The sequence below is a fragment of the Nerophis lumbriciformis genome, linkage group LG29 (assembly GCF_033978685.3).
Source record: "Nerophis lumbriciformis linkage group LG29, RoL_Nlum_v2.1, whole genome shotgun sequence".
NCBI classification, from domain to species: domain Eukaryota; kingdom Metazoa; phylum Chordata; class Actinopteri; order Syngnathiformes; family Syngnathidae; genus Nerophis; species Nerophis lumbriciformis.
The window spans coordinates 15029305-15172224 of record NC_084576.2 but is presented as its reverse complement, the minus strand read 5'-3'; the positions used below and the strand labels follow the sequence as shown (position 1 = coordinate 15172224).

The window sequence follows — 142920 nt, the reverse complement described above, 5'->3', positions numbered from 1 at the left end:
TTATGAGGGCACCAAAGGATCTTCTGTGTGTGCGCAAGTTTTGGCAGAGCAGCACATACAGCACAGTTCATGATTTTTGTTGTTGTTTTGTCTGTTAATAAAGTTTAAGTTGATCAATCACCTCCTTGTTATGTTTTTTGTTAAATACAGTACTGTATATCACTTTGTATTGTGTTATAAATGTACAAACCTATACTAAAATATGGACTTTTGTCGACGCTGGACCCCATCATTCATATTTACATTGTTTCTTATGGAGAAAATGTTTGATTTAGGAACACTGTTCAAGAACCAATTAGGTTCGTAAATCGATGTTCACAGTATAGCAGTTAGCTAAGTTAGCACACTTCTCACCGATCAGACTCCTGTAGTCTCGAAGCCGCGAATTCCTTCTCTCCTGTTCCTCGCTGACAGACTTCCACTGTAGCTTCATACGGAAATATTCATCTCTGTGAGGAGAGGCACCAACTTTTAGGAAAAATGCTCAAATATTTCACTTATTATTAATATTTGCTGTGATTGTTCTTGGTATTTATTACGGGTGCTTTACGTTTTGCTTCTCTGTAGACTTTTCCTCTGCTCAAGCGTGCTGTTCCATGGAAAGTATCCCAAGAGGAACTTCCAAGCTTCTTTCCTGACAACGTGACACAGGCCCTGCAGGAAGGGAGCACACTAAAGACGAGGAACCACAACCAAAGGCCTTACACACTACTAGAGCACAAGAGTCCAACTTGCCCCCCTAAATATGGACTCTTTCAGCCTGCTGATGTGGATCATGCGACCCTCCTGGTCCTGATGTTGACTCCAAGAGTCAGGAGACAGCGGCTCACTCCTCGTTACCTGCGGCCTCGTCCCCAAGTCCACCTGCAAGTCATTGACCCAGTTCAGAGTACGGATCGACAGAATATCGGCGCCGATATTTGCCATTTCGACGCATACAGAACTACATCAGCAAATACAATATATACACATACAAAAGCAGTATTTTGTATGTTTTTAAAAATAGTAAAGTGGATACTAATAACCACTGCTCAAGCACCAGTGCATAAAGAAGAAAGTTACCTTTGTGCTACAGCCCAATTATTTATTCTATCCATCCATCCATTTTCTATTTTTTTAAATTAAAATCTAAGAATAAAAATACTCTCATTGTCAATAATTCGCCCAAATTATGTTTTGATATCTGACAGAGCATTTGTTTGAGTTCTTGTGAGAATTCTTCCACGGTCTGCTCAGCTGCGTTCACAGCTGCACTCATGCGGCCACGCCCTCTTTTTTTCTTTCTAATGCAGTGCTGATCGTCTACAGAATGTCTCTTCTGTTTACTTTAACTTGTCAAAACTTCAATTTTTGGCCTGGAAATTAAAGTTTTTGTTTCTCTTTCCTGACATCTTCCTCCCATGTGTTTTCACTATTGCAGCGACAAGCCTCCGGCCGTAACATTTACTGACAGCGTGGGCTTAATAAAGGAGTGCGGCGAGTTTCTTGTTCAGTCATTCAATCAAATAAAGAGACAGAATGGTACATGATGGGTGGATGGATGGATAGAGATGAATGGATTTAAGGACAACAACAAAAAAAACATCAATCCATCCATTAACTTTGCCAAAAATCCAAAGTTTGTGTAACTTTGTGCAAATAGATGATTATAAAAGTAAAGAAGAGCAGACGGCAGCTCACAAATTCTCATACTTTCTGTAACATCCAGGAAGAAATTATATCAGCCAGCTTGAAAAATGTCTAAACTATAATCTACGTGAAGGAGCCTAGAATTGTTTATATTTAAATGTTCACAATACTTCAAAGTTCCTCACAACAAAACCTTACAATGTCCATAAACTACTATAAAATAGAGTACTGTATTTTTCGGAGTATAAGTCGCACTGGAGTATAAGTCGCACCTGCCGAAAATGCATAATAAAAAAGGAAAAAAACATATATAAGTCGCACTGGAGCCCAACCAAACTATGAAAAAAACTGCGACTTATAGTCCGAAAAATACGGTAGATGGCGAGTTACTGTGATGTAGAAAAATCCTATATTTGTATAGATCAGGGGTCTCAAACACACGGCCCGCGGGCCAATTGCGGCCCGCGAGACGTTAATTTGCGGCCCCCACCTTAATATAAAAGTTTAATGTTAGTGCGGCCCGTGAGTTTTAAATGAATGGCGCTTGACAGCGTTGTGTGCGGAGCTGAAGGAATCTACCAATCACGGTGTGGTATGTGGCTCTCGACAATATTGAGAGCATGCCACTGCCTTTAACGTCCTCTAGAACCTGTCATCGCACAGTCTTTTTCTCCATGCAAACAGCGTGCCGGCAAAGTCACATGTTGTATGCGGCATCTGCAGGCACACACAAGTGACTGCAAGACATACTTGAGCAACAGCCATACAGGTCTGACTGAGGGTGTTCGTATAAACAAGTTTAAGACTCTTACAAATATGCGCCACGCTGTGAACCCACACCAAACAAGAATGACAAACACATTTCGGGAGAACATCAGCACCGTAACACAACATAAACACAACAGAACAGACGAGTTGCTGTGCGAATCGGACGTGTAGCACGTTAGTCGTGATGTTACGTTGATTGTGCTACCGTAACTGTAGACTCCACGGCGAGTCCCCCCCCCCTCTCCCGTTGGCTCCAGACGCAGACGATTTTTGTTATTTGGGTCCAAAATACCCCTGCGTTAGTGGAAAAGCGGCAAATGAGTGAAAGCGACAGAAACGTTGCCATGGAGACAAGGGTTGTCTTACGTGCCTGCGCGCAGTCACACCGCGACACCTGTCCGTCAGTAATAAAGTCCCTGATAACCTGGACCAATTCAAACCGTTATTTTTTTTTTTTTTATTGTTTAATTTGCATTGCCTCACACGATGAACACTACATATATTTTTATATGACGCCGGATAACACCCCAAGAGCCGTCACTTTTTTGCGCTCGCGATACCGGTACTTTCCGCCGACCGCCGTGTTGCTGTAAGGAGGAAAAGCGGAACGACACACATTGCGGAAATAACATTATTCTCCGTGCGTCGGCTAAATACAAATATATTCCACAACCCCAAACATGTCTTTTTCAAAGCCTGAAGTGAAGAGAAAGGTTAGTGATGAGCAAAGACAATTCCAGGAAAAGAGGGAGATTAAATATTTCTTTGTTGAGGACAGGGGCACCCCGACATGTCTTATTTGCACAGAGAAAGTTGCAGTGCACAAGGGATACAATTTGAAACATCATTATACAACTGGACATGCTGAGGAGTATGCAAAATACCAGGGAGATGAGAGAGTGAACCGGGTTGCACATTTTAAAACCAGTCTACTGAGGCAACAAGATTTCTTCAAGAAAGCAACCGAAAAGAGCGATGCAGCAGTCAAAGCTAGCTACATGGTGAGTAAAAGGGTTGCTAGGGCGGGAAAGCCATACAAAGAAGGTGAATTCATTAAAAAGTGCATGTTAGATTTTTTTTAAGAAATCTTTTCTTGCGGCCCAGCCTCACCCAGTTTCTGCATCCAGTGGCCCACAGGTAAATTGAGTTTGAGACCCCTGGTCTAGATGTTTACTGACGCATACTATTCATGTTTAGCTAACTTTTACTGCAAATGAATATTGGCTTTAAATATCGGTATCAGCCCTGAAAAAAACATATCGGTCGATCTGTAGTTCAGAGAGACTGTAGCGGTTCCGCCGTGCGCTCACCCTGGTGATGACCTCGAAGCCTGGCTCCTCCTGCTGGTTGATCTCCAGTCCCGGAATAACCTCCCCAAGGAGGTGGGCCACTTCCTCTGGGGGCCGCTGGTGCTGCTCCTCAGTCCCTCGAAAAGCGTCAAAAATGTAGTTGGTGACCTTTGAGAAGCGGTCCAGCGTGGTCACGTAAGGGTCCTTGCGGAACTTCTGTCATATAAAGAGCAGCCAGGTCATTTTATTGCATGTTATTTCCACTTCCCACATGCCTTCTATCACTAGACGTTGCAAACCCTTACGTGGACCAGGCCGTAATTGTTGTCATCCAGGAGGTTTTCGAAGGACTGGGACAGAACCTTGTTTGGAGTGCTGATTAGCAGACGTGACTCCTCCTCTGGAGACCTGGACAAGCACCAACGCAATGTCACGCATTCTCAGCTTTGTGTTTTTCGCTCAAAAATGAGACGTTCACTCAGCAATGAGATGTTGACTGAGGGGGAATCAGCCGTGTGGAAGAGCAGCAGGATTGGTGTTAACAGTTGTGGCTGTAGATAACCTCCTGGTATAGTTTTGATCAACTCCTCAATTGGGCAGGAGTTGCATTTGCTGTGATTTCATTGGTGTTCAGCATTTAGCAGCTTTATCTATCTCTGCGTGCACTTTAAGAATGTTAACAGTCCTGCTCAAATAGTGGGGCGTGGTGCGATGCCAGGGAGGACATGCTTCAAACCATGCTTCGAAAAGCTGTGCACTGCAAAATGTACTCATTTTAGTCATTAATCTTGACTTTCTAGGGGAAAAAAAGGACTAACAGGTTGTATTTGCTTGACGTCACGTCCGGCTCATTAAATATGTGAAACTCAAAGTGGTTGGCTCGCGAGCGTCTGTTGTCCCTGCGTTCTGAAGGCATTTTCAAAATGCCCTATTCTTGCGTTGTTTTAGGCTGTTGGAGCCATTCCAAACGCAAAAAGGAAAAACTTTTTTTCAGAGTTCCTTGAAAGGTAATCAAGAAAGGTGGAAGAGTGCAAAATTATACAAAAAACGACTAGAAAAGATGCACAAACTCCAGTTTAAGGGAGCAGATCGAGTCGAAGAACACACAAGTTTGCAGTGATCACTTCGTTAAAGGTTTGTTAATATACTATTAACGTTAATTATTTTGGATTTAAGTATTATCTTGATTATATCTGTATTTTATCTTGTATCGGAGTTCTTAAGACGCATTTTTGCTACAAGTGTTTCGTAAAGCACCAACTCGGCGAATCTACATAAAAGAAAGCAAATGTGACCACAACCTAAAAGAGTTAAGCTTTTATAAAAAGGCAGCAATCATAAAGGAAGATTTCAGCACATACACAATGTTGACATTTATAGTTATATTTTGATAAAGATGAGAAAAAACATGCATACTCCTAGATGGCACTTGCAACAAAAAAGGCAACAAACATGGCAGTAGACGCAAAGTTAAATCATGAAATGCACCCGAGAGAGTTATGATACCAATTTCCTTGACCTAGCCACAGACAAAGAAGTTGTAGACCTCCATGCTTTTCCAAGTTTTCATCCGTTTTGTTGTGTAGAATGACGTCTGGAGCACCAGATAGTTCAACATGTCTGGGAACGCGACTAACACGTAATCCTTGATATCACTCGACAAATCTTATTTTTGATAGTGTATAGGGATACATTGTAATGCATAGTTTGATTTTTTGCTTACATCTGCTTTTTGGAGGAAGATCTAGGCCCCTTGAATACTCATATAGCACTCTGTTGGCTGCACATGAGTAGCCATATTGGTTTGGTGGGCCACCACTTCGTTTACTTACGTTCCAAAGTCACGTGACGGAATACAACCTATTGTTTTATTCATTTTTGTTTTGTAAGTTAAAATGTTTTATATATTGTGCTCGTGGGTTAATGCTACTGATCATTTTGACATAGTTATTATTTATTGAGTTAATTTAATTTTAACTTTTCAGTAGCAAATGGCTCAACTTGGTCAAAAAATGTTTATAGTTTAAATAAGGATTTTTTTTTTCAGGCAAATTGATGCACTTTAAATATTTTCTGTTACAGGCTAAAAAACAATGTTAATAAAGTTATTTTTGTTGCTGTTTGTTAATAAGGAAAACATTTAATACAGGGGTGTACTTAAAACAGTCCTCAAATAGTTGGGCGAGCCCCACTGGAGGGGGTTCATGTGACTTCGGGGAACATGCTTTTTTTTCCGCACCAGAAAATAACGAAGCATATGTAGCACCTAGCTTCACTGTAACGACGGAGGAAAGGCTGGTGTGTTGTTTCCTTTAATGTTAATAAGCTTACAATGTTTTGCAGAGGTAAAGTTATAACAATTTCATAGACAAATTATATTATTTATAGTATAATGGGTGGGGGTTAATACGTGTGTATCACAATACAAAGGTCCTGGGTTCGATCCTGGGCTCGGGATTTTTCTGTGTGGAGTTTGCTTGTTCTCCCCGTGACTGCGTGGGTTCCCTCCGGGTACTCCGGCTTCCTCCCACCTCCAAAGACATACACCTGGGGATAGGTTGATTGGCAACACTAAATTGGCCCTAGTGTGTAAATGTGAGTGTGAATGTTGTCTGTCTATCTGTGTTGGCCCTGCGATGAGGTGTCGACTTGCCCAGGGTGTACACTGCCGAATGCAGCGGAGATTGGCTCCAGCACCCCCGCATCCCCGAACGGGACAAGCGGTAGAAAATGGATGGATGGATGGATGGGCGGGGGTGCGAAATATGTTCTTCTTACTAGGGGGGGCATAACAGAAAATAATTGAGAAGCACTGACTAATAACAATTTTATTGGACACATGATACGATTTATAGTCGCGGCGGAGAATGGTGGCGCGCAAATTGTTTTCTTCTTACTAAGGGGGTGTAACAAAAAACAATCGAGAAGCACTGCGCTAACAAAAATAAAGAAACCTATGTTTTCCTTGTTTGTTTTTTTTAAATCATCAAATTCCAGGCGTTACACTTTTTCATGCACTCCTAATCATTATTAGTTTAAAAAAAAACAATTTGTTGTATAAATAAGGAGAACAGCCTCTCTCCACACCGATAATTTGACCATTTACATTACAACATCCGCCAGGCTAACTGAAATGATTAATCTAGTGGAAGATTTTATTTCACATTTGTGCTCGCTATATTTGTCACAACATCAACTTTTTTCTGAAATGCTGAAGGCCATCGGATGGCGGGAAGGGTTAATCAATCTCAGTTTTGAGCTCAGACGTTAGGCCGGTGACAATTTCCTGTTGCGGTGGTAGATAAGAAGTTTAATAAGACCTGGCTAAGCTGATATTTGCTTCAAAAGGAACACAATTAGCATATAAATGATGCATTTCAGTATGGCTGAGGAGGATTTGTCGCATCACCCGGGTCACACAGGGTGGATGTTGCCTGGTTACTATGGTAACCTGACAAGTCTAGGCAAAGCCAGTCTGAGCCAATCTTTTTCTTCAAATCACAGTGGTGCTTCTAGTTCTGTACTCACTTGCTGAGTGTGGCAACTCTCCTAAAGCTGTCCAGGAACTCTCTGCTGCCGCCCTGGTAGAAGTGCAGAGGCGGCAGTGAGGAAGACTCCTTCAGTGTGAAGAGCAGAGTCGGCCCAGCGGGATCCTCCTCGATCTTGACAGCACGCAGCTGACTGAGGCTGACCGAAAAGAACCACCTGCTTCGCTCATGTCTGCCCGACACAGAGCCTGGAGGGGACACAAGTCAGTTGCGGTCCGTTGAAAAAAGCAACATGATGGATCTTCAACACACCCTCTCCATTGGTGCACGACTTCTTCTTGAAGGATGCAGAGTTGACCAGGTCCCACTCGGTCTCATAGCTCTGCTGGCTCTCCAAAAGTTGCTGTCCTCGTTCTACTGGTTGCTGACTCCCACACTGGACCCACTCCATGACTGAACTGGAGTCCTGTTGGGACAAAGATTCCCTGATTGGCTTTTAACCTCCAGACTCCGCTTTCACACCCTCTGGTATTTTTCGCTCTGGCACTGTCTTTACAGTTAGAGTATATGGCCAGTCTTAGGCAGAGTCTGTACAACAAGTCCTTATGTTACTTAGAGTCGGATGAACAAGTATTCATTGCGAATCAGTCCAACAGTTACACAGAGTCAGCGGAACAAGTCTATTTGTGAGTCAGTGAGAGCCTATACAAAGTCAGCTGAACGGGTCTTTATATCAAATCAGCTGAACAAGTCTTTGTAACAACACGGTAAAACTTCTGACGCATAGAAGTATTGTTTTAAATCAAATTTATTGAAAAAAACATGATTAATAGCTGCACTTTGATTAACTCACGGACCGACTAGCACTAGCTTGGTAATGCTAACATGAATATAAGACACAATAACATCTCTCCCCATTAAAAGAACGACATTCCACAAGCTAAACTTGTATACATACATTATCGGCCGTGCATCTACGATATTCAATTGTGCACATTGAACCTACAAGCTGTGCTCTCTTAGAAAATAGTGATTGATATATACTCAGAAAAATATGATACAAAAGGTGTTGTAGTTCCAGGCGCAATAATAATAACATGTAATATTTACACATTTTGCTCATTTTAAGCATACAAAGGTGCATTAATTTAAAAAACGCATTACTAAGTTTGCTTTTTCCTTCGACAACATCACAGATTATTACTTACTGCAGACTTCAATAGAGCCGATAAACATAACACAAGAATATTTACAGTACAAGGTCTGCTGTCACTGGGATATCGACTGATAGGATGTTGTTGTATTCCCGTTTAGATGAAGAATGACTCGTAGTTCTCGCGAGGGGTTTAAAAAAAGGGGTGGGTGCAAACTAGCGTCTTTTGCGTGCATTTCTCACCATCTCAAGGTCTAAATTGGCTGTCCAAGTTTACCAACTTCTTAGTTTATGTTTATTATTTCACTATCAATCTGAAAGGCATCATTTATGATCTACAATTAACTTTCACCACTTCAGAGTTGAGAAAGCAGCTCATCAGCTGAGGATGTCAACACAGCATAATAAATGTAGGTCCTTAACGTTAGGGCTTATAAAACCAATATCACTAATACTTGGTTAATATTCTAGTCACAACATGTAAATGGAGTTGTGTTGGCGCTTTTTGGATGGTTATTTTTTAGGTTTTATGGCCAGAATAAAAGTAATAGATGCAATGGCTCCCTTGCAAGCAGACTTTTATTTACTAGTTAAAATGCATAAAAAATTTATTCTACAACTTTTTTCTTTTTTTAATCAAACTCGGTTAACAAATTTCAGTGTGTGTGTATAGATATGTTTTGAACACATTCAACAATACTGCGATAATAATGATAATTGTGATAATTTTGGTCACAATAACTGTGATATGAAACTTTAAAAACATCACATCTCTAGTAGCTCTTCAGGGTCACCAAAATTAAGTATGACACATTAAGATATTGTTTGATAGTCTGTACTGTGTACTAGACAAGAAAAAACAAAGATTCAGTGAACTAAATCTATCTTTTTCAAATTCATCACTATATGTTGCATGTCAAAGTTTAACATTTCCTCCTATTTAGGCTAATCTCTCAGCTTTTAACCATAAAATAAATGCTGCGTATGTCATACAATGACAACAAAGTTTATATTTAAATATGTTAGTTTCCAAAAACATTGCGATATTTTGTTGTTAGACGCACACGCACACACCTTAGCAGCACACAAGATATGGGAAGGGTCCACGGAATCTTCCAGAGGTGTGAACTCCATCATGATATCACCATCCTCACAAGGGCGACACAAGGACAGTCAGTAACTTTAAGAATTTCAACGAAAAAGCACTTGATAGTTGTAATGCCGTCAAGACAAATGCAAAACCAACAATTTGACCTAATCTTTTTACCTTCTCGACAAGTTGAAGTGTGCCACAAACAAGAAGATCTTGCTCCACGCTGACGTCGTCACCACTTGGATGGATAAAAACTCCTTCGTGCTCAAAGAAAACCTGCCAAAACATTGTCTGTTTTTCGTTATTTCGCTCTCACCAGGTACTCCAACCACATCCCAGAAGATGTCCTTGTACATCCCTTTATCCTCTCTTTTTCATCTAGACGCCCCTTCATAAACCACGTACTGTTTGAAGGCATAAATAATAAAGTGAAGACAATTGCAGACTCACTTATTGCATAGCAAATCTTTTTTGGCACAATAATAAGTCATACTTAAGCTGCAGAAAGGTAAAAAAGCAGCAATAAATCACAGTGTTCGATTCATGAACTCCTTCATTCCGCACTCCATCCAGCTGTATAATCACTTGCCATAAAGCAATAGATGATGTCTATTACCGGACACCTTCTAGGTTTGCTACTTCTCTTTGTTTATAATGTCTATTTTCTGCTGGATTTACTCTCTATTTTATGCTGCAGCTGTTACATATACTGTAATATTGTACATGGTAATTGTTATATATTGTATATATGATATAAACATATATCAGTATATATCCTTACTGTACATATATTATGTAAATATTACGTATATATGTTATATTTTATGTTACTTTTAGTCTATTTTATACCTTACCATGAACTGATTAACGTGGACCCCGACTTAAACAAGTTGAAAAACTTATTCGAGTGTTACCATTTAGTGGTCAATTGTACGGAATATGTACTGTACTGTGCAATCTACTAATAAAAGTCTCAATCAATCAATCAATCAATCAAAACCTGCATTGTCCTTTCCATCTTTTCCATCATTTGTAACTGAGCTACTGTGTGGAACAATTTCCCTTGCGGATCATTAAAGTTTGTCTAAGTCTAAGTCTAAAAACAAATGCAATCTAAGCAAATTGAACGTAAATCGAATCTAAATCATATAAACCCCATATTCCCTCACTTCTACAAAATATCATAATTTAAAGCAATTCCTTGCACTCTGCTTCACAAACACAAAGCAACCCTGTGTTTGTTGTTTCGTTTAACCCTGCAACTTTATTTATATAAACAAACTTGTGCGTGGTGTCACCAAGAACCGCGATTTTGGCAGCGGCACCATGGACTGTAGGATAAGTTACCAGCCCTGGGAAGACTACCTGGGATTATCTGATGTAGTTCGAGAGATAATAGCTCACAACAACACTGCAGGACCGGAAGCCGCGTCTCCTTCACGGACAGATGCTTGGAGTGCGTTTTTTAGAAACATGTGGGCTCAAAGTCCGAGTTGCGTTGCATCTCCTCCGGCGTCGTGCACCTGGAGACCAGAACTTAGTCTGCACGATGACGTTCCAGACGCAGGGGGCTTGAACGCACCACCACGCATGATGTGCACCTTCTGCAAGCGCAACGGGGAGTCCGAGGCGGTCTACAGGTCTCACTAGCTGAAGACGCTCTCCGGACATGTGGCCTGTCCTTACCGTTTTTTAGAAACATGTGCGCTCAAAGTCCGAGTTGCTTTGCATCTCCTCCGACGTCGTGCACCTGGAGACCAGAACTTAGTCTGCATGATGACCTTCCAGACGCAGGGCGCTTCAGTGGTTGCAGGAGGCACCTGAACGCACCACGACGCATGATGTGCGCCTTCTGCAAGCGCAAGGGGGAGTCCGAGGCGGTCTACAGGTCTCACTGCCTGAAGACGCGCTCCGGAGACGTGGCCTGTCCTTGCCTGCGCACGTATGTGTGTCCTCTCTGTGGAGCTTCCGGCGACAAAGCGCACACTAAAAGCTTCTGTCCAGAAGTGGGCCCCAACTACAAGTCTGTATACGTCCAGAACGAACTCTGAGCTTCTTGTTTGCTTTTTTGATTGATTGATTGAGACTTTTATTAGTAGGTTGCACAGTGAAGTACATATTCCGTACAATTGACCACTAAATGGTAACACCCGAATAAGTTTTTCAACTTGTTTAAGTCGGGGTCCACTTAAATCGATTCATGATACAGATATATACTATCATATATACTATCATCATAATACAGTCATCACACAAGATAACCATCAGGGTGTATATATTGAATTATTTACATTATTTACAATTCGGGGTGTGTGTGGGGGGGGGGGGGGGGGGGTTAGGTTTGGTTGTTATCAGTTATCAACAATTGAGAACAGAAAAATGGATATTGAAACAGTGTAGGTCTGACTTGGTAGGATATGTACAGCAAGTAGTGGACTTAGAGAGAGAGAGAGAGAGAGAGAGATCAGAAAGCATAAGAAAAATATCTGCATTTGATTGTTTACATTTGATTATTAACAACAATCCGGGGAGGGTGTTAGTTTAGGGTTGAAGTTGCCTGGAGGTGTACTTTTATTGCGGTTTTGAAGGAGGATAGAGATGCCCTTTCTTTTATACCTGTTGGGAGCGCATTCCACATTGATGTGGCATAGAAAGAGAATGAGTTAAGACCTTTGTTAGATCGGAATCTGGGTTTAACGTGGTTAGTAGTATTAGTATTATCGAAAACCCCTTTCTTTGTTGGAATACTTCTCTTTTATTGCTTTTATATCATGAGAGAATAAGTATTTTTATTTGTTGAAACTAATCACTACTGTGAACTTGTTATTTGACTTTCATTCTTGTGTGCAAGTAATGTTATTTGTAGTATTGTAGTAGTTTGCAGTGTTTTACATGGTATTGTATTTATTTGTAGTATTGTTGTAGTTGTATACATATCGTTTGCAATACCATGAATTGATTACGTGGACCCCAAGTTGAAAAACTTATTCGGGTGTTACCATTTAGTGGTCAATTGTACTGAACTGTGCAATCTACTAATAAAAGTTTCAATCAATCAACCCTAATAGGCGCCTGTTATATGCATTTGAAGCCTCAAAATATGAATAATATGAGACACATTTGATTGGAAAGTTGCAATGCTTTAAGAAGCTTCATCTGGCTATTGCTTGGAGTTGAGCTTTTTTCTAAACACAACATGAAGCTTCAAAATAGCGGCTAGCAAAACCGCTAACACTAACAGCACGCTGCTGTCCCCGAGGAGTAGAGGCTGTGAGGCGAAACGCAGAACTACAAAGAGGGCCGCTATCCAGCGAATAAACGCCCTATGAAAAGCGCTGCCTCGTCAAATGTTACTACAGCGTGAGTGGGTCTGGGTTTGTTTTTACCTTTGGAGCAAAATTCGCCGCCATGTTGCCAGCTCTCCAGCGATGACGACAGGGTCACGTGGCTGTCAAACGCCAAAACAACGCTATACGTGTCAGCTTCCGGGCTTTAAGGCTGGCAACGCATGCGCAGTCTTTTGAGATACAGTTTGGACGTTGCAGTCCTTCTTACCTTATGGTTTTTATCTCCTCAATGCGGTTTCTATTCTTTAGAACCGACGCATATACAATACTGTATATATGTTCTAACTTACGTACTATCGCTAAGAATTGATAACACATTAGACATGCTGTCAAATCCAAAATAGAAAACTAGATACTTCGTTTAAAAACAACTAACAACGTATAAACACACACAACTACTTTATTACAGGAACTCCAGCACTTTTTTTTAACTTATTTTTTTAATATATGGAACACACAAACAATATATAATATACACAATGTACAAACAAATTAAGGCACTCAAAATACATTTGAATAATATCAAAAATCCACCAGGTTGAGCAATCAATATCCTATACAAACACAAACGGTTACAGAAAGTATAGCAAGAGACATTTCCAATAGATAAAAATAAAAATACTAAAATACTAAAATGGGCTTTTTAAAAACAACTTAAATTCATCCAAAAGTTGAGTATTTTAAAGTGAAACCCAAATTCTCCAATTGGTTTAATGATTTGAAATTATTAATACGATCTCGGAAAATCGTAAAACAATAGAAAATCCCTTAAAATATATTTTAAGGGATTTTCTATTGTTTTACGATTTGGAGTAAAACAATAGAAAATATTTTTCTATTGTTTTACGATTTTCCGAGATCGTATTAATAATTTCAAATCATTAAACCAATTGGAGAATTTGGGTTTCACTTTAAAATACTCAACTTCTATGTATGACAAATTTAGCTTGCAATATAGTAATATTAGAAATAATTTACATGTTGTTATCTTTCATACATATGCCAAATTGAATCTCTTCTATAGTAAATTGGGACATCTCCTTTGTGTTTTAGCTAACCTCGTATCTCCCCCCAAATACATGTACAGTATCATATTCCAAAAAATAAACTATTGACATTACAAATGTAACACTTGTCAACCATAATTATATATTTTTCAAAAATCATTAGTATGGTATATTCGATTAATAATTTTAATTTGTATTTATTTAACTTTAGGGAGAATTTAATATGTACCATAATAATATCTATCGTCTTTATTTTCCCTATTTCAACTTTTGTAAACACTTTAAGATAAACTGTTACTGTGACTTGGCCGCTCTGGGGATTACACATATGAGGTTGAGCAAGAGCTATGTCGCGAGATTCAACGAGACTTGTTCAAGCGAGACTTGCCGATAGTGTGAATGCTGTGGACTGTGAAACACGATGAGCTTTACGAGTTGAATTCGACGTTCTTACCCTTGCCACTTTTACCGTGGACGTCAACATGAGTCAAGACTCGGGGGCTCAGGTTAAGAGCGCCGAGGTCGAGCTCGAAGACGGAGAAATCTGCGACGACGACGGCGAGGACACCACCACCGCCGCCCGACGGGGGGAAGGGAGCAGCAGGCCCTGCAGTGGGCCTCCACGGGTCCCAATGTTACCTTACATGGAAAACCCAGTGCCAGACTACCGGCGCATGATGCCTTACGACGTCCACGGACCGCCGAAACAGAGACAGCAATGTGGGCCGAGCGGGCCGGACCGGCCGCACGGTCCCACACAGCCGCCGCCGGGCCTTGCTCCTATGTGTGGGCCCGGTCCACGGCCCAGTTTCTGGGAGCGGAGCCATGGCGCCCTGGGGAGGTTCAGACACCGTGCCATGCCCAACGGAGGACGCGGGGCCTGGCACCGAGGCGGCTGGGCGGGTGGTGGCCCCAGAGCCCAGCTGGATCGGTACGGACCTGGAGAGAATAACAACAGGAAACGTATCCTTATTTGTTCTGGACAAACTCTAACCCCTTTCCTTTCGTAAATGTCTACAGTAACAGCACATTATTAACATTAAAAACAACTTGCGCTGTCATTATTCTAATAAATCTAATATAATATTTATTATAATGTATTCTAACACTAACATTTTAGTTCATCTAGGTTAGCTGTTGTGGTTGTTAGACTTCACAAATTATAATTATATGGCTGATGAATCATCAAGACAGTAAACTTTATTGAGAAGGAACATGTGACATGCCATTTCCTGTAATAGGAACTCAGCATTCCTTTCGGCTACAAATACACTGACATGTGACTGTTGTACACATATATTTTTCAAGAGACCACAATGTGCTAGCTGAATAGTGTTTCTCCTTAACACATGGACTCAGAAAAGCAATTCTGGAGAAACATGGTCCGAAGAGCGCCACTCGGTACGGCCAAAGGCGATGGCGGCCTCGAAGAGTCCTTTGAGGACCTGTTGTCCAAGTACAAGCAGATTCAGCTGGAGCTGGAGTGCATCCGTAAGGAGGAGAGCATGGCGCTGAAAGCCACAGTTCAGGATGGGAAGGCCAAAGGTCAGGATGCGGAGGCCAAAGGTCAGGATGCGCAGACCAAAAGTCCAGGCGTCATGGCCAAAAGTGAGAGCACGGACTGCTGCCTACCTGTGAAATCTGTGAATGTTACTGATGCGCACAGCGAGGGTTCTTCGAAAAATAAAAAAAGCTTCCAGTCATTCAACATCAAACCACTACGAGCCAAACTGCCCGTGCCGGTCAGTCTGGGCCATAGCATCCAGGAGGAGGAGACAGGTGAGCAATGAAGACATGTGACGTGACTGCACATGCCACACACCTTTGAAAGTAGATGTGGGGAAAATAATCGAATTTTAGATCCATCGCAATTCAGACATGGACGATTATAGAATCGATTTTAAATAAAGTAATGCAGACAGTTCTAAGCCACCTCACCGAGAGATCTGAGCGGCTCCTTTACTATCGGGCATTTATGATCCAGTTTTGCACACATTTTCATTAATTTAATAAATGTAAGAATTAATTAAACTGTTTGTTATTCCAAATGAAATGTTTTTTTAAAGTAGAAAGTGATAAACGCTTATTTTACTTATGATGAATTGTAAGCACATTGTTCAGGGCAAATCGAGTTGTGTGTCCAGATGAATGTGAAAAATTATGGTTCAGAGGAAACTGGATATTAGTTAAAGTAACTATTTAGAAAATGGGGGGATTCAAAAAGTTTATACTTCTTCCCATTACCCTTTTGAGGTATGTTTAACTTAATATTTTTCCCTTAATACAATTTTATTTTCTTTATTGTGAAATAATATTGCCATTGAGCACAAGACTGTTCACTGTAGATATGTATGTATATTATGTACTACATGTATGATGTGGAGCTGACTATGACATAATAAACAACAACGGATTTAGTAAAACGAAACGAAATGTAAAACTGCGTCAATATACATAAATTAAAGATGCAGCAATAATCAAATCACAGCTGCTGAATCGTAATCGAATCATGAGGTGCACAAAGATTCCCACCTCTATTTTTAAAGTGTGAACTGAAACTGCATAAATCGTTGACTTCCTGTCGTTTTGAGCAGGGACACAAGCAGACATGGAGCATAAGCCGGAAAAAGAGCCGGAGGTGGCGGCGTCATGCGTTTGCTGCGATGAAGAATTAAAGCATGATGAGAAAACCTCAGGCAGAGCATCACCTGCCTCTAGTGAAGACGTCTACATCTGCCTGGATGAGGTAAAGCTCAAGTTTGTCATAACTGACTGTAACTGGAAAAGCCTCAAACTATTGACGTTTTGGTTGACAATGTCATGGCGTGCTGCAGCTGGGGGACCAGATGGAGGAGGAGGACATGTCGGAGCTCCAACTACGTCTCCTCGCCCTGCAGTCGGCTAGCAAAAAGTGGCAGCAGAAGGAGCAGCAGGTGATGAAGAAGACTCGAGAGCCTGTGTCCAAAGCTATGTCCAAAGCGACCACGCCTGGCAGGCTGAGGATCACGACTAGATCAGTGGCAGCCGCTGACAGGAACAGACCCCGGTCCAAGCCTCAGGATAGAGAACGGGACAAAGCCAAGGCAGGCACAAGGCCCCCAGAGAGGGACCGGCCAAAGCAGAGTCCCAAATCTGGAGGAAAAACTCCTCCAGATAGAGGCAGAGCTGCTGCCAAAACACCTGTGTCCAAGAAGATGACAGGCCCAGGTGAAAGGGTTCTGCTCCTTCATACGATGCCGATACCATTTCTTGTGTTTTTAATGGGGTTTTATCACTGCGCAGGCTCTGGGATCAAGCCGTCTTTCAGGAAGCAGCAGCAGCTGCGCTCGCGGGAGATACAGGTAGACGACGAGTGTTACAAACGAGAGGATGAAATCCGCAGAATCCGGGACTTGTCCAACCAGGACGAGCAGTACAAGCGCTTTATGAAGCTGGTGGGTGGGAAGATGCACAGCAGTGTCAAGGTAAAACACTTTCCCTCCTCGCCTCACTCTGGCATCATTCAATGGCCATTCAACAACCATCTCTTTGTCCTTCAGACCAGGGATGGAGAACTCAGGAAGTCTGCTGGAAAACTGAGCCTGGACGCCACAGGAAATCTTTACCAGTACGACAACTATGACGAGGTTGCTATGGACACGGACAGTGAGGCTGGTTCCCCAGGTGTGTTGCGAACCCATCTTAGCCATAGTGCCACTGCCAGTCTAAACTAGTACCACTGCCCATTTTGGCATTGTTATTACCACCCATTTTGGCAAATGAACCATAACCCATCTAAACGAGTACAACCATCCACACATCATAACTTGGCAGTGGTACCTCTGTACATACCAGTACCGCCACACATATAACTAGTAAACCATCCATCTTTGTACTGGTACCACCAACCATCTAAACTTGTACCACAACTCATCTAAACTGATACTGCCACCCATCTTTGCACGCTCTGATTGGCTCTTTGGTCTCCAGTTAGATCACTTTTTACATTGCAGGCAAATAGAGAAAAAACGCTCCATAATGTTTATATAATGTTACCCAAAGAGGTTCAGATAACCAGGTGAATAATTACCTGTTACCTTCTCAAAAAAGCATATATGTTCGTGCAAAATAAATTTTTCTGTGCTTAAAATATGCCTTTTCAACATCAAAATTAAATTGAATAAAAGTTGAGTCAATTGAAGTCTTTTAAAAATGTTAATCATTTCACTTATGTGTTTCTTCATCAGCACGTCCTCTGTTTCCTGTAGAAGAGCCCGCCTTTGTGACGGTATGCTTCCTCCTCTGTCAAATCACCAGAAGTCTGTTGCTTATCATTGTTGATGTTTGTTGATGTTTGAAGGTCCACTGTGACATCAGCGTTTTTCTTTGCCTTTTGCAGCCCTTCACCTCTACCTCAATGCCTGCCGGGATTCCTCCGCCGCCACCCTTACCCCCTCCTGCTAGTGAGCAGGTGCCCCCTCCCAAGCCTCCGTTCGCTGATCAGGAAGAGGAGGAGGAGATGCTGCTTAGGGAGACCTGTCTGATGTCCATGGCCACCAAACGGGTGCCTGCGACAGAGGTGAGAACTCGACCTCACGTTTCTTAAGAGATATCGATGGAGGAGTAGAAAAGACATGAACGTCACATGTCCACAGGAGAAGGTCTGGAGTGGTCCTCCTTCCCCGAGTGCGGCGCCCCCAGCAGTCTCTGAGCCGCCCAGCAGAGGAAACCTGAGCGCTGTCAGCCTCAACACGATGGCGGCGTCCCACGGAAAAAAGTTCACTCGAGGAGTTCCCAGAACACCGCTAGTGGTATGAAGCAGGTCACATGATAATGACGATGGCGAAGGTCTGACATGACATGTTTGTGTGTGCACAGCTACCCCGACACAAGTCTGTGGTGGTGTCACTCCACGAGTCAGATGACAGCGACTCGGACTTGGACGCCTGCAGTTCCACGCAGAGCGTGATTGGCGGTCTGGAGTTCATGATCAAAGAAGCGCGCAGGACCGCGGAGGTCAGTGTGACCAGACAGGATACAGAACACCCCCAGGCCCCGCCATGATCATTACCATGTGACATTTGTTCTTTCCAGGCAACCAAACCTAAAGGTGCATCGGGATCGGAGAAGGAGAACAACCCACTACGAACGCCAGAAGCCTTACCCGAAGCAAAGAAGGCAGAGTACCGCCTCCTCAGGGAGGAACTTGCCAGGTATGAGCAATACATTAGCGATCGCAGGCTGCCGCCGTCGAGTCCCGTGTCATTTTGTCATATGTCTTGCAGCAGGGAGAGGCAGAGGGTGTCAAATCAAGCAGCTCGCGCATTGCCGGCCGCCACCGCTGCCACTGTTGACTTGCTCGAGCAGAAGCTGCAAAAGCAAAGGTGAGACAGGAAGTGGCTTTCCTGACCATGAGATGATTTCACCTATGATCACAACACGCCCCTTCCCACAGAGAGTTGCTCTTCCGAGACGAGACGCTGCTGAAGAACCTCCAGCAGCAGGAGCTCAAGAAGACAGAGTCCCTAAAGACGGCCGAATCCAAGGTGTTGCGGCTGAGGGAGCAGATCCAGGCATCCGAGAAAATCGTGCTGGCCAATAAGACGCTGCTCAAGAAGCTTCAGGAGCAGGTGACAGCACTGCTTGGTCTCTCGTTCTGACCCGTTCTGTGTGCTGCACCGCATCTTTATCCGTGTGGGTTTGCAGGTGCGACGTGTGGAGCACCGTGTGTCCATCAAGAAGACTGTGGCGGCCCGCTTGGAGCAGGACCTACTTCGGGCTCAGCAGGTCGCAGGAAGAGAACCAAAACGCAAAGCCAGCGCTATCCACAAGCCGGTGAGCACGACTTCATTCTGTATTTTTCTAATATCTAAGTATTGCACAATAACAAAGTCTCTTTAGGATCAGTTAAGGTTGGCCGATATAATGGTATATCAATATATATTGATATACCATGGTATATCAATATATATTGCGATAATGTAATCAATATCAATAAAACAAATGTTTAATAAAACGGTAAAAAAAAAAATTATTTTTTGTCGGAAGAAACCGGAAGTTGCAAAGCAAAGTTAATTGCATGATCAAAGGCATTCACGCACTCGTAACCAAGCAATGCAGGAAGTGATCACTGATCGCTGGGAATGACACGCTACTAGCCGATCAGGTACCTGTCTCAACTATCACGTTAAGTTGCGCCATTTACTTGTCTCTTGGTTAATTCTTTGCATGGAGTGAGAAGAGAAACTAAAAATGAGTGCTACAGTATGGCAATTTTTTGGATCTTTTAAAGCGGACTGTAGTCAGACCAATGTGGTCTGTAAATTATGCAAGGCGCTTGTCCCCACCAAAACCGGTAATACCACACCACCGTAGCTGTGCTCACTTTTTGGAGCAGAGCAAAAATAGTTCTCAAGTTTCTCTATGTTTACATTTTCACACTTTGCACTATTTTGTTACACTTTATTAAGCATTTATTACATATTCCATCAATAATTATCGATCTCGACCGATATTAAACACTTACCGTGATACAGTTTTCAGCCATATTGCTCAGCCCAAGGATCAGTTTAATTTAAAACACAGTTTTATACAAGTTATGTATATAGGGTGTCTCCGCTCCATCTCTCCATCAGTTTAGGAGTCATTAGTCTGGAAAACGATGAAGACCCCTGAGCTAGACTTTTGATGTCTGACCAGCAGGCCACAAACTCTAATATTCCTTATCTCTCAGCCAAGGAAACTGCAGCGGGTCGATGGCACCAATATTGGCCGGGAACGTCACTTTGCAGATCTGATTGCTCAGAAGAAGCTGCTGCAACAACTGGAGTCTAAATATGCCCTTAAGATCCAAGAGCTGAAGGAGGCCCAGGCCCTACGCAACAAAGTAGCACCATCGGAACCTCCAGCCGAGCTGAGGCCCAAACCCTCTCCTCTTCCCGAGCCAAAGGCATGTCTGCCAGCTGTCTCCAGCCCACCCCCACCGCCCCAGCCTTCCCTGCACGATCTCACCCAGGACAAACTAGTTCTAGACAGCGAGGACAGCCCAGAGGCGGACGACCAAGAGACGGCGCCCGTGCCTTCTGCGGTGGCCGCTCACCCCAGACGCCACTCCTTGCGTCAGTCTATCTCCTCCACCAAACCTAACCTGGAGCAGCCGACCTCTATGCCCACCAAAGACTGCGGCACCTCCAAGCCCGCTAAGAGCAGCACAACACCCGCCGATACATGCGCCGGTCTGGACTTGGATGCACTGAGGCGCCGGTACCAACAGCAAGGGAGACTGGGTGAGCTCCTCCTAGAGGAGCTGCTCAAAGTAGAAGATGTAGAACAGCCCAAAGGTGCAAAGGTACGCTGGATGACATCCATACACACACAGGGTGTGATATGTCCCCAAATGAACTTTTAATGGTGTGTGTGCAGGTGCTCACATTGGACGTGGATGTAAACAAACCTCCCAGTGGACAACCAAGACCTGTCCCTTTTGGACCTTACCGCAGCCCTCTGCTTGTCTTCAAGTCTTATAGGTGGAGTTTAAAATCCAGTGTGATGTCCTCCTTTTTGTGTCTACGATGGCCAGTCGTGGGAACGTTTTTGACAAAGTCTGTTGTCGCTCTCAGGTTCAGTCCGTACTACAGGACCAAGGAGAAGTTGTCCCTGAGCTCAGCCACATACAGCAACGCCATCCAGCCCAAAAAATGTTTCTGTCGCTTTGACTTGACCGGAACCTGCAATGATGACGACTGTCAATGGTGAGGACAGGTGTCTCTGTGGTGATGATTGTGGTGATGAAGGTGGTGGTGACTCGCTCCTGTGCTCCTCAAGGCAGCACGTGAGGAGCTGTACTCTCACAGGAGGTCTGCTCTTCCAGGATGTGCTCTCCTACAACTTGTCTCTGATCGGCTGCACTGAAAGCTCCTCTGGCAGTCAAGTCAGCGCCGCCACAGGTGGGCGGGGCCTTCAGTCACAATCAGACCTGTCTTGATCCATCTTTCGTTGTCACGTGCGCTGACTCTGATATATTATTGTGTTGCGTCTTCTAGAAAAGTACCTGACCAAACTGTTTGGTCCTAAGAAAGACGGAATGGGTGTGGACCAGAAGGCCGTCTTTCTGGTCAGCAAAGTTAACGAGAGCCGCCGTCATGGTGGGTGGAGCCCCCGCCTGAGACAGGAAAACAAAGCATAGCGCTGACGTTTATTTTGTCTTTTAGTCCCGCCCTACACTACCTGGAAGGACAAGAGGAAATGGAGGCCGTCTGCTCAGAGCGAGCGCCCTGTGGAACCTGACGGGGAGGATGATGGCGTGGCAGGACACCAGATGTCTGAAACATCAGGTTGGTCATGTGACCCAATGACAAAAATCTGCATAATGTTGTCCCCTTTATGCAGGGATGTCCAAACTTTTTCCACCGATGGTCGAATACTGAAAAGTCAATGTATGTGGGGGCAATTTTGATATTTTTTTATTTTATAAATAAAATGAAAGAAATTAAACAAATATATACATTTAAAGACAAAACATTGTCAGCTTTAGGTGACTAATTATATTATTATAATTATTTTTTAGAACATTCCAGCTTTTTCTCATTACATTTACACGTACCGGTAATTGCTCTATTTCTTACATTTTTGCTGTTTTTTTTCCCCCCTATAAGAATAGAATAAACATAATAATATTACGATTGTCTAACTGATTAACCTAGTGTCAAAAATGTTGGATGTACTAAAATAGTCATTTTCATTTACACATTTAACAGTGTTTATTATTGTTGTAATTTTCAAATTAATTCATAAATTGGTATTATTTAGATTTTTTAATTGACTAACAAAAATGTGTTTGTATTTTATTTTATTTTATTTCGAGAGCTTCTGATATTTTAGATCAGGTGTGTTAACGCTGTATTATGGGTGATTAAGTATATTATTGTTAATTATTAGTTAAACATTGCAGCTTTTTCTCATTACAATCCGATTTTTTCGCTCTTTTTTTCTTACATTTTTACGAAAACAATGTTCAGTGACACATTTGTTGTTGTTGTAATTTTTCCAAATAATTCATTAATAAGTTAGTATTTATTTTTTGATATACCGTACTAATTAAACTTTGTTTCTATATTTTTGACATTTTATTTCGAGAGCTTCTAATATTTTACATCAGGTGTGTCTAAACGTTTTCCACCAAGGGCTGCATTCTAAAAGTCAAACTATCCAGGGGCCATTTTGATATATATATATATATATATATATATATATATATATATATATATATATATATATATATATATATATATATATATATATATATATATACAGGGTTCGTACGGGTGCTTAAAAACCTTGAAAATGCTTGGATTTTAATGTTGTGTTTTCAAGGTTTGAAAAATGCTTGAATTTTGGGTGAAGTGCTTGGAAATGCTTGGAAATGTTCATCGTATTTCTCGGCAGTCTGACTCAATAGGCTAATTATAAAATGAAAAAAAACAAAAAACGTTTCCTTAAAAATGAAAGCTACACGCTTGATCTGTTGGCTTTGCACGAGCCCTTACATTAGGTTGTTGTCATGCAGCTCTCAGTCGCCCCCAAGAGGACAGTGGTGCATCGGTCCATCATGCCGGGAGGTTGTCGTTTTAATGAATTTTTTGCTCCATTATTTTGGTTGTCTACTTAACTTGTCTGACTACCTCAGTTAAAGCAAACAAGTTACATTTTGCCGTTTTGATTAATTGCATTAAAATGGTTACATTATTGGACTTGTTTTTTCTGTGAAGGTCATGTAATGTATAATTTGTAACTTTTTTCACAACTTAGAGCTGAGTTAATATGAATGATTTGGTAATTTTTACACAATATGGTTGTAAGCATTTCTTGCTTTAATATTTTCGTTGTCTACTTAACTTGTCTGGCTACCTCAGTGAAAGCAAAAAAGTTAACTTTTGTCTTTTTGTTAATTTGTTATCACAGCCACAGTTATAAGGCTAGATATGCTTAATGGAAGGTGACTGAGGTGTTGTGAAACAAGCAAAATATTTTCCTTTAATTTATTATCCGTATATTAATGTGGAACAGTTTTTTTTAATAAATGAGTGAAATTGACATTTTGAGGGTGCGTGTATTTATATCAAATTATGCAGTTTACAAGCACCAATACGGTGTGAATCAATCCATGCTGTTTAATGTCATTGAGTGCTGTAAGTAAGAAAATGAACAAGAAATGTGAAAAACAACACAAATGGAGACACGTTTGCAAACACCAATGACATTGAATAGTCTACAGAAACACTGCTTCATTTTCTATGCCCCATTCAGTTAATGATAACTGCTGCTTCAATGTTAGGCTTAGGTTTTAGCAGATTTTCTGTATTTTTCCTACAGTCAGCATTTAGTGACCTCAAACAACAAGGCTGTGGATTGATTCACACTGGTTTTCGCCTTTTGAAGGATACTGGGAAAAACGGGAAAATTGATCTTGAAAGTCCTTAAAAAGTGCTTGAATTTGGCAATGGAAAAGTTGTACGAACCCTGTGTGTGTGTGTGTGTGTGTGTGTGTGTGTGTGTGTGTGTGTGTGTGTGTGTGTGTGTGTGTGTGTGTGTGTGTGTGTGTGTGTGTGTGTGTGTGTGTGTGTGTGTGTTTATATATATATATATATTATTTAAAGACAAAACCTTGTGTAACCTTTGTATTATAGGTGATTAAGTATATTATGTATATTATTATTACTTAGAACATTTCTGCTTTTTCTCATGACCTTTTTTACATTTTCACTGTTTGTTTTTTCCCGACATTATGCTGCGGGCCAACAAAACTCGGTCCGTGGACCGCAAATGACCCCCGGGCCGCACTTTGGACACCCCTGTTCTAGTGTAATCACCGCATGACTCCAATTATTTGTAGTTTCAGACATCGGCAGCCTGCCTGGTAGCATGAGCACATTGGACACGTGCGTGACGTCTGAGGACAGGCGTTACTTTGTCAGCGACACCGACGACATCTCCAAGCTGGAGAGCAGCGTGTTGGACAACTCTGGAGACACGCAGCTGTGGATCAAACTCACATTCCGATACCTCCACCAAGACAACGCGTACGTGCGCGTCCGCCTCACTTGTGTTCCCGCCACGCCCATCATAACAGCGTCTGTCCCCGTAGACCGCCGGCTGAGTGTTTGGAGGCTGCCCTGAATACGCTGTCTCGCGCTCTGGAAAACAACTGCGAGGACCCCGAAGTGTGGGCACACTACCTGATGCTCTTCTCCCGCCGCGGCAGCCGCGAGGAAGTGCAGGAAATGTGCGAAATGGCTGTGGAACACGCCCCCGATCGCCGTGTGTGGTGGAACGTGAGTTGCGCTGTGACGTGACATAGCCGGCCGGGCTTCATGCTGATGTGACATAGGCATGTTTTTTTTGGTTGCAGTATCTGACTTTAGAGAGCTCGTTTGAGGGGAAGGACTACGTGTGCGAGCGTCTGCTGAACTTCCTGCTCGCAGAAGCGCCGGGAGGCGTGTCGAAGGAGCGTTCCTTCCAGTTGTTGGAGGCTCTGCTCTATCGAGTCCACTTGAACTCATTCACGGGGCGGCTGGACGCTGCTCTCACCATCTTCCAGGTATTTCCCACGCTATACAGTGTGCGTAGGTTTAGGTAGGGCTGGACGATTATGCAAAAATGATAATCACAATTTTTTTAGTGGATATTGAAATCACGATTAATAACAGGATTATTTACTAATTTGAAAATATTGGTATTTATTGTACCACCAAAACTTAATACAATCTAAAAGAACAACTGGATATAAATCGAACAAATAAGTAAAATAATATATAATAGCAACAACACATTTAAATAACAATAGTAATATATATATATATATATATATATATATATATATGTCTTAATAAGGTTATCCAAAAAATAGTGCTCGATACCGTAGTAGAGCGCAATATATGTATGTGTGGGAAAAAAATCACAAGACTATTTCATCTCTACAGGCCTGTTTTTTTCCCACACATACATATATATATATATATATATATATTACGGTTTACATTTTTTAATTCCCTTTTTTGAACCATTTATACTTATTTTACCAATATAGTGAGTGTGCTGCATTGTCATAAATCAAATAAAATACAAAAATCTCACATTTATTGGTGTTATACATGTATATGTGAAAATATCAATACGTGTTTTAAGTACCTTTAAGTTTGTGTAAGGTACTTTTTGAAACCTTTTATTTTGTTAGTGCCGTCAGACCAGATGTTGTGCAAAGCGCTGTCATTGTCAAACAGAGAAGTGTGCTTCTTTTCTGAGCTTAATGAGTTTTGGGACAACTTGAAGTTGTTGGGGAAAAAAAACTGCTGTCCTGTTTGTACATTGATCTTAAATTGATGATGTCGTTCACAACAACACAAGCAGATAAGATGTGTTGTGGGTGTATGCCGTATTTTTCGGAGTATAAGTCGCTCCGGAGTATAAGTCGCACCGACCGAAAATGCATAATAAAGAAGGAAAAAACATATATAAGTCGCACTGTAATTTTATAAGTCGCATTTTTTGGGGAAATTTATTTGATAAAAGCCAACACCAAGAATAGACATTTGAAAGGCAATTTAAAATAAATAAAGAATAGTGAACAACAGGCTGAATAAGTGTACTTTATATGAGGCATAAATAACCAACTGAGAACGTGCCTGGTATGTTACGTAACATATTATGGTAAGAGTCATTCAAATAACTATAACATAGAACATGCTATACGTTTACCAAACAATCTGTCACTCCTAATCGCTAAATCCCATGAAATCTTATACGTCTAGTCTCTTACGTGAATGAGCTAAATAATATTACTTGATATGTTACGGTAATGTGTTAATAATTTCACACATAAGTCGATCCTGAGTATAAGTCGCACCCCCGGCCAAACTATGAAACGTATGAAACTGCGACTTATAGTCCGAAAAATACGGTAGATTGTTCCTGCCAGCTTTAGCTTCCTACTTTAGGCGCTGTTTCAAATGGCCATCCCCAAATTTATTTTAGGATGTGTTTCGGGAAATAATGAGCGGTACCGGACACGTTATTTTCCCAAACTAATATTCCTTCTCCTCATATTGGCAGCATTTTGCTTACATTTATGTCAATTTCCCTCCTGATATTCTTCGTTCAGCAGCAGTTTACCTTTTATTGGCCAATTCTGACATTCTCTCCATGGTTAAGTTAACGTGGAAATCATATGGCCTTACATTTTTTGTTAAGTTCAGTGATTATTGATTAGACATACTAGCGTTGTGTCATATAAAAAGTAACTATCATGGTGAGATCCCAAACTTCTCGTAAATGTGGTCTTTTATTTTACTCATTTGTTTCACTGTTACAAGCTACAATGCACGTTGCGCAGCCCATTAATCTTTTTTTTTTTTCCGATTAGAAAATTTTTATCATCGTGAGAAGCCAAAATCTAAATTGTGATTAAAATGTGATTAATTGTCCAGTCCTAGTTGATGGTCCTATTCTGCATCATCATGTGATGCCTGCTTTCAGACCGCCTTGAAGTCAGGTCACGACCAAAGCGTCGCCGATCACCTGATGGCGAGCGACCGTGCGCTGGCATGGTTGTGTTACTTTCACCTGAAGGAGTTCCGGCGTCTTCCATCCAGTCTGTATGACCCGTTAGAGTCTGGCCCGTCCAGGCTGGTCAGCACCGAGCACTTTCTTTTGCCCTGGCGAACGGCCCAGGACATCATCACACCACATGAGGACCTCATGACGCTCTTCCGAGGTAAACATCCTGGCGGCGTGTGTGTGTCAGCGGACCGCCGTGATGAGCCCACTAATGTGTGTGTTTGTCCCTGGAAGATGCCATCAGTCAGTGCAATAACGAGTCGTTGACGCCAAGCGAGAGGACGTTGGCGTGCCTGCCGCTCCATACCAACTTGCTGCTGCTGCACAGGCTGTTGGACAGGTGAGCGGGTCAGGGGTCAAATTGTCGGTGGTGAGCGTGACCTCACAAGTGTGACGTGTGTTTGTGAAGGCTGGAGGAGGGCGTGATCCTGTGCGAGGCGCTGCTGGAGATGTGTCCCGAGTCATGCACACTGCGAGACGCCCTGGCCGACCTCCACGTGCGCTCGGGGAATAGCGACCGCGCCGTTAGCTTGTGGCTACATGCGCTGGTCGAGTGCCCCAACAACGCGGAGGTCTTCTACCACTGCTGTAGCTTCCTCATGGCTCAGGTGGGCAGGGCCTCCACTGCTACTTCCTGTGTTACGTACCTGACTGTGGCTCGCATCTCACGGGAAGTGAAATGTGCTTTGACAGGACAAGCCGAGCGCGGTTACTCCGCTTTTCCGAGGGTTCGTCCTGTCTTTATGCGAGGACGAGAGCAGTAACATGACGCCTGTGGACATTTTGCGGTTCGTCACCTTGATTCGTTTGTTAGTTAGAGCTTGAATCCATGTCTTGAAAGCTAATGTTGCTCCGCCGTCTTCCATCAGGAACATCCTCGGCCTTCCAACAGACCACATGTATCTTGCTTTCGTCATCAAAAAGGATCTGGAAGAGCAGATAAACCAGCAAATGTCCTATCTGCACCTGCTTCACTGGTACCGCCCTCATCCATGTCATGTGACCTAGCCGTAGCACGTGGCGTCGTGTTGACATGACGCGCTGTCTGCTTCCAGTCGCTGGCTGTGGCTGCACGGCTCTGTGGATGACACGCTGGACGCCTTCGAGCGAGCGCTGGGCTCGGCCGCACGGACCGAGGAGCTTCACTGCCTGTGGATGGAGTGAGTGCGACCTGCCGGCGTCGCAATCACGACAGAGTGTAGACGAACGGCGTGTCCCTGTCTTTGCAGCTACATGATGTTCTGCAGCGGCCCCCACTTCCAGTCTCAGGCAGCCGGGCGATTGTCGGAGCTGGTCCTGCGCTGCCTGAGCACGGTCCCGTCTCGCCTGGAGGTGCCCTTTGATCCTGCTCACTTCTGGACTTGTTATCGCTTCCACAACAAGGCAAGACGTTGTTCTTAGTAAACACAGTAGTATATGAACTTACTAGCTCTAATTACTGGAGGAGGCAATCTTTGGGCAACTTACGATTCAATTTAGAATCAATTCTCAATTCAACACGATTCTGGCTTTATATTTGGTGTATAAATTGTAAGTGTTGACCTAAAAATGTCTTTTTAAAAAGGATTTTTGAATTTGTATTTACAAAAATCACAGAATATTAATCTAATAAAAGTAAATAGAGCGACGCCAACCATATGCCAGCTTTACAGTACTTAGGATAGAAATATGTAAAGCAATTGAGAAGACCTACAAATGCAACACTTTCTAAATACAATACAGTGGAATCTCGATTTATGAACTTTTTGAACATGGTTCGTTAATCAAGGAGTTTGTTTTGAGAAGCAAAATTCTTTATAAGAACTAATGTAAATATGAATAATGGGTTCCAGCCTTGACAAAGTCCATTTGGTGAAGGTTTGTACACTTTGAAAACAATATTAAGTAACAAACATAACAAGGAGGTGATTAATTAACTTTCTCTTTAATAAAAGCCAAAACGACGACGACAAGCTGGATTTTCCTGTATGTGCTGCTATGCCTACACGCACATAATTCCCTTTGGTGCCCTCACAAACGATCAGAATTCACCAAAACATTTAACTTTTAACAACCATATTGCTACAATAATAAACATTTTAAAAAGTAACTACTTACACGCATTAACATCGGTAAAGGATCGCCTCACGAGAGGAGAGATAGGACCAGACAGGCGGTAAGAAGCGGGTAAATGGGGGGGGGGGGGGCTGTGTGTTCTCACTAAACGAGACGTAATGTCTTCTCCCTCTGCTGTATAGAGGCATATTTGACGCAATCCAAAAGTTTGTAAACCGAAAAGTTTGCAAATAGAGGGGTTTGCAAATGAAGGTTACACTGTACTAACAAAAAAACAACTAATATTGATAAAAGCAACACGATCAATAATAATAATAATACATTTAAAAACATTTTTTAAATTGATTCTTTAAAGCTTATGAATCGGTTTAGAATCTAAATAAACAATAATTAGACTTTGGATGTGAATGGGAGTTTTTTGACAAGTACATTTTTAAACTTTCACAATGATTTGGAATGCGTGACAAAGTGGGAAGGAAAACATAGATAATTTTTACTAACTTGATCAATTGTCAACACGTGTATTGCACAACACGGCAGCCACAGAACCAATGTCGTAATGGTGGTGAAGGAACTGCTCAGCCAGCATTAATAGCGCTGATGAGTTCATTGGAAACAAACAGTAGGACTTTCACACCAACAGCTAAGGAAAGCAACCAAACGTTTTAAGGGGAAACGGATAAATAAAACTGCTGGACCACCTGGGTTACTTCAGTTCAAATGCAACAAATTACATCAGGAGGTTGCCTACAGCCACCACTGTTAATGCCATTGTTTAACCCGGTGCCAATTAGTCTCTTTGTTTTTATGAAGGCAGCTGGCGACTATCAAAGACTTTTTTTGTTGGAAACAAGTCATTAACTGTAGCATTTACATGACTCAGGTATTTGTGTGTGTTTGTCTTCAGGTGGTGTCCTTCTACCTTAGCTGTGTGGACACGTCCCAGCATGCACTGGTTCTGGAGAGACTCCATTACATGATGCCCACCAACATCGCGCTGGCGCTCAGGTACATCCTGGCCCACCTCTTAGATGGGATATGAATGTTGTGTCCGTGATGTGGTGGTGTTGTTCTTAACAGGTGGCTGCATCAGGAGTGGACTGAAGGAAACCTGGAACACGTGCGCTTCCAGGCCAAGATGTTGACCAGCAGCGCTCAAAAGTCTTTTGCCTCTTGGAAAATGTGAGGATTTGTTTTCTGACACACAAACATCACACAGACAATGCTGATGATGATGTTTTTCTGCAGAGCCATTGCTGTGGAGGCGGAGCTAAAGCACCCGTCAGAGGTGAGGCGCCATGCGAACGAATGGTTCAATCAAGCTAACAACATTAATGCTTCTCTCTAATGTCTCTCAACGTCCTAGAATATGGAGACGGAAAATAGCAACCAGAGCATCTTCATCTTCATACCAAATATGGCGACCTTTATTCGTATATATGTGCATTAGGCATTGATTAGCATAGTTATCTAACATAAGCGCCCCCTGTTGTGGACTCTTTGTATTCTTGCTACTAAATCTCATTTGTCCCCAGCAGGAGTGCATCACAAGTCAGGAGTTGTATTCTTGTTTTGAGTATGCCCCCTTTTTGTCGCCATCTTCTTTTCCTCCTCGTCTTCCTCTCTTGTTTTTGTCTTTGCAGGTGAGACGTCTTCATCAGCAAGCGCTCCAGAACCTTCCGCTGTGTGCTGAACTTTGGAAAGATGTAAATGGCTCACCCTCTGCCAAAATAACTTGTCACACCGACAACATTACGCCAGCAGCATGCCAAAAAAAAACCCGATATCAGCGCTAGGGTACATGCTAACAGGAAGTAGACACATGTTTACCTCTTGCTTCCTTTGTGTGTCCCATCTCACCCTTCCCAGCTGTTGCAGTCAGAGGCGGCGGGAGCGTGCAGCGGCGATGCCGTTTCCGAGCGGCTACGCCGGCTGCTGTCAAGGGCTCAAGAGGTCGGCGTGTGTTTAGCTGACGTCAAAGCCGCTGAGTGAAGCGATGTCTGACGGTGGCGACACTTTGAGTCAAGAAAAAGCTGGCAATGACAGCAAATGGGGCGGGGGCCCGCCTCCCCCCGGGACCACAAAGACTCCGCCTCCTCCTCGTGTACGTAAGTATCGAGCTGCTGAGTGACGTTTGTCTTTGTGTCTGTCACTTTTCATCCCCTTTTTAGTTTTATTTTCCCTTTGGGGGGGAGGGCGGAGGGGGCCTGAAGAACGCCATCTTTTTGTTGTTGTGAAGAAGAAAGCAAGCAAGACTTTTATTTTGTTAAACTCCTCGGAAACAAAGACACACTGCCAAACGGCAGCCATCATAGCGGGAACTGAAAGACGCTAGGACAAGAAGACCTCGTTTGCTATTTGCTTTGGGGTTTTTTTTTTGTCATTAAAAGTATTAATGGATCAGGGCATGTATTTTTTTACATGCAAATACTATTAAAAATATTTTCTCAACATAAAGACGACTCCTGTGTTATATTTAACTGACAACAAGAAGTAGCTCCAAATGCTTCTCATTTTGGCAGTGTTGTACTGAAATGATACATTTATTGAAATTATTAGCCTTTATCATATATTTTTTCTAATTCCTGAAAATAAAGACTTACTTAAACTTGAGACTTTTTAATTGAAATGTATAGCTTGTATGCATCACGTGGACTCGGATTTGTAGGCGCTGATTTTTATCCGTCGATTCACACTCTGCTGCATCCAGTGAGAGGTAAAGATCACGGCCTGATGAAGCCAGAGACACAATCCTGCAGCCTCCAAAGCAGATCTCAATGCTCTGACTGACCAGAAATTCTGTCCTGAAAAGTTAAGAATAGAATCTGTGACGAAGGGCAGCCAGCTGACAAATTCCAACCCTCACTGGAGACATGTACGACTTACCGCCGGCAATGTAGATCAGGCTCTGACACCAGTCATACATGGAGTGGACTGCCAAAGTCAAGCAGTCCCATACAGGATGTCCTGTGAGACATGGTCGAATACCTTTATCCAAGTTCGAAAAAACATGTAGAATGGTTGGGCAAACATGCAACCTCAAGGACCTTGCCGAAGCTAGGGAGCTGGTCTGCAGTTCACACACTGTTTCTCCTGAATCCAAAATTGGACTATCCAGCAGAACCTGAACTTCAGTACCCCTGCATAGAACTTACCAAGAAGGTTGAGAAGTGTAATCCCACCGAAGTTGGAACCACCACCCGGGTCTCCCAATCCAGAGGCACCATCCCTGTCTTGTCAACCAAGACGGCCCCACAGCATCCAGAGCCTGAAGGAATTCAGGATGGAGCTTACCCACCGCGGGGGGCCTATTTACAGACAAGCTTTCTGACTACCTCGGCAACCTCAGCCCCAAAGATAGGAAAGCGCACAAGTCCCAACTGCTTCCTCAATTAAAAATGTGTAGATGAAAGGAGGTCTTAAAAGTACTCCTTCTACTGGTCCACAAGACTATTTTGGGTTCTGACGTTGATTTGACCATCAAATGTTGGTCATCCCCCAACCAATATTTTACAATACAAAAAAAACATTGAAACATGCTTTTTGTCAATGTTTATTCAATGTCCAGTTATGATGTTGATTTGACCATTAAAATTAGGTAATTTCCCAACCAACAACGTGGCTCCAACATTAGACATCAACGTTGTCTCTATTTACAAATACAACTATTTTGCAACATTGTTTCGAAGTCCAATTTACAGGACGTGCGTATAATCAACATTGTATTAACGTCTTGTGCATGCTGGATAACATCCCAAGTCGAGGTTAGCAGCACACCGTCCACACCAAACACTTTGTTGACAGTGCACTGTTTGCCCTTTCTGAGATGGCGGATGGTGGTCCAGAATCTCTTCGAAGCCGTCTGGAAGTCATTCTCCATGGCTTCTGCAAACTCTTCCCATGTCCAAGTTGTTGCTTCGGCGACTGCCAAAGCCGCACATGCATGGCCTGTCGGCCAAAAAGGGCCCCATAGGACTCCTTCTTCAGCTTGATTGCAGCCCTCATTGCTGCTGTCCACCAGCTGTTTCTGGGATTACTGCCACGACAGGCACTAACCACTCTGAGATCACTTCCACATCCATACAGGCATGGGACATGGCCCACTTTGAGTCACTGTCGGCTGCCTGCTTTGGAACATGGTGGAAGCTCTCCTGAATGTGGGAGTCAAAACTCCCTTTTGACAGTAGACTGCCAGACGTTCCCAGCAGACTCTCACAATGTGTTGGGGCCTGCCTGTTTTGGCCGGCATCTTCCAACGCCATCGGAGCCATTTCACCATTTTAATGGTCTGTGGACAGCTGCATCCCTTTCTCCACCCGAGTGTTCAAAAGGTAGCGCCGTAAGTCCGACGACACAATCGTAAAGTGGATCATAGAACTGCAGCCAAGGGTGTCCTGGTGCCTGGTGCGCATATGGACATCCTTATGCTTGAACATAGTGACGAGCACAATCTGTAACGAAAACAAACGTCCAATACCAAAACACCACTCGGCTTCTGATCAGGGGGACTGATCCTCCCAATCACCCCTCTGCAACGTGACCGTTGAAATCCCCCAGCAAAACAAGGGAATCACCTGAGAGAGCACTCTGGCTACTCTGAACTGTTGTTTGGCGCATAATCCCATAACTTTCATAAGTACGGCAAGTTAGTTCAAGCATCATCACCTTTCCCAAAGCAGATTCACGATTCATCACTAAATAGGACTTTCATCCAGTCATCTATAGTCCACGATTGGTTTTCCTTAGCTGTTCATTTTTGCTGTTTATCAATCAATCAATGTTTACTTATATAGCCCTAAATCACGAGTGTCTCAAAGGGCTGCACAAGCCACAACGACATCCATAGTGGATCTAACATAATAGTGAGAGTCCAGTCCATAGTGGGGCCAGCAGGAGACCATCCCGAGCGGAGACAGGTCAGCAGCGCAGAGACGTCCCCAACCGATGCACAGACGAGTGGTCCACCCCGGTTACCGACCCTGGACAGCCAACGTGGCCACCGAACCTGTGTCCCCCCCTCCACGAAGGAGAGGGGGGCAGAGCAGAAAAGAAATGGCAGATCAACTGGTCTAAAAGGGGGGTCTATTTAAAGGCTAGAGTATACAAATGAGTTTTAAGATAGGACTTAAATGCTTCTACTGAGGTAGCATCTCTAACTGTTACCGGGAGGGCATTCCAGAGTACTGGAGCCCGAATAGAAAACGCTCTATAGCCCGCAGACTTTTTTTGGGCTCTGGGAATCACTAATAAGCCGGAGTTCTTTGAACGCAGATTCCTTGCTGGGACATATGGTACAATACAATCAGCAAGATAGGATGGAGCTAGACCGTGTAGTATTTTATACGTAAGTAGTAAAACCTTAAAGTCACATCTTAAGTGCACAGGGAGCCAGTGCAGGTGAGGCAGTATAAGCGTAATATGATCAAACTTTTTTGTTCTTGTCAAAAGTCTAGCAGCCGCATTTTGTACCAACTGTAATCTTTTAATGCTGGACATAGGGAGACCCGAAAATAATATGTTACAGTAATCGAGACGAGACGTAACGAACGCATGAATAATGATCTCAGCGTCGCTGGTGGACAAAATGGAACAAATTTTAGCGATATTACGGAGATGAAAGAAGGCCGTTTTAGTAACACTCTTAATGTGTGACTCAAACGAGAGAGTTGGGTCGAAGATAATACCCAGATTCTTTACCGAGTCGCCTTGTGTAATTGTTTGGTTGTCAAATGTTAAGGTGGTATTATTAAATAGGTGTCGGTGTCTAGCAAGACCGATAATCAGCATTTCCGTTTTCTTAGCGTTGAGTTGCAAAAAGTTAGCAGACATCCATTGTTTAATTTCATTTAGACACGCCTCCAGCTGACTACAGTCCGGCGTGTTGGTCAGCTTTAGGGGCATGTAGAGTTGGGTGTCATCAGCATAACAGTGAAAGCTAACACCGTATTTGCGTATGATGTCACCTAGCTGCAGCATGAAAATACTAAAGAGTGCAGGGCCAAGAACCGAACCCTGGGGAACTCCACACGTTACCTTAACATACTCCGAGGTCACATTGTTATGGGAGACGCACTGCATCCTGTCAGTAAGATAGGAGTTAAACCAAGACAAAGCTAAGTCTGACATACCAATACGTGTTTTGATACGCTCTAATAAAATATTATGATCGACGGTATCGAAAGCAGCGCTAAGATCAAGAAGCAGCAACATGGATGACGCATCAGAATCCATCGTTAGCAATAGATCATTAGTCCTTTTTGCGAGGGCTGTCTCCGTAGAGTGATTTGCCCTGAAACTGGATTGAAAGGGTTCACAGAGATTGTTAGACGCTAAGTGTTCATTTAGCAGCTGTGCAACAATTTTTTCAAGGATTTTGCAAATAAAGGGAAGGTGGGACACCGGCCGGTAGTTTACCATGAGGTCAGGATCGAGGTTAGGTCTTTTGAGCAGAGGAAGAATAACCGCTTTTTTGAATGCTAGGGGAACAGTGCCAGAGGAAAGTGATAAGTTTATAATATTTAGCACTGATGGTCCTAATATTACAAACAGTTCCTTGATAAGTTTCCCAGGAAGTGGGTCAAGTAAACATGTTGTTTGTTTTATCCCATTTACACGCCGTAGTAGTTCCTTTAATGTTATTTCATCAAAAAGAGAGAGACTATTTTGGAGGGCAATATCCATCGTATATACATTCGTATCTGTGTTAATAAAACCCAGTTTTAGCTGGGACGCGTTTTCTTTAATCTGCTTTCTAATGAGTCCAATTTTCTTATTAAAGAAATTCATGAAGTCATCTGCCGAGTGGGTGGCGCTACTGTTGGGTTAGCGATGCTACTGTACTGAACAAATATTTAGAATAGTTTTTTGATGAGGCGGATGATATTTGAGTAGTATTTAGCTTTAGCTAAGGTAGGCATGCGTTTATAAATTATTAAACTATCACTCCATGCTTGATGGAAAACCTCAAGTTTAGTCGCGCGCCATTTGCGTTCCAGCTTTCCTCATATTAGGTGGTAATGACGGCTTTCGTTGAGCTTTTGTGTTTAAATCTCATTTCCTTTAGGAGGTTTCTTACAGTTTGGTCACAGACGGTGAATCCAGTTTGTTTTTCATTTGTTTTGCTCTGCATTTTCTGTTTTTAAGATATATTGCTTTCAGTTTTCTGTCTTGACGATTTGATATGTGCTTGCCTTTTACAACCTTTTGTTGTTTGTACTTGGTCCAGATTTTAGACAAGGCTAACTGTGAACAATCCGCTTTTTTTTTTTTTGCAACATTGCATGATGGTTTACCTTCTTGAAGAGGTTTGATAAACCTCTCCTTTGTTTCAATTGACATCTATTGTGTTGGAGCCATGATTCATGTCAATCCACCTGGTGCAACAGCTCTACAAGGTGTAAACACTCCATTTTAACTGCAGACTAATTAATAAACTTAGATTTCATTTGATGCAGGTGTTAGCTTTGGAAATTAAAATGTACAGGGTAGAGATGCGCGGTTTGCGGGTACAACCGCGGAGTCCGCGGATTATCTGCGGATCGGGCGGATGAAATTTAAAAAAATTAGATTTTATCCGCGGGTCGGGTCGGGTCGGGTCAGGCGGTTGAAATAAAAAAAAATTAGATTTTAAATAGATTCAGGCGGGTGGCAGTTAAACCAATTCGGAAATATATATACATAGTTAAATGTTGTTACCCACATACGAAAAACGAGCAGGCACCTGCAGCATATGCCACAACAGAAGAAAAAAAAAAAAAGAGATGGACACTTTTACGGAGCGAAGAAGGCCCCCGACCGAGGCCCCTTCCCCCGAGAGGGCCCCACCGGGAGCGTAGCTGAGGCGATCCGCGAGAAGGGCCCGACGCACATCCAGGGTCACCACCGCGCCCACCGCACCGACACCCCGCCTCGTCCGCCTTCGCCGCGGCCGGCGTCACGCGCAGCAGGTAAGCAGCTTACCTGCCCGCCACCCCCGTGGCTGGGGGCTCGTAACAGGGGTCACTCCGCGCGCTCCGCCCGCGCAGCTTACCTGCCCGCCACCCCTGTTGCCGGGGGCGCGTAACAGGGGTCACTCCGCGCGCAGTGCGCTCACGAAAGGGGTGGGGCTCACCCTGGTTGATATAGACAGCAGGACGGTGGCCATGGACGTCGGAACCCGCTAAGGAGTGTGTAACAACCCACCTGCCGAATCAACTAGCCCTGAAAATGGATGGCGCTGGAGCGTTGGGCCCATACCCGGCCGTCGCCGGCAGCGAGACGCGCTTGGAGGTGCGCTCAGCGCGGCTCCCATATGATTGCGCACTGGTGTGCGTCTGGGTCGTGACAGCGTGGCACGCGAATGTCTGTGCTGCATTGGATCAGTCTCCTTTCTTTAACAGGCAAAAGCTTTATAACCTCACTAATGCCTTGCATCGTCTATATTAGATATATAACAACGGGCGGGTGCGGGCGGATGGCGGGCGGGTGCGGTTCTGATCAAATGTTACATCGGGTGGATGGCGGATGGTTGACGACTTTCTGATGCGGTTGCGGATGAAATAATTGCCTATCCGCGCATCTCTAGTACAGGGTGATTTCATAGTTTCTCTCAGAATTGAGTGATTCCATAATTGTATCACTCTTGCTTCATCTAAAAATGAAACTGTTACTGTTTCTTAAAGTCAGAAAAGTCCCATTTGAAATGACTATAGTTTTGTGTCGTGTCTGCTATCTGTATTATTTTTTTTCTCCAAAATTAAACAACTGAATGAACATTCTCCATGTCTGGTGTATCCATAGTTATGTAATCACCAAAATTTGGTTTGTATATCTAGTCCAAACCAGCTCATGCTCCTTCCCCCAGAAGTAACATTCCTTGTCCTAAGAGTTAACATCTGCAACCTAGTATTGGACCACCTCCAGTGGTAAACTCATTGGAGGGTATCAATTTTATAATTGTTTTATATTTCTTAATATGACTTATTTGTCGAAACTCCTAATAGTTTATCAAAATTAAATTAAAGACCTAAATATTGAAAGTAGAGTCTGCCACAGTCTAGTCTGTAACACATTTTTACATCTGTAAGTCACCCAGGTACACAGAAAATGACTATTTATGTATTTTTTAAATCCATCCATCCCATCCATTTTCTAATATAGGATATTATTGGAAAGAACCTAATTTGTTTTTCCAGACAGACTTGTGTGAAGGTCAGGATATTCCTCCTCTTCCTCCAGCCCAAGAGGACAGGATGTCAGCAGGGATAGGCTCTAGCTTACCCATCATGACCCTAAACAGAGTAAGCTTTATAGTAGATGTATGGATGAACATGTTCTCCATGCTGCACTCTAACTACACACCGATCTTTTCTCCCTAAAAACATTAAAGTCAGCTCCATTAGAGGCTCTAAATTGCCCTGCGGTGTCCGTCCTTGTGTTTGTGTGTGATGACCAGTGGTATTTCCTGCCGTGTAAAACGGTGTGCGTAGAAGAATTGAATGGAAGGAAACGTGGCGGTCGACTTTTTCCTGTCACAAAGTTACCGCCTGTTCACTGGTGTGAGAAATGTAGTCAGTGTTCAGTTGTGACTGACCAGTCGACATGGATACTCCTCTTTTGGTTTTATTTCTTCTGCTCAATGTCACTACTGCTTGTGAGTACACTATTTTTATATAAATTATGACTAGAAGCAGTTGAAGAATGCTCTATAGCACAAGTGACACTGTTTTAAGGAATTGGCTTAATGTCAAATATCTGAAAAACAAAATGCTTTAGTCCATCTTGTTTGATTATTATTACTAATAATAATAATGTACGACAGTCTTATAGTAGATTGTTTGGTCGTTAGGTTCAAATACAGTACAGTGTTTTCAAAAGTGGCACCCTCTAGTGGAACAATCAGTTTCTCATTACGTTTCAGACAAAAGACCCACGTCCACTCTCTCCTCTTCAAAGATGCCACAAGGGTTATATGTCATAGCCGGTGGACATTTGCCGACGTCGACGCAACCTTCAAGTTCAATTCCAGACAACAGCAGGTCTACCGATGCACCATCGCAACGCCAACATGAGACCTCCTCATCTTCATTGCTGGAGCAGAGTCAAGGGTCGACTGATACAGTTGGGACCTTTTCCACGGTAGGCGCATCCACCGCCAGAATGCTGCCTCCTTTGGCACCTCCCTCGCCACACTTTTCAGAGACTCCACAGCCAACAAAGTCTAGAAAGCCACCTGACGTGTCACATGGGTCACATGACTTCAGATCCGAAGCGACAGACAGCGCCTCAACAGTCATACCACCAATGTCAGCGGGTCGACAAACGCGGTCCGCAAGCGTCAAAGCCAGGCTAGCCCCTCCCACAACAACAACAACTGAACTCAGTGGATTGCCTTTAACCACGCCCCTAAAAACATCTGTGATTACACGTTTAACCTCAGCTATACCTAAAAACAACCCTTCAACAACACCTGAAACTACGAACTCACCCGTGAACATGGCTTCAACCTCACCTGTACCTAAAAACAACCCTTCAACAACACCAGTAACTACGAACTCACCCGTGAACATGGCTTCAACCTCAGCTGTACCTAAAAACAACCCTTCAACAACACCTGTAACTACGAACTCACCTGGGAACATGGCTTCAACCTCACCTGTACCTAAAAACACCCCATCAACAACACCTGTGAACAAGCCTTCAACCTCACCTGTACCTATAACCATACCTTCAACAACAACTGTACCCACACCGTTAACCTCACCTGTGAACATCCCATTAACTTCATCTGTAACTAAAAACACCCCTTCAACAACAACTACAGCCTCAACCTCACCTGTGAATATGCCTTCAACTTCAACTTTACCTGTAACCCTGCCTTCAACTTCAACTTCACCTGTACCTGTAACCCTGCCTTCAATAACAACTGTACCCACGCCCTCAACTTCACCAGTGAACATGTCTTTAAGTTCATCTGTACCTGTAAACATAACTTCAACAAGAACTGTACCCACACCCTTAACCTCACCTGTGAACATCCCATCAACTTCACCTGTTGCTAAAAACACCCCTTTTACAACACTTGTAACTACAGCCTTAACTTCACCTGTGAACATCTCATCAACTTCACCTGAAACTAAAAACACCCCTTTTACAACACTTGTAACTACAGCCTTAACCTCACCTGTGAACATGCCTTCAACTTCACCTGTACTTGTAACTGTACCATCACACTCAACCTCACCTGTTGGCATGCCTTCAACCGCAACTATAATCATGGCTTCAACCTCAACCGTAGCTGTGACCACGCCTTCAACTTCAACTGTACCAATGTCTTCAACTGTAACTGTAATCAGGACTTCAAACTCGCCTATAAACATGCCTTCAATAACACCTGTAACAATGTCCTCAACCTCAACTGTGATCATACCTTCAACAACACCTGTAAGCCTGCCTGCAACCTCACTTGTAGCCGAGCTTTTAACCTCAACTGTAGCCATACCTTCAACTGCAACTATAAACGTGGCTTCAAACTCACCTTTGACCACACCATCACCAACACTTGTAACCATTCCTTCAACCTCACCTGTCAACTCAACCTTAAACTCACCTGCAACTATGCTTTCAACCTCAACTATAATCTTGGCTTCAAGCTCGCCTGAAACCACAACTTCGGCAACACTTGTAACGACACCTTCAACCTCACCTATACCTGTAACCAAAACTTTAACACCTGAGACAACACAGTCCACTTCACCTGTAACCATGCCTTCAACCGCACCTGTACCTGTAACCCCGCCTTCAACATCTGAAAGCATGCCTTCAACCTCACCTATAACCACGCCCTCAACCTCACCCATCCCTGTGTCCAAGCCTTCAACAACACATGTGACCGCAGGGTCAAGCTGCACCGCTAACTTCACGCTGGTGAAGGCCACAGTGGACTCAATCGTGTTGACGTTCAGCACAACACCTTTGTGCTCCAGCTTCACAGCGGTGACACACAACAGCGTTACTGAATGTGAGCCGACTTGGAGGCTCAGTTACACCTTCACTTGTGAGATTGCATCGCTGGAGGCGGGGACTTTGTACCACCTGACTGTCACCTCGGCTGTGGATGGAGAGGGAGGCAATGTGTCTGTGCGCACAGGTAAGAAGAACCAATCTTGTCATGTCTCACCATTAGGTGGAAATGTTGTTTTGTCATAGGTTTGCATAGCCACCAGAATGTGCTCTTCACTCTGCTTTTTGTTGACTCTCTCAATTTTCGTCTCGTTACGCCTTCAGGCTAAAACCATGGAAAATAAATGATATTTCCATTGGAAACTTTGCCTTTCCAGAAAGACTGTATCATAAAAAGTGTCCTTCCTTCAAGTCTGTACTTCCTGTAGTCGTGATATAAGTGCGTTTGTAGAGGCCGCAGACTTCCTGTCTTCCATTGTTCTATTGTTGTTGACGTGAGGTGAAGCAGCACTCACTTTTCCTCTGAAGTGATTAGTCCTAAATGCAGCCTAGCTTATTTTTCCATCATATAGACAGTATGTGTTTGACTCACTGACTTGACCAGGACTAGGAAACTAACAAGGACTAGATCATCAGACCCGATTAATGGGTGCTTTCAGTGACCCGCAAAAATTATTTTATTGAAAGTAAAAGAGTCAAAGAGTAGCAGCCGTGAATTATTGTGTCCTCTGGCAGACCCGCTTGGTCCGACTCAGCTGGAAGTCCACAAAGATCCCAATGACTCGTTGGGCGTGCTGGTGTCCTGGTTTCCATCCAAGGGTCACGTGGACTGGTACGACGTCACTCTAATGGAATCCAGTTCCGGATTCATCCACAGGATGAATGTATCAGGAAGTGCGACCCCCCAGTCGACCTTCGGGTTTCTAGTCCCTGGGACCCAGTACAAGGTGGGCGTGGTCGCAAAAGCCGGCGGTAAGAGTGCACCACCCGTGCACCTGCTGGCAAATACAGGTGAGGTAAAACATAAACATTTTTTACATAGCCTGCAAATGTAATTGTCTCTCTGGTCCACCTCAGCTCCTGCCCCTGTGTCCCACTTGAAGCTGGAAAACAACGGGATTGCAAAACAGCTACGTGCCTCCTGGCTCCCGCCTGCAGGTGGTGTTAACGTCTACCATGCGACTCTATCAGCCCATGGCGCTGCCCCCCTGCAGCTGCACCTGAGTCCAAATGTGACCCAGGCCGTTTTCCAGGACCTGACTCCTGGGCGCCACTACGAGCTGTCACTGCAAACCCAAACGAAAGGAGGCACCGCTGAGGCCAGGACTAGCGCAGCGACAGGTACCATGCAAGTCATCCACAAGTGTCAATCAACAGAACAATGATTAGATTTTCAGTTCTTAAGCGTTGCTTGTTTTGTTTCAGTTACTAGTGCGGTGTCGGAGCTTTCAGCTTGGCCGCTGTCTGACGGCAGTGGTTTGAGTCTCACCTGGTTGCCACCCAGCGGTGACTGGGACAACTACAACGTGTTACTGTGGAATGGATCCGTAGTTCTGGTTAACGAAACTATCAGCAAGCTGAGTAAGCACTACTTGTTCTCCGTCACCAGCCTGGGCCTGGTACTGGGCCGAGCATATGGCGTGGAGGTCACAGTGCACAGTGGAACTTTGAGTAACACAGCGCGCTGCCAAGGACGACTGGGTTTGTTTACTTTGGCTTCTTTTAGTTGTTTAATTTCACTTCCTTTTATGAAAGGACTGAAGACATAATTTTGTTGACTGTCGCCTTCTACCCCTTAGCCCCTCAGCCTGTTCAGCAGCTACTTGTCCATCGTGCAGATGAGTCCACCATCACCATACAGTGGCATGGTCCGCTCGGCGAGTGGGATGGTATCACGGCAATCCTCCAACAAGGCGAGATGCACTCAATCCTAATTCAGAAGCTCCTCCCCAAAGAAGCCAAAGGTTGCACCTTTAGCGAGCTGACATCAGGGCGTCTGTACACCGTTACCGTGACAACCAGAAGTGGCAACCTTAATAGCTCTGCTTCTATCAACACATGGACCAGTAAGATTTTTGTACTATTTCATTGGTTATGCTGGACAACTAAAAATGTATACCTAATTTTGATTGTGTCTCTTAGCTCCGTCTCAGGTCAACAGGCTGCAGGTTTCTAATTTGGGAAGCACAGAGAGCCTCCTGGCCCAGTGGGACCAGGCCAATGGGGACCTGGACTTGTATCTTGTACTGCTGGTCCACGAAGGCAGCGTCATCAAGAACGAAAGTGTGGCTGTGGTCGCTAGCAGCCTCAGTTTCCGGGGTCTGAGGCCCGGCGCTCTCTACAGGGTGGTGGTGACCACCGTCCGAGCAGGACGTACGTCCAGACAATCTGTGGCAGAGGGACGCACAGGTAAGACCAGTCAGTCACTCCAAACAATAACAACAGAAGCAGACTTTTTAACTTCCAGTTGGTTTTCTGGTCTTCTCAGTCCCTGCTGCGGTTGGTGAGGTAACCGTCAGTAACAATGGCCGCATGGACTTCCTAAGTGTGTCGTGGCGTCCTGCTCAAGGTGACGTGGACAGTTACTTGGTGACCCTGAGGGACCAAGACAAAATGCTTCACACATTCATCGTCTCTAAATCGAGCCACGAGTGCGTTTTTAACTCTCTGGTGTCCGGTCGCCTCTACAACATCTCCATTGGCACTCGCAGTGGAACCTTCCAGAACCATACGTCTGTCCTGGAGAGGACACGTGAGTCGCACACGGCAAATGTGCACTTCTCATTGTGGTCCTTCAGTAGTTTGGTGCTACTGCCAAAATAAATACTTAAAATGTTAAGGTGAACCGTTTTTCTTTAAATGTTTGTCGTTATTCAGAACCCTCGAAGGTCCAGAACCCCACAGCGACACATGGGGCTCGTGATGACTTTCTGAAGGTGTACTGGCGTCCTGCCTCAGGAGACTTTGACTTGTACCAGGTGTCCATCAAGCACAACAATGTTGTGTTGCAGAACCAGACAGTGCCAAAGACGCAGAATGAATGCGTCTTTCACGGTCTGATACCAGGTCGACTCTACACAGTAGTGGTGAGCACCTGGAGCGGGACCTACGAGACCACCACTTCTACCTATGGTCGCACATGTGAGTGCTCAATTTCTTTCTTTGGTGATGTCATCTGCTAACATTCACGCACAACTTTGTTAAGACTAAATAATAGCAATTCACCTCTTGTGCATCTTCCAGTCCCGGCGGCCGTGCGGTCCTTATGTGTCACTAAACGGACCTCAGAGGATCTTCAAGTGGCGTGGTCGCCGGCCCCAGGTGACGTGGATCACTACGAAGTGCAGCTGCTTTTTAATGACATGAAAGTGTTCCCCCCACTCACCCTTGGCAGCGGCGTGGGGGAGTGTGTGGTGTCTTCACTCACACCTGGACGCCTCTACAAGGTCCTTGTGTCCACCTTTAGTGGCCCCAACCAGAGGACTCAATTCATCGAGGGCCGGACAGGTTGGTAATACAAACTGGACACACAGGACTGCACAAACATTCCAACATACATTTCACACCAACGTACACCATTTTGTTTTCTACTGTTTAGTTCCCAGTCAAGCAAAGAACATCCACGTGAGTAATGGCGGCGACAGCGGCAGTCTAAAGGTGAGCTGGACGCCGGGTCAAGGCGACGTGGACAGATACATCGTGGTTCTGTACAGACAGAACCGCCAGCTGGACTTGCGGTCCGTCCTCAAACATCAAAACCAGGTGGTCTTCGGCTCCTTGCAGCCCGGTCAGCTGTACGAAGTGACGGTGCAGGCGTTCAGCGGCGAACTCTCTAACAACGACACGGCCAAGGGACGCACAGGTGAGGCCCAGGCCAACCGAGTTGTGCTACTTGTGTTCTGGTCACATTACAACCGTGTCCTGTGCGTAGTCCCGTCGCCAGTGACGGCACTACAGGTGGAGAACCTGGCCGGTACCAGCAGCCTTCAGGTGAGCTGGCAGGTAGCTGCGGGCGTGTCTGACGGCTACTTCCTGCAGCTGCTTGAAGAGCAGGGCATCGTGTTAGTGAACGCCACGCTGCCCCCCACGTGCACCCAGCACATGTTTGACAGTCTCACCCCGGGTAAGAAGTACCGCCTCCTAGTCCAGACCATCAGTGGTGGACTCCAAAGCATTGTGGTCAGCGCTGAGGCTTGCACACGTATGTACAGACTTCCTATTAGTGCAGCTAAGCCACTTTTTCATCACATTATATATCTTTAGGGTTTGACTAGCTTCCTCTACCTGTCAGGACCTGCGGCTGCCACCCACCTGTTGGTCAAGAGCAACACCACCACCAGTCTGTCCTTTCAGTGGAGTCGGCCAGTGGGTCACTTTGATTCGTACGACATCTTACTCTGTGGCTACGACAATGCCTTGCACGTGAGACGCCGGGTTCCTCCTTCCAGCCAACAGTGCTCTTTCCAGGCCCTCCGACCCGGTTCTGCATACAAGATGGTGGTTGTGACTCGAAGTGGCGAGCAAAGCAATGACTCCAGCATTTGGGCCAGAACAGGTGAGGAGTGGATGACAAGACTTAAAACAACCTAGGTGTCACAACTCTGAACATTAGTTTGGATCAAATTGTGTGACCATCACCATCATCCCATCTATTTCTGCCCCCCAGTCCCGGCAGCAGTCACGTCTCTACAAGCTCATAGTGGGAATCAGTCGAACCGTCTGCGAGTGGCTTGGAAACAAAGCGAGGGCGACGTGAGCGGGTACCTCCTGTCACTCTACGGCCCCGATGGCTCACTGCAAACACAGGAGCAGCTTCTGCCAAATGTCACAGAGTTCGTTTTCGGTGACCTCAAGCCTGGACATCTGTACCGCGCCGAGGTGCTGAGTCGCAGTGGCGAGCTAGCCAACGGCGCTAGTATTCAGGCCAGGACAGGTGCGATGCAAAGACTTGTTAGTGTAAGGTCACCTGAGCAGTAACCGTGTATATCCTGTTAAGCTCCCAGACCGCCAAGATCGTTCCTGTTCGGAGGGGTGACCAACACCTCCATGGAGGTCACCTGGATTGCCCCCCCTGACTCTGACTACGACGATTTTGACCTGCAGTGGACACCGCTTGACCGGGTGACCATCATCAACCCGTACGAGAGTCGTACGTCCGGCAGTCGAATCCTGAGAGGGATGTTCCCAGGACGCCTTTATAACATCAGTTTGCGTGCTGTTAGCGGGGCCATGCAGTTTGGGGCCACGCCCTCCTACAGTCTGCCCATCCAACGCAGCATTCGAACCAGTACGTGCCCTCTTGACCTCCAAGTGAATGAGAGGTCACATTTCTACTTGCTAATCTTGTTTTGGTACCACAGAGCCTTCACCCGTTCAAGGCCTGCACTGCCACCCTCAGAGCTCCACCTCTATTTCCTGCTCCTGGGTGCCGCCGGAGGCTGACTTTGACTCCTACACCATTGAATGTGTGCACAAAGGCTCACAGACTCTGGTTTACTCACGCCGCACAGGCCGCCTCTCCACCGCCTATGTAATCAGCCAGCTGGAGCCTCACAAGCGCTACACAGTTTGGGTCAAGGTCATCTCTGACACCAGCACCAGCGAGGTGGCGCAGGGCACCGCGGCCACCATGATAGACCGTAAGTTACGGGACTAGTCCAAAGTGGTGGAGTTGCTACCTGAAGGTTAACTTCGTCATGAAACTGTCTGCAGGTCCTCCTGTACCCCCTCTCACCACTCGAGTGGACGTCACGTCAGCGTTGGTCACCAAGTCGTCCATCTTCTTCACGTTCAACTGCAGCTGGTTCAGCGACGTCAACGGTGCCGTTAAGTTCTTCACCGTGCTAGTGACAGAGTCCAAAGGCAAGGGAACAATTTGCTTTTATTTCCTTACTAGATAGCAACATGTGGCCTTCTAGCATCCCAAAATAGTCACAAGAAAAGTGCCCTCAGTTGTTAAAGGGGAACATTATCACAATTTCAGAATGGTTAAAACCATTAAAAATCAGTTCCCAGTGGCTTATTATATTTTTCGAAGTTTTTTTCCAAATTTTACCCATCACGCAATATCCCTAAAAAAAGCTTCAAAGTGCCTGATTTTAACCATCATTATAAACACCCGTCCATTTTCCTGTGACGTCACATAGTGAAGCCAACACAAACAAACATGGCGGAAAGAACAGCAAGCTATAGCAAAATTAGCTCGGATTCAGACTCGGATTTCAGCGGCTTAAGCGATTCAACAGATTACGAATGTATTGAAACGGATGGTTGTAGTGTGGAGGCAGGTAGCGAAAACGAAATTGAAGAAGAAACTGAAGCTATTGAGCCATATCGGTTTGAACCGTATGCAAGCGAAACCGACGAAAACGACACGACAGCCAGCGACACGGGAGAAAGCGAGGACGAATTCGGCGATCGCTTTCTAACCAACGAATGGTATGTGTTTGTTTGGCATTAACTAACTATGAACTAGGTTTACAGCATATGAAATACATTTGGCAACAACATGCACTTTGAGAGTGTAGAAAGCCCAATTTTCATCAATTAATATATTCTGTAGACATACTCTCATGTCAGCAGGCCAGGGAAGCTAGGGTTGATATTCTTCTCTTGATCATCTTCGGTGTGAGCCAAGACATCCAGGGGGTTTAGCTCGCTCGTCTGCGGGAACAAACTGCCGCCATTGCTTGCCGTGCTACCGAGGCCCTTTGTCCCTGAATTGCTCACACACTCCGGCAGATTCAATGGGGGTCTGGCGGCAGATTTCTTTGACTTTATCGTTGGAAATGCATCTGCTTTGAGTTTTGCAGGATAGTGAAGTGAAGTGAAGTGAATTATATTTATATAGCGCTTTTCTCTAGTGACTCAAAGCGCTTTACATAGTGAAACCCAATATCTAAGTTACATTTAAACCAGTGTGGGTGGCACTGGGAGCAGGTTGGTAAAGTGTCTTGCCCAAGGACACAACGGCAGTGACTAGGATGGCGGAAGCGGGGATCGAACCTGCAACCTTCAAGTTGCTGGCACGGCCACTCTACCAACCGAGCTATACCGTCCCATATATCCACACATTCTTGCCATCTATGTCGTAGCATAGCTTTCGTCGGTAAAGTGTGCGGAACAAACGTCCAATTTCTTGCCACTTTCGCATCTTTGGGCCACTGGTGCAACTTGAATCCGTCCCTGTTCGTGTTGTTACACCCTCCGACAACACACCGACGAGGCATGATGTCTCCAAGGTACGGAAAACAGATAATAACAGAGCTGATTTGACTCGGTGTTTGAGAAAATGGCGGATTGCTTCCCAATGCGACGTCACGTTGTGACGTCATTGCTCCGAGAGCAAATATTAGAAAGGCGTTTAATTAGCCAAAATTCACCCATTTAGAGTTCGGAAATCGGTTAAAAAAATATATGGTCTTTTTTCTGCAACATCAAGGTATATATTGACGCTTAAATAGGTCTGGTGATAATGTTCCCCTTTAAGTTCCTTTTTTATACAAATTGTGGTCCAATGAAGGTGTGGAGAGCAAGCAGCCAGAACAGCACCACCCACTGCCCTCCTATGTGGACTACAGCTCTAACAGTTCCATCAGGGCCTACCAAACAGCCGTCTTTGCCAGTAGCTCCAACGACGCCTGCAGTTTTGACATCACTTTGGGGACAGGAATGGACTCGCTGGGAGGGTCCTGTGACCGCCCAGACCTGCACTCTGACCTACGGGCTGGCATGCGGCACTTTTGCGACGGACCACTCCGACCCAAAACTGCGTACAGGTGCTGATACACACACACACACAATAGCGTTACACTCCATTAACACAAACATCAATGGTGTCATCTAGGCTCAGTGTTCGAGCGTTCACACACCTCTTTGACGACTCTTCTCCGCCGTTGTACGCCGACACCTTCCTATCGCAACCTGTCGTCACGGCAACAGGTGAGGTCAGCGGCAAATATGTGTGTGCACAAATGACCCTTAATTTCAAGGGTGCTCTCTGGCAGACCCTCAAAGCGGCGTCATAGAAGGCATCAGCGCCGCCGTCATCCTGATGGCCGCCATTGCGATAGTCTCAGCGCTGGTCGTCTACAAGCGCAACGCACGCAAAGTGTGAGTTCCTCTCACTCTGGGCCTTTTCTCACGTGGAAGGTGAGTCTAATGCATTCTGTGGCCCAAAGTATGCAGGAGAGAGCAACAGTCGACATGTGCGTGATGAGAGAGCGACCGTCGCCGCGGGGTCACCTGGGGGTTAAAGGGTGAGATCATGTGACTTGTCTTTGAAGTAGTACCTGACGAAAGTGAGTTCTCTGTCAGCAAGGCACTCACCTGTGTTGCCGGCTCGTTAGACTCATTTAATTGCAGAGTAAATCTATACTGCTATGCAAGCTGCACACTGACTATTCTAAATGTGTATAGTGTTGTCCATTGACAAGATATACTGGAATAAAACTGCTTGAAATGTGTACTAACTAGTAAGAGGTACTGTTCACTGCATCCACCGCATGTTGTGAAAAAAGACTAAAAGTTATTTCTTTCTTCTTATAGGAAGCGTCGACACATGTTCAGGTATAAAGAGAAAAAAAATGCTTCTTTGAGTTATACCTTTTTGGTAGTTGCTTACTTCCGCTCTGCTCCATCAGCCCCATCAGAGTGGCCGACTTTGAGCATCACTACAACAAACTCCAGGCCGACGCCCGCTTCCTGCTTTCTGGCGAGTATGAGGTGACACCCTTGTCTCTATCGCTACATGCGTCATATTGTGACACCTGTTGATGTATTATATATTTATTTACACTGTTATGTCAGAGCCTAAAGGACGTCGGTCGGAACCAACCGCTGGACTCAGCTTTGCTACCGGAGAACCGCGGCAAAAACCGATACAACAACATCCTGCCCTGTGAGTCTGTCACACAAACACACACTTTGGGGTATCGTGGTCATTGAGCGTTTGCTTGCAGACGACTCAACAAGAGTGAAGCTGTCGTATGTGGATGATGACCCCTGCTCTGACTACATCAACGCCAGTTACATCCCTGTGAGACACACCCACCCACATAATGAAGCTGACAGTTCCTCACAAACTGACTTTTTCTTGTTGTGTTTTAGGGAAACAACTTCCGTCGGGAGTACATCGCCACCCAGGGCCCACTGCCAGGAACTAAAGATGACTTCTGGAAGATGGTGTGGGAGCAAAACGTGCACAACGTGGTGATGGTCACACAGTGTGTGGAGAAAGGCCGGGTAATTAAGTCATCATAGTTATAGTGCAAATCTGGGGTGTCCAAATTCATGCACTCCAAATCAACTTTAGGGTTAAAAAAATAATATATAAATATATTATAATATTATTATTACAATAGTTATAATATAAAATAGCTAATAATTTAATAGTCATAACTAGCTCACTAATATAAGCATATATTAAAATATTAAATTTACTTTATACATACATAATAAGCTATAGTACAGACCTTGGGTAATATTTAAACATACAACTCATTAATGAGGTGCCAACCTTGAGACCTCCGATTTCGGGAGGTGGGGGTAGGGGGTGGGCGTGGTCGGGGTGGGGTGGGGGGCGTGGTTGGGGCGGGGACGTGGTTAGGGGCGTGGTCAATCTTTGCTTCCTGAGGAAGATCTTCAGTGCCAAGCACTTGGTAGTCCACTACTTCTTCCCAGAGGCTATCCAGGTCCAATCGCAACTGCGGCTTGGAACTTACAAGCTGTTATGAGAGTCGCGTATGTGTGTGTGGCCCTTTAATAGGTGAGCATGTGAGGTGAGTGACGTCAGTGAGTGTGTGGGCGAGAGAAGAGAGAGAGCAGTAGCGTGAGTGCGGGCGGGGACTAGTTTGTTTTGTGTTGGATTGGCTGTGTGCAAGCAATCAATAAAGCAAGATTTGCAACTAATCGCCGGACTCAGGCAGGAAAGGTGCAACAAAGCGTATTTCTTCATCTTACTCGCCGTCACCATGGCTGTATCTTCCTCGTTCTTCTGCTTCGTCTCCTTGTTGTGTGCGCAGTTGTGCATTGCACTCTCTAAAAGCCGTATATGTTATTGATGTTATAGATGGCAGTATTGTCCTGTTTAAGACAGACGAACTGCTTTACGGTAGACAAAAACGTGGCTGCTGTTGTTGTGTGTTGTTACCGCGCTGGGAGGACGTTAATGAAACTGCCTAACAATAAACCCACATAAGAAACCAAGAACTCGCTCTCCATCATTCTACAGTTATAACGTGATTGGGCAGGTATGCTGTTTATATTGTGGGTTAGCGGACTCAGGTCCTCATGGACCTGAGTCCGCCTGAATTTCGGGAGATTTTCGGGAGAAAATTTGTCCCGGGAGGTTTTCGGGAGAGGCGCTGAATTTTGGGAGTCTCCCGGAAAATCCGGGAGGGTTGGCAAGTATGACAAGACATAGCCCTCAGTGTTTTTGGCAACTAAACGCGTTAGAACAGTGTGTCTTAACCATTGTTAGGCCGCGAGCGCCCTCTAGGGGACCGCCAAAATATATCAGTTTCTCAGCTGTGGTCCGTATGGACAGCAGCGGTACTTAGTTGTAATGCACTTTTCCACCACGTGTGGCAGTAGTGATTATATCAAAAAATCTGGAGCTCATTCCTTAAGCGCAAAAAATATGACTGAAGTGGCGGAGCTGTATTTTCATACTTAAATTGTATTAACAGTTTATTCCACAATCATATATTATTATATTCATTATTAATTTATTTAGATTTTGTTATATATTAGCACTGCGTACCTGTATGTAAAAGAGTCTGTTCTTTTGCAGAATATTTCATTAGTATTTATTTTTTTAATCAGCATGACCTAATAAGCCTTGATAATAATCCTTGATTGACACATGCTTTTATATAATTTTACAAGGTTTATCCTGTTAAACTGTAAACAGCAGGCACAAGACATTAAAACAACATTAAGAACTTGTTGAATTAGGTCCTGAAGTTGATCAACTCTTGACACTTGTGATTTAGGGCTATATAAATAAAGATTGATTGATTGATTGATTGAACTCAAACCTCGCGTTGGAACAACATGCTTTTTGACCATGTTTAATCAATGTTGGGTTCTGACGTTGATTTGACCATTGAATTTTGGTCATTTTCCAACCAATATTTTACAACACAAATACAATGTTGAAACTACATGCTTTTTGATGACGTTTATTCAATGTCAGGTTGTGACGTTGATTTGATATTTGATAATTTCCTAACCAACAACGTGGCTCCAACGTTAGACACCAACGTTGTCTCCATTTACAAATAGAACTATTTTTCAATGTTGTTTCAAAGTCAGTTTTCAAGGAAATAGATAGATAGTACTTTATTGATTCCTTCAAGAGAGTTTCCTCATGTATGTGTAATCAATGTTGTATCAATGTTTTGTACCTGCTGGGCTCCTTACAAAGCGGAAAAGTTAGGCCCCGAGGTCAAAAAGGTTAAGAACCCAATTAGACTATGTAGGCTTTTAACCAAGTATGTGTGTGTGTGTGTGTGTGCAGGTCAAGTGCGATCACTACTGGCCTCGGGACCATGACCCCCTTTACTATGGAGACCTGATTGTCCGGATGCTCTCTGAGTCCGTTCTCCCTGAGTGGACAATCCGAGAGTTCAACATTTGCAGCGTAAAGATCTATCATTGTTTACATGACTCGGCACTGGAAGGTGTGTGGCATTGTGGGTAAAGTACTGCTGTACATATATATGCATGTGTGTAACAGGAGGATGATCTGAGGTCCATTCGGCTCATTCGGCACTTCCACTTCACCGTGTGGCCCGATCACGGAGTCCCGGACACCACCCAGTCGTTGGTGCAGTTTGTCAGAACTGTCCGAGACTACGTCTACAGGAGTCCTGGTTCTGGACCCACCGTGGTCCACTGCAGGTAGGCAGCTCGAGATATGGATTTTCCGTAAATGTGTGAATGATAGTTAATGCTGGTGTAATACTGTGCGTCAGCGCGGGTGTGGGTCGCACGGGAACCTTCATCGTCCTGGATCGGGTTCTGCAGCAGTCAGACAGCTCGGACACGTTGGACATTTACGGATGCGTCTTTGAACTACGCCTCCACCGCTCACACATGGTGCAGACTGAGGTGTGTGGACAAATTTGCGTCATTCAGGAAAGGACATTCGTCATGTGCCCTGTTGACCACCTTGCAGCGCCAGTACGCGTTCGTCCACCAGTGCGTCCGGGATGTGTTGCGAGCCAGGAAGTTGAGTAGGGAGCAGGATGACCTGGTCGTGTACGAAAACCTCAACCTGAGCGAGGTGAGTTTCGCTTTTGTCTTTTGTTTTCTCTCCCAATACATGTATGTCGTGATGACGACTGCAAATGTTACGTTTGTGTGTCCTCAGAGGCTGCGTCCGTGACATTCAGACAATTTCATCCTCTGATACTGTGTGTTCCATGGGCCTCACAGGGGGCAATGTGGTTAGCATGTCTGCCTCACATTCAGGATTAGGGTTTAAAATCTACATCTGAACACCTCGGTTTGCATGTTCTTCCACCCACATCCCAAAATGTTAGGCTAATTATATATTCTAAATTGTCCATCAATGTGAATATGAATGGTTGTTTGTATGTATGTGTCCTGCGATTGACTGGTGACCAATCCTAAAGCCAGCTGAGATAGGATCCAGCCTACCCATAACCCTATGGCAGTGCTTCTCAATTATTTTTTGTCATGCCCCCCTTGGTGGCATCATTTTTCTTACGTCCCCAGACAACTTATCATGCCCTGGTCTATGGATTATACAACTTTAAAGCAGGGGTTCTTAACCTTTTGGACCTCTGGGCCCAAATTTTCCACTGCATAGGGGCCCACAGCCCAGCCAAATAGTAACTCTTGATTTTAATCATATTCAATAATTATAGCGGGCCTACTTACAGTTTAACAGTGCTAAAATAAATCAATTATAACTAAATTAATAACAATAATAATAATATATATGTTTCTTAAATAAGGGTCAATAAATTTTAAGTTCAAATGAAAATACAGCTTTACCACTTTAGTCATAATTTGTGCGCTTAAGAAACTTCTCTATGACTTTTAGCTGTTCTTCTGTTTGTTTGATTGTTTCATTAGTGCAACTAGTGGTGGAAAAATATAATACATATACGATTGGTATTAAAGGTTCATAGCTGTCAAATTACAGCCGGCTCTGCTCCGTGTAGAGACTATGTACTCTCTCTCGGCTGTGTTGTTTTTTTCCGACTACTCCGAGCGGGGCGCAAACCCAGGTTGCCGGTGTGAGAGGCGAGCGTGTTGACGACTGAGCTAAAAGTCACGAAGCAGATGTATTCATCCATGAAATTATTTTTTTAAATGGATATTTTTGCGGGCAGCACGGTGGAACAGGGGTTAGTGCATGTGCCTCACAATACGAAGGTCCTGAGTAGTCCTGAGTTCAATCCCAGGCTCGGGATCTTTCTGTGTGGAGTTTGCATGTTCTCCCCGTGACTGCGTGGGTGCCCTCCGGGTACTCCGGCTTCCTCCCACCTCCAAAGACATGCACCTGGGGATAGGTTGATTGGCAACACCAAAAAAAATTGGCCCAAGTGTGTGAATGTGAGTGTGAATGTTGTCTGTCTATCTGTGTTGGCCCTGTGATGAGGTGGCGACTTGTCCAGGGTGTACACCGCCTTCCCCCCGAATGCAGCTGAGATAGGCTCCAGCACCCCCCGCGACCCCAAAAGGGACGAGCGGTAGAAAATGGATGGATGGATGGATATTTTTGCATTGTTGCCGTTCTGTTAAGTAAAATCATGATTTCCTTTTCAAAATGTGTTTTTGATGGGAAGGGGGGTGCTAAGGCTTGGGAGGCGCCCCCAAAATCACATCAGCCCCAGGGCTCCATTTAGGTTAAGGCAGCCCTGTCTGCGGTCCTCAATGGGACCAGGAGAAACAGGCAGACCTTTAGGTGGCGCTTGCGGCCCAACAGCGGGCCCGGCCCTATGGTTAAGAAACACTGCTTTAAAAGATGTCTGTATTTCATGTCTGCAACCATGTTTTAGCACAACCAATAGACCTGGGCAATGATCATATTTCCCGGTTGAGCCTGTTGATTAATTCGAGCGGTGCTGCCACCTAGCAGGAGGCTTGTGTATTGTTCAAGAATAAAAAAAGACACTAATACTGAAAGTCCCGCCCTGCCCCACTATTTGAGAAGCACTGCTCTCTAGGAAAAAGTGGTGTAGAAAATGTATGTATAATCATGCTTTATGTGTACATATTGTTGATTGGGATGATTGTTTTTGCACATTGCTGTTTTAAGTATTACAGAGTCTTGTATACATGTATATCGTCTTATTATATTTATCAGGCAGAGTATAATCAATATATAATATAATCATAGTATATAATATATATTATTCCTTGTGTGGTGTTCGGGTCTGTGGTACCCGTTTTCATTTTTTATTAAAAGAAAAATGATACAATTACTTATTTTTTCAAACTGAGACTCACTGACTTTGGCTCATTTTCTGTGAGGAACATATATCAGAATACATATTTAATGACCACATACCATACAACCCCCCCCCCCCCCACACACACATTTATATTACATATAAGATGTTTGGGTCCATTGGACCCGGGGCTAATAGAAGTGTGGAAATTGATGTTTTGTGTACCACACACACACACACACACACACACACACACACAGCAGGCCTAGACAGGGGGAGGACAGAGTGTAGGTACACAGAACATCAGAGGGTCAAATGTGCGAGAAAATGAGAGCAGACAGTGTTGACAAACATACTTGCCAACCCTCCTGATTTTCCCGGGACACTCCCGAAATTCAGTGCCCCTCCCGAAAATCTCCCGGGTCAACCATTCTCCCGAATTTCTCCCGATTTCCACCCGGACAACAATATTGGGGGCGTGCCTTAAAGACACTGCCTGTGGCAGTCCTCTACAACCTGTCGTCATGTCCGATTTTCCTCCATACAAACAGCGTGCCAGCCGAGTCACATAATATATGCGGCATTTACACACACGACTGAATTCAAAACATACTTGGTCAACAGCCATACAGGTCACACTGAGGGTGGCCGTATAAACAACTTTAACACTGTTACAAATATGCGCCACACTGTGAACCCACACCAAACAAGAATGACAAACACATTTCGAGAGAACATCCGCACCGTAACACAACATAAACAAAACAGAACAAATACCCAGAACCCCTTGCGGCACTAACTCTTCCGGGACGCTACAATATACACCCCCGCTACCACCAAACCCGCCCCCCATTTCCCGAATTAGGAGGTCTCAAGGTTGGCAAGTATGTTAACAAACAATGTTGCAACCTTGTGTGGGAACCGCAGGTGCAGAAACACAAAAGAAGAATCCCTAGTGGGATGCAGAAACTGGCAGAGAAATTTTCCGTGCAACGTTCATATTGTTATTATTCAGCCAGCGTTTGTGGGTCTGATGGACCCGTTGCATTTTGTGGCTTTTAATGCCTCACAATCAAACACTTTTATGTTAAGTATCTGTTCAGTATTTTAACATAAAAGTTTTTGATTGATTGATTGATTTTTTTGATTGAAACTTTTATTAGTAGATTGCACAGTGCAGTACATATTCCGTACAATTGACCACTAAATGGTAACACCCGAATAAGTTTTTCAACTTGTTTAAGTCGGGGTCCACTTAAATTGATTCATGATACAGATATATACTATCATCATAATACAGTCATCACACAAGATAATCATCAGAGTATATACATTGAATTATTTACATTATTTACAATCCGGAGTGTGGGATGTGGGGTGGGGTAGGTTTAGTTGATATCGACACTTCAGTCATCAACAATTGCATCATCAGAGAAACAGTGTAGGACTGACTTGGTAGGATATGTACAGCAAGTAGTGGACATAGAGAGAGAGATCAGAAAGTATAAGAATAAGTATCTACATTTGATCATTTACATTTGATTATTTACAATCCGGGGAGGTAGGATGTGGAAGGGAGGGTGTTAGTTTAGGGTTGAAGTTGCCTGGAGGTGTTCTTTTAGTGCGGTTTTGAAGGAGGATAGAGATGCCATTTCTTTTACACCTGTTGGGAGTGCATTCCATATTGATGTGGCATAGAAGGAGAATGAGTTAAGACCTTTGTTAGATCGGAATCTGGGTTTAACGTGATTAGTGGAGCTCCCCCTGGTGTTGTGGTTATGGCGGTCATTTACGTTAAGGAAGTAGTTTGACATGTACTTCGGTATCAGGGAGGTGTAGCGCAGTGGTTCTCAACCTTTTTTCAGTGATGTACCCCTTGTGAATTTTTTTTTAATTCAAGTACCCCCTAATCAGAGCAAAGCATTTTTGGTTGAAAAAAAGGGATAAAGAAGTAAAATACAGCACTATGTCATCAGTTTCTGATTTATTAAATTGTACAACAGTGCAAAATATTGCTCATTTGTAGTGGTCTTTCTTGAACTATTTGGAAAAAAAGATAGTTTTTTATTAGAGATGTCCGATAATATCGGCCTGCCGATAAATGCGTTGAAATGTAATATCGGAAATTATCGGTATCGTTTTTTTTAATTATCTGTATCGTTTTTTTATTTTTTATTTTTTATTAAATCAACATAAAAAACACAAGATACACTTACAATTAGTGCACCAACCCAAAAAACCTCCCACAACACAAAAGGGTTGTTTCTTTCTGTTATTAATATTCTGGTTCCTACATTATATATCAATATAGATCAATACAGTCTGCAAGGGATACAGTCCGTAAGCACACATGATTGTGCGTGCTGCTGGTCCACTAATAGTACTAACCTTTAACAGTTAATTTTACTCATTTTCATTCATTACTAGATTCTATGTAACTGTTTTTATATTGTTTTACTTTCTTTTTTATTCAAGAAAATATTAATTTATTTATCTTATTTTATACATTTTTTTTAAAAGTACCTTATCTTCACCATACCTGGTTGTCCAAATTAGGCATAATAATGTTTTAATTCCACGACTGTATATGTCGGTTGATATCGGTATCGGTAATTAAAGAGTGGACAATATCGGAATATCGGATATCGGCAAAAAGCCATTATCGGACATCCCTAGTTTTTATTTATATTTATAAAGGATTTTTTAATTGTTGCTATTTTTAGAATATTTAAAAAAAAATCTCACGTACTCCTTGGCATACCTTCAAGTACCCCCAGGGGTACGCGTACCCACATTTGAGAACCACTGGTGTAGCGGATTGTATAGACTAGGCTCAGTGCAAGTTGTTTTACTCTATCCTCTGTGTTTGATTGTGAGGCATTAAAAGCCACAAAATGCAACGGGCATACTTGCCAATCTTGAGACCTCCGATTTCGGGAGGTGAGGCGTGGGGGCGTGGTCGGGGGTGGGGTGGGGCGTGGTTGGGGGCGTGGTTAAGAGGGGAGGAGTATATTGACAGCTAGTCACCAAGTCAAGTATTTCATACATATTATGTATATATATATAGATATCTACATCCTGAAAATATGCAAAACTGTGTTTAGATAATTGATACTTCAAACTTGCATAAATAAATATTAAGTAATATAACATAACTTGGCTTCTGAGAGTTTCAAAATGTAATGAATAAAATGCTAAAGTTGTTGATAAACTAGCAATTATTTTAATAATTAAATATGGTCATTTTAAATGAATTATTATGATAATTTAAAATCAATTATTTGAAATATGTTTATTTTAATGTATAATTCTATGGCTGGATGTAATAAAGAGTCACGAAAAAATACAAATAAAAATACAATTAATTTTTATGTTTTTAGCAAAATATAGTAAAAATGTATTTAGTTGGGTTGTTTTTTTTAAATTAATAAATATATTTATTTTTAGGTAAAATAAACATAATAATACAATTTATCTCTAGTCTGGATGATTTAGTTCTTGTCACCCTGTTGTCCTCCCGGCATGAAAAAAGGCTGTCCTCACTCAGGTCCGCATGGAGCTGGAGGGGGCGTGGCTTCCAGCTCCGGCTGAAAATCGGGAGATTTTCGGGAGAATATTTGTCCCGGGAGTTTTTTGGGAGAGGCGCTGAATTTCGGGAGTCTCCCGGGAAATTCGGGAGGGTTGGCAAGTGTGGCAACGGGTCCATCGGACCCACAAACGCTGGCTACCTTATCCCAATAAACAGATGTTTATTGGGATAAGGTAAACATCTGTTCAGTATTTTAACATAAAAGTGTTTGATTGTGAGGCATTAAAAGCCACAAAATGCAACGGGTTCATCAGACCCACAAACGCTGGCTGAGTAACAACAATATGAACATTACACAAGGGTATTTTCAATCGATGTAAATGTGACATTTGTTTGTCGCTTTCAATAAAATAACTAATATGTTGTTGTTTTTTGTCTTCATGACGTGTTGAAAGCACACGAGCTGCGCATGCGCGTTGCTGCTCGGCAACTGGCTGAACTCTGGGAAGTTTGGCCAAGTTTAGCCCAACAAGCTAGCAGCAGGAAAAGACGGCGAGACCTCCACAGCCAAAAACTTGCCTTTTTTTTTTTTTTTTTTTTTTGGTGGCGTAAAAAAGTTCCAATCAGACGGAACCTCGCACCACGCAGGAAACTGCTAACAGCTCCCCATGGATTTAACGCGTTTTTCCTCACGTCACTCGCCCGAACCGGGGCGTTAGGCAACTTTTGGAGGAAAGTTGTGATTGTTTTTTTTTTTTTTTGGCGCTCGAGGAAAGATGGAGGCTCTGCTCGTGTAGCGGCAGGCTAAAGCTAATGTTAGCTGGCGTCGTCCGGGCGTCAGCCGGAGGGAATTTCCGACACGTTTGGACGCCACTTTGACTGCTGTGTGTCTCTGTATGTGGTGAGTACTCACTTTTGTTGTTACCCGTGGGTGTAATGCTTAGCTGTGTCCGCTTGGCTAGCCTCCTGGAAGATGGACTGTTACCATAGCTGTGCGCTAGCTAGCTAGCCCGCTGGAAGCTAATTTGCGCTAATTAAGTAGCTGCAATCACAACAGAGCTGGCCAGTTATTGACTTAAGTTCTTCTAAACGCTCGCAGCACTTCACACTTACTGGGTGTTAGGATTTGTTTGCATCTGCTTACTTATCGTTTGTGTTCTTTTTGCGTGTTTTTGTTTTTTGACTTTCTCAAACTAGTTTTTCTGGCTTGGATTTGCATCCCTTTGCCACAGCACTAAAGTTTCCTTTAGAAGTAATTTATTATTTTATAATGTGTCGATCTGATTTCACTGCTGAGTTTTTTTGGGTAACGATGACATCAAATTATATATGTGCCCCGATTGAATTTTTCGTACAAACCCCGTTTCCATATGAGTTGGGAAATTTGTGTTAGATGTAAATATAAACGGAATACAATGATTTGCAAATCCTTTTCAACCCATATTCAATTGAATGCACTACAAAGACAAGATATTTGATGTTCAAACTCATAAACTTTTTTCCTTTTTTTTGGAAAATAATAATTAACTTAGAATTTCAAAGTAGTTGGGAAAGGGCATGTTCACCACTGTGTTACATCACCTTTTCTTTTAACAACACTCAATAAACGATTGGGAACTGAGGAAACTAATTTTTGAAGCTTTGAAAGTGGAATTCTTTCCCATTCTTGTTTTTTGTAGAGCTTCAGTCGTTCAACAGTCTGGGGTCTCCGCTGTCGTATTTTACGCTTCATAATGCGCCACACATTTTCGATTGGAGACAGGTCTGGACTGCAGGCGACCAGGAAAGTACCCGCACTCTTTTTTTTTTACGAAGCCACGCTGTTGTAACACGTGCTGAATGTAGCTTGGCATTGTCTTGCTGAAATAAGCAGGGGCGTCCATGAAAAAGACGGCGCTTAGATGGCAGCATATGTTGTTCCAAAACCTGTATGTACCTTTCAGCATTAATGGTGCCTTCACAGATGTGTAAGTTACCCATGCCTTGGGCACTAATGCACCCCCATACCATCACAGATGCTGGCATTTGAACTTTGCGTCGATAACAGTCTGGATGGTTCGCTTCCCCTTTGGCCCGGATGACACGATGTCGAATATTTCCAAATACAATTTGAAATGTGGACTCGTCAGACCACAGAACACTTTTCCACTTTGCATCAGTCCATCTTAGATGATCTAGGGCCCAGAGAAGCCGGCGGCGTTTTTGGATGTTGTTGATAAATGGCTTTCGCTTTGCATAGTAGAGCTTTAACTTTCACTTACATATGTAGCGACGAACTGTATTTATTGACAGTGGTTTTCTGAAGTGTTCCTGAGCCCAAGTGGTGATATCCTTTAGAGATTGATGTCGGTTTTTGATACAGTGCCGTCTGACGGATCGAAGGTCACGGTCATTCAATGTTGGTTTCCGGCCATGCCGCTTACGTGGAGTGATTTCTCCAGATTCTCTGAACTTTTTGATGATATTATGGACCGTAGATGTTGAAATCCCTAAATTTCTTGCAACTACACTTTGAGAAACGTTGTTCTTAAACTGTTTGACTATTTGCTCACACAGTTGTGGACAAAGGGGTGTACCTCGCCCCATCCTTTCTTGTGAAAGACTGAGCATTTTTTGGGAAGCTGTTTTTATACCCAATCATGGCACCCACTTGTTCCCAATTAGCTAGCCTGCACACCTGTGGGATGTTCCAAATAAGTGTTTGATGAGCATTCCTCAACTTTATCAGTATTTATTGCCACCTTTCCCAACTTCTTTGTCACGTGTTGCTGGCATCAAATTCTAAAGTTAATGATTATTTGCAAAAAAAAAAGTGTATCAGTTTGAACATTAAATATGTTGTCTTTGTAGCATATTCAACTGAATATGGGTTGAAAATGATTTGCAAATCATTGTATTCCGTTTATATTTACATCTAACACAATTTCCCAACTCATATGGAAACGGGGTTTGTACATTGGCTAATATAAACTTGCATTTTAAACATTTCTTTCTTTCTTTAGTTTATTTCGAACATGAACACACTTACAGCATAATACATCACACAATTTCATATCATTCACTTTACATCATGTCCGAAAAGGAGTAGGAAGAAGCAAAGCTTATTTAATCCTACCCCTTTCCCACTTCAGAGCGTTTACAAATATATACATCATTTACTGACCTTTTTATAATAGAATGACATCTGTGAATTAGTATACACAACGGTTTTGTAATATGTAATTAATTAATTCAGTCATTAACATACTGCGATGAAGAATATCTTATTTTAAATAAGGTTGAAAGTAATTCTCATAATTCTTCTTCTTTGTACTTTGTAAGCACTATTAATTTAAACGCACCTTCACAAAAAACTCAAATTTCCCTCACATTTTTAAGGAAAATTGCTTTTTGTATCAGAAATATGTCATTTGATTTGACCAACGTGCTGAACAGGATTAAAAGGGGTTATTAAAAAGTACCATACAAAGTGCAAGACTTGGAAAAAAAACATAACTAAAATACTTATGAATAAAAACATGGGCAAAATTAGAAACCAGGGTCATTAAAAATCAGTAAACCTACTGATTACCTATTATAAACCTACCCGATTACCTGACCTACTAACCTACTCAGTGGCCTAGTGGTTAGAGTGTCCGCCCTGAGATCGGTAGGTTGTGAGTTCAAACCCCGGCCGTGTCATAAAAGACTATAAAAATGGGACCCATTACCTCCCTGCTTGGCACTCAGCATCAAGGGTTGGAATTGGGGGTTAAATCACCAAAAATGATTCACCGCTGCTGCCCACTGCTCCCCTCACCTCCCAGGGGGTGAACAAGGGGATGGGTCAAATGCAGAGGACAAATTTCACCACACCTAGTGTGTGTGTGTGTGTGTGTGTGTGTGTGTGTGTGTGTGACAATCATTGGTACTTTAAATTTAACTTTAACTTAACTTAAAGGTAATTAAATACATTTTGCAAAATTGAGGCCTTAAATTGCATTAAATATGATGGTCAGAGGCAATTAAAAATCATTTAATAGCAATTGGCAACAAAAAACAACAACAAAACAAACCAATTCGGGATAAACTGCAATTCAATATTTATTAAAGTGCAATTTTTGCCTTTAGACATTTAGAGTCCATTTAATTTTTTGTGTGTTTACCTATTTGGGATCGTTAAGTTATTTACCTTTCAATTACAATGGTAAAAATACAGTGATGAAAACAGTTTGTTTTGAAAGGGTTACTTGCATTATCATATTTTATTATTTAATTAGTGCTTAATTTGGCCACAGTTAATGTAAACTGTCCAACTATTCAATATGATCATTGTCAAATGCTTACAAGTTTGTCTAGAAGGACATTGGCATTACATTTTTTGCATTAAAAAGCATTCAATTAGATTTGTTGATACTTGCAGAAACCTTGAAGACACAGCATAATATATTAGTACAATGAACATCAAACTATAAAATCAAAATATTGTCAATGATTCGCAATGATTTCAAAAGCTGAGCAAAAACGGTTAGGATAGACAAAGAGCCGAAGATAGCAAATAATATTTTATAAAAAAATTTAAAGTGTGCTAATTTTTCATGTACTTCAATGACCAAACTACAAAGTATAATTACAATATGATAAAGTGTATTCCATTCATGCACTAATTGGTTATTTACGTTTTGAATTCTTGAAATCACCCTCCAGCTGCTCTGACCAACATCACTGTGAGGCGTGACGAAGGTAGCGTGCTGATGACCGTCATTGGACCTCTGGCCATGGAGGAAGACCTTAGGTGATGACCTCATCCGGAGAGTTATCATCTTGCCTGTGCACCCTTCTCGCCATGACCACTTCTCTTTCTCTCTCCTTCTGTTGGGTGCTCGCGCAGATGTGCGAGGGTGCAGTGAGGAATCATGGGTAGCTGCTCAAGCTGTCCAGAGAAAGAGTTGATCCCAGATAATCATCAGAGTAAATTCAAGGTGACAAACTCTATTGCTTGGTTCATTTGCATGTAGTAATGGAATACAGATAGGGATGGGTACTTTTTTGGCACCGACCGATGCGTGTAAAATCCAACGGTGCCATGTTTGGTACCTGGGTTGTGCGTAACGTCACGCCCAACTCGGCTGGTTTTACACACTTTGGCACTTAGGGACCACTCGAGCAGCAGTGAGGCCCCGTTTACACTAACCAATGTTATCCAGGGAAAATCCCACCTAACCTTATCCGTGTCCACACACAACAATGCCACCGTTTAAGACCCCCGCCCCACTCCGTCCGCTGGCGCGATGTGACCTAATACGCATGCGCGGAAAATGCGCATGTCATAGACACCTCCAGTGTTGCTTTGTGTGCAAGTTCTTAAATTTAACTTATCTGAACAATATCCAATGTTGTGGTATTTCAATTAACTGGAATCCAGTGTGGTGCGGGGCCCTATTGTAGTGTGTCACACCTGCGCCATCATAAAATAATCAAATCTTTAATAAACACGTGAAAGTACACAATGTAATAAAGAACATTTTACAACAATCAATATCGGGATCTAGATATCTGGTCAGGACACTCCTCACTCTTTTGCCTTCACCTTCATTGTCCATTCGTTTTTGGTGACTTTATATACTCTGGACCTAGACGTTGAATCCGCGACATACATGGCGGACAATAACTGATACAGTCTGCTTTGCCAGTCCAAAAGCATTCGCCATTTTCTGTAGTCTTCCCTCGACGGCCAGGTAATACAAAGCACACGCTACCTTTTTTTATCACATCCACGAGAGCCCGCATTCTCGTCTCTCCTTCGACAAAAGGACAAAGTTTTGGTAAGTAGAATCACAGCTGACCTGGACATTGGAAAGTTCTCTTGCCGTTTGAGAAGTGTTGTATCCCAAATAGCTGCAATCGCTTTCTCTGAAGGTATTCATGTGTGATTTCAACAAGCGTCTGTACAGACGGAAAGAGAAACACAGGCATGTCTGGATGACTCGTCTTCATATTTCCAGTGGTTAGCTCCGAGTTACGAAACTGCTTTATTATGAAGCTGGCTGTGGCGCGTTCTTTGTGACGTCACTTCCTGTGTGGGGCGCGGCCTTTCTGGCGTCACTTCTTCTCCAAACTCAGTTTGTAAATGATCAATGAGTCCATACAAAGCTAAGAGCCGGAGATTCAAGAAATACACGGCGCACTTACCCATGTAAAAAAATTATCCAAGGAGGGAAACCTTAAACGATGGTTTAGTGTGGCTGAAACGGGGCTTAGGCTAAATAATTATTTGTTTAAGGGGTTATTCGGCTTAGTATAGACATAGCCTGAGAGTGGACTTAACCAAACTACCTCTAGCTAATGTTGCAGTTTCCAATCCCAACAAAGCAATTGACTCAAAAACGCTGCCAAAGGCTTCACTTTTCCATAAATGCGTTAGCTTAATGTTAATATACATTGGCTTTGCTATTGACATGCTACTGATTAGCATAAGCGATTTTACATGGCAATTTCAACACCTCCAAATTTGATAATGAAAATTCCAACTAAGATGTATGTTACAATCAAACAGCTGGTGCATATTAAGCACAGTACTTACATTATTAGGACTTTTTAAAGCGCAACAAAAACAAAACACACCATAAACTACACTACTGCCATCTAATGTCTTGGACTATAATTGCAATTTAATGTCAAACTTAAAACTGAGATTCAGAAATGTGATAATAAAACAAGATATAACAACTGGACATCCATCCATTTTCTACCGCTTTTCCCTTTTGGTTTCGTGGGGGTGCTGGAGCCTCGCCCAGTTGCATTCAGGCAGAAGGCGGGCTCCACCCAATCAACCTATCAGTTATCATAATCAGCTCATTTTTAAATGTTGCAATAAATAATTAGATTCCATCCATCCATTTTCTACCGCTTGTCCCATGAGATTGTATTATCAAAAACAATTAATATTTATCAACACACAAGTACCAAAAAATGGTACCGTTTGGTACCAGTATCAATTCAAATGTGAATGGTACCCAAATTAAACACAATGCACTCAGAAACACTCAAGCCATCTTCAGTTGACCTATTCCACGACTGAAAGGGTACCAGTGTTGGCAAAGAGAAAAATTGCGATTATAACCATAGAAGGACGCATTCAGTTTTAGGAAACCTTGTTGCAAAATGAACAGTGTTTTTCACAGGACTGCAATGTATTTGTGGCACTTGTGAGTTGCTTTTTTTTTTTAAGATTGTCACAAGCAAACTGAGCCACCTATTCATGAGGAGAGCCATACACGCTTTCATGTCAGTCGGCAAACGACGCCCAGCTAGTTGCTTTTTAAAAAAAGAATATTAAGAGTGGTCTGAATGTTCGCAAAAAAACACAAATCCCTCTGACTGTCTTCTCATTCTCTGGCAGACCAGGTGTGTTTGGAATGAATCCATCTTGTAAATACCTAACAAGTAGCGGCTATCAACTCAATCCCTGTCACCTTTGACCTCCCTCCCTTAAGGTGATCAATGTGGACGATGATGGGAATGAGCTGGGCTCTGGCGTAATGGAGCTGACCGACGCCGAGCTGGTCCTTCACACGCATCGCCGCGACGACGTCAAGTGGCCTTACCTGTGCCTGCGTCGCTATGGCTACGACTCCAACCTGTTCTCCTTTGAGAGCGGGCGCCGCTGTCAGACCGGCCAAGGTGCGGCCAAAAAAACCTTATTTTTCCAGTTCTCTCATCCATTTCCTGTGTCCCGTGTCCTAGCATCACATTAGTAAAATGTGTCCACCATAATAACAACTTTTTTTCTTTCTGCTGCTGCCTGACTGCTGCTTTGTAAGTGTGTGTAGTACTTACATAGTGGAGTACTTTGTGTGTATGTAGCGTGGTACTTCCTGTGTGTATTGTAGTGTTGGTGCCTCTCACCCTTCTGATGTGCTTTACCACTATGTTGTGCTAGTTGTAGATGATGTTGACATTTCATTTGATAAAAATGTGACATGTTAAGTACACACTGCAGATGTGGGAGGAGCCTGTCGGCCTTCAGATGGCGTATGGAAGATAGAGTAAATTGTAATAATTTAACTTTCCTTTTGTTGTTTTTAGGCATTTTTGCTTTCAAATGTTCCCGGGCTGAAGAAATCTTCAACATGCTGCAGGAAGTGATGCACAGTCACAGCATCAGTGTTGTGGAGGAGGCAGTGCTGGAACCCAACCACCAGGGGGCACTCTCTCCTGCAGGTACACACAGTGAGATGACTAAAGTGACGTGTTTTTGGAATAGTTTCTTCAAGTTTTTGTGTGTATGTGTGTCAGCTTTGGGATATTCGGTTCCGACGGTCCCGAACGGCGTGTCCAACAGGATCCCGTCGGTGGGCGACGTGCCGTCTCACCCCTCCAGCCGACACCCGTCTGTGGCCAGCACGCGTCTTCCGTCAGTGGGAGAAGAGTCCACACACCCCCTGTTAGTGGCTGACGACAATGTAAGCGTGTAGCACCACCACTTGACCACCTGCGGGTGTTGACGCGTACATGACGAGTGACTTGTTTTCAGGTGCACACGTACGTCAACACGACAGGTCTCCTGGAGGAGCAGCCTAGCCCGCTGACTGTCACCACGCCGCTGGAGAGCCCCACCTCCCCCCAGGCCTGCTGCCCGCCCACTCCACCGCCTCCTCCCCGGGTTAGCGTCGACGTGCCGCCTCTCCAGGAGCCCCAGGTGCTGCTGGAGCCCCAGGGCGTGCGCTTTGTGCTGGGCCCCACCCCCGTTCAGAGGCGGCAGCAGGAGGCCGGTGAGACTGAGGTGACCAATGGTCACGCCGCTCCTGACGAGCCGCCTGCCGCGCCATCCGCCGCCCACTCCAATGGCTCGTCAACCAATTCGGCTGCAGCTCCTCGCCGCCACCGCCCACCCCCGCTAACCCCCGACTTGCAGAATGTCAACAACTCGGCGCAGCGCCGCACGGCCCTGCTGGACTATGAAAACCTTCCAGCGCTCCCGCCTGTTTGGGAGGCCAGGAAGTCAAGCTGGGAGGATGAGGAGAGCGGAAGCCTGAAGACGCCATCACTCAATGGCTTCAACCATCCGCACCATTGCTGCCCCCTTCCGCTTTCCGCTGCCTTGGAGCCCTCGCACAACTACGTCAACACGGAGAATGTGACGGCTCCGCTGAGCGCGCATCGACCTGACACGGCTCGCCGCCGCACTGACGGACCCACAATTTTCAACTTTGACTTCCGCCGGCCAACGGGTTACACCGAGCCGCCCAAGACGCTCAATTACATCGAAGTGGAGATGGACAACGGAGGCGGAAACAGAGGGGCCTCAGACGGCAGCAACCCCCACACACCACGCACCCCCACCTCGCCGATGCCCCCGACCACCCCCACGCGGCGCACAGAGCTGTACGCCCTCATCGACATCGAGCGCACGGCCGCCATGTCCAACCTCCAGAGGGCGCGGCCACGAGACGACGGCACGTCACGTAAAACGCGGCACAACAGCACCGAGCTACCCACCAAAAGCGCTGCGTGACTCCGCCCCCTCATGGGACTTCCCGTGGCGCACTTGCCACTGACAGACGTTTATTGTTGAGGTCAGGTGACCCAACGAACGAGAGCATTCCTCTTCTTCTATGGTACAAATCAGTATTACTGAAGCAAGCATTCCATTGAGCGACTCGCGCTGCTGTAACTTCCTGGTACACAACTTCCTGTTTTGATTCCACCACAATAAAAGTATCTTGTTTGTATTTCATGGACACTTCCAATGTGCAGTTTTGTTTTTGCCTGTAACCATGGCAACAAGAATGACATTTTTTTAAAGAATTATAACTTGATGCACAGAATGTATTTATTGCTCAGAAATTTCCAAACAGTGGTTTACCGTATTTGCTCACTAGGTGGCAGCAAAGTATCAATGGTCGACCTAAGACACAATGGGGAGGTTTCATTTGACCCCTGCCACCCCAAAAAAATCTGTACCAATAAATATTACCTGTTTATTTTAACCAATGTACATACTGATCATTTTATGCATATGTATTTAACGCCCACTGGTGGGTAGGGTTTTCCCATTCAGTTCAAGAGTCCCAACTCTGAAACCCTGTATTAAGATTGTGCCAAAATGTTACTAATAAACTCTTGGGAAATTGTAGTAAATTATGTAAATGCACTTTTGCATGATGACAACTTTATTTTCAATAGTAACAAAAACATTATTTACAACAAATTACTTAAATGGACAATTTTTTTCTTTAAAAAAAGTTAAATATTAGCAAGTCTCATTTCTGTCGTCTGATCCACCAGCTTGTGGTAATCACTGAGTTTGTCTCGGAGTTTGTTGTAAATCTGAAACGACAAAGTGAGTTTTAGCGGAAGGTGGTTTTTAGGCACACACACACAAACAGGAAGTTAGGACTCACAATGACGTTAGTCTGCGTCTCCTTTAGGGCGACCATCAGCTGGTCGATGGACGTGTATGGCAGCCACACGCACGGTGCAGTGGCCGACAGTGGTGCCTGTCCAATATAGCATCCAGTCAGGTGAAGTGTTCAGTGTGTATCAGCAAGTCTAATTGAATGTCTTTTTTAATGCCACTTAATACAAAATGAATGCAAATGTCTTACTGCAGATAGTTAATACATATAGTCAAAACTGTCTGTATGGATAATCTTGACTAGTTAATGTTTAAATTAATTGTTACTTTCTGGTACATTAAAATTGGCTCACAAGACTGTTTAATCTAATGTATTTTTAGTCATTCTGTCATGGTAGCAGCAGCTGCCAGTTGTAGTGGTGTCATGGCAACCGCAGAAGTTGCTTTGTTGGTCACACCAAAGAAATTTGGTGCCTGCCTTTAATCGCTGACTTACACTGCATTCATTTTTTTTAAATGCCTCTGGACATCGAATTTAATGCCTTTTAGGCCTTCATTTTTGCAAAATCTATTTATTGCCTGCAGAAACCATGTGTATGTGTGCTTCTGCGTGGTACCTTAATGCCAAAGTATTGGTGTCCCCTCCCTAGTAGAGCATCGACGTATTCTATCACCAGCTCGGCAGCAGCATCAAGCAGGTCAAAGTTCAGGTAGAGACGAAGCAGTGCCGCCGCGTCCACTTCCTGTAAAATGCATGATGGGAAATATATATATATATATAATTTTTTTTTTTTTCATTTTATTTTAGTGGCGCTTACCTTAAAAGACTTGACGAGCCAATCAGGTGGAGGCATGCCATGTGACAGCAGCTTGGTGAGGACGCAGCGGTGGTGGATGCCGTTGGCAGAGGGAAAACGTTCCAGGAAGGACGCCAGCAGGCGCCAGGCTTCGTCTACGGCGCTGGAAGGAGACAAGCGGTGGGGCGTTTAGAAGAAGAGGAGGAGGATGGCGTGGTGGCGAGTATGACATCATCAAACCTCGATTCTTTGGTGTTGACCACAGAGGACAGCTGATTGGCCGACAACCACAGCCACGCCTCGTTCTGTGACTCCTCCCCCCCGAACTGCAGCTTGATGCACCTGTAGGTCAACGCTTCAAACAACGAGGTGAGGGGCACCTTGAAGGTGTGACACAGACGTGAGGCGCACGTGAACAGGCCGCAGTCCAGCAGGAGGCGCACCAGCTCCGCGGCGGATGCTCCACCTGAGAGGCGAGGAGACAAGCGGGTGTTAGAGCGGACGCAGGCAAGGACAGGGCAGCACGGCGGGAGGGCGGGGCCTACCGGCGATGGCGGCCGACGGCGGGTGGTGCTCGGCCAACGTGAGACGACATCGGGCTAACGCATACTCCTTCTCAACATCTTTGATCTCCAAGATGTCCACCTGGCGTTTGACTGACACATGGCGATGATGTCAAAGTGAGTGACGGTTGTGTGGACGGTGGTTGCGGTCTCACCTGGCCGGGACACAAAGTCTCCATCGGAGTTGCGTTTAGGAGACGCTCCCGGACGATCTCCCTGCAGAGTGCGCGTAAATAATTAGACACGGTGGTGAAAAAACAGTGAGGACCGTGCACGTGCACACCTGCGGTGGCCAGGCGGGCTGCAGCATCCAGGCATACTGAGGCCGGATGAGGCGCAGGCAGTTGATGGCGGCCAGGAAACAGTTGACTTGCTTCTTGAGGCCCACCACGGACGGGACCTCGCGACCCAAACGCATCCCCAGCTCCAGCATGACCGAGCCCGCTGCAAACGTGCACACGTTTAGCCCCGGACGCACAAGACAACGAGGACGTGCGACGGACACCTTTCCGGTAGTTGTGTCTGTTGATGTGGAAGGCGTAGAGCAGCTCGTAGTAGTTGTGGCTCAGCAGGTCCAGACCTCGCGCCCGGGACTCCATGATGGACACCACCTGTTGTGGCCAGATGCATTGTTGGCCGAGTGGGCAGAGGAGGAGGTGGCGTGATGCCGCGTTACCTCGTCGTGTAGGTTGACATAGGAGAAGTGGACCAGATCGTGAAGCTGGGCTCGTTCACACAGGACCACCACCAGCTGGCGCAGACAATCCAGTTGCCTGTGAACGCAACACGCTTGCAATCACCACATTGCACTACATTGTGTGTGTGTGTGTGTGGGGGCGTACATGCTAGAGTCTGGATTCTGGATCAAAGCCTCGTAAGCGTCACTGTTGTGTCCCAGGTCCAAATGGTGTTTGAAAATCCGGGTCCACAAGGCGGCCTGCGGAGGAAACACGCAGCGATGAGAACCGCCACACAGAACCAAGTCTACTGTTCTGCTGACCCAAAGGTGAGGAGTCTAAGAAGTCTTCTGCACCCTCCCCTGACTGTAGCGATGGCCGATACGGCCTAAAATCTATAGTGCAGCGTCCTGCTATAACAGTTTATCACGCTATATTATTTTATTTGGCATATAGAATAATAATAACAATAAAATAATTCAAAGCAGGTTACAAAGGCTCCTATTTTATGAGGTAACATATTGCCTTATTTTTTACTACTGTGTGTTTACTTGCTGTTGAAACATTTGACATCTGCACTTCTGTTAAAACGTAATAATCCTTTATTCTTCTGTTTGGATACTTCACATCAGCGGTGTCAGTCGTTTTCACTGAGGGCCACATCGTCGTTATGTTTGGCCCCAGAGGGCCGCTTCTAACAGTGAATACTATTATTACACAATTTTTGAATGCATTTTATTGCTAGATTTTCTAAAATGTATAAAAAATATGGTAAATTGCAATAATTTCACCTCAAAATTTTGTGTATATTACTGTAAATGGAAAAACAGTACTGCGGTTTTTATGGTTTTTTTATGGTCTGGCTCAGTTGCCAGAATTTTACTGTAAAATTAAATTTGTTTTTTTAATTTAAATTTAAAAAACCTGCAATTTTACAGTAAAATTTTGGCATCTGAGCTGCCAGTTTTTTTTTTGTCTGTTTTTTTTTTTACCACAAATCAACAACTGTAGATTTTTCGGTGTTTTACTATAAATGCCAAAATGACACCATAGTTTATTACAGTAAAAAAAAAAAGTACTGAAAAACCACAGTAAATTTCACAATTTTACCATGAAATATATTGCTACTTTTACGTTGCACAATTTTATGAATAACTTGCTTTGAAATCATTATTTATTTATTTATATCTAAAAAAAATGGTTTGAATGTTTGATAATATATTTTTGCATAACTAGACAATATTTAAGTTAACATAATTTGCGATTACATGGAGTACTTTTTTTTTTTCTCCCAAAATTGAAAGAAAGAATACATTTAGTAAGAAAAGTTACGGTACTTTATTGATACATATTTCCAGGCTTTCGAGGGCCAAATAAAATGAAGTGGCGGGCCACATCTGGCCTGCGGGCCTTGAGTTTGACACCTGTGCTTTATATTAATTGTGGGTATCGATCCAATACCAAGTAGTTACAGGGGCAGTATTGGCATACCAATGCTGATGCTTCAAAATTTCAAGTCAATTTTTCACTACATCTATAATAAGACAACAAATACAAGATGACAATATCAATGAAATATATACCGGTACATTATTTCCTACTATTGGCTCTGATTTAAATTCTTAGTTTTTTGCCCTTACAGTCTTCAATCCAGTGACCTATTTGCTGACTTTGCAAATAAAAACGTGTTTTGAATATGTTTTGATATTAAAAAATATCGATGCACCACTGTAGTATCGACCATATACTGTTACTATACTTAACATCGTTTCTGACAATATTTGTATTGATCCGCCCACATTTGTTCACATTCAAGAACTCTCGCTTGCGATTAGCATAGCTTCTTGTATCCTCCTACAGCAGAGGCGTCCAAAGTGCAGCTCGGGGGCCATTCGCGGCCCGCAACTTTTTTTTTAACGGCCCGCGGCACATTCTTAAAATATTACAAAAAATATACATATAGAAAAGTGGAATAAAAGACCAAACAGTCGAAATATTAACAAAAACATGTTGCAATGTTGACTAATAATACAAAGCAGGCATGCAGGCTGTTTTTTTCTCTTTAAAACTGTAATTGCTTAAAAAATAAGTAATCAAAATTAATATTATTTTTTGACCTATTAGAGGCTCCAATTACTTCATATAAAAATTCTACTTAGAAATATTTTTTGGGGAAAATACTGCATATTTTGTGTGTTTGCCATAAATTTTTTTTACAAAAAAGCCCATAAAACAAACACCTGGAAATGACATGTGTCAATAAAGTACTTATTTTCTCATTAAATGTAATTACTTTTTTTCATTTTGCCAGAAATGTACTACTTGAAATTACATACCTTTTAAACTTTAATAGTATCCAATAATGCAACAAATATTACAGTATATTATACTTTCCAAACATGTTTTTGTCTAAATAAAAATACTTAACTTTACAGCAAATTACCCATCAAATGAATAAAAACGACAATACATTTTACATTGTCCTTTACAGTATATTAATGTAAATTGAAAAAAGCTACTACCGGTACTGTTTTTTGTGTTAAAATTCTGTTGACTGAACTGCCAGTTTTTGTCTGTAAAATCTTGTTTATAACGGTGTATTACTGTAAATGGAAAGACGGTACATTTGCTTTTACGGTACAAAAACTGGCATCTAAGTTGCCAGAATAAAAAAAGAACTTGTACTGTTTTTCCATTCACAATATAATGTTGTAAAAACCAATGTAAATTTAACACAATAATTCTGTCATCTGAGCTGCCAACTTTTTCTGTAAAAAAACCCCCAAAAAACAGTGGTACCGTTTTTCCATTTACCGTAAAATGTTGTAAATAATTTAAAAAACACACAATTTATACAGTAAAATGTTGTAAATGTAAAGTTTTTACTGTAAAATCGACAGTCTACTTAAAACAATTTATATCATTAGTAATGAAATCCAGAGGCAAATTCTTACATTATTCGCTGTTACACGCGGCCCTCTAATGGCAGCCATAATTGCCATGTGGCCCTCAATGAAAACCAGTTTGACATCCCTTATCTAGAGATTTAAGTGTGAACAGTAAAAGTAAATGTATGACTAATTTTTAACACTTTTATGAGTGGGGTCCTTTTGGATCCCTGAAAATTAGTGGGATTTTTTAAAACTGTCATTGCTCAAAAATAATTAATCAAAATCAACGTTATGAATTATTGACCTATTTAAGGCTCTAATTACCGTACATCACGCCAAATTATACACTTTGAAAATTTGGGGGGGAAATGTTTTACCATAAAAACAGGGTGTTCTTTAACAAAGGGCATACAACTGTTTTGTTTAATTCAAAATTAATATCAACAGATCTGAAGTTAATCTAAAGATTTAAACTTTGAAAAAAATATACAACTTATTTTTTTAAATTTTTATGACAGAGAGACACTTCCAGGAGGACGCGTTTGTTCGCTTGTCTCTGTCAAATGTGCAGACACAGCTGGAACATGTCATCAACATGCATTATGACAATATAACCATAGTACTAAAAACTCAAATTTACTACCTGACTGTTGACATCATTGACAGCTTCTGCCAACGCCAACGTCGCCAACTGGATCACCAGCTCCGGTAGACCCACGTCCTCCAGCAGACGAAGTACCTAACACACACATACACACACACATCCACAGAGCAGTCATCAGTTGCTAGCATAAGCATACCATGCATGTTGTATGAAGTCTGTAAGCACTTGAAAAGAGAAAAAAGAGAATGTAGCGCAAAGCCATTTTATTATGAAGACAGCAAGTCTGCTCTTTGTTTTTGGAGCACTTGACCACGGTGCTGTGTGCGGGGAGTTAAGATGTCAACGAAAGGACCTTCTGAGTTACAGCTGATGTCCTTTCTTCATAGTGAGCTTGCACCACGTCACCAGATACAGTTGTTTAAGTTGCATGATCTTAAGGTAGTTTGACCAGTGCAGGCGTAAGCCTTTACCAACAAAAGTCACTAACGATGGCCTATTTCCGAATCTTCACGGCCCACTAAAAGCTAACGTTAGCATAGTCAGAGCGATACTGCTGCTGCTCCTTCACGCACAAGACACCTGTGTGACGTTAGCCCCCTTATTGCAAATATCAAAACATCGCCATTTGAATTTGCTTGAATTAACGTTTTTTAAGTTATTCTAAAATTAAATTTTCTGACTAGTGACGTCATCCATTTTGTCTGGGGCTGGTTATGAATAAAAATTAGTTACTAGCATAAAAATTATAGTAGTTAAGACGAAACATTGTTACAGCACAAACCAGAAGAAATGTAACAAATGGGACACGTTTGGGGACACTTTGGCTGGTTATGAATAATAACTTGGATCAACATAAAAACTATAAAATGTTAACATAAAAACTATAACAGACAAAAAAAATGGTGCAGGACACAAGTTTGGGACACGTTAGAAAATATTTTGACAAGGTAGAGGTTGTGGTTATGAATTATAAAACATTAACATAAAAATTATAATAGTAGGGGTGCACAAAAATTGATACAAATCCAAAACAGTTCTTATTTATACCGATTCCATCCGATGGATTCATAATTTTCAAAAATCTGTTTAAAAAAAATTATATATATATATATATATATATATATATATATATATACGGTATATATATTTATATATATATATATATATATATATATACGGTATATATATAATTAATTAAGAATACATTTTTAACAACATTTTTAGGCCATCTCCAAGCAACCAGAAGAAACTTTTCTAACCTGTAACCTGTTTGAAAAAAGTTTAATAATTCATCATTATTAAACAAAATAATATACTGCCAGAATCGGTTTGAATTGAGAATCGATTCTGAATCAAAGAATCACACGAGGAATCAGTTTCCAATCGTTCGGAGCCCAAAAATTCACCCCTTACAGTTTGACAAAACACAAAATTCAGCACAAACGGATGGGACACGTTTGGAGAGATTTTGACAAGTCAGAGAATGTATTTTACAATACCGGTAACTTAAAACACAAACAACATTTTTTACAGCACAAATAAACGGCAGTGTTAATTAAATATTTGCAATAAGGGCCGCCAACTTTACACAGGTGCACAATACTACCAGGGAGCGGTTAATTGATATTATGCCTTATGAATCAATATGACAAAAAGCAGGTATCGATCCGTAGGAGAGCACCTTGTTGTAGTAGTGCAGTCGTGGCGTGCAAGTGACTTCGTCGTACCCGCCGCCCGTCAGCTTGATGAGAAACTCCTCCTTCTCCACCTCGGCGGCGGCCTCGTGGAAGCACTGCAAGGCCTGATGGAGGAAAGAAGTCGACTGAAGGTGGCCTGACGAGGTTAAAGGCTGTGAGCAGGAGGCGTGCGGAGGTCAGCTTCAACTAACCTTGTGACCTTCGCCGTTAGCCAGGTAGCACTGAGCTAGCAAGAAGCGACAGGATCCGATGTTCACCAGACACCACGGGCCAATCAGACGCACATACTCCTGAGTGAAAGGAAGTGCTTGGTTTAAGAAGAGTCATAACCGCGTGAGCGCTAGTGTGCACTCACCTGCAGCTGCGTGTACTGACAGTTAGCCATGAGGCATTCTGGGAAGTGGAAACTGGGATTAATGGGCCAGCTGGTACACAGCAGTTAAGGAAACACTGGATCCAAATATCAGGAACAGTCTCGCTGGCACATTGTCTTTACGAGTGAGGATACAGCAGCTGTGCCAGAAGCTGGACCACGTTTGAGATCATGTCGGTCCAGATGAGGACCGGGCCGCCTGCTGATGGGTCGCTGTTCTGGGAGAAGATCTGGGAAAGGATCATCTTGCGGGCGGAGGTCTGGTAGAAGAGCTCCACCAGCGTCTGAGGACTGAGCGCTAAGGAGCACAAAGCACGTGTCAGCAGCGGTTCTTCAGAACCACCGGAGACGCCCGCAAAACACGGATTTCTGACCTGTCGACTTGGAGACAAGACACGGCGAGTCGGACAGGTCCAAGGCGGTCAGGTGCTGCAGGTTAGCATCTCTGGAGTGGGAAAACGGGATGTCAAAAGGTAAACACCGGAACTTGCACAGGCGGGTCTAGGTAGGCGCGAAGACTCACAAGGTGTCGTCAGCGACAGGACAGCTTAGACTTTGACTGACGTGCTTGAGCAGGAAGTACGAGGACAGGAGGTGGGACGCACGTGGGATCACTTCCTGTTGGATCTGAAGGAGCTGGGCACCCCCGCCTGCCAGCACCTGACACACACACAGGGTTTAGTTGTTGCTTAGCGCCACTTAAAGACGTGCATGTGTACGTACGTGGTCGCCGAGGCGCAGGCAGAGCTTGAGGAGGAGGAGCAGATCGCGGCACAGGAGCGCCCGCGTCATGGTCATGTGACTGAGGGCCTGGCAGACAAGCGAGACGGCGGTGGTGCTGGCGTAGAGCTGGGACAAGCTGAGGCGCACGCTCACCGTTTGACCTGCCAGACATCCAGAATGTCAGCTATAATAATAACTAATGAGAAGTAGTATTTGTCTGCCATCTTTATCTACCAATCAATTAGGGATAGACAATATGGCTTTGACCTATTTTGTCAAAACTATTAATAATCTACCTGCTAATTTAATGTTAACAGCTGGTTACTTTCTGTTGTAACATAGTTCTATCTAAAATTCTGTTAAAATGTAATAATCACTTATTCTGATACTTTACATTATTTTTGGGTGATACTACAAATTTGGGTATCAATCCGATAGAAAGTAGTTACAGGAGCAGTATTGGCCACACCAATGCTGATACTTCAAAAATTAAAGATGAATGAACTGTTATATTTTGGATCAACATTATAATCAGACAAAAACACCTGTGTCTAGGGACTTATTTCCGGAGTTTGTAAACAACAATAATAAAAACAAAAATAAAAAATCTAATCAAATAGACCATCTACGGATACTATACTTGGTATTATTACTGTCAATACTTGTATCGATCAGCCCACTTCTGTTTACATTTGAGAGCTCTAGCTTAGCCGTTAGCATATCCTCCTAGCATATTTAGCTATTCCTCATCCTCCTAGCATATTTAGATATTCCTCATCCTCCAGTAATAATGTTACTTGTAAGAAAGTTTATTTGCTGCCATGGAGGCAAGGATTAGTGATTGAGACACGGCACTGTGGAGTGACGCTACCAAGAATGATACATTGTATTGAGGACGCGTTTGTTCGCTTGTGGCTGTTAAATTTGCAGAACAGCTAGAATGTGTCATCAATATGCATTTTTATCAGAGATGTCCGATAATGGCTTTTTTGCCGATATCCCGATATTGTCCAACTCTTAATTACCGATTCCGATATCAACCGATACCGATATATACAGTCGTGGAATTAACACATTATTATGCCTAATTTTGTTGTGATGCCCCGCTGGTTGCATTAAACATTGTAACAAGGTTTTCCAAAATAAATCAACTCAAGTTATGGAAAAAAATACCAACATGGCACTGCCATATTTTTTTTTAACATGCCTCAAAACAGCAGCTTGGAATTTGGGACATGCTCTCCCTGAGAGAGAATGAGGAGGTTGAGGTGTGGGGGTGCAGGGGGTCTATTGTATATTGTAGCGTCCCGAAGAGTTAGTGCTGCAAGGGGTTTTGGGTATTTGTTCTGTTGTGTTTATGTTGTGTTACGGTGCGGATGTTCTCCCGAAATGTGTGTCATTCTTGTTTGGTGTGGGTTCACAGTGTGGCGCATATTTGTAACAGTGTTAAAGTTGTTTATACGGCCACCCTCAGTGTGACCTGTATAGCTGTTAAACAAGTATGCCTTGCATTCACTTGTGTGTGTGAAAAGCCGTAGATATTATGTGATTGGGCCGGCACGCAAAAACAGTGCCTTTAAGGTTTATTGGCGTTCTGTACTTCTCCCTACGTCCGTGTACCACTCCGTGTAGCGGCATTTTAAAAAGTCATAAATTTTACTTTTTGAAACAGATACCGATAATTTCCGATATTACATTTTAAAGCATTTATCGGCCGATAATATCGGACTGCCGATATTATCGGGCATCTCTCATTTTTATGATATAAATATAGTATTAAAAGCTCCATCCTCGGCCGATTTACATCGCGCAACCCAACACTCACTCAATCAGCCAATCAAGTCAAAGTATTACCAGGCAGGAGTGGACTTTCTTCAAAGTCAAGATCAGTCTCCAGGTCCAGCTCCCTCAGCAGAAGCAACATGGCCGCCATGGGGTTGCGGATGTCCTGCAGTTTGTTCTGAATGTCCTCCATCACGTTTTGACTGCACACAAGATAGCAAACTCAGCTCAACACCACAACAAGTGTGTGTGTGTTTGTGCGTGCTGACTTGTCATGAGACAGCATGTTCTCCAGGATGAGCTCGGCTGTTCTCTCGGGTGACTCGGCGTGTTCTAGAGCTTTCTCCATCTCGTACGCCATGTCTGGTGACACGGCGTCGCTCAGCAGCCGCAGACAGGTTACCAGCGTCGCAACACCTCGACCCACCTCCGCATCTGGAGGACACGGCGGACACGTGAAGACTACTGTACATACACGCCCGCGCACACAAAAAGGAGGCGCGTACCTTCAGTGAGGAGTGTGTCGTCGTCGCAGAGGAAGTAGTCGTCAGAGGACAGGTAGAGGTGGTCCACAGCCAAACATGGCAGCAAGAAGGAAACAAAACCCTGAAATGACAACGTCTCCCTTGTCATCAGCGCTTGTGGGTCCCAGCTCAACACCTGGTCAGTATTTACCTTCTTCAGCAGGCACACCATGTGACTGTGTGGACTGACGCTCAGAGCAAGTGGCATGGACAGGACCTCCTGATACTGCAGGCAGCAGGCGTAGAACTTGGACCAAAATTCCACCTGGAGCTGTCGATATTCCTCCTGGGAAAACTCAAACTCTGTGACGCTGCTCTGGAGCTGAAGGAGAAAGACACAAAGTGATTATTTTTCTTGTGAGAGTCTTGAGAAAACCCAGCGCCACCATTCCACCGTCATCACCTCACTCTCCACGGCCAGCGTCACCTCTTTCTTCAGACCCTCCCACGACATGTCGGTCATGACGTCCGGGCCTCGCCGGAAGATCTGATTGAAGACAAACAACGCGACAATCACCTGGTGACCTTTTAGAAACATGTCCATTCACACACCTGTAGAGCTTTGAAGATGGCCGCCGCCGTGAAGCCAAGAGGAGAGAAGAGCACCTCCAAGTAGGTCTCCTGTCAATCATCACAACTTCATGTAAGATCTGAGCATTTTATGCAATTCAAACTAGGGATCCACCGATTATCGATGCCAATATTTAGCATTTTGACGTACATTGCATTCTCCTTTGTTTTTGTTTTTTATTTCTGCATCAATATTTTTTTACAGAACTACATCAGCAGATAACACACATATATCATTATTACATTTTTTTTTTTAAAGTACTGTAAATAGTAACCACTGCTCAAGCACCAGCCCTTTTGCCATACAAGAGAAAAGTTTTGTTTTAGCTGGAACCCATTTTTTCTTAACCCCATTTAAGAATAAAAAAATACTCTTATTGTCAATAATTCTCCCCAAATATATTTTGACGTCTGATAGGGCATTTATTGGAGTCCTTGTGAGAATTATTCTCAGATCTGCTAAGCTGCGTTCATGTGGTCACGCCTCCTCTTTCTCTCCTTCTTATGTCACCTACAGTATTTCTCCATTGCTGACCTTTTCAAAAACTTTCAATTTTTGCCGTGAAATAAAATTTTTGCCCTTCTTTCCTGGCGTCTTCCCGGTCACAATTTGTTTGTTTTCGCTACTACAGCGAGGGAGTCGCTCAACAAGCCTTCTGTCAGCAATACTTAAAAGGAACGCCACAAGTTTCATTTTCCGTTATTCAATCAAATAACACGACAGAGATGGATGGACATGAAGATAGAAAGAATATCTCTGCCAAAAATCCAAACTTAGTGTAAATTGACTAATAGGAGTCGTATTTTATAAATAAAGAAGAGCAGGCAGCAGCTCACACATTCTCATACTTTCTGTAACATCCAGGAAGAAATTATGTCAGCCAGCTTGATATAATGCCTCAACTATAATGCAAGAAGGAGCCCAGAATAATTTTTTTAAATTTAAGTGTTCACAATATTTCAGGGTTCCACAGAGGGAAATCTTACAATGTATCAAATCCAAAAACTACTATAAAATTGTATGAAGTTGAGTAGATGGCGAGTTATTGTGATGTAGATAGAGAAATCCAATGTTTACAATAAGTGTCCCAGGAGATTTCCCTTATTTTTAAATGCAAATGTTGATGCTGCTCTTAGACACATCTAATAAATATGTTTGTGAAATCCCCTGATGGTTTTAGTGCTAAATTAACCACAACATTAGCGCCCCATAAAATATTATGTTGCTACTGGTCCGACGCTTCCTAAAATTAAAAAAAAGCCTTGCCCAGCTGTTTACTAACATCTACTATTCATGTTTAAATAACTTTTACTGCAAATGAATATCGGCTCTCGGCCTCATTGACTATTAATAATCGGTATCATGAAGAAAAAAAAATTGATCTCTAAAAGAAGTGGATTGACAAGCGACAGTGGACTTACTCTGGGATCCTGGTCCACTCCAACGTGGACTTCATCTTCAGGAGGAGGCTGAACAAACACTTGATTCCACTGGCCTGCTGTGTTACTGACAGACATCAAAACACAATCGTTGGCTTTTCTCTCAAGAAACTTCATAAGAGAACAAGACTATTTAAAAAGTTATAATATAAACAATAGGAATGGAAGTTGTAGACAAGGAGGAGGTTAGTGTGGGAAGTTCTCAAGCAGACTTACTGCTCATAGTTGATGTATTTGACAATGCTGCTGTTTGAGTCGTCTAGCCACAGAGCCCAAATGTCAGTGGAGGTCAGAGTGAAGTCCACTACCGTCTCCTGTGGACATACATTGCATTGCAACTAATACATATCAGGCCAAATATCTCAAAGTGCCTCACAAACATGAGTGCAGCCTGCCCATTTCAGTAAGCACTGTATCCTAGATATGTTCCTTGGGTTATGAACCAGTTCCGTTCTGAGGCAATGATGTAAGTCGGAAAAGTAACCCCTTCCTCTCACCCTTCTAGTATTCTTTAACATTACTAATTAGGGCTGGCGGGAAAAGAAAATGATTCACATCCTAATCCACATTCGCGATGCCTGTGTAAATATGAACTGATTAAATACTTAAGAATCGCAGATGGGAACCAATGCTCTATAGGGTTGCACGATATAGACAATATACGATATAAATTCGACTGACGATAGAGCTTTTAAATAACAGAGTGGAAAAACAAGTTGACTTTATATGCTTATTTGTGTTTCATCATATCCTTTAAACCAGTGGTCCTCAACCACCGGGCCGCACAAGAAATTCAAAAATAAATAAATAAATAATAATTTATTTTTTTTTAATTAAATCAACATAAAAAACACAAGATACACTTACAATTAGTGCACCAACCCAAAAAACCTCCCTCCCCCGCACAAAAGGGTTGTTTCTTTCTGTTATTAATATTTCTGGTTCCTACATTATATATCAATATAGATCAATACAGTCAGCAGGGATACAGTCCGTAAGCACACATGATTGTATTTTTTTATGACAAAAAATTTTTTTTTAAATACCATACCGGTCCGTGGGACACATTTTCAAGCGTTGACCGGTCCGCAGATACAAAAAGATTGGGGACCGCTGCTTTAAACCATATCCAACTGTATTTACAATCCGCAAAGTATGTGAAAACACTGTTTGAACATCACAAAATGCCACAAATTCAGTCAGCTTCTAAAACGTATTGCTCATCCTCTTTTGAGTTCGGGCTCAAAAATATTAGGTCGTGGATCATAATTATTCCAAAAGTAAAATGCTAATGCTTGATTAGCATTGCTGTTGATGGGTAAGGGATCTTTGGCTCCAAGCGTGACGTCATGCAATCACGTGATTGGCTTCCTCCTTATCTCTCAAAATGGCTAGGGCAGGGGTCGGAAACCTTTATCACTCAAAGAGCCATTTTGACCCGTTTCACAAAATAAAGAAAACAATGGGAGCCACAAAACTCTTTTGAAATTTAAAATGAAATAACACTGCATACAAAGTTTTTTTTTCTTTGTGCTATGTATAAACCAGGGGTCTCAGACACGCGGCCCGCACCTTAATATGAAAATGTAATGTTAGTGCGGCCCGCGAGTTATATATGAATGCCGCTTGACAGCATCACACTTGCCAACCCTCCCAATTTTTCCGGGAGACTCCCGAATTTCAGAGCAACTATTCTCTCGAAAGTCTGCTGATTTTCACCCTAACAACAATAATAAGGGCGTTCTATGATGGCATTGCCTTTAGCGCCCTCTACAACCTGTGCAAACAGCTTGCAAGCCCAGTCACGTGTTGTATGCGGCTTCTGCAGACACACAAGTGACTGCAAGGCATACTTGTTCAACAGCCATACAGGTCACACTGAGGGTGCCCGTTTAAACAACTTTAACACTCTTACTAATATGCGCCACACTGTGAACCCACACCAAACAAGAATGACAAATACATTTCGGGAGAACATCCGCACCGTAACACAACATAAACACAACAGAACAAATACCCAGAATCCCATGCATCCCTAACTCTTCCGGGCTACATTATACCACCTCCTCTCTACAAGAAGCAAATGCGCCAACAGCGTTTGATCCAATGTCGTCTCACGGCGATTAAAGGTAAAATTGTCTTGTCCGGAAAACGACTTGCCATGGCTTTGGATTTGAGATTTCCATAAGGTCCCCCTTTCTTTGTGCAGTTATGCTATTTTCGAGCTTGTGACTCAGACATTACACATTTACCCAAGCTACAGAAAGGGCCGAAGGTCAAAAACGTTAATCGCGCGTAAAAAAAAAAAAAGGATCGCCCTTAAAGGAACTTATAATTAACGCGTTATCGTGTTAACTTTGACAGCCCTACTATTATTACTTGCACTGTAGGAGCATTTTATAATTTTTCCCTTACATGCTAACTTTTTGCGTATAACCTTAATGCAGGAGCCAAAACAGAAGCTTTTGTAACCTGTCTTGAAACAATGTAATTAATAATTCTTAAACTAAACAGTATACTGCTAGTGTCGAATCGATTTTGATTCGAATCCTCACTCCTAGAATCAGAATCAGATTGAATTGTGAAAATCACATCCGTATTACTAATAATTAAAGCACCTGGCAACAAATGCAAGGCTAATATTGCTCTCTGAGCTTTTTATAACATACATTTTCACTTCCATGGCCCTTACTTTTTTCTTTGCCGCACTGCCGCCCGCCCTGGAGACATAATGAAGTGTCAAAATGTCACTGAAAAAATGGTGTGTTCTTCCTTACTATAGCATTCTAACTTAAAGTGCATAAGCCGTGTGGCGCACACAGGCTGCGGTATACTTCCTCGCGCAGTATGTAACTATTTCCGGATTGCCTGTTAACGGACTCAACACACAGCCATCGTCTTGTCCGGCCGCCAGGCGAAACTTGTTACTCACGTAGCTTTTGGTGGAAACGCAAGGGTGTATTTTAAAACACAAGAGGTAAATAGGAAAGTTCCTGAAAAAGTTAATGCAGTGGAAAAGGAGTATCTCAACAGTAGCACTATCGCACCGCCAGACCGTGACTCTACAACCACCATGCTTGACTCCCTTGTGTTGCCAGCTATTTAGACAAAAGTGGTTGTGTTTTGACTCATTTTCAGTGGATACTAGTAAATGTATATTGCTATACAAGCTGTACATTGACTACTCTAAAGCATATCCACACTTGCTGAAGTGTTAGAAATGCAGCTGAAGTGGCAGCCGGTTGCATTAGCTCACTGCTCTTAATTTCCTTTGTCTTTTGTATTTGCCCTCTTGTTCCCATGCGTTTACATTATTTTTTGTGGACTTTAAATCTGCACTGCAACCGCATGATTTCCCCTTTGTTGGATAACTTCTATCCTATCCTAATAAATGATTACGTTAGAGATCGACCGCTTATTGGCGTCGATATTTGGTATTTTGACATACATTGATACTAACTTATTTTTGATTGGTGTGGGGTTTTTTTTTTGGGGGGGGGGGGGGGGGGGTTTACAACTACATCAGCAGATACAAGAGATACACATGATACCAGTATTTACTTTTTTTTTTTTAAATGTGAAGTACATAACTACTGCTAAATTCATAAACTGCTAAAATTGAGTACATGGCAAAGTATTGTGATGCAGAGAAATCCCATATTTCTAAATAATTATTTCGAAATACAAATGTCAATGCCACTCTTAGACACACATTATAAAAATTTGTGTGAAATCCCGTGAGGGTTTTTCGTGCCAAAATTAAGCACATTAGTGCCGCATAAAATATTATGTCGCTACTGGTCCGACGTTTCCTAAAACATTATGTTAAAAAAACTATTCAAATCCTTGTTTAGCTGTTTACTGGCATAGACTAATCATGTTAAAATAAATTTGAATTCAAATGAATATCTGCTCCAAATATCGGTTATCGGCCTCCTTGACTACCGTATTTTTCGGACTATAAGTCGAGATTTTTTTCATAGTTTGGCCGTGGGTGTGACGTATACTCCGGAGCGACTTATGTGTGAAATTATTAACATATTATTGTAAAATATCAAATAATATTATTTATCTCATTCGCGTGAGCGACGAAGAAAATGTCCGCAATCGTCACACACACGTCAGCAATCGTCACTCACACGCCAACCAATAAGAATTCGACGGGGGGCGGGTCATGGCAGAAGTGCATTGTGGGTTTTGGAATGCTAACTGCTATATGCTATACACTACTGCCGGAGCTATTAAAATAGATCACAGCAACATTAGCGGTAACTTATAAAAACTGAGAAGTACTGAACTAAAATGGCACCGAAAAGGAAATCATATACTGCAGATTACAAGCTGGACGTAGTGAAATATGCACCAGAAAACAGCGATCGAGCAGCAGAAAGAATGGACGCCAGCGGCGCATACCAGGAGCGACACCGTGGAGAAGATTGTTTGGTAAACGTTTAGCATGTTCTATATGTTATAGTTATTTGAATGACTCTTGCCATGATGTGTTGCGTTAACATACCAGGCACGTTCTCAGTTGGTTATTTATGCCTCATATAACGTACACTTATTCAGCCTGTTGTTCACTATTCTTTATTTATTTTAAATTGCCTTTCTAATGTCTATTCTTGGTGCTGGATTTTATCAAATAAATTTCCCCCAAAAATGCGACTTATACTCCAGTGCGACGTATATATGTTTTTTTCTTCTTTATTGTGCATTTTTGGCCGGTGCGACGTATACTCCGGAGCGACTTATAGTCCGAAAAATACGGTACTAATAATCTGCATCGGCTTTTTAAAAAAAAACTAAAAAAAAAGATATCGGTCAATCTCTAGTTTTCGTGGCTCACCTGAGTGGAGAACAGCGAGGAGATGTGGTCCAGGCTGTAGCGATTGTTGTCAGTGGGGACCAGCTGCAGTACGATGAACTGTCCTCTGTGGGGCGCCGCGAGGTAGACGGCCAGGCACAGGCCGGAGGCGGCGCAAGAGGTCAGCCGCAGCCGGTGGCCCAAACCGGCCAGTCGTTTGACCCTTTTTGAGGCTGGCATGTAGTCCAACATATCAGCCTCCAGCAGACACGCTTGATCCTGAGCACACGCCATAAAATATTATTTGAACATTTCAGACTGAGTCCTCTGAGGGGTCCAGCATCTGGATGTGCAGACGACCCAAAATGAAGCCGCTCACCCTGAAGGACCACATGCGCAGTTTGTGATCCTGACACAGTGCCAAGATGATGGAGTCGTCTTCCAGCTCTCTCACCGCCAGACTGACCACCAAGTCGGCAGGGGTCTGGTCGCCCATGATGGCGCTGGGCATCCAGACGGACAAACGTCGCTTCATGGAACTCCTCTTTAGCTCCACCACCGTCACGCCACCTGCACCCGTAAAAACACATTGTCACACTTTGACCGTGTCGCGCGTAACCGTGTCGCGAGCAGCGCAACCTGACCCTGCGCGCCGTGTGCAGGAAGCGTGATGACCATGATGCCGCCAGCTGGTGACGCCAAAGCGTAGTTAGCGTCTCCCTGGTGTGTAAGCCAAGCTGTGGCGGCGCCCACGCTTCCAGCAGGGGTCAGGGCACTGGGGATGGCAGCGCTGTGACAAGCATCCTGCAGGTTCAGCTTGGCCACGTCAGTGAAGATAGACTGCATGTGAAGCTCCGTCACCAGCTCCTGGACAAGTTACACAACAACACTTTAGTTGGCGTCTATGTACAGGGTTCGCACACCTTTTCCATGGCCAAATTCAAGCACTTTTTAAGGACTTTCAAGATCAATTTTGGCGAAAACCAGTGTTAATCAATCCATAGCCTTGTTTGAGGTCACCAAATGCTGTCTGTAGGAAAAATATGGAAAATCTGCTAAAACCTAAACCTAACATTAAACCAGCAGTTATCATTAGCTGAATGGGGCATAGGAAATGAAGCAGTGTTTCTGTAGACTATTCGATGTCATTGGTGTTTGCAAACGTGTCTCCATTTGTGTTTTTAAAATTTCATGTTCTCAATGACATCGAACAGCACAGATTGATTCACACCATATCTGTGCTTGTAAACTGCATAATGTGATATAAATACACGCACCCTCAAGATGTAAATTTCACTCATTTATTAACAAAACTGTTCCACATTAATATAAGGATAATAAATTAAAGGAAAATATTTTGTTTGTTTCACAACACCTCAGTCACCTTCCATTAAGCATATCTAGCCTTATAACTGTGGCTCTGATAACAAATTAACAAAATGACAAAAGTTAACTTTTTTTGCTTTCACTGAGGTAGCCAAACAAGATAAGTAGACAATGAAAATAATAAAGCAAGAAATGCATACAACCAAGTGGTGTAAAAACTACAACATCATTCATATTAACTCAGCTCTAAGTTGTGAAAAAGGTTACAAATTATACATTACATGACCTTCACAGTACAAACAAGTCCAATAATGTAACCATTTTAATGCAATTAACCAAAACGGACAAGTTAAGTAGACAACCAAAATAATAGAGCAAAAAATACATCGAACCTTGTTGGATTTCCTTTTTGCATACTTTGCAGCTGGCTACACATGGATTTGGTCCACGTTTTATCCAAAGTTTGTATTTCTCATTTTCCATCCAATGTTCATTAAAACGACAACCTACCGGCATAATGGACAGTTATTTTTTTCCATTTTATAATTAGCCTATTGCGTCAGACTGCCGAGAAATATAATGAACATTTCAAAGCACTTCACCCAAAATTCTAGCATTTTTCAAACCTTAAAAACACAACATTAAAATCCAAGCATTTTCAAGGTTTTTAAGCACCCGTACGAACCCTGTATGTAGACCTAATCGAGTCCTCTAGAAAAGGGGTGTCCAAACTTTTTCCAGCAAGGGCCGCATTGGGCCACCTTGATCTTAAACATTAAAGATACTAAAACCAATATATGTCAATAAATATAAGCTAAACTTAAATTATCTGAACACAACATATCTTAGCTTTATGTTATCGGTAACAAAGTATATATTCTTTGTGATTTTGCACTAAACTAAGAATTTTCAAGCATAAAAATGGCTAAATTAACTAAAAATACCAATAGTAAGTAGTAGTAAGACTATTGCTGGGTTGCAATCACTTGACCTAGAGGCACTTCCGGGTTTCATGCGAAGTCCGAGTCCTTTTAGGCTATTTACCTGCTTCAGTGCGGATTTGGGCGTATTTTGAAAGGCTTAGAAGCAAATATGTAAGCGATCATGAAAAAATATATATAAAATAGGATGGAGTGGATTTATACACTCTTATGAAAAATATTTTTTTAAAGATTTAAACTATTCATCATCACTATCGCTATGACCGCACTTCTTTTGACACTCACACAGATTTAGGGAAGAAAAGATTGGAGTAACATCATGTCTTTACATTTGGAGGGGATCACAAATTAAGCATTAATCCGTGAAAGACAATGTTGGTTTTCTTCCTGTGTCGCCAAGTAACGAGTTTGATTTACTCAAGTGCCGTTCCTCTGTGATTGTGATGCTAATGAGAAAAAAGATAGAAATTTGTTTGCAGTTGATTTCTTGCTATGAATATTAGTCTCATCTACAATTAATGTCTGCAGTTTATATAATATGAAGTTCATATTTTGTCTCATTATTTAGCTATAAATGTCCCTGTTGTTCAGCAATGTTTGCTAGCGACATCAATATTCAGTATATGCTGTTGAGCGTACAAGAGATGTATTCATCTAGTTTATTAATACTATTAAGGATATTTTACTGATGCTAACAAATAGCACCAAAGACACTATTGTCGTAATCCGTGTCGAATAAAGCACTTGGCTTTCCTGCACAACAACAACTACCGGTAATTGCTTTAAGTGTCTGTTATGAAAATTGACAATGAAAATACAGTGGATTGGACCAGCAATTACAATATTTATTACTAGGACTTAATATCACGTTAGTTTATTTGCACAACCAGGTCTTCGTAGTTATATTTAGGCATAGCAACCACAAAAGAACAGAAACCAATGCAATCTTTTGTCTTTTTTTACATTTAGTTCTGCTCTCAAACACTACCAATGTAGTGGATAATATATACATTTAATTGCATCACAGAAAGTTTCTCAAACAAATCAAATGTTCAAACAAAAACTTTACAAAGTGATCGCTGCAGACACAAGCATGGTCCGAATGTATTCCACAAGATGTTTTTAAGAGCCATTTCCTTCTATGCACTTTCGTTTTTTCTCTAACTATATTACTTTTATAAACCATTTATTTAAGAACTCTATTGAAGCCCTTTCCTATCTCTCTATTTGAACGATTGGAACACCCAAGAACAGAACAGCAATACAGCATTTCCTGCTCAAACTCTACACTCACTCTCACTTGTTTTCATGCTACGCTCAAGCTGGTGGACCGTCATGTGAATTAAGCTGCAAAAAAGAAAAACGGATGTGACGTCATATGCAACCCAGCAATGCCAAAACAATCAGTATCGTGGCCACTGATTGGCTCTGGCTCAGCCTCAGGCAGTATTATTAACATTAGCATGCTAACTTTATTAACCAATTTTGCAGCCGAACGCCTAAGACTCACAACTTGATACGAGACACATGCTGGCATTCTAGCATACCAAAATTAACATGCTACATTTTTTAGCCAAATTTGCAGCCGAACACCTCAGAGTCATAACTTCTGGCGTGTTCCATTTGTACTGGGAAGTCGGAATTTCACTGGAATGCCCTTGGAATTCAGATCTCCGACTTGAAAAGTCGGAGCATTGTCTCCAACCTCGAGTTGGCTTGAAAGATGGCTGCAAGCAATAATGTAATCCTCTATAATATCCATTGTTAGTACTTCTGATTAGTTTTTCTCGCACTAAAACAGTCATATATATGATGTATTGTCGGACGTTTATACGGTAACATTACGGTATTGTAAGCTACATGTATTTCATGTTGTACATATGTTCTGTATTAAGTTAAAGTACCACTGATAGTCACACACACTAGGTGTGGTGAAATTACCCTCTGCATTTGACCGATCTCCTTGTTCCACCCCCTGGGAGGTGAGGGGAGTAGCAGAGGTGGCCAGGCTCGGGAATCATTTTGGTGATTTAACCCCCAATTCCAAGCCTTGATGCTGAGTGCCAAGCAGGGAGGTAATAGGTCCCATTTTTATAGTCTTTGGTATGACTCGGCTGGGGTTTGAACTCATTACCTACCGATCTCAGGTCAGACACTCTAACCACAAGGCCACTAAGCAGGCTATTGCTAGCAATAGCGTCTTTCCTCTTCATCCACCATGTGTGAAGGTTGCAGAAAGAGTGCATATTTTCTCACAAGTAGTTTATAGTCAGACAAGGCAAGCGCAAACATAACTTTCACGGATGTGTGGCCTATTGACTGCAACGCTCACAACTCGGCTGTGACGTCATTCCCAGCTGCGACTTCCCTACTTGGTAAACGGATCACACCATTGATAGATTCCAACTGTTAGCATGCTAATGTTAGCATTTACATTCGGCTTGCACATATCAGCAATGTCTCTTTCAAATTGCATAGTCTATTTTTTGGGTACCGTATTTTTCGGATTATAAGTCGCAGTTGTTTTCATAGTTTGGCCGTGGGTGCGACATATACTCCGGAGCGACTTGTGTGAAATTATTAACACATTACCGTAAAATATCAAATAATATTATTTATCTCATTCGCGTAAGAGACGAAGCAAATGTCCGCAATCGTCACACACACGTCAGCAATCGTCACACACGTCAACAAATAAGAATTCGGCGGGTGCGGGTCATGGCAGAAGTGCATTGTGGGTCATGGGATGCTAACTGCTGCTACATCCGTAGCTATTAAAATGGATTATTTCAACATTGGCGGTAACTTATAAAAACTGAGAAGGGCTGAATTAAAATGGCACTGAAAAGGAAATCATATACTGCAGATTACAAGCCGGACGTAGTGAAATATGCAGCAGAAATAGGCGATCGAGCAGCAGAAAGAAAGGAAACGGCGCATACCAGAGGCGACACCGGGGAGGAAGATTTTATCGGATTTAGCGATCGGGAGTGACAGATTGTTTGGTAAACGTATAGCATGTTCTATATCCATCCATCCATCCATTTTCTACCGCTTAATCCCTTCAGGTCACGGGGGGTGCTGGAGCCTATCTCAGCTACAATCGAGCGGAAGGCGGGGTACACCCTGGACAAGTCGCCACCTCATCACAGGGCCAACACAGATAGACAACATTCACACTCACATTCACACACTAGGGCCAATTTAGTGTTGCCAATCAACCTATGCCCAGGTGGGAGGAAGCCGTAGTACCCGGAGGGAACATACGCAGTCACGGGGAGAACATGCAAACTCCACACAGAAAGATCCCGAGCCCGGGATTGAACCCAGGACTGCTCAGGACTTTCGTATTGTGAGGCAGGCGCACTAACCCCTCTTCCACCGTGCTGCCGCATGTTCTATATGTTATAGTTATTTGAATGACTCTTGCCATGATGTGTTGCGTTAACATACCAGGCACGTTCTCAGTTGGTTATTTATGCGTCATATAACGTACACTTATTCAGCCTGTTGTTCACTATTCTTTATTTATTTTAAATTGCCTTTCAAATGTCTATTCTTGGTGTTGGATTTTATCAAATAAATTTCCCCCAAAAATGCGACTTATACTCCAGTATATAGTATATATATATGTGTATATATATGTATATATGTTTTTTTCCTTCTTTATTGTGCATTTTCGGCCGGTGCGACGTATACTCCGGAGCGACTTATAGTCCGAAAAATACGGTATTTTTTTTTTATGTCCTCGGAATGTGTCGCGGGTCAATCAAAAGCAAGCAGCGTTAAGCAAATGGCGCCCGGGCCGCACTTTATACATCCCTATTCTCGGTGTGCACGTGCGGGGTGTTACTTACACTGCGATACATGCGCTTCGGATGGGGCAGCACCATTCGGTGAACACTCCGATTGGTGGCAATAAGGACAACGACATTGTTGGGGGTCTCTAGGATGCTCACACCTCCCGGCACCACATTGCAGTGAATGAAGCGCAGCCTGATGGCGCTGTTGAGCAGGTTAGTGTCCAGAGACTGCTCCACGAGCTGCAATGTGTCTCCTGAAGTGGACCTGCAATGAAAGTCCAAACAAGCCTGTTCTTCAAGAAAGCAGGAAGACTGCTGACTTTAAGTAGCAGGAGTACTCACCAAGAAATAAATCTGTTGCTGGTGATTGAATGCGCTTTCCCGCCGTCGTCATAGTGAAAAGCTCCAGCTGTGTCTGGAAACTTGAGAGCTCCAGGTGCAGGTGTTGACACTGCACATTAAACACAAATGTAAATGGGATCAATACTGGGACCAAGATTGTTTAATCTTTATATAAACGACATTTGTAAAGTTACAAAGGACTTAAAGTTAGTTTTATTTGCAGACGACACAACTGCTTTCTGTTCAGGAGAGAACACACAGAAGATAATACAAATAACAGAAGAAATGAACAAATTAAAAAGATGGTTTGACAAAAACAAACTATCTTTGAATCTCAGTAAAACTAAAATAATGCTTTTTGGTAACAGTAGAAAAGAGCATCATACACGAATGCAAATAGACGGAGTAGACATCGAAAGGGTAAAAGAAACCAGATTTTTGGGAGTATTAATAGATGATCAAATGAACTGGAAATCTCATATACAAAACATACAACATAAGGTGGCAAAAACATTTCAATAATGAATAAAGCAAAATACGTCCTGGGCCAAAAATCACTTCATATTCTCTACTGCTCGCTAGTATTACCATATCTGAGTTATTGTGCAGAAATATGGGGAAATAACTACAAATGTGCGCTACATTCGCTAACCGTGTTACAAAAAAAATTAAGTTAGAATAATACATAATATTTGATATAGAGAACATAAAAACCCTTTATTTATTGAGTCAAAAATATTAAAGTTCGGTGATTTGGTAAAATTGCAAACAGCTAAAATGATGTACAAAGCAAACTATAACCTGCTACCTAATAATGTACAACAATTCTTCTCAACTAAAGAGGAGAAATATAATCTTAGAGGAAAAATTAATTTAAAACATTTATATGCACGTACAACACTTAGAACTTTTAGCATATCAGTATGTGGAATTAAATTATGGAATGGATTAAGTAAAGAAGTTAAAAATTGTACTCATATGATCCAGTTCAAAATAATAGTGCTTACAAAGTACAAAGAAGAAGAATTATGAGAAATATTTCAAACCTTATTGGAAATAAGATATTCTTCATCTCAGTATGTTAATAATGACTGAATTAATTAATATTACAAAACTGTTGTGTATACTAATTCATAGATGTTATTTTATTATATAAAAAGGTCAGTAAATTATTCTATATATTTGTAAACGCTCTGAAGTGGGAAAGGGGTAGGATTAAATAAGCGTTGCTTCTTCCTACTCCTTTTCGGGCATGATGTAAAATGAAATGATATGAAATTGTGTGATGTATTGTGCTTTAAGTGTGTTCATGTTCGAAATTAACTAAAGAACGAAAGAAAGAAAGAAAAAATTAATTCCATACACCTTGACGACTCTTTTTAACTTCCAAGTTCAATGCCGGCATAGTGATGCTCTCACAAACCACAAGTACGCACCGAGACCAAAACATTCAGTATAGAAAAGTCACGTACTTGACGTCAGTTAGCATTCGAGCGCTACACGCTCCTGTTAGCATGGCATGAGAAAGCGCTACAATACGCTCAAAAGCTTGAACAGTTCGGACAATACGACACTCCCCCCCAGGTGAAAGTTTACCAGATTTGAGGTGGACTTCTCTAAACCTCTGAACGGGTTCCCTCTCAAATCCACAGATTTCAATGAAGCTTCTTTCCAGCGCCGCCGCCATGTTTGCCTCATGGAAATATGACGTCAAAGCGAAGGCGCGCGCCGGCCTTTTCAAAGATTTAAAGAGACAGTCCACCGTAGCATGCTGTGTAAGAAAAATATTAGGGCCAGAGCAGCAAAAAGCTACGAAGGCCCTATTGAAATTGCTTTTGTCATTATTATTATCCAACCACTTCCATCGCATTTATGAAGCCTTTAACATGCATGAAAACTCACCATCAAATCAAATCAAATCAACTTTATTTATAAAGCACATTTAAAATTTACCACAGGGGTAGCCAAAGTGCTGTACAATGGACAGGTTAAAAGATAAAACGAGTACCGAGCAAACACAACACAACACAAGCAGAACACGATAAAAAATAAATAAATAAAATAGAATAAATAAAAACATAAAAACATAAAAACAGGTTCACAGCAGGTGTATTATGGGGCGCCATTGCAGGATGGACATCACTCAGTGCCAAAAGCCATGGAATAAAAGTATGTTTTTAAGAGAGATTTAAAAACAGGAAGAGAGGAGGCTTGTCAGACCTACACTGTTACAATGTCAATTTCTCAGATGATATAATTGTTGATGACTGAAGTGCTAATAGCAACCAAACCTAACCCCCCTCCCCCGCCCCAACACCCTCCACATCCCACCCCCCGGATTGTAAATAATTCAATGTATATACTCTGATGATTAACTTGTGTGATGACTGTATTATGCTGATAGTATATATTTGTACCATGAATTGATTAACGTAAACAAGTTGAAAAACTTATTCGGGTATTACCATTTAGTGGTCAATTGAATGGAATATGTACTGTACTGTGCAATCTACTAAAAAAAGTTTCAATCAATCAAAACCAATTTCTGCAGGCGCATCAGGTCTGGTGAAACATTTACAATTTTGGAGTGGCCCGAACACAAAATTGTAAATTTGACTCAGTAGCACCCCCCTTAAAAATAAAAAAAAAAGTTCCCCTCTGCAACCAGATTCATGTGTCATCACGAAAATCAATGGAGACATCTATCATGAGAGGATGCACATACAAATCTCAAGAAATATATTTGAAAATAAACAGAAAGCCGGCCGTTTGTGTTTCCAACGTCTAGTTTTAGGCTAAAAACAGGGGTTGTACTTGACCCTTCAGGGAACTCTGACCACATGAGCCGAAGTTAAATTGAAAGGTACTAGACAGATGGGCAATGATCAATTGTGAAGCAAATTTGCCTATGTCATCGGATGTGGGCGTGGCATGGAGCCAAACTCTGATTTGATGGCTCACCACAACATTTTTAACAACACAAAACCTAAATAATATGGCTCGACAAATTCAGATCTTAATCACAATTGGTTCAAATAATGGAGATGACACCCTGAAGTGCTGTATGGGTCAGTTCCTATCCCTACCCATTCATAGTAGGCGGAACCTGGCAGCAAAAACGGCTCCTTGCCATTATCAGTCTAACTGTCATTACATTACTTTAGATCAGGGATGTCAAGCATGCGGGCCGCGGGCCGGATCATCCCCGTGAACAGGTTCAATCCGGCCCGTGAGATGAGTTTGCGAAGTGTAAAATTGAGCTGCATTTTTAAATTAAAGAAACTGCTGTTCTAAATGTGTCCACCGAATGTCGCAATAGCAATTCTGTTAGGCAAGCAAATAGTTACATGGCAGCCCCAGAGTTTGACCTGTAAGTAAAAATTCCTCACACGAATCAACAGACCGTACAAAATAACAAATGTACCTTTAGGGTGTAGGCTCAACCAGTGAGTATCTATAACATTTGGTAGATACCTCTGGGGGACTGAAAAGCACGTGTGTGCAAGATTTTAGCAAGATTTGTTGAAAAACATGGCCGCCTTTAAGCAAAACATTGATGCGAAACCTGGCAACTAATTTTAAGTAATAGATTGTTTAATGATTATGCAACTTTGAGGATATTTGTATTACATACATGTATACTAGCATGTTTTCCAAAGCACCACAACCTACACGGTAAAGTGGGGCTTTAAAACAAACAGGAGTAAAAGAAACACTTAAAATGCTGCATGAAACACTGCACATTGATATAGTTCTGTGAAAATTATTGTCTTCTGTGCAAATTGAAAGGAAATGACAAATGAGGTAGTTAATACATAGAATCATTTTTAAATGTGCTTTATTTAGTTTTTTGTTCAATCCTAGACGGGCTGTGAAGACCTCAAGTTTTTTCTTCAAAATTTTCCTTCAGAATTTAACTAACTTCAAGTGTTTTGTCAAGAGGATTATTTGCTTGTTCTATTTTGGGCCGAAGTAAAACAAAGAAAACAATCTGAACTTGTCCTAGTTGTATTTTTAAGTTATCATGCCATTATTTTACTCGTCCGGCCCACGTGGGAATACATTGTCCTTCATGTGGCCCCTGAGCTAAAATGACTTTGACATCCCTGCTTTAGATGATCAGACAGACACATACTAAACTGATGGTCTATGACAAAATGTGAATACATTTTGTCTATGCAATAGGATATAGATAGATAGGTCTTTATTGTCATTGCACAAGTACAAGCCGCCAAATTTTGATCTGATGGTTCGCCACAAAACACGACTTGGCTCCACCAGTTCGGATTTTGATTAAATTGGTACAAATGATCATGATGACAACCTGAAGTGGTGGAATGGTCAGTAATTATTTGTACCTATTCATAGTGGGCGGAGCTCTGCAGTGAAAACTACTCCTCCCCATCATCAGTCAAACTGTTACTTCGCAACTTTAGATAAATTATTTTCTGTCACGCCCCCCAGCAAGAAAAAAACATTTGGCGCGTCCCCCACCGCAACTATAAATAGTGTCAGTTGTCTATAAAATTGTTATAGGTACACCTCTGCATAGCGTTATATCCTTATTAACAATAAAGAAAAAAAGAAAAAAAATCAACTTACAAGAAAGATTAGCTATATTAACATTGTTTTTAGATTGTAACAGAAACGATTTAAAATGCATCAATTTGCCTAAAATAAAAAAAATATCTAAACTGTAAACATTTTTGACCTACTTGAACCATTTGATACTGAAAAATAAAATAAATCAACTCAATAACTAGAAATACATTCATATTGATCAGCAACATTAACTCAGGAGCACAATACATACAAAAACTTTCACCTACAAAACAAATACAATAATTTGTGCTGTTTTTTTATTTTTAAACAAATTGAGGAAGTCAGGATAAATGGCTAAAATTTGTTTTGTAGTACACAGCTTTTCGAATGGGGTTTGAAGGATGATACTGCATGATACTGATAAAGTATCCCCCCGCCCCACACACATACTCTTACACATGAGGAATATTGATAGAAATGATTTTACATTTTAGTTCTGAAAACTAAAGTGTACATTTATTACACATTTCAGTACCTGTGTAAAAGACTACCCAAACTCCTAGTTGATCAAAGCTATATAGTATAAACTAATTTAACCATATAATGTAGCTAAAAACTTCAAATAAAGTAGTAAATTTTATTATCATTGACATTTCTATATTTCGTACATGCTTGTGCTGTATAAACAATGCATCTGGAAAATGTTCCGAGTCCTTCACTTTTTCCACATTTTGTTATGTTACAGCCTTATTCCAAAATTTAATAAATTCACGGCATCCCTGGCACAAATAATTGTCCAAACCCTGCAGCCGTCTGAGTCAACATCATCCAATTTATAGATATATCCTCAACACCCATTTGAAAACATGTACTCTGTCAAATATATAAGATTATGATTGATTTTTATTGCTACATGGAGATTAAAGTTGCCTTCTAGTGACTTACCTGTCTCAGTAATGGGGCAAACCCTTGGTACAATCCATATATGGATTACTGAAAGTTAGTGTACAGGCCAACCCTCCCTGTTTTGCGATGGGGATGTTATATGGTTTCTCTTAGAAAAGAGAAATGTAACGGTACAGTGAGAGAAGTAGACGGCACGGAAGCAGGGACGTCGTTAGCTTGCAGCGTGTTTATTGAAAGATATATATATATATATATACATATGAAGTGTGTGATTAAACCAAAGGTATAGGGTGTGAGTATGTGTAGCGAGTATGTAGCGGTAAAGTCCTATACTATTGCTGCTACTGGTTGCCGAATATAACTGAAGCTAGTTTAGACGTGTGCAGCTGACTAATAATTGATGTCCAAAATTGTGTCCATGTTTAACACAAATATTTATTAACATACAGTCATAAATCAAACTCACTTGGTTACAAAAACGGAAAATAAACGGGAACAAACAAATCAAAGCCTGGCACAGTCAAAAACTGTTGCGCCTCCACTCAGCAACACCTGAGCAAGATCCCAGCCCCTCCCTAAGTAGACTGGCACTTGGCCTTGAGCCAACCCCTTTAGTGACGTCATAAATTTGACGGACATAAAGAGTAAATGGCTCTAACACACCAGCCCCTAATTGCTACTGGCTTGATGAACAGAGCAATTGAATTAAAAATAAATACATACAAATAGAGCCATAATACCAAAACAAAACCTTTTTTCTTTGGTTTTCATGTTCCCTTTTGCAATAATGCAATTATTTTAGTCCATACCTTCACATAGAAGGCATATCTTTGTTATTGGTCTTTCGATTATGCTCGTTTTGGTTTGCAGACTGAGCGTACAAGGCCTTTCCTATCAGGAAAGGTTACCAGTTGGCTTCTAAGTATCCAACTTCCTCTTGGTGCTGAAGCATCCTTTTTCATTTGTCCACGTTTGTCGCTCTTGTAGCAACGGTAAATACTCGCGAATCCACCTTTTCCAAAAAAGGTCAGCGATATAGACTCTGCCTCCATCTTCTCTTTGAGTACAGATTCTTTTTTCTTTCTGCTTCCAAACTTTGAGTCTTGCCTTTTCCATTTCTCTCTTTTCCTTCTTCTCGTGTTGCTGCTGGAGAAGTGTTTGCTCCAAGGCTCTTTGTCTTTCTAGCTCTAGAGCTCTCTCTCTGGCCAGAGCTTGCTCTCGCTCTTCCTGCTTTTTGGCCAAAGCATGTTCTCTCCTGCCTCTCCTTTTCCAAAGCAAGTTTTTTGTCCCACTGCAAAGCTTTTCTTGCTCCTCTTTTTCAATGCGGAAGCTTTGAGTCCACTCATAGGACTTTTGGGCTGATTGTGTTCCGCCAATGCTCTGGTTGATAAGCGGTTCCTCCAACCTGTTAACGATGGTGTGGTTAACAGTAACTATGGGGCTCCCATTATGCTGGTTGTTGCCTTGTTTTGGCCCATTAATTACCCACCCCAGTAGGGTTCTGACAGCATAGGGTCCGTCTCCGTGGCTGTTAATCACCTCCCATGGTTTCATTAACTTGGAGGTGTTGGTACCAATTAACAGATCCACGTTGGCAGTTAGTCGAGGGATTTTGATGCCTTTGAGGTAAGGCCACTTATCTAGCTCTGCTTCACTGATCAGATGGTTAGTACCCACAGGCATCTGCCTTTGAGTGAACACATCAGGAAGCTCAAAAAACTTACTGCCAGCAAGATTAGAGATTTTCAGGCCATTTACAACACTGCTAGGGGTCGCCTTACTGTGCCCGATGGTGCGCAATTGGATTTTTGTTCTTCGGCCTTCTGTATTCAGCCTGTTCAGTAGCTGTTCAGAACAGAAGGTCCCTGTGCTTCCTGGATCTAGGAAAGCGTATGTCTGGACTATCTTGCTGCCCTTTGAGCACTTCACTTGAACGGGCAGGATAGGTAAAATTCCATAGTTGCCAGCCCCTGTATGGCCACAAGTTGATGATGTAGTGCAAATCTTTGCTTCTATTTTTGGCAGATGGCTATTTCCTCCACTTTCCAGATGCCTCCTGTGAATATGTAACACTTCGGGATGTGTCTTGTTGCAGTAAGAGCAAGTGATGCGCCTGTCGCAACTCTTGCTCAGGTGCCCTGTGCACAGGCAACCAAAACACAGGCCTTTTTCTTTTAAAAAGTCAAGCTTTTCTCTGTGCGCCTTCTTTCCCAGTATTGGACAGTGCTCCAATGCATGTTCTCTTTTACAATACAGACAGGAAATAGAGTTTGTCTTGGAGAAGTAGATGCCTCTGTTAACAAACTTATCCAGGTGTGGATCCGATTTAGGTTCAGTGGCAACTGCCACCTGAGTTGCGAAACTGCTTCTTCTGAACTGTGATTTTCTTTGATGCATAGGCTTGGGTTTGGTTATTGTTTTATTTTGAGGAATGTCCTGAATGTCACCAAAGACAGGATCTGAAGCAATTCTGACCTGCTGTTCAATAAATTTCACAATGTCTATGAAACAAGCACGTCGCTTTTGTGTGTCAACAATGTCAGCTGCTTTTCCTCTCCACTGGTCCCTTAATTTGTAAGGAAGCTTTTGTATGAGCATCTTCATGCTAGCTGGAATATTGAGCTCGTCCAAGTATTGCAACTCTTCCATCGCATTGGAGCATTCTCGCAAGTAGAGTGCATAAGCTTGGAGATTTTTTACATCCTCAGATTTGATGTTTGGCCAAACCATGATTTTGTCCAGGTAGGCTGCTGTTATTTTTGAAGGATTTCCAAAGTGTTCCCTTAGTAGGTGTTTTGCTGTAGCATAGCCCCTCTCTGTAGGCATATAGAGGCAACTGCGCACCAAATCTCTCGACTGTCCTTTGGTAAACTGCTCCAGATAATATAAGCAGTCACCACAATCATTGGTTTTTGCCTCCACACAATGCTCAAAAGCTTTTATAAAAGCCTGAAACTGCAATGGGTCACCTTCAAAAAACGGAATATGTCTTTGTGGAAGTAATTGGGAGGTTTGTGCTTGAACCAGGAGTGCCATCATTTCATTTTGCCTTTGTAATACAGTGTGGAATTCACCTGGTATTGTGTTATTGCCTTGAAATGATTGAGCTGCTTGAGGTAAATGTTGCCTTGATTGGTTTTCCACAGGATCCAAAGTTGATGAGCGAAGTGGTTTGTTTGGTTGAGGGTGTGAATGAACCTTGTTTGGGGCCTTCTTGGCTGTGTGAAGCTCTGAAGGAGCAGCTTTAACAGACTGCTGAAGCTGTTCTACAGGCTGTGCAGGCACTTTTCTCAGTTTTGTCTCTTGTATATAATAGGACTCCATTCCATCAGACCTTTTGCTCCTGCCAGAAACACTGGCTTCCTGGAGGACAGACAATTTAGCATTGTGGGCTGCTATTTGAGCATCCAACTCCATTTGCTCCTTTTTCCTCCTTATGGCCTCTGCTTGTTCCTCCTGTTCCCTCTTTAGAGCTACTGCCTGCGCCTCCAATGCATGAATGTCTTTTAGAGCAATAGCACTGGCAATAAGTGCTGCCTTATCTGCCTCTGCTATTATCCGAGCAGAAGAAGTGGAAGACCTTTTGCTTTTGTTTGAGGATACGGAATTATTGAGCTTTGATAAGACATTGGATTGCACATTTGAAATGCTGTCGTGGGGTTGTACACTTTCATTTTCAACACCATCAACAGCAGAACCATCATTTATAACTTCATCATCATCATCATTGTCATCATCATCATTTTGAGAATACATCAACCTGTCAACCTTGTCAATAAAACCATCAAAATTCAACATTTTTGCTTTGTACCATATCTCATGTTTAGTACACTCATCATCTGGCAACAGAGACAACAAAGTTTTGTGTACTTTTCTGGTTTCATGATAAAAACCCATAAACCTGCTAAATTCCTCCCTTAGCACATGTGAACGTGTTTCGTCATTTAACAGGGCAATGACCCCCTCTTTCAGCGTTGATAGTCTTTGCAACTTTGATTTTCTTTCCCCCTGCAAACTTTCAATTTTGTGACCTAGAGCTTTGGGTGTCATTTTTACCACACGTTTTTTCCCTTCAACCCCTTGCCCAACATTGTCACGTTCAGCCACATTGTCCTCCTGTGGCTGTTTATGTTCATCAGCGCACATTTTTTTTTTTTTTTTTTTTTTTTTTTTTTTTTTTTTAATGTCCTGTCCAGCTTCTCAGGCAAATCATATAGTTGATGTAGATGCCCATGTCGGCTGTTCAGATTTACTTTACAAAAGAGAAGTGTAGGATACTTCTCTTGTTGCCTTATTTGTATTTGACTTTATTAAATGTATTTATATTATCATTTAGTGCAGCCGGGCCGGAGCAGGAGGGGATAGAAAGAGAAAAAAAAAGAAGACAGAGGGGGAAATTGTGGGGACAAGAGGGGGATTAGACAGAGAGACAAAAACAACAACAGCAAACAACAACAACAATAGAGCAACATCAGCAAATATGACATGTACAAATATGATGGTAAAAGTAATAGCAAATAAGCAGTTAGCGAAAAATAAAAAATAATACAGAAATAACCATGAGCATTATTACACTACAAATGGATCAATACAAATACCAATAGAAATAGCGCTATTGATAATGAACAATACCAATAATTTACCTTTATTATCAACAATACAGTTGTTCAAATGCAACAATACATATACGTAATGATAACTTGAGATACAAAAGAATGCAGAAAAATGGAGGGGGAGAAAGAGAAGCAACCTACATTAACCTTGTAGATTGTTATAGTCACAATAGGTTAAGCTTTGTCAGTGTGCCATGTGTTACACCCAGTTTACCCTAGGGCAACAACGTTAATATATGTTTGATGCAACGTGATTATGTGCATGAGTGTAAGTATGCATATGTACTTGTATATGTACAGAATGTGTATATGTGTTTGTACAATGAATGTATATGTACAGAATGTGAATATGTGTTTGTACAGTGAATGTATATGTACAGTATGTGTATGTGTATGTTTGTATATTGAATGTGCGTGTGGATGTACGAACATTAGGTAGGTAAATATGTACTGTATTTGTGTATGTATGTGGGAGCGTAGGTACCTATGTACGTATGTGAGCATATGTGAATTTGCATGTACAATACATTCGACTCCCAGAGTGCGTGGGAGCCAGAGCACGGCCCCATCACCCCCGAGAGCCCAACCCACAAACAGGAGGCGTGGTGCCCAGGGAACCAGGGACCACCGCCCCCACGCAGCCAAGCCGGCCAGCGACAGGAACCCCAGAGCCCGACCCACCGTACCGCCCACAAGGGCCAGCAGCAGGCCGCAGACAGACGCACCCGGCAGAGGACAGGGCACGAGAAAAGCAGGGGACAGCCAGACCCCAAGCCAGCGAGAGACCACACCCCACACGGGCAGAAAGGCGAGACGCCCCGCCCGAGGGACCCAGAGACTCCCCGCAACCGGACGGGAAGACCGCCCCCGCCCCACCGGCAACCGGGCCCCCACGAGCCCACCCCCCACCCCCGGAGAGCGCGGCGAGGCCAGCCCCCGGCCACCCCACCCAAACCGGCCGCCGCAGGACCACCCAGGCACAGGGCCACGGGAACCACCCACCCCACCCGCAGGGACCCCAACGATGGAGATGGAACAACCAGCAACCGCCCCGCCGAGCCCCCCCCCCTGAGGGAGGGGAAAATTAAAAAATAATATTAATAAAATATATTAAAAAATAAATAAATTAATTAATTAATTAATTAATTAATTAAAAAAAAAAAGAATTAAAAGAAGATCACAGACATGCTGACAAACAAGGTCACTACCCCAGCAACTGGCCGACTCGCAGCACCTCGGAATACCTTGCAGCACCAAGCTACCACAACAGACGCAGGGACTAGGCCCAACAGGCCCCAACCAAGACGGGCACCCGGAAGGGATGGACAGCGGGACCCAGGAGCTCCAGACACGCAGTTCGGATGCAGTAGCCTGAGGCGTCGACCCCCGTCTGACAGGCAGGCCCAGAGCGTACCCCCAGAAATATACATACATACATGCATATATACATACACATACACACATACACGTATACATACCCACACATACACATATATACATATACATACACATATGTACACATACACATATATAAACATACATACATACACACACATATACATAGTTCGTCAGCCCCGACAGCCATCACGCGCGCGCGCTGCCATCAGTCACAACATCAGCCACACCCCTGCACCAGACCCAGCAGCCACGGGTGCCCACACCACAAACAAACGGCAGCAGAAACAGCAGCCGCAATAACCCCAGACAGCCAGCACCAGCCAATCAAATCAAAGCGATCAAAAAAAAACTGCGACCAGCAACCACACGCCACCAGGGCCACGGAGACCAGCCGGCGCCAGCCCGCCGGTCAGCCCGAACGCCAACACGCAAACAAGAGACACCAACAACCCCCCCAACCAAAAGGCCCCCCACCCCAACCCAAACCCGCACAAACACACCACCGCCCAAACAACCGAGACACAGCATCCAGACCAGACACGGGGGCTGCGCCGCCACCACACCAAGTCACCAACAGAGACCCCACAGCGCAAGGTCGGGCCACACGGGCACGGACCCCATCCAACAGGAAGTGAGACCCGCGCGACGCCACACACAAATAAATAATAAGATTTAAAAAAAAATAAAAAAAAATAAAAAATAAAAAAATAAAATGAAATAAAAAATAAAATTTAAAAAATAAAATAAAATAAAAATAAGTAAATAATAAAAATAAAAATAATAAATACATTAAAAATAAAAAAATCAGCGCACATTTGTGCTCCCTCCTCCTCCATTTGGAAAAGTCAAAGTTTTTCAACCCGCGCGCAAGTCAAGTCAAATAGTCACCAATGCATTGGATTTTTTCAATATTTGTGTGCACACATTTTAACAATGGCCTTTTTGCTTTTGTTTATGTCGGCGCGCCGCTAAAACATACCGTGTAGGACGGGCTCAACGCTGCTCCGCGTCCTCCTCCACGCACAGCACGCATGCGCGATGCTTGGCTCGGTGGGATGATCTGCTGCTGCTGCTGCTGGCTGCTGTCCCCAATGAGCGACCCTGTAGCTCTCCAGTGGGACTCGTAGCTGTCATGCAGAGCTTGATTGCAGAAGGTCTCCGCCGCTTCGCCGATCCGTTTCCTCCGCCGCCGATCACCAAACAAACGTTGACAGCGGCCCGTGCGTTCCTTTTCTTTATGAGCCTCGTAGCTTGTTGCTTCCTAATAAACAACTCGCGTTCCGATGAGGCAGTTTTTGACTAAATGTAGCGGTAAAGTCCTATACTATTACTGCTACTGGTTGCCGAATATAACTGAAGCTAGTTTAGACGTGTGCAGCTGACTAATAATTGATGTCCAAAATTGTGTCCATGTTTAACACAAATATTTATTAACATACAGTCATAAATCAAACTCACTTGGTTACAAAAACGGAAAATAAACGGGAACAAACAAATCAAAGCCTGGCACAGTCAAAAACTGTTGCGCCTCCACTCAGCAACACCTGAGCAAGATCCCAGCCCCTCCCTAAGTAGACTGGCACTTGGCCTTGAGCCAACCCCTTTAGTGACGTCATAAATTTGACGGACATAAAGAGTAAATGGCTCCAACAGAGTATATGAGGAGTGTTACCAGGTGGTGTTGAAGGTGCGTGTTTAGATCGGTGCGCAAGTCCAGAAAGGGCAAGGCAGGCTCGGAGGTCCAGGGTCAGGCAGGAGGTCAGGGGCTGGAGCGAGGCGTCGTGGTCCAAGGGTAGGCATGAGGTCGAGATCCAGGAAGGCAGCAGAGAGTCCAGAGGGGATCCAGGGGGACGAGACAAACTTCTAGAAACCAGGGGATGACAAGGGTTGCTGGATGACGACATAGGACAAGACACAATGAGCACGACGGAGGGGAAACACACAGGGCGAAGAAGAACATGAGCTAAGAAGCAAGACACGTGTGAGGCTTACTGTACAAGTACAAGTAGCTACGTTCTGGTACTGGAACGCAGGACACACTGGCTTATGAAGGCAGGAGACTCATCAGCGTCAGGTGTGACTGCAGCTGCGTGGAGGTGCGGCTGCAGCAGGAGACGAACGCCCGTGGGCGTGTCCCGAGGAGGCAGGTGTTTGAACCGTAACAAGAAACCCATTATCAAAGTTACATTTAAACCAGTGTGGGTGGCACTGGGAGCAGGTGGGTGAAGTATCTTGCCCAAGGACACAATGGCACTGACGAGGATGGCGAAAGCGGGGATCGAACATGGAACCCTCAAGTTGCTGGCACGGCCGCTCTACCAACAGAGCCACACTACCCCTATTATTTAATGGGCGATTGTAGATTGCTTGAAGTAATATAATTAAAAGTTTAGGACCATGCTACTACTGCCAAAATGACTGTTGGACATGACATAGGCTGATCCTCAGGGACCTGGGTGGGGGGATTAGGGTTTTCCCTAGCCCTTGCCTTGAACTTGACCTTAACTTTAACCCTCTCTCGGTTAGTGTATCAATGGGTGGGTAGACCTTAGAGAAAGCTATATACAAGGCTACTTTGAATGATGGTACTGTTAAAAAGTTGTACCCAGATTGCAGAGTAGTACAAAGATGGCCGTCGTGAACCCAGAATTCATTGCTGCGAATAGATAAACGTTGAAACTATAAGTTACAATGGTACGCTGCATAGTGACATCCCGAACTCGAAGCATTTGTTAAACATTGCAGCTGTATGAGTCAATATCAACCAATATATGGATCCATCCTCAACAATCATGTGAAAACATGTACACTATTAAATAGATAAGAATATGATTGATTATATTGTTGTATAGAAGTTAAAGTTATTTTACAATAACTTAACCGTACCACCAAGTAGGAAAATCCCTAGTATAATCTATAAATGAGTTACTGAAAGAGAGTCTACAGGCTAACACTTTCTGATTTGCAATGGTGGCTTCTCTTTGAAACACATTGATTCACTATAATTTAATAGGCAGTTATAGATTGCCTGTTGCAATGTAATTAAAAGCTTGAGGTCATACTACTACTGCCGAAATGGCTGTTGGACATGACATGGGCTTACGTTCAGGGACCTACGGAAGGTAAAGTTTAACCCTGACTGTAATTCTAACCCCAACCCTAACCATAGCCCTCTCATGATAGCTGGTTCAATAGTTGGGCAGTATTTAGAGACAACTATATGCAAGGCTACTTTGATTCATGGTGCCCAGATTGCAGAGGAGTACAAAGATGGTCGCCATGAACTTGTATGCCGTACTGCCAAAAAATAAAAGCTGAATAGTGACATGCCAGGCTCGAAGGAGTTATTAAACACTGTAGACGTGTGATTTGATATAATCATTTGTATAAATCTGTCCTCAACACTCATGTGAAAAGATGTATATTTTTAAATAGACAGGGATATGCTTGATTATATTGCTACATGGAGATTAAAGTTATATTATAGTGATTTATCTGTACCACTAGAGGGGCTAATTCGTCGTATCATCTAAATTAGGATTACAGAATGTTATCATATCTATTATGATCTGGTATGAATTCTCTTCTCTGAAGCACTTACAAATTGCTTGTAGCAATTTAAATACAAGGCTAAAGTCATACTACGTCTATCAAAATGGCTGACATGACATGGGCGGACCCTCAAGGACTTGTGGTGGGTTAGGGTTTGCCCTAATCCTCTCTTAATAGGTTAATCAAGGTAGTACGTGGAATACCAACGGCACATGTGATTGGGCCACTGGAACATTACATACACTATATTGCCAAAATTATTTGGCCACCCATCCAAATGATGAGAATCAGGTGCCCTAATCACTTGGCCCGGCCACAGGTGCATAAAATAAAGCACTTAGGCATGGAGACTGTATCTACAAACATTTGTGAAAGAATGGGCCGCTCTCAGTGATTTCCAGCGTGGAACTGTCATAGGATGCTACCTGTGCAAGAAATCCAGTCGTGAAATTTCCTCGCTCCTGAATATTCCAAAGTCAACTTTGTTATAAGAAAAGTGAAGAGTTTGGGAACAACAGCAAGTCATCCACCAAGTGGTAGACTACGTCAACTGACAGAGGGGTCAGCGGACGCTGAAGCGCATAGTGCAAAGACTTTCTGCACAGTCAGTTGCTACAGAGCTACAAACTTTATGTGACCTTCCAATTAGCCCACGTACAGTACACAGAGAGCTTCATGGAATGGGTGTCCATGGCCGAGCAGCTGCATCTAAGCCATATATCACTAAGTCCAATGCAAAGCGTGGAATGCAGTGGTGTAAAGCATGTGGCCACTGGACTCTAAAGCAGTGGAGACGCCTTCTCTGGACTGATGAGTCACGCTTTACCATCTGGCAATCTGAAGGACCAGTCTGAGTTTGGAGGTTGCCAGGAGAACGGTACATTTCGGACTGCATTGTGCCGAGTGTGAAATTTGGTGGAGGAGGAATTATGGTGTGGGGTTGTTTTTCAGGAGTTGGGCTTGGCTTCTTAGTTCCAGTGAAAGGAACTTTGAATGGGAAAGCATTTTGGACAATTCCATGGGATGGCACTTCAAGTTCATATGTGAGTAAAGGCAGGTGGCCAAACACTTTTGTCAATATAGTGTATATGCGGCTCGAATCAAACCATATAGCTATTCAGCTATTCTCAGTTACGGTTTAGTTACACTGTCTTTGTATTCCTACTGGTATTGTTACGTACGGTGGGGGAAGAAGACGACACAACATCAGGGATCAGTTCAATAGGTTTATTGACACTAATGATGATGATGATGTATAGGGGTGTGTATTCTACACTAGGTGAATGGTGTAAGACGATGTGTATAATTAACAATGTAAATGTTACCAGGGGTTGTTGTATGTGCGTGTTGAATGAATCCTTCGTCAGGCCAAAGGGTCAAGGCGAGAAGGCAGGGAACAGAGGGAACACTGCGGGTAACACAGAGGACATAAGACACGGGCACAAGGGAAGCACAGAGAGAGCAAGTACGCGGAGGGAAACCGGAGACGGGATGCTTACTACGCAGAGTGAACTACGTTCCGGCACTGGATCTTCATGGTCCGCTAGTCTTTATGCTGTCTGCCCTCATGAGACCCAGGTGCGCGGATTGGTGATTGCCTGCAGCCTTGCAGGCACATGGCCGCAATGCGGGAAGTGCCAGCTGTGCTTGCAGCAGATGACATGCGGGATTGCGCATGCGCCGTGACAGCTATCTGGATATTTAAACCGTACCATGAGCCAAAGTAACCTTAAAAAGCCTAAGCTCTTTCAATTTTATTTTCTACACTGTATACAATTGTTAAAATGAATTAATTTTGAGGTTTAATAGAGTACACGTGCATATAGGTAATGTTAGGAATGATCTACTTATTAACTTGTTATTAACATACTTTGTATTAGAGTAAACTGATTTACCCAATTCCTTACTGGTCAATAATACACATTTGCATACTTTTTTAACAACTATGATTGATCCTAATGCTGTCTGAATAAGACCAAGCACTGTTTAAGACAACAGTCAGGGCAAAGTCACTGAATAGCTTACCTACCACAATCATGGTTTTAACATTCCCATCCATCCATTTTCTTCCGCTTATCCGAGGTCTGGTTGTGGGGGCAACAGCCTAAGCAGAGAAACCCAGACTTCCCTCTCCCCAGCTATTCGTCCTACTCCTCCCGGAGGGGTATTCCCAGTGGCCTCCTACCGTTCGGACGTGCCTTAAATACCTCCCCAAGGAGGCTCCAGGGTGGCATCCTGACCAGATGCCCGAACCACCTCATCTGGCTCCTTTCGATGTGGAGAAGCAGCGGCTTTACTTTGAGCTCCTCCCAGATGACAACGCTTCTAACCCTATCTCTAAGGAAGAGCCCCACTACCCGACGTAGGAAACTCATTTCTGCTGCTTGTACCCGTGATCTTGTCATTTCGGTCATAAACCAAAGCTCATGACCATAGGGGAGGATGGGAACGTAGATCGACCGGTAAATTGAGAGCTTTGCTTTCCAGCTCAGCTCCTTCTTTACCACAACGATCGATACAGTGTCTGCATGACTGAAGGCGCTGCACAGATCCGCCTGTCGATCTCACAATCCACTCTTCCCTCACTCGTGAACAAGACTCCGAGGTACTTGAACTCCTCCACTTGGGGCAAGATCTCTTCCCCAACCCGGAGATGGACTCGGACTTAGAGGTGCTGATTCTCATCCCAGTCGCTTCATACTCGGCTGCAAACCAATCCAGTGAGAGCTGAAGATCCTGGCCAGATGAAGCAATCAGGACCACATCATCTGCAAAAAGCAGAGACCTAATCCTGCAACCACCAGACCGAATCCCCTCAACGCCCTATCTGCGCCTAGAAATTCTGTCCATAAAAGTTATGAACAGAATCGTTGACAAAGAGCAGCCTTTATGAACAGAATCGTTGACAAAGAGCAGCCTTTGCGGAGTCCAACCCTCATTGAAAACGGATCCGACTTACTGCCGGTAATGCGGCCCAAGCTCTGACACTGATCATACAGGGAGCGGACTGCCACAGACAGACAGTCCGATACCCCATACTCTCTGAGCACTCCCCACAGGACTTCCAGAGGGACACAGTCGAATGCCTTCTCCAAGGAGATGAAGACTGATTGGGCAAGCTCCCGTGGACCCTTAAGGACCCTGCCGAGAGTATAGAGCTGGTCCACAGTTCCACGACCAGGACGAAAACCACACTGCTCCTCCTGAATCCAAAGTTCGGCTATCCGGTGTAGCCTCCTCTCCAGTACACCTGAATAGACCTTGCCGAGGAGTGTGATCCCACGATAGTTGGACACACCCTCCAGTTCCATTTCTTAAAGAGAGGAACCACCACCCCGGTCTGCCAATCCAGACGTACCGCAAAGTTGCAGAGTCTTGTCAACCAAGACAGCCCCACAGTATCCAGAGTCTTACAGAAATCCGGGCAGACCTCACCCACCCAGAAGCTTTTTAACTACCTCGGCAACCTCGGCCCCAAGCACTGCTTCCTCATAGGAAGACGTGTTGGTGGGATTGAGGAGGTCTTTGAAGTATTCCCTCCACCGATCCACAGTCGAGGTCAGCAGCACACCACCCTCACCATACACGGTGTTGACAGTGCACTGCTTTCCTTTCCTGAGGCGGCGGATGGTGGTCCAGAATCGCTTCAAAGCCATCCAGAAGTCGTTTTCCATGGCTTCTCCAAACTCCTCCCATGTCTGAGTTTTTGCCTCCGCGACCGCCGAAGCCGCACAACGCTTGGCCTGTTGGTACCTGTCCGCCGCCTCCGGAGTCCCTTGAGCCAAAAGGACCCAATAGGACTCTTTCTTCAGCTTGACGGCACCCCTCACCGCTGGTGTCCAACGGCGGGTTCTAGGATTACCGCCACGACAGGTACAAACCACCTTGCGGCCAGAGCTCTGGTCGGCCGCCTCGACAACAGAGGTATGGAACATGGTCCACTCGGACTCAATATCCAGCGTCTCCCTCGTGACATGTTCAAAGTTCTCCCGGAGGTGGGAATTGAAACTCTCTCTGACAGGAGACTCTGCTCGATGTTCCCAGCAGACCCTCACAATGCGTTTGGGCTTGCCAGGTCTGTCCGGCATCCTCCCCCATCATTGGAGCCAACTCACCACCAGGTGGTGATCGGTAGAAAGCACCACCCCTCTCTTCACCATAGTGTCCAAAACATGAGATCGCAAATCCGATGACCCAACTACAAAGTCGATCATGGAACTGCGGCTGAGGTGGTGCCAAGTGCATATATGGACACCCTTATGTTTGAACATGGTGTTTGTTATTGACAATCTGTGATGAGCACAAAAGTCCAATAACAAAACACAACTCGGGTTCAGATCCGGGCAGCCAGTCTTCCCAATTACGCCTCTCCACGTTTCACTGTAGTTACCAACATGAGCGTTGAAGTCACCCAGCAGAACAAAGTACTCCCTCGAGGGATTCCAAAAAGGTTGAGTACTCTGAGCTGCTGTTTGGTACGTAAGCACAAACAACAGTCAAGACCCTTCCCCCCACCCACCCGAAGGCGGAGGGAAGCTACCGTCTCGTCTTCTGGGTTGAAGTTTAACGTGGAGGCGTTCAGCTGGGGGGCAACAAAAATTACCACCCCAGCCTGTCCCCTCTCAGTGCGTGCAACGCCAGAGTGGAAGAGAGTCCAGCCCCTCATGAGAGAACTCGTTCTAGAGCCCGAGTTGTGCGTCGAAGTGAGTCCGACTATATCTAGCCGGACCTTCTCCACCTAGCGCACCAGCTCAGGCTCCTTCCCCCCCAGCGAGGTGACGTTCCACCTCTCAAGAACTAGCTTATGTAGCCGAGGATCGGACCGCCAAGTGCCATGCTTTCGGCTTCCGCCCAGCTCACATCACACCTGACTTCTATGGCCCCTCCTATGAGTGGAGAGCCCATTGGAGGTTTTAACATTGTTTTTCCTAAAACTAACATTGTTTGCAAGTAGATGTTCCAAACAATCAGGTAATGTATTTTTATATCCATCCATCCATCCATCTTCTTCCGCTTATCCGAGGTCGGGTCGCGGGGGCAGCAACCTAAGCAGGGAAGCCCAGACTTCCCTCTCCCCAGCCACTTCGTCCAGCTCTTCCTGTGGGACCCCGAGGCGTTCCCAGGCCAGCCGGGAGACATAGTCTTCCCAACGTGTCCTGGGTCTTCCCCGCGGCCTCCTACCGGTCGGACGTGCCCTAAACACCTCCCGAGGGAGGCGTTCGGGTGGCATCCTGACCAGATGCCCGAACCACCTCATCTGGCTTCTCTCGATGTGGAGGAGAAGCGGCTTTACTTTGAGCTCCCCCCGGATGGCAGAGCTTCTCACCCTATCTCTAAGGGAGAGCCCAGCCACCCGGCGGAGGAAACTCATTTCGGCCGCTTTTACCCGTGATATTGTCCTTTCGGTCATAACCCAAAGCTCATAACCATAGGTGAGGATGGGAACGTAGATCGACCGGTAAATTGAGAGCTTTGCCTTCCGGCTCAGCTCCTTCTTCACCACAACGGATCGATACAGCGTCCGCATTACTGAAGACGCCGCACCGATCCGCCTGTCGATCTCACGATCCACTCTTCCCTCACTCGTGAACAAGACTCCGAGGTACTTGAACTCCTCCACTTGGGGCAAGATCTTCTCCCCAACCCGGAGATGGCACTCCACCCTTTTCCGGGCGAGAACCATGGACTCGGACATGGAGGTGCTGATTCTCATCCCAGTCGCTTCACACTCGGCTGCGAACCGATCCAGTGAGAGCTGAAGATCCTGGCCAGATGAAGCCATCAGGACCACATCATCTGCAAAAAGCAGAGACCTAATCCTGCAGCCACCAAACCAGATCCCCTCAACGCCTTGACTGCGCCTAGAAATTCTGTCCATAAAAGTCATGAACAAAATCGGTGACAAAGGGCAGCCTTGGCAGAGTCCAACCCTCACTGGAAACGGGTCCGACTTACTGCCGGCAATGCGGACCAAGCTCTGGCACTGAGCATACAGGGAGCGGACTGCCACAATCAGACAGTCCGATACCCCATACTCTCTGAGCACTCCCCACAGGACTTCCCGAGGGACACGGTCGAATGCCTTCTCCAAGTCCACAAAACACATGTAGACTGGTTGGGCCCATGCACCCTCAAGGACCCTGCCGAGAGTATAGAGCTGGTCCACAGTTCCACGACCAGGACGAAAACCACACTGTTCCTCCTGAATCCGAGGTTCGACTATCCGGCGTAGCCTCCTCTCCAGTACACTTGAATAGACCTTACCGGGAAGGCTGAGGAGTGTGATCCCACGATAGTTAGAGCACACCCTCCGGTTCCCCTTCTTAAAGAGAGGAACCACCACCCCGGTCTGCCAATCCAGAGGTACCGCCCCCGATGTCCACGCGATGCTGCAGAGTCTTGTCAACCAAGACAGCCCCACAGCATCCAGAGCCTTAAGGAACTCCGGGCGGATCTCATCTACCCCTGGGGCCTTGCCACCGAGGAGCTTTTTAACTACCTCAGCAACCTCAGCCCCAGAAATAGGAGAGCCCACCACAGACTCCCCAGGCACTGCTTCCTCATAGGAAGACGTGTTGGTGGGATTGAGGAGGTCTTCGAAGTATTCCCTTCACCGATCCACAACATCCGCAGTCGAGGTCAGCAGAACACCATCCCCGCCATACACGGTGTTGATAGTGCACTGCTTCCCCTTCCTGAGGCGGCGAATGGTGGTCCAGAATTGTTTCGAAGCCGTCCGGAAGTCGTTTTCCATGGCTTCCCCGAACTCCTCCCATGTCCGAGTTTTTGCCTCTGCGACCGCTGAAGCCGCACACCGCTTGGCCTGTCGGTACCTGTCCGCTGCCTCAGGAGTCCCATGAGCCAAAAGAACCCGATAGGACTCCTTCTTCAGCTTGACGGTATCCCTCACCGCCGGTGTCCACCAACGAGTTCTAGGATTACCGCCACGACAAGCACCAACTACCTTGCGGCCACAGCTCCAATCAGCCGCCTCGACAATAGAGGCGCGGAACATGGTCCATTCGGACTCAATGTCCAGCACCTCCCTCGTGACATGTTCAAAGTTCTTCCGGAGGTGGGAATTGAAACTCTCTCTGACAGGAGACTCTGCCAGACATTCCCAGCAAACCCTCACAATGCGTTTGGGCCCGCCAGGTCTGTCCGGCATCCTCCCCCACCATCGCAGCCAACTCACCACCAGGTGGTGATCGGTAGAAAGCTCCGCCCCTCTCTTCACCCGAGTGTCCAAAACATGAGGCCGCAAATCCGATGACACAACTACAAAGTCGATCATGGAACTGCGGCCTAGGGTGTCCTGGTGCCAAGTGCACATATGGACACCCTTATGTTTGAACATGGTGTTCGTTATGGACAATCTGTGACGGGCACAAAAGTCCAATAACAAAACACCGCTCGGGTTCAGATCAGGGCAGCCATTCTTCCCAATCACGCCTCTCCAGGTTTCACTGTCGTTGCCAACATGAGCATTGAAGTCCCCCAGTAGAACGAGGGAATCACCCGGGGGAGCACTCTCAAGTACTCCCTCGAGTGAATCCAAAAAGGGTGGGTACTCTGAGCTGCGGCCTGGCGCGTAAGCGCAAACCACAGTCAGGACCCGTGCCCCCACCTGAAGGCGGAGGGAAGCTACCCTCTCGTCCACCGGGTTGAACTCCAACGTACAGGCTCTGAGCCGGGGGGAAACAAGAATTGCCACCCCAGCCCGTCGCCTCTCACTGCCGGCAACGCCAGAGTGGAAGAGAGTCCAGCCCCTCTCGAGAGAACTGGTTCCAGAGCCCTTGCTGTGCGTCGAAGTCAGTCCGACTATATCTAGCCGGAACTTCTCCACCTCGCGCACTAGCTCAGGCTCCTTCCCCCCCAGCGAGGTGACGTTCCACGTCCCAAGAACTAGCTTCTGTAGCCGAGGATCGGACCGCCAAGCGCCCTGCCTTCGGCTGCCGCCCAGCTCACATCGCACCCGACCTCTATGACCCCTGCCATGGGTGGTGAGCCCATTGGAGGGGAGACCCACGTTGCCTCTTCGGGCTGTGCCCGGCCGGGCCCCATGGGGACAGGCCCGGCCACCAGGCGCTCGCCATCGTGCCCCACCTCCGGGCCTGGCTCCAGAGGGGGCCCCGGTGACCCGCGTCCGGGCGAGGGAAATCTGGGTCCTTGGTTTTTATTTTTCATGGAGGGTCTTTGAGCTGCTCTTTGTCTGATCCCTCACCTAGGACCAGTTTGTCTTGGGAGACCCTACCAGGGGGCATAAAGCCCCCGGACAACATAGCTCCTAGGATCATTGGGACACGCAAACTCCTCTACCACGTTAAGGTGGCAGCTCAGAGAGGAGTGTATTTTTATAAAGAAGAAAAAATTTACCACCAAACTTAACCAAAAACAAACAGAATAATGCATTGTGGGTACACGGTGACAGCTATTTTAACAGTCCCGTTGCATTCTAGGGAAAAAACATTACTTAAAATAGCAATGTATTTACTTTGTGGCATTACCAGGAGGCGAAATATCTTTATCTAAGTTAAGCAGAAAACCTGTTACTGGTGCCATTACTTAGCATATAGAGTGGCCATGCCGAAATTGAAAGTTCCTGGTTCAAACCCAGCTTCAGCTGTTGTGTCTTTGGGCAAGACACTTTACACACTTTTCTCCTAGTGCCACACACACTGGTACAAATATATCTCACCACCACCAAGCTTCAATACAGGTTTTCTCAATGTAAAGCGTGTGGCGACAATTGTGAAAAGTACATTATATATATCATTCACTTTAATTACATGAAGAAGGGAAGTGCTGCTTTGGACTCTTTTTTTTCTGCACAATGTTTAGTCGTTAAACTTGCATGTTAACTTTTTTTTAGCCAATCTTGCAACCAAATACCTCAAATTCACATAACATGGTATTTGACACATCCTAACTGTTAATATGCTAACTTTTCAGAGTCATATAACTTGGTTTCTGGTCCATTCTGTTAGCATTTCATTTTTGGCTTTGGTTGCAAGGAGGTGCAAGGGCCCGTTCAGTGCTGCTTGCAGCTTTAATGTTTTTTATTTTTGCTTCAATATTTTAGGGTAATTTTATACACATCATTTAGGGGATATTGAGTTACTTCTCATTCCACCAGCTAAAGTGATGAAACCTCATCACGGTAATCACTGGTCAACTGTTGATGACATCAGTGCTCTTTTGACATATCTTTATTTAATTTTAGTCAAGGTACAAACAGGTGTAAAATTTAATGATTGAGTACAGAATATAGGAAATATAAATAATCGTAAAAGTTCATGTCGACCAACCGGTGCGCTCGTCAGAAACAAACATGTAAAGCGTTAAAAACCTCCAAAAAGTCTTAAAAAGTGAAGAAAAACTGCATTATGCACTACAAGATAAAGTCACAAAGTCTTTGCACTGCGACACGTTGCATCATTGAGGGGATCACAGGCGGGCTACGCCTGAATGAGGCGCCAACGTTTTTCCCAACAAAAAAATCACTTGCATTTTGATCAGATAAACAGGTGGACAAGCCTGCATCCTAATCCAGGTGTCATCATTAGAGCATCATAGCTTAGCATATGAATGCTAAATGTGAATTCATTCATGGTTTTTATCAAGGAGTTCATCAGTAAACAGTCTCTGAGTGGCTCGACAGCATGTTAGTGTAGTGAAACCATGTTTAGTAAAAGATGGCCACCATAGGGTCCATGGCAACAAATCCGTGCTGTTGTATTTGTGCAGCTTGAAAAAAAAAATGTATGTTAGCTTTAAGATAAGCTAATGGATGCATTGTATTCCTTAGCAGACAGTCACATTGTGACCTCACATTGCCTCGTTGCCACGTCGTGGATACTTTCAGGTGGGGGGCGTGACTCATGGAGTGGGAAGGCTCTGAGCCGCCGTCTGTACCAAGCATGGGCCCCAGGAGGGCAGGGTCCGGGAGGTACGCCTCACTTGAGCAGCGCTTTATAGAGCGTTAGCGAGCGCGCCGTGCTGCCGTCCTGCTCTAGACACACGATCAAGTCCCTGAGGTTGACTCTAGTGATGCGCTGACGCAGCTGCTGGCGGGACGAGGCGGGGCTTCCACTCGACACGACCTGAGTCAAATACAATACTGACTCATTAGTAAGTTCATTACCGGGGGGGGGGCATCCTTTTCTGTTTTGACAACACAGATGAACATTACCTCTGTGCAGGCTGTAGTGCTACCCGGCGAGTCCATCCTGCGTTTCTTCCGAGGCCCAATGGCAGCCAGCGCGGTGAGGTTGGCGTCTCGCTGTCGGATTTGAGCCAACTCCTGTTGCTGCATCTGTTACAGGACAAAAAGAAAAGTTAGGTTCTTGGTAGGGCTGGATAATTATTCGAATTTCGATTTTTAGCTTTTCACAATCATAAAAATATTACAACGAAAAAAACGATAATTGCCCGCACAAAGTGCATGCAAATTCCTGAGCTTGTACCAGTGAAACAGATGAGGAGCGTATGAGAGAAAAAAAGAGCATGTCTACTAGATGTTTGGGATCTCACCATGGTTGTTACTTTTTATTTCACACAATGCTAGTATTCCTAATCAATAATCACTAAACCTAACAAAAAAAGTACAGCATTTCCGAGTTAACATAACCATGGACAAAGTCACAGAGTTGGCCAATAAAACGGAATCCACTGTTAAACGCAGAATATCACGGAAATTGACATTAATTTAAGTGAAATGTTGTCACTGTGAGGGAAAGGAACATTTGTTTGGGAAAATCATACCGCTCATTCGTCCCCGAAAACACATCCTAAATGAAACAATGTCGAGAGCAACTAAACTACGAAGCTAAAGCTAGCAAGAACAAACCATACAAGCACAATACATCTAATCTGTTGTTGTAAACGACATCACGGATGTGAGATCAATGTCGAAACAGGACAGCAGTTGCAACTTGAGAGGCTCGTTTATTTTTTATTTTTTTTAAACGGCCTCTGGTCGCCTTAAAACTCGTCAAGCTCGGAACAGCAGCACACATCCCCCTTTACAATAACAGCGCTGTGCGGAACATTCGGTCTGGCTGGGCTAACAAAATAAAGGTTTCAAAAAAGTACCTTACACAAGCATAATGCATTAAAATACTCATTGATGCATTTACAAAAAATATTATTGCTTCGACTTTAAATATTGGTAAAAAGTGTCCAATGATGTATTGCACCAACAAATGTGAGGATTTTTGCATTTTATAAAATTATTTGTGACACAAAAAGCACACACTCTATGGTGGTAAAAAGGGAGTAAAATGTAAAGATTGGAATTTAATACAATTAAAAAGGAAAAACTAAATGTTATTATATTGCTATTGTTTTTATTGTTGTTACTATTATTATTATTTCACTTGTTTATTCATTACTAATTTATATCTCTTCTTCTTTTAAATTATATTACCGGTATTTAAAGTTGAGTTTTGGCGACTTTTACAATAAATACTCTTTTTTTCAAATTAATGAATAATCGGGTTATTAATCGTGATTTCAATATCAATCAACATAATTGTGATGATTATTTTTGCTATAGTCATCTTTCCTGTAAAACCAATACATTAGCATTAATTTGTAGCACTCGTTTAAAAACTTTGTGTAGAACTTCTCCTCTGACTGATGAGCACAAACCTCTTTGGCCTTCTGCTTCAGGCGAGCCTGCTCGGGATCTTCTTGTCTGGCACGACTCTGCAAGAGAGACACGAAGGCTCACTTCAGTGCTGAAAAGGCTGGATGGCGTCACTCGTGTGCAAACAAAGCGTAGTCAGTCAGATCAGGACCTTAGCGGCCTTCAGCAGAATTTCTCGCTCTTGCTCGTCCTTCCTCTGCTTCTCCAGACGTTCCAACTGCTCGAAGAAACGAAGCTGAGAGCGAACATCTGACGTCTGTTCGTGATGATCTTCGTCCTGATGACAGAAAACAAAAATGTCAGGCTTGTCTAACAGACGCCACATGGACACAGACCACCTGGACACCTTTTTCTCTCACCTTGACTCCGTCTGCTCGGTGCTGAGCAACCATGGTGACCTTCTCCAAGACCGCGCGCAGTCTGGACTGCGTAGCGTGCGACACCAAGTTGACCACTTCAAGCGGCACCTCGCTCACGCCCAGCTTCCTTGCTGTGGAGGCGACGCAAAACACAAGTATTCAGAACTGTTCACCTGATGGGTGTGTTAGAGGAACATTTTCCCACCTTTGAGCAAAATGGATCGCTTTAGAAGTTACTGGCTTTGGCCACAGTTTTGTTCAAGGAGATAAACACAATGATCTCACTGTTATTTATCCATGTGCACACACACACTTTTATTAATCTCTCTGGTTTTAATGGGTTCATTAGGTACCAGGTGTGAGGAGCGAATGTAGAGAAGAATGCGTTCGGCATACACACACACCAAGTTATCTTTAAGTTTCGACCCCTGCCAAAGCAAAGCAGCCGAGGTGGACAAAAGCATGCGAGGGGGGGCGACCATTTTAGAGATTGCTCCGCATTTTTGACGCCTCAGTCCTCTATTTAGTGCTGATATTGCTATTGTTTGTATTTACTCTTTTGGTATAGCAAAAAATATTCATCTTCAATTCTAGTCGCCTCTCATTTATTTTAGACAGCCTTAGAATTAAAGAATCTGGGTGGACTCTTCCCTTCTAAAGAGAGGGTCCCAATAAGAAGGTTCTTCTCCACAGCTTAATTCACACGGTGGTCAAGCAGCTTGAGTGTAGTATTAAAACAAGTGAGAGTGAGTGTAAAGTTTGAGCAGAAAATGCCGTATTGCTGTTCTGTTTTTGGGTGTTCCAGTCGTTCAAATACAGAGCTAGGAAAGAGTTTTCGTAGAGTCCCGAAAGAAGTGGGTCATAAAAGTAATAAAGTCAGGGAAAAACAAAAGTGCATAGAAGGAAATGGCTCTTAAAAACATCTTGTGGAATACAATCGGACCATGTATGTGTCTACAGCCATCACTTTGTAAAAATGTTTGTTTGAACATTTGATGTGTTTGACAAACGTTCTGTGATTCAATTCAGTTTATTCTCTACTATATTAGTAGTTTGAGAGCAGAAATAAATGTAAAGAAAGGACAATAGATTGCATTAGTTTGTGTTCTTTTTTGGTGGTTCTGCCTAAATATAACTACAAAGACTTGCTTGTGCATATAAACTAAAGTCATGTTAAGTCCTAGAAATAAATATTGTGATTGTTGGTCCAATCCACCGTATTTTCTTTCTCGATTTTCATAATAGAAACTAAAAGCTTAGTTGTTGTTGTTGTTGTGCAGGAAAGCCAAGCGACACGGATGACCACATTGTAGCGTTTTTGGTGATATTTGTGAGCATCAATAAAATATCCTTAATAGTAATAATAAACTAGACAAATAAATCTCTCGTAGGCTCAACAGCAAAAACAGTTTTTTGACATCGCCAGCAAAGATTCATGCTGAACAACAGGAACATATACAGCTAAATAATGAGACAAAATATGAATTTCACAGCATGAAAATAACTGCAGACATGAATTGTAGATGAGAGTAATATTTGTAGCAGGAAATCAACTTCAAACAAACGTATCCTTTTTCTCATTAGCGTCATGATCACAGCAGCCCGGCACTCGTTCTGTCAATCAAATACGTTACCAGTGCACGAATAAGTCCAATTTTGTGTTTCATCGATTAATGTTTAATTTGTGGACCGGTCAGATGTAAAGACATGATGTGCCTTCGATATTTTCTTCTCTAAATGCCGTAAGTGTCAAGTGAAGTGAGGTAGAAGTAACGTCTTGGTCATGATAAATGGTTTAAATCTTTAAAAAAATAATTTTTCTTAAGAGTGCAAAAATCCACACCATCCCTTTTAAACTATTTTTTTCATGATCGCTTTTATATTTGCCTCTAAACCTTTTAAAATACGCCTAAATCTGCACTGATGCAGGTAAAAAACAACAGGAGCTTAATGGGGGTTAGACCATCGCCTGAAATCTGGAAGTGCCTCGAGGTCACATGATTGTAAATATATGTATGCACTGAATCGTATGACCTTTGACCCATTACCTGTCTCCAGGATGCGGCGGTGCAGGAGCCCAGCGGGCAGGAAGGACTCGTCCTTGCACGAGCGGATTTTGGTGCCGACAAACTCGGAGCTTGTGGCAAGAATGCGAGCGTTCTCCTCGCTGAGGTTGACACCGGCCATCGAGGCTACGTCGTTGATGTCGTCGTCGTCCCTGCGGAGGTCGACCGTTGAACGACATGTTAGTCGGAAAATTAATTTAATGCCGTTGTCATGGTGACCTAGGGTCCACTACTTCTGACAACATGAAGCAGTGCGGGGAGATGAAATACTTTTTAGCCCAACTGAATCAAGCTGACCAATGACCAACACTTCACCTGAAAGTTCCGCCCCCTGGGTCACCCACTTTCTTCTGATTGGCTTGCGCTGCCAAGTTAACAACACTTCTGCCAATGATGGCGGCAGGCCCTCGGACAAATGTGCCTGCAGAGAACCCAAATGTCACGCCGTCGGTTTAATGTTCTTGCTGCACTTGGTGGTCTGAAGAGGCGCCCACAGGACTCACCGTGGGGTCTGATGGTCTGACCCATGATCATCGACGGACGAGTCTGAAGCGTGTGGACGCCGCCTCGGCCCGCAGCCTAATAAATAAGAAGTGGACAGCGAGGCTAGCATTTAGTGTGGAAGAAGCCTCAGAGGTCCAAGCAAGGATAAGTCCTGGTTCGGAAACAAGTGTACAAAAGATGGTCACGGTACCAGAGTTGTGCTGGTGAGCGGAGCATTCATTCGAACAGCGCCGGCGACAGGGCTGATGGGTAACCGTGGCCGAATGGCGGCGGTAGTCCCAGCGACGTGGGGAGTGGGAGGCGGGACGCAGGCGGCGGGTGTGACCAGAGACTGCTGATTGCTAAGTAATGACTGACGCAAAGCGGGAAGAGTTTTCTGGAGACAGAAGATATTTCAAGAAGCGTGGATAGATTAATGATGGGTTAGAGATAACTCCAGCACAGCAAAACCATGAGAGCGCTAGTACCTTGAGGAAGGGGATGAGGTAGGGCTGTGGTGAGGACTTGAGCTCCGCCTGCAGACGATTGGTGAACTCCTCGGGCTCGATCTTTGCATCCTGGACAAACACAACCGCCAAGTGAGGGTAGAGTTAGATATAGACGATATAAAAATGGCCGATGATACACATTTTAGTACTATCATTATATCGTGATATTACATCTTGATGACACATAATTAGGGGTGTAAAGGTACGTGCATTTGTATTGAACCGTTTCGGTACGGGGGTTTCGGTTCGGTTCGGAGGTGTACCGAACGAGTTTCCACACGAACATATTAAGTAGCCAAAAGCTAAAGTCTTAACAAGCTGCTCTGCGTTCTGCCTATGTCTCTGTCAGTACTTTCTACACAGCACCCAGCATTGTCCCACACACACAACCATCTGATTGGTTACACACGGAGCGGTAACAGCCAATCAGCAGTGCGTATTCAGAGCGGTAACAACCAATCAGCAGTGCATATTCAGAGCGCATGGAATCAGTGCTCCAGCGTCGAGCAGGTAGGTGTTTAGCAGGGGAGAATAAGGCAGCGGACTCTCCCCAAATTATAATAAACACCTCCCAGTCAACTACGGTACTAGTAACATCACTATGAGCCCGTTGACGTTCTAGAAACCTAAACGGCAGCTCAGCTCGCTCACAGTCCTGGCTTGAGGTGAAGGCTAATTAGCTTTTAGCGTAACGTTCGCTCATTTTGCGGTGTGTGTTTGTGTGTGTGTGTGCGTGCGTGTGTGTGTATGTGTGTTACGGACAGCAAAGCCCTGTCTGTCTGTTATTTCACTTTACCTTGTTCTGTGTTGATTGAGCTGTGTTGAAGCAGCAAAAAAGGACATTATGTTAAATGAAGAGTTTCTGTCTCTGATAGTTGATTTAATAATGTAACTGCATCCTGAAGCCTACATGAACTCCATGGTGTTCAGGGATGAATAGTCTCTCCTATTGCTATTGTACTATTTTTTTCAGCTATCGTTACATTAATCGTTAGTAATGGAGCATCCTAGTTTTGAATGGCAGGGTCCCTGCTATCACATGTTGATAAAAATATAACATTTACATAATAAAAAACAACTACAGGCTTACCAAATTATGTAATACATTAAGCATGATGAGTTGACTTGAAACTGTTTAATGTTGCACTTTTTAAATGTAGAAGAAAAGTTTTGTCATTTTATTTAATCTGAGCGACAACTTGAGGCAGTTTAATGTTGATTAACGTGGGCAGAATTATTATAGTGTTCCCAATGTTAAAAGGATAAAGCCATGGTTTACAAATTTGGTAAATAAATAACCAAAAAATGTATAGTTTGTTGTTTTCTTACTGTACCGAAAATGAACCGAACCGTGACCGCTAAGCCGAGGTATGTACCGAACCGAAATTTTTGTGTACCGTTACACCCCTACACATACTAGCTGTGTTCTACAAATTTGACAGCGACGAGAGAACTATTGTGCTCTCAATGCAATGTAGCATCCTTAATAGCGGCTAATGTCCCTCCACCGTGCAGCAAAACCACTTCTAAATCAACAATCCTCACCTCCACGGTGGCAAATAAACATATTTAAGTATAATCACCCTGGAAAATTAATAGATAAACATGCTACACTACACACTGTAGGAGTATAAGCTAACTGCTAACATCAAGCTAGAGCTCTTGAATGTAAACAAAGGTGGGTGGATCGATACAAATATCAACAGTACCCATACCAAATAAATTTGGCCGATACCGCTGTGGTTAATTGAATATTATAATTATCATCAAATAATCTTTTGTCGTTATTGTTATTGTTTTCAAACTCAGGAAGTAAGTCCCTGGACACAGGAGGACTATAAGAGCAACCCAAAATGTGAATCAGAACGAATAGTAGGAAATTCTTAAAATATTTTATTGATATTGTTACACAGCCATTCTCTATTTTTCCGTGTGATTATAATTGTGATCAAAATGTAATCATTCAAGGGTCTTAATAAGTATCAGCATTGGTATGATCAATACTGCCCCTGTAACTACTTAGTATACGTGATTGATACCAACATTTGTAGTATGGCTACAAAAGTACTGTAAAGTATTCAAACAATATAAGAATAAGTGCTAATTACTTTTTCCAAGAAAGACAGATAGAACCATATTACAACAAAAAGTTCCAAGCTATTAACAGAAAATTAGCAAGTATATTAATAATAGTTTTGACAAAATAATACAACTGGAAATAAAGCTTTGTGTTACCGTGTACATCAGTAGCCAAATTAGGAGCCTTTGTAACCTATTTTGAAATGGTTCTATCATCATTTATACGCAAAATAATATATTGTAATATATATTGTTATTGCAGGACGCTGCAATATATAGCTTGATATAGATTTTAGGCATATTGCCTGTCTCAAAGTGACACACACACACACACACACACACACACACACACACACACACACACACACACACACACACACACACACACACACACACACACACACACACACACACACGCACACAATAAAATAGGTTACTTACAAGGAGATCCTGGACCAGAGATTTGACATTCTTGGACGTGTCGGGTGAGGGTGAGTTGTTGGATGCCAACTTGATGAGCATGGCCAGGAAGTTCTTGCATTTCTTCACGTTTTCTTGCATTTCCTGTTGACACAGTAAAAGTCATTGGACTGGCTAACAATCCCGATTGAGTTGACATTGTAACAAATTGGTAACCGAAGTCAGCCATCAAGCTGTGGATAGACTCACCTGGGACACCACAGCCACCCTGGTAGTGGGCGTGGCGCTCTGAGCAGGCGAGGCACCGGTCACGGGAGGCGTTGAGGATTTGACGACGGGCGCCGCCTCCGCCGCCATCACCGTTGGGGCCTTCGGAGGCGGGGTCATCATCACTGACACGGCGGGAGCACCGGGTGCGACAGTGATGGCCTTATGACCCAAAACTACAACGTCAACATGGCCGCCACAAGCAAAGACGCATGTCTAAAAATGTCAACGGAGTCACACCTGGACAGGGGAAGAGGTGGAGGACGAGGTGGAGGAGGACGAAGGAGACGGGACCAGTCTGGTTTGAGTGGGGGTGGTCAGGCGGATATTCTGAGGCGTACCAGGTGTCTGCACGCAACAACATCAAACACCAACTGCTCGACACAAGTCAAGTCCTCCCGTCCACAACTCACCGAAGGGGCGTTGCTGACCCGGATGGCGGCGGTTGCAGTTGGAGTGGCGGGTCTTTGAGCGATGTTAGCTACTGTGGCACTCTGTTGCGTCTTAGCCTGCGCCTGGGCCAGAACCTGCTGCGGGACCATGACCAGCTGACCCGTCTCAATCCGGACCAAAACCATACCTGACATATACACAGTCAACTCTTTAGGAAGCTCCAAGTAAGAGAGACCAGAACCACTTTGAGTGTCACCAAACTTGAGAGTTCGAGCTGTAGTGTCTTGACTGTTTTAAACAGCAGAACTTCTACAGAACCAACATGTAGGTAAAGGTGCCCACACAACCCAATAGGTTTTCTGTAAGTTTTTACAAATGCTGAAGTACACGGATTTACATTTAAAAAAAAAAAGTAAATATGAGAAAGTTCTGGCTCTGGCTTACCTGCAGGCATAGAGAACCCAGGAGGAAGCTGGATGGTGGCCTGCTGCTGAGGCCGAACAGCCAACGGGGGCTGGGGGGTGGCCAGTCGTGTCATCCCCGTCACGATCCCGGGTCTCTGCTGCTGGACGGATCCTGCTACCGCGGGGACGCCAGCAGGTCTCACCATAGTCACTCCGGGCTGTCCCAGCCCGTTAACGGCCAGCTTGGGCGCTGCAGCGGATAGACCCGCAACACTCTGGGGCTGAGTGACGGGCGACATGGCCGGAGCGGGTGGAGGGGCGCCGGTCAGAATGACAGAGTTCCCAGCCGCGGGCTGACCGGGCACAATAATCTTGCCGTGGTTCACCAACGTAGTCGGCGAGGGAGCACCCGGTGACACCAACTGCCCCCCTTTAGGATCGAGTCCGTTCTGAGCAATGCTGACAGTCGGGCTGGGGAGTAATTGTGGGGGGGCGGCGGGAGCCGTAGACTGGGGTCCAGGGTGGAAGTTGGCAGCCATGACAAGAGAGTTACTCGCTGCTGCCGCGGGGGCCACACAGGTAGAGTTCAGCAACTTGACAGCTCCTGCGTTGCCGTTTAAACTTTGCAAGCCCGGCGAGGCAGTCCTGCTGGGTTCAGCTGCCCGCTGGAAGCTAGCGGCGGCAGGCTGGGTGCTCAAAGTTTGGACTCCCGGTGCGGGGACGGTTGAGATCGAAGCAGCCGACCCGAATGTGTGCACACCGCTCCCCCCACCGACCAGGGCTCCGCTGCCGCCAGGGGAGGTAGAAGAAGGGTGAAGCTCGCCGGCGGAAGACTGGAGCTTTAAAGCCGCCTGTAGGTGTCCTTGTTGCGGCTCTTGGTCGCGCACTTTCCCTGAGAAGTGACTCGCAGCGGTCGGAGCTCCGTCCCGTTTTCCGGTAGAATAAGACGCAGCGGGTGCTTTTGGTTGCCCCAATTGTGATTCCAAAGAGCCAACTAAGTCGCTGACTGCCTTTTCGTCTACTTCATTGAAGAGCATGTCCTCCAGCGGGTCGGAGGCTCCCGCCATCTTTGATCGTGGACCGTTGTGCAAATCGTATTTTAGAATGTACGCATGCGCGGAGGATCAGCAATGGTTTTGACCATAGAACTAGAAGGAGTAGACTGTGTTTTTTTAAACATATGCACGTATCAAATTGTTAGATATACTTTTAAAAATCGGATTATAATTCAGAATTCAGAACTAGCGCCAAAACAAAGATGTGACATTATTCCACCTTCAGGAACTATTTGTTCGTTCACCTAAAACGAGTGAAAGCTTTTGGTTGCTAAAGCAGGTTAGCTGTTGAGTGTTACAACACATTTGCACAATTTCCTCAAATATTTTTAAAATGTTCTCTTTATTACTTTTGTTTTTAAACATTGATCCGTTCGACGGCCACCAATGTCGAGCTTCGTGCTGCAATGCTTTCCTACTCAATGGAGATCTATGTGTACGCGAGAGACTACAATTTCCCATCAGGCCTTGCGCGTGTGGAACCCCCCCCTCAATGGCGGATGAGGTAGCCATGTTGTTGTAGCAAAACTGCAGACGAATTTCGTCGCTGTCGACTCTAGTGACTTCTGCTCATCTACCGGTTCGGAGTGCTCGTCCATTTTGCTTCTCGTCACAACCGTCGTTTTGTGGAGGACAACATGAGTGGCGGGACGCCGTACCTCGGCAGTAAAATCAGCCTCATCTCGAAGGCCGAGATCCGCTACGAAGGGATTTTGTACACCATCGACACCGAGAACTCCACGGTGGCTTTAGCTAAAGGTGGCAAATAGCTAACGTTGTAACTAATGGCTGCAACTGAATGAGATAGCTTGTTATTGGTCCAACCGATACAATTACCAAATTGTTTCTAAAGTACTAGTATCATACAGGACTGTTCAAAGTAGACATTCGGCCCACTTAGAGCTTACAGCCACAATTTTCACTGCATGCTAACTCCTGTGGGAAGATTAAGAACCCAAAATTCTGTTGAAATGTTCTTAACGTAAACGACTTTCCGTTTTTGATTTAAACATTTTTTTTAATATCCTGAACAAGTAGGCTAACACCAAGTTGCTTTAGGCAAAGTTGAAGTTTGCTAGTGTTCAAGCATGATGACGTCACTAGTGGTCTGTCCAAAAGCAGTTTCGAGATTGTTGGCGCGGCATTTAATATTTGACCACTCTTTGTGACAATTAAATTAGCTAATTAGCAAACAGTGCTTGGCAAATATGTCTATTTGTGGTCGGAATTTTACCTAGAGATGTTTAAAACATAATACAATACATGATGTGTGCCAGCAAGTCTAAATGACACCTGTCCCATCTCATCTTAGTGCGTTCCTTCGGTACTGAAGACCGGCCCACTGACAGGCCCATCCCGCCTCGCGATGACACCTTTGAGTACATCATCTTTCGAGGAAGCGACATCAAGGATCTGACAGTGTGCGAGCCCCCAAAGCCCACAAGCTCCTTCCCCCAGGACCCAGCCATCGTCCAGGTGTGTGTTCCAACACAAGACCCTTTTAATTGACTCCTTGAATCATAATTGTAAGCCCTCTCTCTCTCTGTCTCCATTAGTCCTCCATAAGTTCCACTCCATCATCCTCGGCCGCTGTGCTTCCCAACGCCTTCCCGTCTGCAACTTCCTATGGGCTCTTCAACCGCGCCCCGCTTTCCTCCTACAACCAGTTTAACACCAGCACCCTCGTCGCCCCTCAATATGGAGGCGTCGGTAAGTACTAACATCCATGGCAGTGGAAACGCGTATACCATCTTCCCAATTTTGTTGTCCCTCCCAGGACGCAGCAGCCCACCTCCGGATCCTGTGAAGAAGAGCGCCCCCATTGTGGAACAGGTGAGAAAATCTGCTCCAAGCACTGCCACGGCTGCCGTACCTGCCATCCCAAGCCTGGGTCGCCGTAGCCCCGCCCAGACTCGTACGGCTCCTCCCACTTTGACTCAAAGCACTGGAAGGACTCCACAGCAGGACCTTGTGGACCCGAGGAGGGGTGAGACTAGTTAGAGCCCCTTCACACAAACGTAAAGGGGAACTGCATACCTGCCAACTACTCCGGTTTTCCCGTAATTAGTACGGTTTTCATCAACCTATTCCGGGTTACGGTTGCAGTGATAAAAAATACGGTTTTTCATTAATTAAAAAAAAATTTTTTTTTTAAATGCGCGAGGCTATTTATAGCACCGCTGCCAAGCACGAGGCACCTGTTGCCGTTGTTTCCAAACGAGCGAACGATCATGGAATCAGCCGGAGAAAAATCGCAAACGAGTCTTAAACTGAAAAGAAAACTGCAGTCATTCCGTGAAGAATATTCAAAAGCCTATCCGGGAATAATTATCCGTTCCAAAAAGGGTGAAAACTACGCGAATTGCACCTTGTGCAGACAAGATTTTTCGATCGGACACGGAGGAATTAGCGATGTAAAAGACCACGTTGGGACAAAAGAACACAAGTCTAATGCCGTTGCTAGCGATACAAGTGGAAAACTTTCAACGTTTTTCGGATTTTAGCCACAAAAAGGTAATGACACCAATGTTATCTATTGGAATTGTTTAGTACTGTTATACTGTTAAAAGTGTTTATACTATTTATGCTTTCAAGTCCAAGCTGAAGAAATCTTGTTAAATGTTGACAGCATAACTACCAAAATACAGAAGTATGTCCTTAATATTTTTGCAGTGCTATTTCTGTTGAAAAGTTAAAATGATTACATTAGAGATGTGATGTGCCACTTTTCAAGTGTCTGATGGCTTAAATTAATTTTCATTAATTTTTCATATTTTGAATTCTTTTGAAAGGCTTACAAAAAAACTACATATGAATTGTAATTCCATGCTATTGACAGGACTATTAATTTTAATGAAGTTAGCTTACCATGTTTACAGTATGATAATTGTGATATAAATGGGAATTTTAGGCACAGAATATTTTATACAATTGAACAAGGCAGTAGATTATACAAGCTTGGACAGAAAGTTAATGACACCAATTTTTTTTTTAATGGAATTGTTTAGTACTGTTTTACCATTTGTTTACTGTAAAAAGTGTTTATACTGTTTATACTTTCAATTAACAAATTTAAGTCTTGTGAAAGGTTGACAGGATAACTGGCATTAACTGTCAAAATAATTTCAAACTATTGAAGTTAGCTTACAGAATAAACATGTCAATCAACCCATATGATTTTTGCTGTAATATTTTTGTTTTGAAAAGTCACTGTGACTGATAGAAAAGTGATGGTTTTAGCAACATTTTAACCTGTCTGAATGCTAATAATCATTTTGCGTCGGGGGGCGAAGCCTGAACCCCCCACCAGGACTTTGTCCTGGACCTACCGGGGCCTGCGGCCCCTGGACCCTGGCTACTAGGTTTTTCTGATATCAAAAGTTGGCAGGTATGGAACTGCACTTTCGGGAAATTTTGCCTATCATTCACAATCCTTATGTAAGACAAGCACACATATGTTTTTCTTTTTTTTTCTATGAATTTTAACTCGTAAATAAACATTAGCAAAGATCAGCTAACAATGGAGCCAATGGGAGTCGCTCTATTATGTGTCTATAAAGCACTGGAAAAAAAAAACGTCCCAAAAAACTATTTTGTATACATGTTGTAAGTATATATGCGATGTAGTAACAGGCACATTCATAATACCATGTAATGTTTACATATTTTGCTCATTTTAAGTATACAGCGGTGTATTAATTTCACAGACTCATCACAATGGTCGCTTTTCCCTTCAACAACAACAATTACTACGCCTCATGGAGACTTCATGAGAGCCAACAACGATTACTTTGGGGAAAAGGATGATCAGAACCTTATATTTTTGAGCCTGAATATAAGGAGGATGAGCTACAAGTTTTATAAGGTGTATACTAAACCAATCTAGCATTAGTTAAACACTAAGCATCATGTAGCACTATTGCTAAGTGCTAAACAAGACAATACAAACTACAAACATAATAAAACAATTGCTTACTGTACTATCTGCCCTCACTGGGATTCGGACTGATGTTCATATTTTCCCGTTTATGTGAAGAATTAATTATAATCCCAACGAAGGGGTAAAAAAAAAAAAGGTGGCTGCAAACGAGAGTCTTTTCGTGTCTTTTTCGTCATCTCGGGGTTTAAGTTGAACTTCTCGGTTTATGGCCACAACCTTTTAATATCCATGTAATTATAATTTAGAATTAACTTTCCCTAACCCAGAGGCGATCAAGCAGCTCACCGGCTCAATTTAGCAGCACAAGCTAGTTAGCTCTCTGTGATCACGACACGGCTAAAAATAGTTTGTTTTAGATATCGATATTTGGTTAATAATAAGGTCACAAGACATAAATAGGGTATTGTTGGCATTTTGTGGATGTTTTTTTTTTTACTGCTTTATCGGCAAAATATTGTACTTCCATTAGCTGCATTGTTAGCCACCTCAAACTTTATGACTTAGAATGCATAAAACAATACAAAAAAAAAAAGTTCTTGTTTTACACAGAGATTGTGAATAATAGACAAAATTACCCCCAAAAAGGGCAGTTCCGCTTTAAGCCGCCATGTCCACTTTCCTTAACATTTCTTTCTTCTTTTTTTTAGCACACGCTAACCGGAGGGGAAGAGGGGGCGGACACCGAGGTAGGGGCCGCTTCAACGTGCGACGTGACGGTGCCGTCAAGTTTGAGAAGGACTTCGACTTTGAGAGCGCCAACGCCCAATTCAACAAGGAGGACATTGAACGGGAGTTTCAGAGCAAGCTGAAGATAAAAGGTCATCACCTGACTCCCAAGACCACCAGTCCAAGTTGATCCAAGAAGTCCAAAAGAGTACATGGTGACAATGATGATTTTTCTCTGCTGGTAGACGACAAGTCGGAGCAGGCAGTGAACGGCGAAGAGAAAGGCGAGTCCGGCGTTGAGACACAGAACGACACGAGCAACGCGCATGAAGAGGGTGACACGCTCGGTCCGAACTGCTTTTACGACAAGACCAAGTCCTTCTTTGACAACATCTCATGTGACGACAGCAGGTATGTACCTGCTGGAGTTTGCACGTCTTGATCAGAAATGACCCTCCTTTCCCGCCACGTCATTTTGCCTTCGTTCTGCCCCCCTACCCACCAGAAAAGCCAACGACAGGTGTGGAGGCAGCGTTTTCCCGAGGTAGTTGGTTTTTTCAAGTCATGTTACTCACAGATGGTCACATGTGCCCCTAATGATTGCCTCGCCCTTCTCGAAGAGAGCGTCGGAAGACTTGGGCGGAGGAGAGGCGAATGAATGCGGAGACTTTTGGCGTCCCCTTTCGTCACGGTCAGGGCCGTGGGGGTTATCGTGGTCACGGCTTCTCAGGCTTCCGTGGAAGTCGTGGCCGTTCGTCCAGCCGGGGCTCCTTCGCGCCGCCACAAGGCTTCAGAGGCGGATACCGTGGAAACAGCCAGGCCGGGCGGGAGTTTGCCGACCTATCAGCATACAGGGTGACGTGTGCCGCATGTGATCACGCAGGTATATTGTCACCATGTTTCGTATTTAATATTTATTGTCCTTTTCTTTTTCTTCTAGAAGGACAACAAGGTGGCGGCGTAGCGGCGAGGAGGAAAGTCGTCACGTTTTTGTCACCAGCACTGGTTCACTTACAATGTGGCGTTTTCTGAGCTCAACCTTTGATAAGATTTTCTTAGCTGTCCAAGCCCATGCTTTATTTGGGGAGATGTGGTATTTTTTCTACGAGACGTCACGTAGCCTATCGCTTGCCTGTGCTCCGCTCGTTCCTGCCGTCTGAAGTCCTCCTCAGCTTCATCTCGTTCCAGCTCCTCACATTAAAATGTGCTCGCTTCGCCTCGTAATTCCAACACGTTTTGACCTTTTAAAGTACGATTTAGCGCCCCAAAGATACAAGATTACACTTGCACTACTCGAGCAGCAGGGGGCCCCAGCGTTGTCATCAGGGATGAGCAAGTTATGTGATCATTTGTTCCCTTCACATGGCATAATCGCACTTCAGTTAACTGCCAACTTTAACTTTTGCTAAACGTTCTGTAATTAGTAAGATGAAATGTCATTAAAGTAACAGTAAGACACCAAGTATCAGATTGCTAGAAGACTGTTCACAATATGCAAAATATTCAAGAATATCATAACAAAAAATAGTTGTTACAGCATTAAGTTACCGCTTGTGTGTGTGTTGACGTAAGAATGTCAGGTCAATGGGATGAGGATGAAGCGCATGCAGACACAGCTGATCATGTTTATTATTATGACTTGATCTGTTGCCATGGTGACAGGGTCTGCATCAGTGACCAATAAGATTCCGACCTTCACATTTGGATTTGAGTGTTCTGGAATTTCCCGGCAAATAAACGTTTCAAGAACATCATTGGCATGCAAAATAGTTCTTCTCAGTCATTGACTCGGTCATCCAAAAACACAAGCGAGTTGTGTGTGATGCAATAATGTAAACTTTCTGAACCAGCATGGCGTGCACACGCCTACTTAGTCACAATAAAACATGAATATCAACACTATATACGCCTCTTTTTCATTTGGTTTTTAACTTCAAAACTTTACCAATCTATGTATTTAGAAGTGGGCGGGGCCACTAAAAGGACGTTTACTCGCCTGTTTTGTGGACACCACCCCTTTAATTGTAGCATATTTCCCTTATTGGTCGGCTCAATAGGGGCGTGCCCTCGGCGGCTCATTGGTTTGGACGTGCGTAGCTGTCACCTCTCCTCACTGCGACTCTTGGAACCAGACCGGAACCGAACACTCGCACGTCGTCGTCGTCGCACATTTTTCTGGGCCGCAGTCTCCGCCGAGCAGGACCGCCATGTCTCTGTCTAACGACCCCAACTACCAGCGGCTGAAGCAGTGGCACCAAGCCCAGTCCGGAAGTCTCAAAATGAGGGACTTGTTCGCTGCAGACCCGGAAAGATTCCGCAAGTTCAGGTAGGCTCAAAAAGCGAAAACGAGAATTTAACCAAATGCCAGTTACTGTTGTTATGTGAAGTTTTTTTTCCTTGCGAATTGGTACTGTGTGCACCACAAGGTCATTGTGGCCATTGCATGTCTAAATGTATTCCTCCTGCAGTGATTTTCTTATCATGGTGACCGAGCATGGGAGACATAAAAACGTGACGTCACAAGTTTTGAGTAAAAAAAAAAAAGAAGAAGCTTCCAGGCAGCTTAATGAACGAGACGAGCTAATGTTAGCTTGATGGCTAAAGTCACGGAGCAGCCAATATTCCATTATGGGACACCAGCAGGAAGAAGCAACGTTCACTTTAATGATTAAAAGTAACACATTAAGTATACAGATTTTTTTTTTTTTTTTATGTCATCCTTCTGTCAAACTTGTTTCATTTTAAGCATCAACCTGTTCGTAAGCAGCTGATTGAAGACGGCACATATACGCATGCGCTGAAGTGCTTGGAGGACGTGTGAGGCTGCACGCGCCAACATTTTCACGCAATAACAATAAGACGGTGACAAAAATATTTTATCAGAACAGAAAATATAATCGTATTCATTCACAACGATAGTTAGCAGGACTTAAATCCTATTTACAGTCATTTGACACTTTTTTACATTGAAAACTAATGATTACTGTGTGTGTGTGTGTGTGTGTGTGTGTGTGTGTGTGTGTGTGTGTGTGTGTGTGTGTGTGTGTGTGTGTGTGTGTGTGTGTGTGTGTGTGTGTCAGTGTGACGGTAGAGACCAGCGATGGTGACATTCTGCTCGACTACTCCAAGAACCTCATCACCCAGGAAATCATGGACATGCTGATCGCCATGGTAACCTCCACCTATTCACCTCACCCTTGACTAATGTGGACAGACAGGAAGTCAGCAACAATTATTGTGAAAAGGCCCTAGAGGCTGTAATGCCGTGTAGACACGAACCAGAATGTCGAAACTCGGCCTGCGCGTGTTCCCACAATAGCGCTGCAACACTTCCTCGTTATGTGTCCTCAGATTAAACCTGAGAGTCATGTGACATGTGTGTTTTGTGTGGTAGGCGGAGTCTAGAGGCGTGAAGGAGGCCCGTGAGAAGATGTTCTCTGGAGACAAGATCAACTTCACAGAGGTGTGCTTGTGAGCTTCATGTGCACGCTCGCATCACGACTGCTTCAACTCATTTTGTGCATGTGCACGTAGGGTCGCGCCGTGCTCCACGTGGCGCTGCGTAATCGCTCCAACACTCCCGTCCACGTCGACGGCAAGGACGTCATGCCGGAAGTCAACCGCGTGCTGGACAAGATGAAAGCCTTCTCGCAGGTGTGTCTGATGCTGCAGTCATCTAATGCTTTTGTCTCGTAGCGATGTATAAAACACACAAAAATATAGCAATGGAGTTTGTTTTCCAGAGAGAAAGTGGTAACGGCGCGTTTTAATTTGCATGAGTGACAGAAGCAGCATTTTTTGTCATCCATTTTGCTCCGAAGTCTTGTCTTGAGAATCCAGTCTTACTCAAGTAATAAACAACAACATGGCATTTTTTATGTTTGAATCAGAGCTGCTCAATAAAATATAAATTTACACCAACATGTGACATCTACAAATTGCGTTTAAAAAAAAAAAAATTTAAGTGCTGCATCAAAAGCCCATATTACTTACTATATTACTTTTATTATTGTGGCCTGGTATAGCCCCGCCCACTAACGGGTACTGGGCCAATGCCCAGTGTTTGTTGGCGCTGATTGTGTTCCCCACAGAACTGTAATCCATCTGTGGTGGTGGGTCAATGTCCAATTTGCATAATTGGTCATCACTCATGCACATGCGACACAGGCTGTCATGTTAGTCTCCTCCAATAAGATCAGAAATAGTCGCTAGGTTTGTTGCGAGTACTTTTTAAAATAAAGTATCTAGAGCAGGGTGTGGCCCTGCAGATCATTTTTTAACGGTCCGCGGCACAATCTAAGAATACTATTTATTAAAAAAAAATAAAAAAAGTGGAATAAAGGCGCTAACAGGCCAAATATAACGTGAAACAGTTCCAATGTTGACACACAGTTGCCTTCAAACTGTTTTTACTTTAAAGGGGAACTGCACATTTTTTTGGGAATTTTGCCTATTGTTCACAATCATTATGAGAGACAAGAACACGTCTTTGTTTTTTAATGATTTTAACAATAAAAATGCTTGAAATATGCGGCTAATGGGAGTCACCGTTGTAGCCTTCAAAGCCTCTAAAACAATTTCAAAACCCTTAATCAACGTTTCATATAAACACTGCAAGTGTGTATATATATATACATATAATATAGTAACATACACCTTTATAACAATATGTAGTATGTTCAATATATACCGTATTTTGATCATTTTAATAATTTCCGGGACTAATTTCCTCCGCACATTGATTTCTGTTTCCATAGCAACCCACGTCTGACTTCTAGCAACAAATGTTTTTTCCTACTGCCGGAATGAAACACGAGTGTGTGTGTTTTCTAATCATGGCAGACTAGTAAACGGACAACTATTTTTGGACAAATGAGGATTTAAAATCTTATACTTTTGAAGCTAAATATACTGCTGCTTATAGAAGCAAGCACAAAGGAAGAATGAGGGGGATGAAAGCGATTTTGACGCTATAAATATGGAGCTTGGAGCCAAGCTATTTCAACATAAATGGAGTGCTTACCCAAAATCAACAGGAAACGTCCCCAGCCAGCTGGAGCAAACAGACAACTGTCCACCGAGTGAGTCACTTTAATATCGACCATGACACATGCAGCTCGTCATGCGTTTTATTACAACTATAGTACATACGCTGTCTGGTTAGCTCAGCTGTGTACAAACAAAACTTGAAAAGTGGGCTAATACTTTACAGATACTGTAATGATTTTTCATGTTTTTTTTAGTGTCGTATCGCAGTGTTGTGCATTGCAAACTCAAACGTGTTTCGTGTTGACGTAAAAGCTATATTATCTCTTGCCTTAGTTAGCTTTTACAGCTAATACCAAAGCACGCCAATGTGTTACTACGCTAGATAAACAGTTCCTCAGTGTTTGCTCTTACAATAACAATGTCGCTACAGTTTGGTTATTATACTGGTTACGGAACGTAAATTAAGTATTGTTGATGGTTTTCGAATGCATTTTTAAACTGATTTAGAGGTAGAATTGATTGCTCCCATTAGCTGCATTGTTAGCCACCTAGAACAAACCGATTTTTATGTTAGAAAGCGGAAAAAACAACAACTTTTGTCTTCCATAAGTATTGTCAACGATATACAAAATTCCCCAAAAAAGTGCAGTTCCCTTTTAAAACTGTCACTGCTCAAAAAATAATAATGAATCAAAATCAATGTTATGAATTATTGACCTATTCTTGGCTCCAAATTACTTTACATCAAATATTACACTTTAAAAAAAATTTTTGGGAAAATATGGCATATTTTGTGTGTTTGCTAGATAAAAAAACAAAGTTTCGTTGGGAAAAAAGGGCATAAAAACAAACACAAAAAACCCTCATGAAAAATAATAAACTTAGAATTGACAGGTCTGAAGTTGATCCAGACCAGGGGTGCTCACACTTTTTCTGCAGGCAAGCTACTTTTCAATTGATCAAGTCGTGGGGATCTACCTCATTCATTTATATAATTTATATTTACTTATTTATGAAATATATGTTTTTGTTAACAAGTTAAAGGTGTTTAATGATAATGCAAGCATGTTTAACACATATAGTTAATATTGTTAAAAAATTTAAGGTGTTTAATGATAATACAAATCAGAGGTGGGACCAAGTCATTGTTTTGCAAGTCACAAGTAAGTCTCAAGTCTTTGCCCTCAAGTCCGAGTCAAGTCCCGAGTCAAGACAGGCAAGCCCCGAGTCAAGTCCAAAGTCAAGACTGGAAAGTCTCAAGTCAAGTCCTAAGTCCTGCATTTTGAGTTTCGAGTCCTTTCAAGTCCTTTTAACCACAGACTAATATATTAACACAGATTGTGTATGCTTTTCAAACGCTGTATTTATTTATTAAAACAAGTGCATTTTAAATTGCAGGAAAGAAAATTGTGCTGACATTGCACTTTATAATAGCACTATTAACCAGTCATTTTAAACATTAACTTATTCCTTTACAGAACAAACACATTGAAAAATAAAGTGCAAATGTACTTATTTGTACAAAAGTGTTAACATTGAAAAAACATGACATATACGTGAACATAACAAAAAAGTTGTACTTTTTATATGTCAGGGCCCTATGCTGCATTGCATTTGCAAAAGACCAAATTAGCCAAGAGTCTGTCAGTCATTTGTGCACGATGGGGGCGTAGTATGATGCCACTATGGCTGAAAACTCGCTCCACTGGAGCACTGGAGGCAGGCACTGCCAAGACTCTCATGGCCACTCGGAACAGTGAAGGAAGAGTCTTCATGTTCAATGCCCAGAACAAAAGGGGGGAGAGAGTTGTTTTGTGTTGGTGCACTACTTGTAAGTGTATCTTGTGTTTTTTATGTTGATTTAATAAAAAAAAAAATTAAAAAAAAAAAAAAAATTCTTGTGCGGACCGATACCAATCGATCCACGGACCAGTACCGGGCCGCGGCCCGGTGGTTGGGGACCACTGAGGTAAACAACCAACAGTATGTCAGAAAGCTAGCTAAAACGGTACACATATTCATAATATAGTATACATTTTAACTGACCTTTATTTTACTATTTTTGTCTTTTTTTAGGTGGCTAAAATACGCGGTGCTGCTGACCGCCGTCTAACGTTACGTGTGATATATTGACTAACGTAACCCTGCTTAAAAAAAATCACTGAACAAAAAGTATGAATAAGGTAGTGAACTGCAACAGATTCCCGTGTTTGCAATAACGTTATAACGTTAGCAGTGAGTTTACAGCCTCACTGATTTAACTACACAGCAAATAAAAGTCACGTTACTTAGCCAATAAACGTTATATTTCATTCAAAACTTACCGTTCTTTGTGCAACTTCAAATGCCGGACGAAGTTGGAAGTTGTTGCCTCTCCATCAGTAATTTTCGAACCGCATGTGTTGCATACTGCAAACCGTTTTGTGTTGACCACCTCGTAATTTTTATACCCAAACAAAATTATTTTAGGTATCATTTTTTGTTCACTGGCGTGTGGTTTGGACATGTCTTCTTCGTTGGTTGTCCTGCAATTTGATTGGATGAATGCTGTGTGATGAAAACAAAGTAGATCTAACTTGATTGGCTGTTGTACTGAGACCACACCAGCTGACACACGCAACGCTGATAGACAAGTACACAATGAAAAATACGGGGCGCTCCCGAATAACTTTTTCATCTTTGGGTTTTGGGGAAAGTAGCAAGTCATGTCAATTCAAAAGGCTCAAGTCCAAGTGAAGTCACAAGTCATTGATGTTAAAGTCTAAGTTGAGTTGCAAGTCTTTTTACATTTTGTCAAGTCGAGTCTAAAGTCATCAAATTCATGACTCGAGTCTGACTCGAGTCCAAGTCATGTGACTCGAGTCCACACCTCTGATACAAGTATGTTTAATAAATATAGTTAATATTGTTAACAAGTTAAAGGTGTTTAATGATAATACAAGCATGTTTAACACAGTTAATATTGTTAAAAAATTAAAGGTGTTTAATGATAATACAAGAATGTTTAATACATATAGTTAATATTGTTAACAAGTTAAAGGTGTTTAAAGATAGTACAAGCATGTTTAACACATATAGTTAATATTGTTACAAGTTAAAGGTGTTTAAAGATAATACAAGCATGTTTAACACATATAGATTCTTTTCTTTCATAAAGACAAGAATATAAGTTGGTGTATTACCTGATTCTGATGACTTGCATTGATTGGAATCAGACAGTAGTGATGATAATGTCCGCATTTTCGAATGGAGGAGAAAAAAAGTCCTCCTTTCTGTTCAATACCACATGAAAGTGGTTGGTTTTTGGCATCTTATTTGTCCAGCTTCCGTACTCCTTTGTATACACTTTACAAGAAATACATTGTCGGCAAACTCCGTAGCTTGCTAGCTTGTGCACGCCAGCTTTCTGAGACTCTTATTTTGGTAGCGCAGGCAGGATGAAGCAGAGCTTTTATTGTGCAACTGTGCAGTCGGTCTTTGGAGTTTTGACGACAGGTACGGCGCCATAGTCTGTTGAAATAAAGTGTTTCTCGCCTTCCAGTCGGTAATTTTAATGAGCTGGCAGCAGTCAGCGTCATCTCAGAAGACCTTCGGGTGCCGTGAATGTCAATCAAGTGACGAAAGTGACGTCATAGTGAAGATTTATGATCGCTCATTTTTAGGACTATTTTTTTAATGCCTGGCTGGTGATCGACTGACACACCCCCCGAGATCGACCGGTAGCTCGCGATCGACGTAATGAGCACCCCTGATCTAGACACTTAAGTGTTGAAAGTAAAAAAAAAAAAAAAAAAGATGACTTATTTTTAACACTTTTATGAATGGGGCCCTTTTGGATCCCCAAGAATTGTTGTGGGGCGTTTTTTGTTTTTTTTAATAATAATGAATTAATTGATATTTGTTTAAAATCAATGGTGTTGTGAATTCTTGACCCAACTAAGGCTCAAATTTCCACACATCAAATATTTCACTTATAATTATTTTTGGGGGGGGGGGGAGAGGGGTAGTGCACATTTTGCATTTTTGCAATAAAAACAGGGTTTTAACAAAAAGAGCATAAAACATTTAAAAAAAATACTCTGTATCAACAGATCTAAAGATTGAAGTGTTTGTATGTGACTTATTTTTAAAAATTTTATGACTGAGACCCTTCCGTGTGCCTGGCACCAAACCTAAGGGGAGCCCTAGGGTAAAAAAAAAAAAAAAGTAGATATTGCATTAACTTTGAAAATGAATAATTTCAAAATGGCATGGTTTGATTTTTCAGTGTGCGGTCCTCAGTGGGGAAAAAACATTGAACAGCCCTGATCTAGAGGGATCTGAATACTTGCAAAATATAGCGACAAGGCTCTTAAGCTGGCTACATGGATCCCTCCTATGTCTTCTTATGCTCTGGCAGACCAGCTGTGTATGGAAGCAGAGTTATGAAGATGGAACAGATGCTACCGAATCTTTTTGTGGTGATTTGTGGTTTTAAAAGGTCGTGACTTGATGCTGTCGTCCACAGAAAGTGCGCAGTGGCGAGTGGAAGGGGTTCACCGGGAAGAGCATCACCGACGTGGTCAACATCGGCATCGGAGGGTCCGACCTGGTGAGTTAACTTTCTGGTCATGTAATAAGTGAACCAATGGGGTTGCTGACTGGCCGGCGTTTCCTTCAGGGTCCGCTGATGGTGACGGAAGCCCTGAAGCCATACTCAGCGGGCGGGCCCAATGTGTGGTTCGTGTCCAACATCGACGGTACTCACCTGGCCAAAACGCTGGCTCAGCTCAACGCCGAGACCACGCTCTTCATCGTCGCCTCCAAGGTGAGCATTTTTTTTTTTTGTGGCTTTGCTCTGTGTTTAACGTTTGCGTTCCCCGCAGACGTTCACCACACAGGAGACGATCACCAATGCCGAGTCGGCCAGGGAATGGTTCCTTCGCGCCGCCGTCAATGTGAGGCTGCGTCACGTGACAGTGAGTCACATGACCGCCGGGCCTCGTTGATTCATTTGTGGTGTTTTTCAGAAAAGTGCCGTTGCCAAACACTTTGTGGCTCTGTCCACCAACGCGGTAAGTTTTGCTGACATCATGGCTTTTTGTCAGTCTTTTTTGTGTGTGTGTTTGTTTGTTTG

General features: G+C 43.4%; 8 protein-coding genes across 9 annotated transcripts in view; 5 read left to right on the top strand and 3 right to left on the bottom strand.

Annotated features, from left to right (window-relative positions):
• tbc1d15 (TBC1 domain family, member 15) overlaps positions 1-12951 on the bottom strand; it is an 18253-nt gene extending 5302 nt beyond the window's left edge. Inside the window, exons 1-10 of the mRNA XM_061924976.2 lie at positions 12807-12951; positions 9595-9696; positions 9402-9476; positions 7487-7640; positions 7215-7422; positions 3992-4094; positions 3708-3902; positions 736-864; positions 551-654; positions 355-449 (exon numbers count right to left, since the gene is read on the bottom strand). Coding sequence (XP_061780960.1) covers positions 355-449; positions 551-654; positions 736-864; positions 3708-3902; positions 3992-4094; positions 7215-7422; positions 7487-7640; positions 9402-9476; positions 9595-9696; positions 12807-12830 — 1189 coding nt within the window. The 5' untranslated portion in view covers positions 12831-12951. The remainder of the gene's footprint in view (positions 1-354; positions 450-550; positions 655-735; positions 865-3707; positions 3903-3991; positions 4095-7214; positions 7423-7486; positions 7641-9401; positions 9477-9594; positions 9697-12806) is intronic.
• Positions 12952-14141: 1190 nt separating this feature from the next.
• On the top strand, positions 14142-31876 carry LOC133572184 (zinc finger C3H1 domain-containing protein-like). Its single transcript, XM_061924978.2, has 35 exons — positions 14142-14737; positions 15134-15553; positions 16369-16520; positions 16609-16981; positions 17057-17238; positions 17314-17437; positions 18001-18041; positions 18153-18332; positions 18409-18564; positions 18632-18769; positions 18848-18966; positions 19039-19137; positions 19209-19383; positions 19460-19588; positions 20487-21101; positions 21176-21279; positions 21373-21504; positions 21578-21699; positions 21796-21897; positions 21964-22086; positions 24645-24831; positions 24897-25083; positions 25161-25349; positions 27284-27521; positions 27599-27704; positions 27774-27972; positions 28058-28152; positions 28234-28341; positions 28420-28524; positions 28594-28747; positions 30327-30427; positions 30500-30601; positions 30668-30707; positions 31063-31125; positions 31289-31876. Exons 1-35 carry the CDS (start codon positions 14257-14259, stop codon positions 31409-31411), a joined length of 5964 nt encoding a protein of 1987 aa, XP_061780962.2. The 5' UTR covers positions 14142-14256; the 3' UTR covers positions 31412-31876.
• Positions 31877-38942: 7066 nt separating this feature from the next.
• Positions 38943-55821, top strand: LOC133572185 (receptor-type tyrosine-protein phosphatase beta-like). Its single transcript, XM_061924979.2, has 31 exons — positions 38943-39050; positions 39318-41546; positions 42095-42370; positions 42437-42700; positions 42785-43060; positions 43159-43425; positions 43502-43768; positions 43848-44111; positions 44237-44500; positions 44603-44866; positions 44958-45221; positions 45291-45560; positions 45651-45914; positions 46026-46292; positions 46356-46646; positions 46720-46998; positions 47072-47221; positions 48882-49137; positions 49206-49300; positions 49366-49471; positions 49540-49617; positions 49907-49927; positions 50002-50083; positions 50168-50258; positions 50320-50396; positions 50468-50602; positions 52881-53003; positions 53100-53263; positions 53338-53473; positions 53541-53648; positions 53736-55821. The coding sequence occupies exons 1-31, from the start codon at positions 38999-39001 to the stop codon at positions 53748-53750; spliced, it is 7695 nt and encodes a 2564-aa protein (XP_061780963.2). The 5' UTR covers positions 38943-38998; the 3' UTR covers positions 53751-55821.
• Positions 55822-59795: 3974 nt separating this feature from the next.
• LOC133572187 (fibroblast growth factor receptor substrate 2-like) lies at positions 59796-69035 on the top strand. Of its 2 annotated transcripts, XM_061924982.2 has the most exons (7): positions 59800-60218; positions 64004-64091; positions 64188-64278; positions 66793-66979; positions 67385-67519; positions 67595-67761; positions 67833-69035. In XM_061924982.2, exons 3-7 carry the CDS (start codon positions 64213-64215, stop codon positions 68811-68813), a joined length of 1536 nt encoding a protein of 511 aa, XP_061780966.1. In that variant the 5' UTR covers positions 59800-60218; positions 64004-64091; positions 64188-64212; the 3' UTR covers positions 68814-69035. The 2 variants fall into 2 exon arrangements, with proteins under 2 accessions (XP_061780965.1, XP_061780966.1); XM_061924981.2 differs by having other exon boundaries at positions 59796-60218; positions 67385-67761.
• A 130-nt stretch (positions 69036-69165) lies between these two features.
• nup160 (nucleoporin 160) lies at positions 69166-95250 on the bottom strand. The gene is made up of 33 exons (XM_061924980.2): positions 95110-95250; positions 93514-93622; positions 93226-93436; positions 87746-87968; positions 87481-87671; positions 87144-87380; positions 82514-82611; positions 82280-82364; positions 80840-80908; positions 80691-80774; positions 80439-80609; positions 80270-80369; positions 80033-80198; positions 79836-79966; positions 77982-78142; positions 77782-77918; positions 77633-77703; positions 77394-77556; positions 77241-77310; positions 77077-77175; positions 76870-76989; positions 75228-75323; positions 71859-71953; positions 71693-71789; positions 71522-71627; positions 71300-71460; positions 71172-71232; positions 70999-71109; positions 70694-70919; positions 70475-70616; positions 70274-70399; positions 69703-69798; positions 69166-69628 (listed from the first exon to the last, which is right to left on the bottom strand). Exons 1-33 carry the CDS (start codon positions 95198-95200, stop codon positions 69545-69547), a joined length of 4188 nt encoding a protein of 1395 aa, XP_061780964.2. The 5' UTR covers positions 95201-95250; the 3' UTR covers positions 69166-69544.
• A 22467-nt stretch (positions 95251-117717) lies between these two features.
• On the bottom strand, positions 117718-128238 carry LOC133572188 (transcription initiation factor TFIID subunit 4-like). Its single transcript, XM_061924983.2, has 15 exons — positions 127195-128238; positions 126771-126937; positions 126598-126705; positions 126340-126519; positions 126112-126234; positions 123571-123660; positions 123294-123479; positions 123103-123178; positions 122915-123020; positions 122582-122751; positions 120534-120664; positions 120326-120451; positions 120177-120233; positions 118717-118839; positions 117718-118627 (listed from the first exon to the last, which is right to left on the bottom strand). The coding sequence occupies exons 1-15, from the start codon at positions 128219-128221 to the stop codon at positions 118481-118483; spliced, it is 2817 nt and encodes a 938-aa protein (XP_061780967.2). The 5' UTR covers positions 128222-128238; the 3' UTR covers positions 117718-118480.
• Positions 128239-128681: 443 nt separating this feature from the next.
• On the top strand, positions 128682-134717 carry lsm14aa (LSM14A mRNA processing body assembly factor a). The gene is made up of 9 exons (XM_061924984.2): positions 128682-128968; positions 129522-129685; positions 129766-129919; positions 129987-130196; positions 132797-132967; positions 133061-133226; positions 133321-133359; positions 133436-133670; positions 133756-134717. The coding sequence occupies exons 1-9, from the start codon at positions 128848-128850 to the stop codon at positions 133777-133779; spliced, it is 1284 nt and encodes a 427-aa protein (XP_061780968.1). The 5' UTR covers positions 128682-128847; the 3' UTR covers positions 133780-134717.
• Positions 134718-134910: 193 nt separating this feature from the next.
• Positions 134911-142920, top strand: part of gpia (glucose-6-phosphate isomerase a) — a 13951-nt gene continuing 5941 nt past the window's right edge. The window contains exons 1-8 of the mRNA XM_061924985.2: positions 134911-135141; positions 135896-135986; positions 136210-136278; positions 136350-136469; positions 142312-142395; positions 142465-142611; positions 142670-142741; positions 142814-142858. Of these exons, the coding sequence (XP_061780969.2) occupies positions 135023-135141; positions 135896-135986; positions 136210-136278; positions 136350-136469; positions 142312-142395; positions 142465-142611; positions 142670-142741; positions 142814-142858 (747 nt within the window). The 5' untranslated portion in view covers positions 134911-135022. The remainder of the gene's footprint in view (positions 135142-135895; positions 135987-136209; positions 136279-136349; positions 136470-142311; positions 142396-142464; positions 142612-142669; positions 142742-142813; positions 142859-142920) is intronic.

Coding starts and splice junctions, on each gene's coding strand:
- LOC133572184 (XM_061924978.2), top strand. CDS start 14,257: ATGAGTCAAGACTCGGGGGCTCAGGTTAAGAGCGCCGAGGTCGAGCTC. Junction 25,350..27,283: donor CTGCTCTCACCATCTTCCAG/GTATTTCCCACG, acceptor GCCTGCTTTCAG/ACCGCCTTGAAGTCAGGTCA. Junction 28,342..28,419: donor TATCTGCACCTGCTTCACTG/GTACCGCCCTCA, acceptor GTCTGCTTCCAG/TCGCTGGCTGTGGCTGCACG.
- LOC133572185 (XM_061924979.2), top strand. CDS start 38,999: ATGGATACTCCTCTTTTGGTTTTATTTCTTCTGCTCAATGTCACTACT. Junction 47,222..48,881: donor GCTAGTGACAGAGTCCAAAG/GCAAGGGAACAA, acceptor GGTCCAATGAAG/GTGTGGAGAGCAAGCAGCCA. Junction 50,397..50,467: donor TCAACGCCAGTTACATCCCT/GTGAGACACACC, acceptor GTTGTGTTTTAG/GGAAACAACTTCCGTCGGGA.
- LOC133572187 (XM_061924981.2), top strand. CDS start 64,213: ATGGGTAGCTGCTCAAGCTGTCCAGAGAAAGAGTTGATCCCAGATAAT. Junction 64,279..66,792: donor ATCATCAGAGTAAATTCAAG/GTGACAAACTCT, acceptor CCCTCCCTTAAG/GTGATCAATGTGGACGATGA. Junction 67,762..67,832: donor TGTTAGTGGCTGACGACAAT/GTAAGCGTGTAG, acceptor ACTTGTTTTCAG/GTGCACACGTACGTCAACAC.
- nup160 (XM_061924980.2), bottom strand. CDS start 95,200: ATGGCGGCGGCGCTGGAAAGAAGCTTCATTGAAATCTGTGGATTTGAG. Junction 80,199..80,269: donor CGACACACTCCTCACTGAAG/GTACGCGCCTCC, acceptor CGTGTCCTCCAG/ATGCGGAGGTGGGTCGAGGT. Junction 77,176..77,240: donor GTCAGTACACGCAGCTGCAG/GTGAGTGCACAC, acceptor CCTTTCACTCAG/GAGTATGTGCGTCTGATTGG.
- LOC133572188 (XM_061924983.2), bottom strand. CDS start 128,221: ATGGCGGGAGCCTCCGACCCGCTGGAGGACATGCTCTTCAATGAAGTA. Junction 123,021..123,102: donor TCAGACCATCAGACCCCACG/GTGAGTCCTGTG, acceptor GGTTCTCTGCAG/GCACATTTGTCCGAGGGCCT. Junction 118,628..118,716: donor GCACTACAGCCTGCACAGAG/GTAATGTTCATC, acceptor TATTTGACTCAG/GTCGTGTCGAGTGGAAGCCC.
- lsm14aa (XM_061924984.2), top strand. CDS start 128,848: ATGAGTGGCGGGACGCCGTACCTCGGCAGTAAAATCAGCCTCATCTCG. Junction 129,920..129,986: donor CCCTCAATATGGAGGCGTCG/GTAAGTACTAAC, acceptor TGTCCCTCCCAG/GACGCAGCAGCCCACCTCCG. Junction 130,197..132,796: donor CCTTGTGGACCCGAGGAGGG/GTGAGACTAGTT, acceptor TCTTTTTTTTAG/CACACGCTAACCGGAGGGGA.